The 144,179-nt window shown below is 44.2% G+C and overlaps 3 protein-coding genes across 6 annotated transcripts; 2 read left to right on the top strand and 1 right to left on the bottom strand.

Moving 5' to 3' along the window:
* The first annotated feature begins 4,140 nt into the window (after positions 1-4,140).
* On the top strand, positions 4,141-5,798 carry Utp3 (UTP3 small subunit processome component). The gene has a single exon (XM_032916511.1). The coding sequence runs from the start codon at positions 4,316-4,318 to the stop codon at positions 5,729-5,731; it is 1,416 nt and encodes a 471-aa protein (XP_032772402.1). The 5' UTR covers positions 4,141-4,315; the 3' UTR covers positions 5,732-5,798.
* Positions 5,799-14,994: 9,196 nt separating this feature from the next.
* Rufy3 (RUN and FYVE domain containing 3) lies at positions 14,995-98,945 on the top strand. 2 transcript variants are annotated; one of them, XM_032916909.1, is made up of 18 exons: positions 14,995-15,457; positions 61,537-61,710; positions 63,224-63,341; positions 64,224-64,325; positions 68,682-68,805; positions 71,513-71,574; positions 72,570-72,635; positions 75,146-75,215; positions 77,149-77,241; positions 81,631-81,714; positions 83,730-83,897; positions 85,064-85,161; positions 88,894-89,013; positions 90,302-90,398; positions 91,742-91,806; positions 94,657-94,684; positions 95,822-95,890; positions 97,606-98,945. In XM_032916909.1, the coding sequence occupies exons 1-18, from the start codon at positions 15,130-15,132 to the stop codon at positions 97,747-97,749; spliced, it is 2,010 nt and encodes a 669-aa protein (XP_032772800.1). In that variant the 5' UTR covers positions 14,995-15,129; the 3' UTR covers positions 97,750-98,945. The 2 variants fall into 2 exon arrangements, with proteins under 2 accessions (XP_032772800.1, XP_032772801.1); XM_032916910.1 differs by lacking the exons at positions 88,894-89,013; positions 90,302-90,398; positions 91,742-91,806; ... (1 more) ...; positions 95,822-95,890; positions 97,606-98,945 and adding an exon at positions 86,559-88,689 and having other exon boundaries at positions 15,000-15,457.
* Positions 98,946-101,161: 2,216 nt separating this feature from the next.
* Positions 101,162-118,421, bottom strand: Grsf1 (G-rich RNA sequence binding factor 1). 3 transcript variants are annotated; one of them, XM_032916224.1, is made up of 10 exons: positions 117,542-118,421; positions 115,548-115,704; positions 114,271-114,426; positions 113,300-113,443; positions 112,015-112,150; positions 107,678-107,862; positions 106,295-106,416; positions 105,425-105,560; positions 104,827-104,902; positions 101,162-102,360 (listed from the first exon to the last, which is right to left on the bottom strand). In XM_032916224.1, exons 1-9 carry the CDS (start codon positions 118,331-118,333, stop codon positions 104,853-104,855), a joined length of 1,878 nt encoding a protein of 625 aa, XP_032772115.1. In that variant the 5' UTR covers positions 118,334-118,421; the 3' UTR covers positions 101,162-102,360; positions 104,827-104,852. The 3 variants fall into 3 exon arrangements, with proteins under 3 accessions (XP_032772115.1, XP_032772118.1, XP_032772116.1); XM_032916227.1 differs by lacking the exon at positions 117,542-118,421 and adding an exon at positions 117,276-117,512; XM_032916225.1 differs by lacking the exon at positions 117,542-118,421 and adding an exon at positions 116,049-116,123.
* Between the last annotated feature and the right edge of the window lie 25,758 nt (positions 118,422-144,179).

The raw sequence follows: 144,179 nt of genomic DNA on the forward strand, positions 1-144,179 counted from the left end.
AAAGGTAAGAAAAGCATAGGTATGGCAGAATCTGGTACGTGCAATGACTGGTAACATTATATATCATGACTTTACTATTATTTCACTAGTCCAATACAATAGAGTCTAGGAGTAAGACAATACTTTCACAACCCAGAACACATTCCCTGAAGGAAGTATCCTAGCATTATCTAGGCTCTCAAATGTCATTCATAAAACCCTATGCTCTGTGAGAAAACACTGTAGATGTCTTATGAAGCAAAAAGGAGTTACCTTACTAACTCCTGAACATCAAAATAATGTAATTAACTTTCAAGGCAATGAACAATTGTAGCTGCCACAGATACAGAAGTGAACTGTAGACTAGTAAAGATGGGTCAGCAGGAAAGACAACCTGACAGACGACCCAGTTAGATCCCTAGAACTCATGTACCACAGTGCACACCTACACACATGAAATAACTTTTTTTTCCACTTAAAGAAAAACCCAAGTGTTTTCCAATAGCTGCTCGTTTTCTCTGGGAATTCATGTTTTTCTTTTTAGTTGACATGGGCTTACATTCTCTAGCATCACTTAAATCAATCTTATTTTCAGGAATAAAAAATTGCATTGTGATCAGGTTTGGCCCTATAATACACTGGCCAGTGTAGCCTAAAACTTATAGTATGGAACAGGATGTTCTTAAAAATCAAAATCCTCCTGCCTAAGTCCCCTTCTAATAGGATTACAGTACTTCTGGCAGAAATATAATTTTCTTGCAAAAAAATTCTCAATTAAGTGGTAAGTAACCCTAATATCAGACTTAGAAAAATATATAATGGAACTAATGGAATACAAAAAATAATAGGAATGAAAGCTATTCTTTATTAAAAGAATAATTAAATAATTAAAATATTAATTTAGTCATTCCCATTTAAAATATTTGAAATAGTTTTTAACTTACCTATAACATGTGCATTTTGATCAAAGTATGACTAAGTTTTCACATACTTTGAGATAAAAATGAACAGAACACAAAACAATTTCACAGTAAGTGGAAATTTTAATATAGTATTATTATAGCCCCAGTTTCTTGAAATGATCTTTCAGTCCCAGTGCGATCCGAGTGTCCTGCACCTGGTGAAGAGCTTTGTGAGGCCCTGCTTTTCTATCTGATGACTCGGTGTTTGCCTTTGGCTCTTCTGCAGTATAAACTGAACACAGCATGACACAATGTATGTCACAGCCCACACACCATTAGAACTTGCTATTATCATAGACCACAGGCAGTTAATGTTTTGTCTACTAAACTTTACATTCAAGGATACTACTCTCAATTTTTCCTTACTTTTCCTTAATAATTTATGTTCACTTTGCCTTTAAAAAAAAGGGAAGCTGGAGAGATGCTCAGTGATTAAGAGCACTGACTGCTCTTCCAGAGGTTCTGAGTTCAAATCCCAGCAACCACATGGTGGCTCATAACCATCTATAATAGGATCTGATGCTCTCTTAAAAACAGCTACAGTGGGGGTTGGGGATTTAGCTCAGTGGTAGAGCGCTTGCCTAGCAAGCACAAGGCCCTAGGTTCGGCCCCCAGCTCCGAAAAGAAAGAAAAGAAAAAAAAGAAAAGAAAAAAAAAAAAAACAGCTACAGTGTACTCACATGAATAAAACAAATACATCTTTTTCAGAAAGAAAACTTAAATTCAAATATGAGGTTTATGCTTATTATCAGAACATGTGTTTCTAACCACATCCTATTCATTAAACTGTATTTTCTAGCTGGTCACTGGTGGCTCAGACCTTTAATTCCACCACTCAGGAAGAGAGGCAGAAAGATCTCTTTGAGTTGGAGGTCAGCCTGGTCTACTGAGCTTGTTCCAGGGCAGCCAAGGCTACACAAGGAAACCCTATTCTGAACTTGGGTAAGGGTTTGTAAAGGTTTCAGACACCCTTGAGCACGTGAGGTATTGTATACTTTAAAATACCACTTTTCTGAAATATATTAATGTTCTCTTCTTATAAGAAAAACATTTTATTAAAGAATTAGGACTGTCATTTTATGAAACTGTTAAGACTACTATGATGATCAAATCAATATGGACATCAGCTAGTGCACAAGGAACCAACTCTAATGGATTTTCTTGACGTAAAATCCTGGTGCAGGATTTTATGGCTCTGATTTCTATAGCAGACTCCCTAGTTAAAATTGTCTGCGAGTCTGTTTCCAAATATGTTAAACTAAAGTTGAAAGTGATGACTACTGAATCCTTTCTAGTTCAGTTTATGTCTCGGAGATGCTTGCATGTGTATACATCATTCCCTAAGCTTTATATAGCACCTAAGATACGAAGTGAAATATTCTTTAAACAAATTGAACATATTCATTAAACAAATTGAACATTCCTCTGTACCAAACTTGGGGGGAGGGGTTAACTAGAGGATTTTTCAAGCTGTTCTGAGATTTATTGTATATATGCACACCGTAGCTGTCTTCAGACACACCAGTAGAGAGCGTCAGCTCTCATTACAGATGGTTGTGCGCCACCATGTGGTTGCTGGGATTTGAACTCGAGACCTCTGGAACAACAGTCAGTGCTCTTAACCATCTCTCCAGCCCTCACACTGTTTTGAATACAACACAAATCCCTTGATTTTGAGCAGAAATGGTAAACCCTTTTGGAGAGTGTTTGTTTGTTTGTTTGTTTGTTTGTTTGTTTGTTTTACAGTTTCTAGCAGGGGAATGTAGCAAATAGCTATCCATATTCCCTCAACCAAAGAACAAAGACTGTCCTTCTCCATCTGGGAAGGCTATCTTCTTTAACCCGGGGAGCAGTGAGAAAGGAGACATGGACCTGGAGTCAACCGTGGCGATGAGGGGAGTAGCAGGCAGATCACCCTCGGGTCTTTAAATCCTTTTATGATCGCGCGAGCCTATGCGTGCGTGCGTGCGTGCGTGCATGTGTGTCTGTTTGGATAGTTGTACTTGTTGCTGTCTTATTTTATAAGACAAGGCCCCGTGTGGTGTGTATAATCGCGACTTTGTATATCCTTTTAAATAAGGACGCTGACACATAACAAGACACACATTTGAGTTGGCTTAGCTGGTAAAGGCGCTGTCTACTAAGCCTGACACCAGTTCGATCCCTCAGATCCGCATGATGGAAGAGGTCTATTCGCCCGCCTGTATTCTTGTTTTCAAACATATGTAAAACCTATGCTGGGATCCCAGCACTGAAGGCTGGCTAACAATGGTCTTGTGAGCTCCAGCAGTCAATTCTCCCATTTGACTGAGTTCTGCCCTCCTAGACCACGAGGTCTCCAAACACGGAAAAATCATCTATTTTGGCCATTGTTTCTCTCTCAGAGCCTAACACGCTGCCAGGCATGTTGGTGCTTGATCAATGTTGAAGAACACAACAATGAATGATCATTAAGTACTGCCATCCGATTCTATACGGGCGGGCGGGGGAGGGGGGCTGTCCTTTAATGGCGCTCCGCCGCTGACAACTTCAGTGTTTTCAAGAAGGTCTAGAAAAAGCAAAAACTGTTCAGCAGAAGAACACTATCGCGTCTTTTTCCTTTTCCCGGGGGATGGGGGGCTGCCCTCAGAAAACCGCCAAAGTCCGCCCTCGGCTCGCCTAAAAGCACACACTCGCCGTGCGGGGCCCAGAAACCCCGCCAGACAAAAACCCCGCTGTTTTGGTAGCAACCGCCAGACAGAAACAGAGAAAAGAACCAAGCCGGGAGGCTGAGGCTAGCCTGGACAACATGGCGAGGCCGGGCTTCAGAAGTCAAGACAGAAAAACAAAAAACAAAACGAAACAACCAAACTAACTTCCACTCTGGAGGACCGAAGAAACTAACCGTGAGCTGGGAAACTGTCTAGCGTAGCTCACTGGGCGCCCTGCTGACGCATGGAGACGTAGAGGCCCAGCGCCCTCTGTCGGCCGCAGGCTGTCTCGCAGCGACGCTGACGGGTTTCGACTCCACGCCGGAACTCGCGCGAGAGAGCGCGGAAGTCGCCACAAAAGGCTCGGCGGAACGGAAGGTCCTTAGCCTACCGTTCCTACCCGGAAGTGTTTTAATTTGCCGGAACCGACTGCTTTTAGAAAGGCACAGCGGGACTACGCTTCCGGGGCCGAGCGGAAGTTCAGGCTCGCCGCTGTGCGAAGAGCACCCTGGGAGCGGAAGGAAATGGGCTTTTCCCAGACTCTCGGATCCGGTATTCACCAACTTGTGTGGCGCGGAGCGTGGTGGTGCTGAAAACCTCCGGTTGCTGGAATCGTTTCTGCGCGGACATCAGAAGTGGCGGAAATCGCGGCATCGCTGGGGAACCCGAGACCGCCGGTGAGCCATGGTGAAGCGATCACGGCGGCGTGGAGCGGCCCAGTGGGCCGCCGTGCGGGCCAAGGCTGGTCGCACTGCCACGGACGAAAATGAGGACGATTTAGGGTCGCCGCCTTCTCCAGGGGACTCCAGCTACTACCAAGACCAGGTAGATGAGTTCCATGAAGCGCGATCTCGGGCAGTCCTGGCTAAGGGCTGGAACGAAGTCGAGAGTGGGGAGGAGGATGACGATGAGGAGGAAGAGGTGCTACCTCTAAATATTGATGATGAAAATGACGAAGATGGAGAGAGTTCCGAGGAGGAGGAGGAGGATGGCGAAGATGATGATGGTGGGAGCTCCGTACAGAGTGAGGCGGAGGCCTCTGTGGATCCCAGCTTGTCCTGGGGTCAGAGAAAAAGGCTTTATTATGATACAGACTACGGTTCCAAATCCCGAGGCCGTCAGAGTCAGCAAGAAGTAGAAGAGGAGGAAAGAGAGGAAGAAGAGGAGGCACAGGTAATTCAGCGGCGCTTAACCCAAGCCCTGCAAGAGGATGATTTTGGAGTCGCTTGGGTGGAGGCCTTTGCAAAACCCGTGCCACAAGTAGACGAAGCTGAGACTCGGGTTGTGAAGGATTTGGCTAAAGTCTCGGTAAAAGAGAAGCTGAAAATGTTGAGGAAAGAGTCACCAGAACTCTTAGAACTGATAGAAGACCTCAAAGTCAAGTTGACAGAAGTGAAGGATGAGTTAGAGCCTTTGATACAGTTGGTGGAAAAAGGGGTCATTCCGCCTGGAAAAGGAAGCCAGTACCTGAAGACTAAGTATAACCTCTACTTGAATTATTGCGCCAACATCAGTTTTTATTTGATCTTAAAAGCCAGGAGAGTCCCCGCACATGGACATCCTGTTATAGAAAGGCTTGTTACCTACAGAAATCTGATCAACAAGCTCTCAGTTGTGGATCAGAAACTGTCCTCCGAAATCCGTCACCTACTCACAGCCAAGGAGGGTGCTAGAAAGAAAGACCTGAATCCAAAAGCAAAATTAACCAAGACCAAGCCAAAGTCTGCAAAGCGGACTGATGCTAACGCTGACCTGACTGAAGAGCCTGAGTTTGATGAGGCTGCACTAGAGTTCTACAAGGAAATGGAAGACAGGCCAGAGTTGAAGAGAAAGAAAGAAGAAAATAGTGCTGAAGAACAGGCTCTCGAAGAGCAAAACGCCAAGCGAGCCATTACCTACCAGATCGCCAAAAATAGGGGACTTACACCCAGGAGAAAGAAGATTGATAGAAATCCCAGAGTCAAACATAGGGAAAAGTTCCGAAGAGCCAAAATCCGAAGACGAGGCCAGGTTCGTGAAGTTCGTAGAGAAGAACAGCGGTATAGTGGTGAACTCTCTGGCATTCGCGCTGGAGTTAAAAAGAGCATTAAGCTTAAGTAAAGTTGCTCTTCGGCCTAGCTTTTGCCAATTACCTTAGGTCAATAAAAGTGTTTTTGCAGTAATGTGATTGTTTGTGTGTGATAACTAATTTTAAGTTTAAAAATTTTTGGGTTGAGATTTAAAAAGCTCAGTGGTAGGCGCTTGCCTGGGAAATGCAAAGGCCCTGTGTTAGGTTCCAACTCCGAAAAAAAAGAACCAAAAAAAAAAAAAATTCAACAGGAAATGGGGTTGTTGCTTTGGACTTTTTTTGTACTGAATGCTGGAAATTTGAACCTGGAGCCCGTGCATAACTACTCGTGAGCTGTCTCCAGCCCTGGGTTACTACGTTATTTGCCCATTAAAGCCCTATTAAGAATTGTAATTGAAGGGTTAAAAAAAGAAATACTGTGTTGAAGTATTCCAATATTTTAGCAAATGTTAGCCTAGAAGATTTTCCCAGTTTAGGACACTTTTATATAAGTTTTCATATGGGAAGAATATACGTTTGACAGTCATGGGTTTTGTAAAATAGCATGCAAAAGTGACCAACAGGTTTCAATTATAATTGTAACTCTTGGGGCAGAATATTTGTATATGTGTGTTTGATGTTAAAGTCGATTCCATCTGTGGTAAAAGGCAGCTTTGGTTAAATGTGACAGAAAGGAAAAGGTGCCTTAGTTACACCAATTGTATTTTTTTAATAAGCCTCTTTATGGTAAATAAGATGGAGATCCCATATTCCCTCTGCTGGTGATTGGCTGTGGTTGCTGTTTGTGCTGATTCTCAATTTGCTGAGGATTTTAAGGTTACAGGTACTGTATGCATCCTTACAGTAAAAAAGATGATGCGGTTGTACTAGTGACGGATGTAGAGGCTATACGATTCGAGGTTGAGCTGATTCAGTGGGTTGGGGCCCTTGTACTACAAACATGCAGACCTGAGTTTGAGTCCCGAACAACAACAAAAGCAGTTATCTGTGCCCATAACCCCAGTCTCGGGAAGTAGAAATAGGTAGGTGGATCCCTAGAACGCACTGGCCTGCCAGCCTAGCCAAAAGCAAGCTTCCAGCTCAGTAAGGGAACTATCAAGGGAATAAGGCCGAAAGCATAGAGGAAGGCACCACGGAACCCTGCTCCAGCTGGCATGCATGCATTTCACTGGCCCTATTAGCCACATTTTGAAAATGAGATTGGGGGCAGAGAGAATTAACTTTCAAATCACAAAACTTCTGTGCATCACAGGCAGGATGTCATCCCAGCCTTGCTGACTAAAGAGCTTAACTCCTTTTCAGATGAAGTAGAAAAGCAGGCATTTAGAAGTTTGCTGGGTGACTCTGGAGTAAATTGAGTTTCATTTTCTTCATCTCTTGAATAACTTTACCAGCAAGCTGATTCGACCACTTGAGTTTTAAACCAAAGTCTTATTTAGTAGCTATGACTTTAATCAAAATACTTGGTGTCTGTGTTCCTCTGTTCTGTTTTTGTTCTTTTGTGGAAGACCTGGGCAGTGGGGCCTGAGGGTGTAGTTTTTATTTTTTTTAGTATAATGCCTGGTTTCCAGGAAGTCCTTGGGGTCAGTCCTTCTTACCTCTTAAACTGGACTTGATGGGGTCAGCATATAATCCCAGCACTTGAAGTGGAAATGTCAAGATTAGAAGTTGTTCAGGGATATTTGACAGTTCAAGGCCAGGTTGCCTTAAAACCCCAGTGGCTATGAGTAGTGCCTACTTAAGACCTAAGAGAATTAAGTGAACTAATACATTGAATAGTTAGAACATCAGGTGCACAGGTGTCACTGATGAATGTTGGGTTAATGCCTACACAGGATCCCTAATTTAGCCAGCTCGTGTGTGCCCCAGGTGGCTCTGGCTTTAATAGGCACTGTAGGAGATTCTGATTCAGATGGAACACTGCAAAATCCTAGGCTGAGCAGACAGCATTCCCCCCAGCTTGTAACATTCCGTTAACTACGGGAATGAGGGAAGAAACTAAAACTGGATAGTTCTAGAGAACACTTTCCCAACAGTGGCATTCTTCCCTCTATAACTACAGACAAAGTCACAGTTTATACCTTGTTAAGTAAGGAGTTCAGCTCCAGGAAACCAGAAAGCCATAGATTTTGGTTTAAAAAAAAAAAAAGGACAAAAATTAATTTGGGGTGGGGAGACTGGGCTCCATGGTAACGTGCTTAGCTAGAGTGCTGTCAATCCAAGAACTGAGACAACCACAGTAAAACTGAAGGTTTGGGAGGATGGTGCAGGAGGATTGCCATTAGTTCAAGACCAACATTGGCCATAAACCCATACCTTATATTACAGGCCTACATTAAAGGTGCACACTTTTAATCCCAGCACCCCGGAGACAGAGACAGGTGGATCCCTGAGTTCATGGCCAGCTTAGAACAGAGAAGCTCCAGGACAGCCAGAGCTGCACACACAACCCCTGAATCAAGAAACAAACAAAAAGGGGGAATTAGATACACTATGGGAGGGGGTTGGGGATTTAGCTCAGTGGTAGAGCGCTTGCCTAGCAAGCCCTGGGTTAGGTCCCCAGCTCCGAAAAAAAAAAAAAAAAAGATACACTATGGGAATGTTTCTTTTGTTCTGGGTTAAAGTCATAGCTACTGGATAAGATTTTGGTTTAAAATTCAGTCCGCTGGTAAACAGCCATTTTGTACTTTAGGTAAATGAGGGAATTAATGAAATCAAGTTAAGTATATTAATATTAATACATTGAATTTTTTTATAAAGTGATCAATTGGTAGACATTTCTACTGTGCTGAGTATACCTTAGCAGGAGTAAAAGCCAAATTATTTTTAAACCTCAAGAATTTTGATAAACTTTTCTAAGGAAAGGCATCAGAAAACCTTACACAATCTTGTGCATTACAAAATCAAAAAATAATACGGGCTGGAGAGAGGGCTCATTGGTTACAACCATCTGTAATAGGATCTGATGCCCTCTTCTGGTTTGTCTGAAGACAGCAACAGTGTGTATGTATATATATATATATGTATATATATAATAAATCTTAAAAAATAATCATAAAAGATGTCAACTTTGGGAACAAATATGACTATAATAAAATTAACAACTTATAAAAGCCTCAAAAAATCAGGGAACATAAACCTCTAGACAGGTGTGTATCTACTGGAGCAAAATGCTGACAGGAACTTGGGTGTATTAGGGATAGCAACCAAAGGAATGCCAAGAATGTTAGGCCGGAAGCAAGAATGGGAAGCAAGGTAGGAGGTAATCCTAGAAAGGCAGGGAGGAGTTAAATCTCTGCTTAATGAGCTCAGGTGGTATTCCTGACGGGAGAAAGCATCTAAAGTCTCTGGAAACTCTAGCCCTGTGAAGCAGGAACTGGAAGGGATTAAAACCAGAGGCAGGGAAACCAGCTGTATGAGTCTCACGATAATGCCGACAGGTCAAGATTTAAACTGAAGCACAGAGCAAATGCACCTGAGATTCAGGGGGGAAAGGTGCAGAATGAGACTTAAGATGAAGTTATCAGTCATTCAGCCACCTCAGCAACATTAAGATGGTGGGTTGCCACAAATCCCAGCCTGTCCTGGGTACATATGACCAAATCAGCCATGGCTGTATAAGGTAAGGTGCTACCAGCACCACACCCCCAAAAAGACACTGAACACTGCACAAAATATGGAAAGGTCGTATAGAGCAGAGCTCTGAATTCTACACAATCCTACACAGTCTCCACAAAATACCCAAGGAAGGCATGCTAACCTTCATAAAAGGAAGATATGGTCAAGGTCAGCCTGGTCTACATAGCAACTTCCAAGACAGCTGGGGGGAAAAACGTGTAGAATGAGACTTAAAACAAGATGAGGTTACCAATCAACCATACTGCCTCAGCCACATTAAAATGGGAGAATGGGGCTGGAGAGATGGCTCAGCTGTTAAAGGCTAGGCTCACAACCAAAAATATAAAATGGGAGAATGAATTCTAACTTGGCCTGGGTACATAGTTCTACATAATAGAAAGACCCTGTCAATAATAATAATAATAATAATAATAACAACAACAAAAATATATTAATCTGTAACTGTAGCACAGGGAGAGGTAAAATAATGATTTATACAGTTAACCCTATTATACAGTTAATAGGGTTAATTTGAGAGCTTGAATTTGCTTTTTAAGATGTCTCCTCTTGATGTGGAGCATAGGGAGCCCCTCCTCCACTGCTGGTGAGAGTACAAACTTGTACGATCTTGAAAATCAATTAGGTGGTTTCTCAGAAAACTGGGAATGGTTCTACTTCGAGACCCAGCTATACCACTCCTAGACACATACCCAAAACAAGCTATACCATCCTACAAAACACTTGCCCAACCATGTTCATGGCCGCTTTATTCAGCTGTCACTCAACTGAAGAATGGATGAATAAAATGTGGTTCCTTTACACGACGGAACACTATTCAGCTCTTAAAGACTAAGTCATCATGAATTTTGCAGGCAAATGGATGGAGCTTGAGAATATCATCCTGAGTGAGGTACCCCAGTCCCAAAAGGACATGCATGGCACGTGCTCACTGATAAGTGGGTGTTAGTCATAACATATATGGTACCCATGCTAAACTCCCCAGAAACAAAGAAAATAAACAAGATGTAAGGCACACGCGAGGAAGCTTGAATCTCACTCAGAATGGGGAATAAAACAGTCGTAAAGAGGCAGACTGAGGGAGGAAACTGGGTGGGAGAGGAGGAAGGGATGGTGAGGAGTTCAGATCAGGTGAGAGGAGGAGCAGGAGAGAAAACCAGATGGCCATGGGAATGAATGGAAATCTACAGCTGACAGGAGTGGGGAGGTAGGGAATCCCTGGGATAGGGGAGGTGCCCAAGAATCAATGGGGGTGACCTTAGCTGTGTCTCACAGCAGTGGGGATGTGGAACCTGAAGAGGCCACCTCCTGTAGAATCCCCAGTGGAAGGAGAGGGACACCAACCCACCCACAAAACTTTTGACCAAAGTCTACAAGAAATGCGGGCACAAGGGATAGAGCCGAGACTGAGGGAAAAGCCAACCAATAACCAGTCCAGCTTGACGCCCATCCCGTGGGCAATCACCAATCCCTGACACTAGTGATAATACTCTGTTGTGTTTGCAGAGAAGAGCCTAGCATGGCTGTCCTCAGAGAGGCTCCACCCAGCAGCTGACTAAGTCAGATGCAGACACCCATAGTCAAAGAGTGGATGGAGCTTGGGGACTCTTATGAAAGAGTAGGAGGAAGGATTGCAGGCCACTGAAAGTGGTAGGGGAACCCCACATGAACACCAACAAAGTCAATTAACCTGGACCCTTGGGGCTCTCAGAGTCTGAACCACCGACCAAAGAGCCCACACAGGCTGGACCGAGGCCTCCCCACACATCTGGAGCAGCTGTGCAGCTTGGTCTTCACGTGGGTCCCAAATAAATGGAGCGGGGCTATCCCAAAAGCTGATGCCTATATGTGGGGGGTATGTCCTTCACCGGCCTGCTTTGTCTGGAAGAGGATGAGTCTAGTCTCACAGAGACCTGAGGAGCCCAGGCGGGGTGATACCCAGGGGCCCCTCATCATCTCAAAGGAGAAGGGGAGGGGAGATGGGGGAAAGGATTGGGGGGAGATGGTGACCAGGAGAGGGGCAGTGAGTGGGATGTAAAGTGAATTTAAAAAAAAAAAAACTTTTTAAAACTCCTCTTTGATTTTTAACATAAAAATAGAATAATTTATGTATTATACTGAAAGATTATCAACTCTCCTCAAGTGCTGGCTCTTCTGACTCACAGACTAAGAAGCTTAAACTAAAAATACATCATCTTCCACGGCATTAATCTCTAAAAGTGCTTATATGCTGCACTATACATATCTATCCTTAAGATCACCAGAGAGTTCTAACCTCAAACGTGGGTGACTAGAACCAAAAGGCACCTTCTGCTAGATTCTTTTTTTTTTTTTTTTTTAAATTTATTTCATTTATTTTGTGTATATGAGTACACTGTAGCTGTTTTCAGACACACCAGAAGAAGGCATCAGATCCCATTACAGATGGTTGTGAGCCACCATGTGGTTGCTGGGATTTGAACTCAGGACCTCTGGAAGAGCAGTCGGTGCTCTTAACCACTGAGCCATCTCTCCAGCCCCGTTCTGCTAGATTCTTAATTATGGTGACTGGACCGTGTCACTTTCTGTAAGTGCAGGGAGATGTTCTGAACCCTTTCCAGAAGGAACGTGCTCTGGTCTGTTTTTTTTATTATCTTGGCCAGTGCAGTTGTGAGTAGCAGCTGAATCAGCTCATTACGTAGGTCACTAATGCTACTGCATAGCTGGGATCATATTATTGAACACAACCCTAAAAGCACACGAAGACTGGGGACTTGGAGTACCACCAACCTTTAGGCAAAAAGTCCATAAATAGCCTTGCCTATACATTCTAAAAGACTCATGCTTCAGCTGAGCCTTCGGATTCATTACGCCGCCATTTAATTAGCGGTAGCAAAACAGAGTCGCTATTAAAAGCAGAGAAAATCAATTCAATGCAGGACTCCACAGCACGTCACTGTTTCTATAGCTATGGCATCTAGGCTTAGCAAAGAGAAGCCTGGCATCTAAGCCGGGCAGCATACAGGGGGTTAGAAACAACACGTTTCTCGTAGGGCTGTCACCTGCCATTCCCTCACTCAGGAAGTGAAGCGAGATGCTCTTTCAGACTTGAGTTTGGTGACTTCCCTTGTTGACTACCTGTCTTCTTAACTAGGATTGGTGGAGATTCTGTTCTTCTACCTGGAGTCTTGAATATTTGTTTGTCTGGTTGCTGCCTTAGGACAGAGGCTCCTTTGTGTAGTTAAAGTTGGTCTCAGTCCATCATGACCGAGTCCCCCCCATCCCGTTTCGGTTTTCCCCAAAGTGCTGAAATCTCAGGTGTACACTGTTACCTCTGACCCGGACACGCTGGTGAAATACTGCACAGCATCTCTAGGATGTGATCTGACAAGAACAAATTCTTAAAGGGTTTCTAGATGAAAAACAAACAAACAAACAAACAAACTAAGAAGCCCAGCTAAAGCATAAGCCGGTTTGGTTTTTTACTATTTTATAGAATTTGAAATTCCTAGGAGGCAAAATTCTTTATCAAGATTCTCACCCTCCTCGAAAGATTCAAATGAGCTGGATTATAGTGGTGCATGCCTGTAATCCCAGCATTCCAAAGGTCCTGATCAAGAGGATTATGAGTCTGTGACCAACACCCTGCTCATCTCCCACCCCCAGCCTTCTTAATTAAAAAACAAAACAACAATGACAACAACGACGACGAGGGGCTGGAGAGATGGATCATCACTTTATCTTTTTTTTTTTTTTCCCGGAGCTGGGGACTGAACCCAGGGCCTTGCACTTGCTAGGCAAGCGCTCTACCACTGAGCCAAATCCCCAAGCCCGGATCATCACTTTAAACTGTTGCTTGCTGCTCTTGCAGAGGACCCAAGTTCCCAGCTCAGCCTATAACTCCAGCTCCAGGAGGTCTGACACTATCTTCTGGCCTCCCCAGCACATGCGATAGACACAGACACAGACACACAGGCATGCATGTCAATTAAGTAGATAAATAATACATCTTAAAAAAAAATACTCAACAAACTCCCACGATGACCAAAGATAGGATGGAAACTCTCATTCCAAATCAACTTGCTTTTATTTGATTTTGTTTGTCTGTTTTTTCGTTGTTGTTGTTGTTGAAGTTCCATGTTGTTAGAAAGGCTTGACCCACCTCTGTGCTCGCAGCAGTCTGGAGGTAGGCAGATTTCTGAGTTTAAGTACAGCCTGGTCTCAGCAGTGAATGCCAGGTCAGTAGCCTGGCCTACATGGTGAGTGAGACCCGTCTCAAAACAAACAGCATCGCTTTGTCAAACCGATGACGCGCAGGTAGTAACTAGTCAATCTTGTTAGACCATGCTGTAAAGGATCTACTTAGGTTTCTTATTTAAACTTTACAAAATCTCTATGAATAATTTTACACAAGAGAACAAATAACTTTGGCAGGAGGACTAAGATCAACTGGTCAAGAAAATACCAGAAACTGAAAGCTGTTAATTTTCTAAGGGTGATTAGAATTAGCTTCTCATAAACACTTTCTCTTCAATAGTCCTTGTTTTAAAAAAAACTTGAAGACTGGCATTAAAGAAGTCCCGTGATAATTTCTAGTAGCAACTCAGCGGTTTACAGAGAAAAAGAAAAAGATTTTCTCTCTCTGAAAAGTTTCACTTTCTCTACCGGAGGAAAGACTTTTAGGAGATGGAAGCAAGTGTCCAAAACGTCGAGACAGTGATTTCTATTTGAGCCCATATGAGTCTGCAACTTAAAGCTAATCAGTGAGCACTCACCTGAAAGAGGAATTACAGCGTGTCTAGCCGGTAAATCCCACCCTTTGGAAGCCGAGGCAGGAATTTCAAAGCCAGCCTACCCTGGCTTCAAGGGAGTCCACCCACCCCTCGATTAAAACAAAAGACTGGGAATTTTCTTTGGGGGGCGGGATGTTTACTTTGGGTACATACCAATTCAAACATTGAAATAAAATAACGGTAGCTAATTTACTAACAAAAGACAAACACTAGGAAAGGGAAAAGTATAAACCTGTTAACAGTCAAGTGTCTTATAAAGTTGGAATTAGCTGGTTTAACCCACCCACACGCACCTGCAGTTCTGGAAAACCCGGAAAGAAAGTAAGAGCAAACACAGTTTCTAAATCGCCTTCATGAGCATGGAACAAAAACCAGTGGGAAGACTATTGTCTCCTCTACTTTATCCTATATGAAGTTCCTGAATCAAGACCGTGAGCGCACCCGTTGAAGGTCTAGTGTGCGAACAGCAAACCCTAGTTTAATACTTAAGGGGTGTGGGGGGTTCGTCCTTTTAAAAAAAAACCCAAAAAACCAAAAACACGAGCATTGGCCTTTTCAGCCCAGATCTTTGCGTCTCTCTCTCCTGTGACCCGCGAAGTTGGCGGTTACATACAAACAACGCCGCTCGGTTCAAGCACCTGACCGGCAGGGTCCAGCCGGGCGGCGGAGGACCAGGCCCGGCTCACTGTGGGCCCCGGGATCCGGAGGGATCTGCGCGCCAGAGGCCAGCGGAAGGTGCGGGGCGGACTGGGACGACGCTGCCCCTAGGGGTGCCGACCCGCGGCTGGGGGCGGCGAGCGGGCGGGGCGGGGCCGGAGGCGGTGCTGGGCAGGCCGCGCCGTCGGGCGGGGCGGTCCTCAGCTGGCCAGGCCCCGGCAAGGGCGGGCGGAACGCGGAGCCCAGGCGGCAGCGAACGGCGGACGGCGGCGGCGGCTGCGCGGGCACGGCGGGGCATCCGATCCTCGCCGTGAGCCTCGGGCTCGGGCCTGGAGAGGCGACTGCACCGCGAAGCCACCAGCGAGATGGCAGAGTCCCCGCCGCCCGGCGCGGCTGCTGAAAGTTGCGGCCAGGACACGGAGAGGGGCGGGGAGCGGCGCCCCGAGGAGCCGCTGGAACCGCGCGGTGCTGCCGCTCGCGGCGCGGACCCGGAGGACGAGGCGGGGCCCTCGGAGCCGGACTCGCCGGTGGCCGCCCCCTTCTTCCTGCTGTACCCGGGCGATGGAGGCGCCGGCTTCGCAGCGCGCCCGCCACCGCAGCGCTCCTGGAGGACCCCGCCGTCGCCCGGCTCCCCGCTGCCCTTCCTGCTGCTGAGCTACCCGAGCGGCGGCAGCGGTGGCGGAGGCAAGCACCGTGAGTGTTGGGCACGGGGACGGGGACACGGTGGCTGGCCGAGCAGGATGGGCTCAGCGGAGCTCCGCCTCTCGCTGGGTTTCCGAGCCGCACGGGCCGGGGGTGGGGTCCGCGCGCGGGGGCGGGGGCGAGCCCCTCGGCGGCGTCCACTCCTCGGTCGCCCCAGGCCGCGGCCCCGCCAGCTCTCTCCCCCTCGGCCTCCACGTGCTGGGGCCGCGGCGTCCCCTGGCGCCGGCGGGCGGCGCCGCGCACTGGCGCCCTTCCCGGAGGAACCGCGGAGCTGGCGTCCGGGACCGGCTGACGCGCCCCCACCGGTTCCCAGCCGGGGTGGCCAAGTAGGTGTGGCTGCCGCGCCGCCGCCCTGCGGTCTCGGCCGGGCGAGGGAGATTTCTAAGAGCGTAACCCCAAAACCATGAGTGAAAGTGGTGACCCCCACCCCCACCCGACCCAAGTGAGGAAAGAAAGGGTCCCTAGGTACCCGAGAAAAAGGGAAGGGAAAGTGTGACTTGGGAAGGGCACCTCCCAGTGTTGTGTCTTTTGTCAAAAAGACGCTTCCATGCCTTAAAGCCATGGCCACACTCTAGCCCCCCAAAAGCAGCAAACCCCCATTGGTGCTGTTTTAGGCAACAAATGTTTATTGCTTTTGGCCTTGAGCGGGTCTATGAGTGTATGTAATGAGAAGGCTGAAGTATCAGGAATGGTTTAAAAAGACAAGACCTTAAGATAGGAAAATACCTCTGACAACTCAAAGGATGCTGTAAATGCCAAACGCCTTTGCTATAGGTAAGAATTCTGAAAAGGGAGGGAAAGTTGCCCGGGGGTAAGTGAGGTCCCCCTCCCTCATTTTTAAAGCTCCCCTGATGCAGATCTTGATTTGACAGCTCTCTGCTGCCAAGAAACTGACTTGGCTTTTTTTGCCTCCCCATCCAACCCTGTGGAAAAGATAAACATTTGTTGAATGTCTCCTGTGTACATGCACCAAGATTATCTGGGCTATCAAGTCTCGCTATGGGTAATAGACTCTCCCCTTCTGAGCCAAGGAAGCTGAAGATTAGACTAATTACACTGTTTGTTTTCAGTAACAGTTTTATGAAGTGCGTGTGACCCAGATTCCTTGTCTTCCATGACTGAGCTCTTTAATCAAACATCAGAGGTCCAAAACTGAGATAGTATGTGTAGGGTGAGCAGGAAGGAACTACTGGATTCAGCTTTGCAAAGCCCAGTGTTATTTCTCTTCCTACCTTAAAAAGTGGTCCTAGATTGGCCTGGTTGAGTCTTACAAAAATAACATTTTCTTTGAGTTGTGCGCTCGAGAATCTCCAGATAGGAGAGTTCTGATAGGAGTTCTTTTGTGCAGCAGAGGACACAAAGATAAGCAGATTCTCCATGCGGAATACTTTTCATTTCAAAGCTTTCTTTGTCCAGTGTCTTTTTTGTTCCTTTTCTATTTCTATGTATTATTCTCGTTATAACCATATCACTACAGAATGAAGGAGGTACTCTTTTAACGATAGTTCTCCATACAACTGTACATGATTTGACATAGATTTTTTTTTTTTTTAATCTGTTGGCTAGTATCAATTGTAGGGACTATTTGAATCCCAGTTAATTTGTTTTTGGGTTTTTTTCCCTGCTCAGTAAAGGTTAGCTCTATTTATTTTTAGATATTATTAGAAATTTGGAGCTAAGCATGATCACGGAAGAAAGGGAAGATTTAAGTCCCTGGGGTTGAACCTTACACATGTCAGGCAGTCACCACGATCATGAGCATGCTGTTATACTGTGGCCATACGGTACTAACATGTCCTTTGAATGAGTTGTTAACACATAACCATCTTAGAATTAACTTATTTTATAGTAGTTCAAGGTATAAAACTTATAACTTCTTCCAATGGTGTTTTTACAGACTAGTTATTGACAATGCATTCTAGCAAAAACAAACTGGTGACATCCTTTGGAGGATAAAAGGGGCAGGAGACAGTGTCTCACTATGTAGATCTGTAGCTGTCCTGGAACTCTCTAACCTGGAGCTCACAGAGGTCCACCTGCCTCTGCCTCCCATGTGCTGAGATTAAAGGTGTGCCCCATACTTTTAAAAAGATTTATTTTTATTTTATTTTTAATTGCATGTATTTTTAATTGTGTGTGTAGGTGAAAGCCAGCACCTTTGGAAGCCAGAGGCATCAGGTCCCTCTGGAGTTACAAACAGCTTCGAGCTACCTGATGTGCATGCTGGGAACCAAACTCGGGTCTTCTGGAACATCAGTACACTCTTAGCCACTAGCCACCTCTCCAGCCCATTGCTGAATACATTATTCAAACCTCAAATTAAGTTAAAGTATTTCTTTTGAGTTTTATTTTTCCATTATTTTACTTTAGAATCCATGCAAATTAAAAAAAAATGAATAAAAGTACTTCCTTGTTGCCCTGAGGAGTCAGTATTAACTCTGGTTTCTGTAATGTTCTGGAACACTGGAACACTCCTGACTGCTAGGTTTTAAAAGCTTCTTGATCTTTTTTTAAATAAATAAATTATTTATTTATTTATTTCTGTTTTGTGTGCATTGGTGTTCTGTCTACAGCTATATCTGTGTGAGGGTGTCAAATCCTCTGAAACTCCGATCACAGACAGTTTGAGCTGCCATGTTGGTGCTGTGAATTGAACCCAGGTCCTTTGGAAGAACAACCATTATTCTTTTTTTTTTTTTCGGAGCTGGGGACCGAACCCAGGGCCTTGCGCTTGCTAGGCAAGCACTCTACCACTGAGCTAAATCCCCAACCCCACAACCATTATTCTTAACTGCTGGGCTATCTCTCTAGCCCTGACTTTTCATTTCTATTACCAGGATAGCACATGGAGTAAGACTCAACTCTTGAGTGACTGTGTGGTAGCTAAGCTCAGCTTCGAAGCCTTTCTTCTTTATTTTAGACACAGTTTTGCTGGCCAGGCTTGAACTTGAAGTTGTCTTCTGGCCTTAGCCTCTAGGATGCTGGGATTTATAAGTGTGTGCACCCTCAGAACCCAATTTTAACTTCCTGATGCACGTACCAAAGCATGTGTAACGTGTACTAACCTTAACACTGTGCTGGGATAGCGTGTGTAACATGTACTAATCTTAACACTGCTGGGATAGTGTGTGTAATGTGTTCTAACCTTAACACTGTGCTGGGATAGTGTGTGTAACGTGTACTAACCTTAACACTGTGCTGGGATAGCGTGTGTAACGTGTACTAACCTTAACACTGCTGGGATAGTGTGTGTAAAGTGTTCTAACCTTAACACTGTGCTGGGATAGCGTGTGTAACGTGTTCTAACCTTAACACTGTGCTGGGATAGTGTGTGTAACGTGTACTAACCTTAACACTGCTGGGATAGCGTGTGTAACGTGTACTAACCTTAACACTGCTGGGATAGCGTGTGTAACGTGTACTAACCTTAACACTGTGCTGGGATAGCGTGTGTAACGTGTACTAACCTTAACACTGCTGGGATAGCGTGTGTAACGTGTACTAACCTTAGCACTGTGCTGGGATAGCGTGTGTAACGTGTACTAACCTTAACACTGCTGGGATAGCGTGTGTAACGTGTACTAACCTTAACACTGCTGGGATAGCGTGTGTAACGTGTACTAACCTTAACACTGCTGGGATAGCGTGTGTAACGTGTACTAACCTTAGCACTGTGCTGGGATAGCGTGTGTAACGTGTACTAACCTTAACACTGTGCTGGGATAGTGTGTGTAACGTGTACTAACCTTAACACTGCTGGGATAGCGTGTGTAACGTGTACTAACCTTAGCACTGCTGGGATAGCGTGTGTAACGTGTACTAACCTTAACACTGCTGGGATAGTATCGCTTTGTTTTTACAGTTGGGACCATTCTTCCATGCCTGTTTTCTTGAGGCAGGCTCTCATTAGCTAGGGATGGTCTCAGCTTTGCCTATGACCAAGAATGATGTGATTCTGATCCTCTTGTTTCTCCGTCCTCAGTGGGATCAAAGGCATTGTCCCACTACCTTTGTCTTGTGCTGATTTTTTTTTAACATAACTTGAATTGAGAAGCTTTGCTGTCAAATGACAGTGTAAGTACAAAAAAAAAAAAAAAACCAAATAAAAATAAAAAACCAAACAGAAGAGGTAACCTAGCCTAAAGGTTTGGGGGTTTGGGTGACATGTGGCATAAAGTGGCATAGGCTACATGCCTATAAAGAGTTGAAGGGAGGCTTCTGATAGGCCAGGATGGGTTCTCCTTCCTTTCCGAATATTTCCTGCTGGTCTGATTGGTTTTTGTGCCCTAATTCTTTGTTTCCCCTTAAGATAGTATCTCACCGTGCAGCTCTGGCGGGCCTAGAACTCACAGAGATCTGCCTGCCTCTGCCTCCTGAATGCTGGGATTGAAGGCATGTGCCACCCCACCATGCCTGGTTATACCTTGCTCTTAAATTTTATTTTCTCTACTGTACTTTTGCAAATTGATTGTATAAAAATTGCAAATAGCACATAGATCTGCTGCCCTCGCTCACATGTTTTATGATGCAAGCATTCAAAATGCAAAGCACCTTTCTGTTCTGTGGGCCCCACTACCGACACCCCACTATGTTCAATGTCACATGATACCACACTTTGGAATTGGGTGAACTTTCAGGACTTTTTCATACAGTCATATGCATCTATGTTCATATTTCATGGTATCTTTTCTCTTAGGTAGATGAGCATCTGTGATTTCTGATCAGCAGTTTTGCAGTTGACTGTTAATGCCTTACTAGTTGTTTTGTTGTTGGTTGGTTGATTGTTGTTCTATAAACCTGATTACACAGTTCTTCAGCAAGACCTTTGTAAATGACAGGGCTGTATCGCAAAGTCAGAAGGCTGAACATTGTTCCCACAGCCTATATTTGTAATAATTCCTTTTTCTGTAGGCCAGGCTGGCCTCGAACTCTGGGATCTGCCTTCCTTTGCCTCCAGAGTGCTGGGACTAAAGGTGAGCACCACACCACCTGGCCAGTAATTCTTTATCCAGCTCCCAAAGCACAGCAAATATTTATGTTTAGTTGCACTCCCAGCAGCACTAGGGTGGCAGAGGCAGGGGGATCTCTAATTTGAGGCCAACCTATTTTAATTAGTGAATACCAGGACAGCCAGTGCTACACAGAAAAACTGTCTCAAAAAAGAAACAATAGCAACAACCAAAGTTATGTTTAAGGTGATGTCAAATGAAGAACTCATATCTCTTTTGACATTTTTCTTCCAATTGCAGCAGTATACAAAATGTGTCTCCCTCACAGAGAATGCACTTTCATCCTGTGATTGTGAGGGCCTGTTTGAGACTGAAAAGGAGCCAGAGGAGGGATAAAAAGGGTGGGGGGACAAGCCTCAAAAGAGACACCATGAGTACCCTTTTCAAAGAGTATCCGACATCGAGGACCATGATTGGCTCTTGGATCCCTGGGTGGTGCTGATCAGAGACGAACTGGAGATGAACTTGATTCTGCAAATCCAGAGTGTGTGCAAGGAACCTTTAGATTTATAAATATATCCCAGAATGGGTGTGTGAGCACAGCAAACCAATTTATGTTTACGGTTTCATGTGTGTATACAGATTATATATATATGTTTGTCTTCCATGAATATATGTTATTATCTGTCCCTCTCTTTAAACAAAGGTTTACATTTTTCTATTATATGTATGAGTATCCTACATGTATGTCTAAACCATGTGCATGCATGGTGCCCGAAGAGTCCAGAAAAGGACATCGGGTCCTCTGCACCTGGAGTTACAGACAGTGGTGAGCTGCCGTGTGGGTGCTGAGAATCAAGCTTGGGTCCTCTGCAGGAGCAACCAGTGCCATCTCTCTAGCTCCATTCCTTGTTTTTTTAATTGCTCATAGTCGTTGAAAATATACCTAATTAGGAGTTGAGTATATAGTAATTGTCTACAATTCAAATCTGCTATATGCTTTTCTACATCCTGAAAAGGTAAAAGTACTTTGTTTTGTAGATACAGAACTGTCTGCCTAAACTAGGGGTTTTAGAGGACCATCAGATCATCAGACTGTGTGTGCGCCTTCAGGCTCATGTTTTGGAAACAGGTTGATGTGTGACTTGTTTTGTTTTGTTTTTACTAAGCCCAGGCTGGCTTGAACTTGGCCCGTTCCTGTCTGTACCCCTTGAACACTGAGGTTGGCTGCAGGCATGTGCTATGACACTTGTCTGAGACTTCTTAAAGAATGGCTTCTTCATAGTCCGTTGTGAACTAACGTAGTAGTACTGGGATTCATTGTTCATTTGTTTTGAACTGTGTTAACAAAGCAAAACCATTTTCTGGTCCATTAAATGCCACCTTTTCACATGATGAATGATGTATAAATGCACCCATACCTAAGAGGGAAATGTGTCCACCAGAGACCTGGGGTCTACCCGAGGAGAGTGAGCATGCAGGTGGCCCTTTTCCACCCACAGCTGAAGTGACCCAGCAGATCCTGAGCTTTGGAGGTGTGGGCAGCTACATCAGTCTCTTCCTTTCCACTATTTCCTGTATTTCACTTCCCACTTCCTGCTTGCCCTCTGGATACTGCAAGTCTCCACAGTTGTCTAAGATGTAGCAAGCTATCCTCCCAGACAGTCCTTCCCCTCTCTTCTCCACCCCACTCCCCCTTCTCCTACTCTTTCCTTAGCAACTACCAGTATGGGACAGTTAAATCAGACTTATGATTGACAACAACAGTTTCAGGGTTTTGTGGGTGGTTGTTATGTTTTGTTTGTTTTTTTCAAGACAGGGTTTCTCTGTGGTCCTGGCTGTCCTGTCTCTCTCTCTATATATATAGACCAGATTGGTCTGGAACTCAGAAATCTGACTGCCTCTGCCTCCCAGATGCTGGGATTAAAAGTGTGTACATCTACAACCCAGCTAAACATAAGGAAAAGTAAGAAAAAAAAAAAAAAAACTCCCAAGAGTAGGAGAGATTACAAGACAGGAGTAGTCAGGTGCATTTTTTATTCATTGCATATGTTTGTTTGTGTGGTGTGGTGTGTGTGTGTGTGTGTGTGTATGTGTGTGTGTGTGTAGGTGTCTCACAATGTAGCTCTGTGCTCTGGAACTCACAGAGATCCCCTTGTCTCTGTTGGGATTAAAGGTATAAGCCACCACATCCAGGTTTAAAAATCTCACTTTAATCAATGTTACATTCATTGTTAACAATACAATGTTACAACCACTATACTGCTACCCAAACATTATTAGTATTAGAACTTCTCCCAATAATATACAGGCCTTCACATTTGTTCTGGGAAGTCAGTACACTAACTGTAAGCATTCAAGAGTTGGTTTGAGTTGTAATGGGCTTGGGTTAGAGCTCAGGGCAGAGCTCAGGGGCAGAGGTCATACTGAGCGAGCACCCAGGCCCTGGATTCAATCACTGCACAGAAAGAAGCAAAAGCACCTGTAGGAGAGGAAGTGCTTTCAGAATTACACAGCAGTGGTCCAGAGGGTATCAATATGGCGCATGTCTGTAGGCAGAAGCTCGCTGTGCTTCACAGCTCGCTTGCCTCGTCCTCAGCCAGGATACAAGTGTGCATCACTGCGGTGAATACTGGTGAAAAGGTCCATCCATGTCTTTCTAAACTTCCTAGGGCTGCTTCCCAGGGTGGATTTCTCTCGGGAAAGCCTAGTTAGGAACCCCCTGCCTCCAATCTTGTTTGGTACCAAGTGGACTGGACACTCAGCGTGTGTTGGAAGGATTGGGGATGGGAAGAGGTGGGATGGTTTGAAGGAAAAGTGTGGGATCCTTTCACATGCACAAGAAAAGAGACTGATGGGACGAGAGGCACAGGAAAGCAGAAGTCGTTTAGAATGTGATTCTTGTAACTGTAGAATCCGTTTAGGGACTCTCCACAGGACACCTCTGCTTCTGCTGCCATTTACAGTGTACTATGTGGTGTCACTCTTCCTTCCTCACAGCTGGAAAGCATCACGCACACCCTTTCCTCTACGCATCTCCATTTAGCTTTCTTCCCGAGTCACTCTTGTAAACCTATCCTCACAAATCTAACGTCATGAGAAGAGTCGTGTTTGTGTTCTGAGCATTCTCAGAAGCAGAACCACTTTCTGTAACAGTGATGGCTGACGCTGCTCTCTGCTTGCTCCGTGCCAAGGACTATGCTAGCACATTATTTATGACACTTTATTTAACTCTGAAGTAGCTAACCGTGTTTCCCATTTGTTAGTGGAGAAATGGACAAAGACAGAGGCAGGTGGATCTCTGTGAGTTCAAGGCCATCCTGGTCTATATGGTTCCAAGCCAGCCAAGGCTAAATAGTGAGACTGTCTCAAAAGAGCAGGAAGGGGAGAAATGAACAACAGACAAGTTAATTGGGCAAGGCTACTAAGTTTCTGTGTGGTAGCCACAGGACTCACTGGGAACAGTAAGGAAGAGGTGGCATGCTCTATCAAGAACCTCTCCTCCTCTTCTGCATCTGGAATCTTGTCTTTTCAGGCAACAGCCCTATAGAATTTCTTCACTCATTAAAATCATATCTGCTAAGAATGAATGAATGAGTGAATGAATGAATGAATGAGCAAAATCTGTAAGTCATAAATTTGGTAAAGTAGTATATATAGCCTATCAAATACATATACATACACACCACACACACACACACACACACACACACAACTGGTTCACATGTGACAGTCTTTGGAACTTCTTGAACATCTGTGGTTGTTTCTTTTCTTTTTTCTTTTTTTTTTTTTTCCGGAGCTGGGGACCGAACCCAGGGCCTTGCGCTTGCTAGGCAAGCGCTCTACCACTGAGCTAAATCCCCAACCCCCTGTGGTTGTTTCTTGTTTCATTCTTGTTATTTCTTAAGCATTTCCAGTAGTTAACACACTGTACTTACCCAGGATGTGTTAATGTCGGACTCATATATCCTGGAAAAAGTACTTTGGGAAGCTGCGATGGGGAGGATCATAGAGGAGGCCAGCTTAGGCCACATAGCAAGACCCCTTCAAAAAGGAAGGCTGGGAGGGAAAAGCCTGCTAGAATCAAGGCAGGGTTTCTCTCTGTGTCTTCGCTGCCCTGGGACCCTCCTGCCTCTGCCCCGAGTGCTGGGATTAAAGGCATGCGCTACCACTGCCTGGCTAGAATCTTGTTTTTTTTTTTTTTTTTTTTTTGGTTCTTTTTTTTTGGAGCTGGGGATCGAACTGGGGCCTTGCGCTTCCTAGGTAATCTTGAGCTAAATCCCCAACCCCTAGAATCTTGTTTCTTAAGACATACATTGAGTTTGATTTTGTAGAACTGAAAAGAGTTTGAAGGTTGGAGTTTTAAAACAGTGGGAAGTAGCATTTGGTGTATGGAGAGTGCTTAGCTCTCCATTCTATACCAATAAGCATCTATGGAGACTGGTATTTGATAGGTACTGTTTTGAGCAACATCTATAAATAATATGCAAAGCAGGTGAATTTCTTCTCATGGGGCTGTGTTCTCTGCAAAGCTGGTAATTTAGTTTCATTTTACAGCTGAGCAAATTGAGGTGAAGGGAGGATACATTTCCCACAGACATTTAGTAGCAAGCAGCCGGAAGGTCTGTACCATAAGCCCTCCGCCCTCGCTTGCTGCCACTGAGCCGTGAAATCAGTTCTACATCCCAAGGTAGAAGTCATTTCCGGTCTTAAACTGGTTAATTTTAATAAGTAAAGATGAGACATTGCAGTCCTCTGGTGGTATTTGCTTCTGACAAAATAATGATAATCCAGCTTTCTGGGCATAATCATTTTATAATTGTTTATTGTCATCGTTGGTTAATATCTACAAATTGACAAGGAGCCTACCAACTGTATTATTATAACCCTCAGATTGAAGAAACTGACAACTGCAGAGAAAACTAGTAGATTTTGGTCATGGGGAGAAAGATACTGGGAGGTAAGGAACTATGAAAAAATTGTAGTTTGGGTCCTTCTACAGCAGTGGCATGACGGTAACGAGTTCGAGGTGCCCCTTTAAGCCAGCAGTCGATAGTGAAATAGGAAAATTGTAGAGGGCCGCAATAACATTCGCCACCACTAGATGGCGCTGGCTTCCACTGCGCCCCACGTGGAAGGCCAGGTCAGTCAAGATGGCGCTAGCCTTTACCGCACAAGCCGGCTCCCTATGGGGAGATTATCTGTGTGCGCATGTGCTAGAGTGCCTTCATGCCAGGTCTTTGCCCATTTCGGGCGTACCTGATGAGGTCATGAATAAGCAACCAATCAGGTGTGGTGCGCATACACGGGATAAATAGGTGCGCCTGGCGGCAAGCGGGCTTCCACCATGAGAGAGGAATAGACAGGAATAAAAGTCACTCATAGTAAGAATTTCTATGTCTCAGTGCTTCTTGCCGGGGGAAGTCGTATGGGACATCTGGTCAAGAAACCCTGGATAAAAAACATCGGGTGCCACAGGGAAGCCTCCATTTATGGGAGAAATTCAGAAGCTATGAGTGGGTAAGACCCTGAGAGACCATGGCTAGCCTTGATCTGCTCCAACTCTTACCACTGCCGGACGCGGCAGGTGCCGCTGGGGTTGCTCTGGCAACCCTCGGGCTTTTTCTATTGACCTTTGAGTTTCTAGCTACCACCAAACGGCTTCAGAGGTCGCGTGGGAACTGCTCAGTTAAAACAACAAAGCGGAGAGCGTTGGGGGAAGGAAAAAGATGGTCAGAAACAGGGGGTAGTGAAAAGTTGCAACGAGAAAAGGAAGCTGATCGATCTCAAGTAGCAGTCCCCTCCAATTCGGAGGTGAAATATTGGGAAAGAATGCCCTTAGAGAAGGGAGGAGGTAAAAGGAACACAGTATGTTGGCAGAAAAACTTTTGTCTTGGTGCTTATAAAAGGTGTACTTAAGCTCCGCGCGGCTCTCGAAGCCACGGCGTCCGTGGCGCTGACACGACAGCTTTACAGAGTCATGCTGATCAGATTTGATCGAGGCAGACCGCCTGAAAATTTATTCAGGAGAATCAAATAAAAGGACATCTCAGTGCCCGTGCACAGCCTGATGGAGTTTATGTAATTGGGTTGTGGTAAAAAAAATATTCAGGGCTGTGTTTCACTTCCATACCATTGGCAAATGTCGGTCGTGCCGCTCAGATAATATATCTTAGTATCTTACAGGAATTGGGTTTCAACACGTTGGTGGACTAGTCCAGGAATTGAGACAATCCATCGCCCATATCAACTCCACCCGAGTGGATAGTCACCGTGGACACCATCTGGTTTTTTTTCCTCTTTGTCTATTGTTTGTCTCTGGTGCACCAGGATGTCTCCATGTCTGTCCGTTTATGTCTGTGATTTTTGTTTCTCGTTGTTTAAATGTTTTACGTTTCATGTTCAAAAGAAAAAATGGTAAAAACCTTATCTGCGATTGCACACACCTTGACTTGGTTTTAACTCGTTTCAAAAGGAACAAATGAATAGAAAAACAGTTTCAATCAGGTCTTTAAAGCCCTGTGCCTAGAGCCAGGTGTCTAGATTAGCTGGAGGAGCTGCTTAGAAGCTGGCTAAAAAGCGTCTACAGGCTGATCTTAAAAGGCGTAACAGCTTCTCAGCTTTTTGGTACAAGAGTTGATAGCTGTTTCTCTTAGAAAAAATCCCTGACTGGTTAATTGACTCAACAGGTGACAAGGTGCATCTCTTAAAATCATAGCTAAAAAGGTAAAAATGGTGTTTTGGTATATATATTAAGATGTGTAGCCACTTCAATTTTGTTTCTCATTGGTTTTAAATGTATAAATATGCTCTGCTTGCCTTGGTTATGGGCTATTGGCTTTTAAGTTATTAGATATGGTTAAAAAGGTATAACATTGGAAACAGAAAGTTGGCTTAAAACTGTAATTTAGATGAAGTAATTCTAGATACACGTGACATTGGGCCACCCTAGTGAGACAGGTCTAAATTGAGGTAATGTTTTTATGGAATTCTTATGCTAGAAACCAGGCTTCTAAAAGAATTTAGGACATTGTCTCGAAAGGTATTGGAGACCACGCCATTGTGCGTTCTAATGTAGAATTGATAGTCAAACTTTACAACATAATAGATAGACTTGTGGTGCCTTGGAGACTAGATTGTCGGGGATTGACTTTTGCTTTCCATAGGTGTGGCTTGCCCTGAAGTTATCTGTATTCTAATGCTAATTTCCACTGCCCGGAGAACAGCTGCCTAGTCACATACTAAGAGCTCAGGTGACCTTGTGGTGGTGGTCTGCTGTTACAAGGAGAATTTAAGATTGTGATTAAGGATTGCCAGTGTTACATTGACTAACTCAAATTTATTTATAATTGAAGAAAAATCAAACAGGTAGAGATTGTATTGGATAGAGATTGTTACAAGATTTATAAAGGATTGATGAGGTTTTAGAACTTATGAGAACATTACAGCTTGTTTGCTTACTCCAACTGCCATTTCAAGATAGATTTAGAGGATTGTTTTATGCAGTTTGTTTACATCCTGGCGATTATGAGTTTTTATTTTGTGAGCTTGCTTATAATTTTAGAGAGCCCATAGAGTGATATCATTAAAAGTGGCTAATAGCCTTATATTATGTAATTTTGTTGCTTCTTCAATGTAAGAAGTTAGAACTTTGAATCTTTCAGTGTATATGAAAAATTTTACTACAAACTTTTGCTCTCAAAATGAGCTTTAATATTTGGGGAGTAGCATGTTACACTACTCCAAAAAAGAATATTTGAAGCTAATGTTAAGCTTCTAAGGATGTTAATTGGCTAAGTACCTCACCTTACCAGAGGACTTAGGTCTTTGTTATGCACATTGGAGATAAAGCTTCAGCTGTTTTAGTACAGAGTTGTGGACTGGAGTCATAGAAGTATTTTAAAAAGAAACCTGGTGAAACATACCTTAGTCCAAACAACAATTTAATTGGTTATTACAAAATACTGATATTTGGCCTATTACTTATACAAATTTCAGGCAAAATTGATAATTTTACTCTTTACATGCTTTTGTAGAATATTTATAGGTGGTTCATCTAATGAAAAGGCTACAGATATAATTAGATCACTTGCTTATTCTCTTGAGTTTCTGCTGCTTCAGCACAGATTATTAAATTCCATGCGCTTCCACTGTTTTTTATATGTTAAAAAATCAAGCTTTCACTTCATATACTGATAGTCATTGTGTGGTTTGCGGTTTACAATTGATTTCTATTAATGCTTTATTGGAGACAGGTTTTCTACTTGAAATCAGTGAGTGATTCCAGTATAAATTGTCTAACAACTCACTGTCCTTTCAGTGCTCTGGCTCAGAGAACTAAACAAAACCATAGACCCAGCTCTTTGAAAATGATAATGGAGTTGATAACACACCCTCACGAAAAGAGGAAGACTCCATTTGCTTACTTTCAACGCCCATCCTCACCCTGCCAACTCAGATTTCTAAATAAGGCTAAATCTGGACCTTGTTTACAGGATTTGACATTTCTAATTAATGCTTATGTTTAGGTAAATAAAGTTTGTGAGGTGCTGAGAGATGGCTTAGTGGTTAAGAGCACTAAATACTGTTCCTTTATAGGACATTTAAGAACTCAAACTGATTGCCTAGACTCCTTAACTAGGGAGGACAGATACCAGACAGATTAGGCCTACAAAAAAAAAATTTAGTAAAAAAAATCTCATTCTTTATATATCCAAAACAATAATGCTAGAAACAATAATTTGATATACAAGTCAAATTATAAATACAAGTGCTCAGTGTCCTCAATTTAATCCTCGAGGACTTATCTTAATAAACAATATTTTAACAATTTTAATAAATAAATAGGGGGAGTTATCCCTGTATGCTAAAATATGCTCCTTTTATTTCAATTTTAAAATTTGGATGCCAAAGTTTATGGCACCCTACAACTAGGCATACTTCGGCCTAGGTGAGAGAGATCCACATATTGACATGATCCTGTCCAGATATTTTATATGGGGAAGAGGGAATGTTTGTGTTTTTTCTACAGGATGCTACAAGAGTGTGCCAGCTGCCTGGGTGGTTGCTGAGACTTGCTGATCCTGGTTACATGAAGATTCAGCTCTCGTGGTTCGGGTCCCTAGAGTCATTCCTCTGCCCTGAAAGGAAGACGAAGATCCCCCTTCACCTTTTGTCATCACAGAAATCTTGCCGCTGCTGCAGTCAGTGTTACCATTTGTTCCTCATCCCACTGTGGCCCACGCCAGACTCTGTACACTGCTGCTTGCTGACTCCAGCTGTTACCCCTGTCCCTTCATTTCCCCTGACTCTTGCTGCCTTAACTGGTAACTGGTGTTGCCATTTTACAGACTGTAGCTTCACAGAAAGCCACCTGTGTAAAGCTACAATGACTGAGAACTCTGTCCTGGTCATACAGATCTCAGAAATTGGTTCCATTGTCTGCTGGTTTGTTCCAGAGAAAATGACTGATCCTGAACTGTCCTGAAAAGACCTTGACACTTTCGGCTGCTATTGTAGCAGTTATTACTGCTGCAGACATTGTGTCTGCAGTGTCTAAATTATCCTCCCTATTGTTAGACAAGTACAATGGGTGAACTTTCTAGAGTAGTTACTAACAATTGAAATTCTAAATTTCATTATAGGAGTGGCTTGACCATGGCCCTTGGTGGCAAATTGAGGAGGACCAAATGAGGTGCCCACTACTTATCGGGAGTGGCTCTGTTTGATACAGCCCATGCTGTGGATCAGTATTCATACCATGGTTGGTTTGCAAACTCAGACCTCAACAATAATGACAAGGCCGTTATTCACTAAGCACTTATGGCCATTGTACAAAGGGCCTCCACTGAATTTGGTTATCTTGCTCAGGACTTACTCTGTATCTGAGTTCCCCTGCTCCTGCACCCCAAGGACCTGGGGTCCATTTGCACTGGGAGGAGAGGGTCTCTTCTGTATTCTGAGTTCTCTGCTCTTGCACCCCATAGATCTGTGGATCATTGCACTGGGATTGAGAGAGACTCAGTGATTTCCTTTGATCAGCCCCCTGCACATCGCTGAGGTTTCCTCATTGCACGCGATAGCATGGGTGTGATCATGACTGCTATAAAATTTATAAATAAAAAAGGGTGAGATGTAGAGGGTCAGCACAACATTCGCCACCACTAGATGGCGCTGGCTTCCACTGCGCCCACGTGGAAGGCCAGGTCAGTCAAGATGGGAGCCTTTACCGACAAGCCGCTCCCTATGGGGAGATTATCTGTCTGCATGTGACCCCTTCATGCCAGGTCTTTTTGCCCATTTCCGGGCGCACTGATGAGGTCAGCAAACAATCAGGTGTGGGTGCAACGGGATAAATAGGGGTGCATGGTGGCGCAAGTTCCACCATGAGAGAGGAATAGACAGGAATAAAAGTCACTCATAGTAAGAATTTCTATGTCTCGCGTGCTTCTTGCCGGCGGGAAGTCGTGCGTGGGACAGAAAATACTTGTCTTTAAGTTGTGAAACTGTAAGCCCAGAAAGAAGCGCTAGGAAACAGAATTTTATGAGCATCTGCAAATTGATTTAGTTGCACAAGTTGACGATTTTTTAGACGCCATTATGTGCAGATTAGGAAGGAAGACAAAAGCAGGAGACAGCTATGTTAAGTAAAGGAGGAATGAGAGGTGGGGCTGAGTTGGGAGCACGACTCACAGGCACCGAGCCCTGGGCTCATCCCCATGGTGTGGCAACCTGGTCTCTCAGAGCTGTCAGGTGGCTGCCAGAGGATAAGTTCTGGGTATTCTCAGTTGCATGTTGAGTTCAAGGCCACCTTGAAATACAGGAAATCCTGTCTCCAAACAGCAAGAGGGGGAGCCTGGGAAGTAGTTCGTTCCATGCTGAAGTGCTTGCCACTCAAGCATGAAGACCCAGTGTCGATCCCCAGGATCCGTGAAAAAAGCAGGGTGCTGTACCGCATGCTGCATGCTGTAAGCACTGGAGGGAGAGATGGGCGGATCCCTGGGGCTTCTGTCTAGCCAGCCTAGCCTGTTTGGCGAGCTTCAGGCCAAAGGAGAGACCCTGTTTCAAACAAAGTGAGTGGCATCTTGGGAACAACACCTGAGGTTGAGCTTGGACCCTGGTACAGACACCATGTTGTTAGTCAGTGGAGATGAGTCAGCAAAGAACTGGACTTACAAATACAAGGACCTGTATTCAATCCTCAGGGCTGTCAAACAGCTGGACATGACGGGACTGAGACAGGAGCGTTCCTGGGGCCGGTTGGCCAGCCAGCATATTTAATTGGTAAACTCCACACGAGGGAGTCACACCACACACACACTGCAATATTGAGTAGAAGTTTGGGAGCTCTCTATATATGAAACCCTCTTTATAAAGTTCATAAAACCAAAACTAAATATACTGTTTAGTTATATATTTGTGATCTGAATTTTAAAGTAAGGTGATACTTTCTCTTCCCTTTCCTTCTTTCTTCCTTCCTTTCTTTCTTTCTTTTTTTAAAAAGGCCTATGGAACTCAGGGTGACCTCATTCGCTATGTAAATTTTGGTCTTTCTGCTTGAGAGTATATGTGCCACCACGTCTTGCTCTAAGATAATAATACACAACAATCAGAAGAGGCGTCGTGAATGGAAGGCAAGCGAGGCCTGGAGCGATGGCTCAGCTGCTCAGACTTCCTGCTCAGGCCGGGGACCAGGCTTTGGTTCCCAGCACCTACGTGGCAGCTACAACCATCTGTGACTGCAGACCCTGGCATCCGGTGCTCTTTTCTGGCCTCCCCAGACACCAGGAACTGAACTAGTGCACATATCATAGATGGATGCAAGCAAAACCCTTACACACATAAGACAAAAATAAACATTTGAAAGAAAAGGCTGAGAACTGTTACTGTGGCAGTTAAATTGGAAAGCAAAGGCAGTCAGGAGAAGAGGGAGTGCGTAGCCCCTTGTGGGTCCCTTTCTCCAGCTGAGCGAGGGTTTTACAGATGCTGGTTAGTCCTTTGCAGAATTCAGATTGTGAGGTGAAGTAGTTCTTTCTGTTCGTTTTGGTTTTGGGGGTGTTTTTTGTTTTGCATTGTGGTGTTGTCACTGTTTAAGGCCCAGCTTCTCTGTGCAGCCCTAGCTGTCCCCGAATGTACTCTGTAGACCAGGCTGGCCTCAAAGCACAGAGCCACCTACCTCTGCCTCCCAAGTGCTGCGCTCGCCGCCACCACCTGGCTCATGAAATGCTTATTTGAAATAATGCTGTGTGTCACTTTACAAGATGATTCTCCATCTACCTGTTTCCTTCTTCTGCATGTATCATATGCTCTTAACTGATACATCTCCCTGAGTAAAGGGAACGAGTGAAGTGGGTTCCAGCTCTCTCCCCAAGGTGATAGCAGAGAGACCAAGTGAGGCCTCCATCATGGTGCCTGGGGGATTTGCATTAGCTCTTGCCACCCCACAACAGGAAAAATGTGCCCTGGGTTCTCTCTTTCTCAGAAAAATTCCGTTCATGAAAAACCTGAGCTAAGTGAGTAAGTTGAGGGACTGAGGTAGCCAGGAAAGAGAAATTGTTTGGGAGACTTTAGGGTGTGAACCAAAAAGACTGACTTTTAAAAAGTTTCTTCAGATAAGGGAATTGAAGCTTAGGGTGAGGACCTTTCCCAGGGCCTTACCTGAGTGTGGAAATTGAAAAGTGTCAAAGACAACACAGCTTCAGGGTGAGGCCACCTAGACAGAGCAGTGTGGAGGAGCAGATTGGCCCCCTGGCCTTTGCATGTTCCTAGTCCAGTTCCTTGTGTGTGTGAGGAGTTCCTAGGGTCTGCTTTGCAGGGTGCTTAGGACAGCGCCCTGTGGCATTTGTTAAGTCCCTAACAGAAAACAGAAATGCGGTGAGTGATGTCATTCTGTTGAGTAATTTTTCCATACTGCACAACAGGGGCATTAGCCCTAACAAGTCAGTATCTGTCTTGGAATAGCCACATCTGAGCGTGAACCACAGTCTGCTTGCAGAGAAATGTAGCTTCCAACTGAGATGTACGTCATGTTTGCTTGCAGTCACTCAGTGTAGAAAATCAAGCTGTATAAGCAAGAAGAACACAGTCTGTAGTGTTGAGGGTCCACGCCCTCCGCCCCCCTCATTGCCACCTTGCAAATATATGCATTCGCTAACAAATAGGTTCAGATGAGAAAAAGTGGCTAAATATAGTTTATAATTAGTGATGTGTGAGAATAAGGCAATTTTTCTTTTTTCTTTATTTTTTTTCCCAATGATGGGGACTGAACTTAGTACCTTGTACCACTAGAGGCAATCACTGTGTTCTAAATCCATTCAAAAGTCAGGATTTGTATGTTTCATGGATGGCTGAATGTTTTCCTTTCATGTAAAGCTAATACATTTGCACATACAAGGTAGTATTTTGAAATATTTCGAGGTGTTTTATTAACGCAGTTGCATTGCTTCTGAACAATGAGCTATTGTGATAACTTGGTGCTGATCATCTGATCATCTGATCGGTGTGTTTATCTGATGGACGGGCGTGGCTCGTGCCAAAGGTAAGAGTGCTCTTACCAACTGTCCCACCAAGACTAATAGACAAGGCAGGTACAGGGGTTTTCTGACCCTGGCAAAGTTGCAGCTGCATTGAGCTCCCTTTCTGTGTCCTCTAGCTGAACAGAGCGGGCTTTGGAGGGACCAGAAGGGATCTCAGCCAAGCATCTTGCTCAGTAGTCTTAAGTGTTCCTATCGTACAGGCCTGCTGCCACCAGTCAGGATCTCCTCCTGGGCTTAGTAAAGGCTGCTTGGTGAAAAGATAGTATGCCATGGTTTGTGACCAGTCTGAGCTGAGGTTCAGTATTTGTCCCTTAGCCATGATTCCTCATTTGGGCTTCACTTATCTGAGGTCAAATGTAGTCTGAAAACATTAAGTTGAAAATTGCAGAAGTAAGGAATTCATTACTTTTAAACCGCACACCATCCGAAACAGTGTTGTAAAACATTCTGCTCCTGAGCTCAGGGCCTGGATCTCTGCCTAGCGGATCCACACTGTAAGTGCTACCCTCCCATTACCAGTCATTGTGAAGCTCTCATTGTGCTGTCATCTAACACCATGTCACAATGCCTCCATGATCCCCCTCCGCAGGCACTGTCATCATCTTCTGTCCTGGCGAGAAGAGATGTGAGCTCAGGGACATAAGGTGTGTAAGTGTGCACATGCACACTTGAGCATGTGGAAGCCACAGGAGATGCTGTTCCACAGAGTAGCCCACCTTGGTTTTGAGATAGTTTCTCTCTCGTAGGCTGGAGTTCACCAGTTAAGCTAAACTGACTGCCCAGCAAGCCCCAGGAATTGGCTTGTGTCTTTCTCCCTACTGCTGCTGTGCCCAGATCCAGTTGTTTTACTTGGGCCCAGGTCCTTGTGCTCCCAAGACAAGCACTTTACTGGTGTGTCTACAGCACGAGATGTTCATGGGGCTGGGAGTGTAGTTTGGTTTGTAGAGTGCTTTCCGAGCATTGCACAAAGTCTGGTCTTGATCACCAGAGAAGTGCACGCTAGCCCGAGTGGCAAGACCAGATCTTATCATTTGGGAGGTGTGGACAAGAGGATCCGAAGTCTAAGGTCATCCTCAGCTATGTAGGAAATTCAGGGCCAGCCTGTGCTACCTAACACATAAGGTCCTGTGGGGGAGGTTATTTTGCAACAGACCATACTCATTTGACCCTTATGATATAATGATTCTATTTTATAATTAGTTATTGATCTCTTTGTTGTTTGTTTTCCGAGACTGGCTTTCTCTGTGTAGCCCTGGCTGTCATGGAACTTGCTCTGTAAATCAGGCTATCTGCCTGGAATTAAAGGCACACCCAGCAGTTACTGATTTCTTACTGTGTTTCATTCATACATTAAACTGCACAGTATAAAGCAACTATCCTTAGTTTCAGAGAGCTACTAGAAAACATGGGATGTGGTCCCTATAAATAATGGGAGACTGTACTGGACTGGATCTGAGACAGATTTGTTTATGTATGTGCTCTGTGATTTCTACTCCTTCATTGACCTAGAGCCTTTCTCCTCCCTCCTGCCTCCACCGATCGCTCCTTTTAAGGTAGGGTCTCATGTAGCCTAGGATAGGCTGGTGGTCTCAACTCGCTGAATTACGGAATAGGCAAGCGCGCCTCACCATACCTGGCTGGAATAGATTTCCTTTTGGGCAGTGTCTCTCTCTCTCTCTCTCTCTCTCTCTCTCTCTCTCTCTCTCTCTCTCTCTCTCTCTCTCTCTCTCTCTAACCCTGACAGCTGTCTGGGTTAGATTTCATGAAGAGGTATATTTCTCTTTTAAACCAAAACCCTTAAACAGGAACAGAACAAAACAAACAAACACCAATTTCTTTTGGTCACTAAAACATTGTAAAACTGGTGTTCTTGCCATGGAAGAGAGCTCCTTCCTGGCATTGTGTGGTGATGGCATAAATGGCACACGATGGATTGCACACTTGTGCACACATCAGATAAGAAAATTTAATGATGTGTCTTCAGGATATTCCAGAAAGGATATTTTTAAAATATAACATGGTCTTAACTTCTCTTTAGAAATACATTTTGTGTTGAGGCAGAAACCTGGTATCAATATCAGAAGGGAAGGCATCGCTATTGATGAGGAAGGAGTCCACTTCTTTACTTTAGGGTGGCGTTCGTGTTTGCTTTTTCCTGCCCTGTCTTAAAAGCTTAGTCCTTTGTATTTTGAAAACCCAAATTATAAATGCTTAAAAGACTGCTTCAGCTTTTTTTTTCTCAGCTTTTCATAAAATGTTATGTTCTGCATAGTGAATTTCAATAGCTGACTGTACAACCATAGAAGTGAATTGTGTGCTTAGTAAACGACTCTAACTGCTTTTTGTCCCACAGTATTGTCTGATGTTCCCGGTCCGTTATTCCGCCCTTCTATCCCCGAGTGTAGAGAATTGATGAGGATCTGTGCATTGTGTTAGGTCTGCTCATAGTTTGACTAGCACAGTCTGAAAGTGGGTTGTGCAGGATGACAGAGAGCAGTCTAATTGCTCCCCCTGCATCAGCAGCATCTATAAAGCATCCTGGGAATTGCTTGCCCCGTGCTCAGAGCAGCTGGTCACATGAGCCTGGATTTTCAGTTCAGTTCATTAGTCAGCCATTTTGGTCAACACCCTGCTTACTGCGCACAACCAATCCTGTTAGAACTCAGCATCCCGGCTCATCTGAGCAGATCCTCTAGTGATTTCTGCTGATCAAAATTTTTTAAGATAAATTGAAACTATAGCTTGATTTTTTTTTATTTATATTTTTTCTTTTTGTATTTTTTCCTGCACAAAGAAGGCGGATTTTTTTTTCACTTATTCATGCCAAGACCAATTTTTGAAAGCCAGCATTGGGTGTGTAGGATTTAAGCCTATAGATAGCCCTGTTGGAATAAAGGAAAAGGAAGATCAAAGGAGAGCACGCTGGTGGAGGACGGCGGGGGCTAACCTTGCTAACCATTAGGAATTGCTATTAAGAAAAGAGATACAATTGTTTGTTTTGAGCAGTTTGTTCTATAAGGTATTTTTTTGTTGTTTTTCTTTGTTTTTTTTTTTCTCTCTTTTTAATTTTTCCCATCCCATTTTCTAAAAGCTTTATTTAAAAGCTTGAGATTTGGGATCTTTTTTGGTACAGAGGTCTTATTTATTTGTGTGTGTGTGTGTGTGTGTGTGTGTGTGTGTGTGTGTGTGTGTGTGTGTGTGTGTGGTCACAGCTGACTCATCATGTCTGCCCTGACGCCTCCGACTGATATGCCAACCCCCACCACTGACAAGATAACCCAGGCTGCCATGGAGACCATCTACCTCTGCAAATTCCGGGTGTCTATGGATGGAGAATGGCTCTGCCTTCGAGAACTGGATGACATCTCCCTTACACCTGACCCAGAGCCTACCCATGAAGGTATGGTCGGATCCCAGGCTAGTGCCAGTCTCAGAAGCGTCCTCGTTGTCCCAGGGACGGGAGGGTCAGAGGTGGGGAGACCCTCCTGGTGTTTACTGTCGTCTGTAGCTCAGCACCCCAGCGCCCCACCCCTTGTCTCTGCTTACTGGGGAAAAGATTTCTCCCTATCCCCAGGTCTCCTTTCTCAGACGCGTATGTTCTGTTACAGTTCTTTGTCTCAAAGCCCTTCAAAGCGAACATCTGAGGTCATTTAAACATCAGTTCCTAACAGACAGGGGAAGAACTATCAGTTGTGTCCCTACTTAAAATGCTGTAGAAATCACAGGGATTGCTAAGAGTAAGTTAGGAAAACACAACTGTGGTTATGGGATATAACAAACGCAAGGGAAAGAAAGATAGAGGAGGGTCTTGTCAATGGGGCGTTGTTAAACAGGCTGTGACACCCAGAAAATATTTGAAAAAGTTACTCTTTTAAATAGTATTAAGTGGAAAAGCAATTTTCAATTCAGTGCCTCAGGAATATGGACTCTGAAGAACTCATGTCTTATAGAGGTTAAACATAAGTACCGTTGTTCCTGTGCATGAAATCTATGAGGCATTGTTTTTGTAAATGCATACTATATATGTGCGTGTATATACTTAGATACTTGTGTTTACAGTTGCAAGGAATCTCTGTGATCTCTTGACTTTTTCTAAGAACAGTTCCCAGGTTGTGAGGTGTTTTTCGCTTATACTCCTTACAGTCCTTATTGTCAAGCTGCCAATATGATGACTTCTCAGCATACGTTTATTCTCCTTCAAAGAACAGAGATAAAAACACGAGCATGCAAGGGGAAATCCTTTATGCATATCTGTAGGACACGCGGGTTGTACACCAGGTTGGAGTTAGAAGCCGTGACACCATGCTGTGACCTTGTGTGCAATCCTGTCATGACTCAGATTTACTCAACCTTCTTCTTCCCAGTCATAGCGGCCCCCAGAAGGTTTTAGAACATTTACAATCACCAAACAAGCTCCCAGCGCGCTGCTTGCTTTAAGGTGGTTTGGCGTCCCTCACTGATTCTGTCAGACAACAGCTTCCTTTAGCAGTGCCACAGTATGTACGCAAGGGTTGGAGGCCATCCTCTGAAAGTCTGACCATGCCAGGTCTGTTTACACAGCCTCCGAAGCTGTAGCAGTCTTTGGGGAAGAAGTCACAGTTTGAGATCACTAGCTACCAAGAAGCCTTTTAGCCAGGGCCCTTGGCATGATGTGTTTGAAAGAGAATCCCCATCCATTTAGAAAGGTGCACCGTGAAATGGCCTTAGTCATAAAATGGAGTTTCTCGGTTTCCTAAGGATAATCCTTAACAGGGTGGCACTTCGCTTGCCTCCCGCATAACAGTTCTGAGGTGAGCACAGGTCTGCTGCTGATGCGTGTAAACATTTGTAGTGACACCGTTTGAATTCTTCGTTGAGAACGGTGTGCACATGAACATGGCAGGAAGGAAGGAAGGACAGTATGAGAGGAGCAGACTGTTAACGGCACGCCCCTCGATCGGCAAGTCAGATCCAGGAAGTCCTAACAGTGTGGTGGGCATTTAGTGTTAAATTAAGTGAGAGAAATAGTTATTTCACATGAAATGTTTTTAAGTACAAGGCCAGGGAAACGGGGTATGATGTTGTAGAAAACCAAGAGGTACTCCACTCCACGGGAGGTTGGTTCCTTGTCCACGGGCTGTCTAAACAGCCATTTGGACCCAAGAAATGTCTGCTTTAATTCTAAAACCCTTGGCAGCTATTAGATTAACTGTGCTTGGTTTCGAGTAGCCAAGAGACTAGCACTCCTGTTGCCTAGACTGTGTCCTAGTTGAGTTAAATACAAAGGTCTAAGCCTTCGTTCAGGTCCTAGAGATCCTTGACTTTCACAAAGGAAGTGGGCAAAAGTGTTCTTTTGAGATGATGTGGTCTCCAAGTCTTACTTTCTGAAACAGTTCTAACTTCGCCTCAAGGCTGCCCTGTAGAAAGGCCTTTCCACCCACTGCAGTGCTTAGTGACCAAACACTTTGATCCCTATCTCTGTGCTTGCTGGCATTCAACATGATCCTTCATTCCTATCTGTGTGCTCCTTAAAATCTAGCCGCCAATCTAGTGGTCAGAGCAGAGGATCGAGTCTACAGAGAGGAGGGGGAAGGGTCAGGGAATGCTTCTGCACAGCACAAGGCCTGGGCTAGACCTTGAGACATAGCTAGATGGACACCACAGGGTGCGGAGCGGAGCCTCGCACATGGTAGGTTTCGCTGTCCCTTGCCAGGAAGAGCAGGTGGAAGGAGCCTGCAGGACTGTGTGTGGCTCAGCAGGGTGCGGAGCTGGGAAGACACCGGGGCTTCGGGGAAGCTGCTGGGCCTTTAAACCTAGGGGTAACATGAACTTAATACAGAGTAGCAACATTGTGGGTGGATCGGGTGATTAAAGCTCCCCAGGGACCCTAGCCATGACTGTGACAACTCCAGTCTAAAGTAGAAGCTAAGCCCAGGGAAGGAAGAGCCCCCTGAGAAGTGGATCTTCCCTGAGGACCGAGCTGCCTCTGGGGCTGAGGGATGGAAAGGACCACCAAGTGTTTATCTTAAAGAATGCAAAAGTAAGACAAAATAAAACAAGCTTTGCCCTCTGGTGCTCATGCACTGAGGCTAACAAAGGAAGCATTATCATGTCATCTGTTTAACCTTCCAGCCAGCCCCACAGAACCAGGGCTCAAGGTGACTCTGCCAGTTATTAGCCTGTCATGTAAAAATCCTCCTGCCTCTCGGGTCTTGATTGTAGATGTGTGCTCATAGAAACATTCCACTGCCATTGAACTGAACTGTCAGGAATGGTCTTTGATTTATTTATGTATGTATTTATTTACTTATTTACTTGTTTTTTTACATTTCTAGAAGCATAGTAGAAGTTAAAAATTAGGACTGGAGAGATGGCTCAGGGGTTAAGAGTGCTGGGTGCTCTTCCAGAGGACCCCAGTTCAATTCCCAGGACCCACACAGCAGCTCACGCCTGTGTGTAACTCCAGTTCCAGAGCTTCAGACACCTCACACTGACATACATGCAGGCCAAACACCAGCAAACATAAAGATTACACAGTCATACATGCAGGCCAAACACCAGCAAACATAAAGATTATATTTTAAAACATTCAAAGTAAAGGACTTTTAAAACTATCACACCCAACATGCTTTGGGTCTGGAAACTTGACTAGAGCAGCGAGGAAAAGAAAGAAGGACACACGCAGACACATGTACACACAAGGTGGGCACTCTGACCCAGTGGCAGCAACTACTACAGCAGCCCGGACCCTCAGTTGCGTATTGTGTACAGCAAGGAGGAGAGTTAGTCTCCCGGGGAGCTGTCTGCGGACGAGCAGCCCTGCTGTAACCAGTCAGGCAGAGGAAGTTGCCGTTGCTAGTCAATCATTTATAACACTGTACTTACAGACAAAGGCCTTCCGGGTCCTGAACTGTGCCCTTGTCAGCAGCACGTGCTGACTCAGGCCTTCCTCGGCCCCCTCCGTGAAGCACCGTGGGTAGTCAGAGACTGCCCTTGGTCTTCTCAGGATAGAAGCAAGAAATTTTCATGCATGCTTACAATAATTTAGAAATTGTGCCCTTCCTGAGATGAAGTGATATGTTCTGTAGTTAATTTTACTCCTTTGCATCCGGGTGTCTTGGAGCAGCGTTCTTGAAACAAGTTTGTGTACTTGCTCCAGAGTCAGGAAAACAAGGAACAAAGCTGACTTCAGAAGCTCAGTGAAGGCACGCCTGCAGGACAGGGTAGGTGATTGCTGTCATTTACGAGTGTTGACAACAGCTTGGCTGTGGTTGTGACCCCATTGTTATCAGGTTACCCCTGATTATTACTGCTTACCTAGCTGGCAGTGTATGCTCACAAATCTTTCGGTGTCTGAAAGAAAATCTGGAGTTTAGTCCTGAGCCTTTGAGTTTTATCTGCTATGGGATTAAATCAGTTGTAAGCTAAAAGTCTGAAGTGTGTTCTATTTTAAGAGAGAAAACACTATGTTTAGGTTTGTTACCTTTTACTCTGTAAAATGTTGATTTTTGGATAGATATAGGATGTAAGTGAGATCTCTAAACTGTCCTTAACAGTTTCCAGCGTTTTAAGCTCATGGTCCTTTTCTTCCATAATTGTACCTCCTTTATCATTCTGGGGTATTTGTATGCTTGGAGGAATGGTTTTAAATGCCTCCGTTTAGAGCTGTAGAGATGGACCGGTGGGTTAATGCTTGCTACACAAGTATGAAAACCTGGGCTCAGACGCCAGCACCACGTAAGAAGAGTTTGGAGGCACAGACAAAATCCCAGCAGTGAGAGACGTCATCAGAGAGGGCTCCTGAGTACTGGGATTGCAGGGTTATTGATGAAACGCCCTTCTCAAGTACAGATAGAAGAAACATACCATGACGGGTTATTTATTCACTTATTTATTTACTCACGTGTTTTGAGGCAGGGTCTCACTGTGCAGCCCTGGATGGCTCGGGCAGAATTACATCTTCAGGACTCCTTCAGAAATGAGCCTCTGTCCTTTGACCTAGGCTTGAGGTTCAGAGCTGTGGGTGATGGCAGCACAGGCAGAGGCTGACCCTGTAGAGTCAGGGGTCCCTCCAGCAGCGACTCTCCAGCAGGTACCTTGGCCTTGCTAGCCAGATGTGAACATCTATACTGGCGAGTGGAAAGAGCCTGTAGGAAATAACCAATCGCCGTGAGACCTCAGACCAGGAGTGTAAGTGTTTGTCAGTTTGTCATTAGTACTGGGCATCCCTTGAAGCTAAGCTTAGTCCTTGGGGCTAAACGTCACCTTGCTCTCCCACACCTCATGTTCACAGTGAAGGTGGAGATGCATTGACAACAGCAGAGGTCATTGGGAAGCAGGTGTGAGCTGCTGGGTTGTCTAAAGGACAGTCCGTTTTCTTAGAAACTGTTATGTGGGATTCAAAACCAAACAGTACTGATGACATTTCCATGAGATAGGATAGAGGCAGGCTTAGAAAAGGTGTTTATGCCAGTGGGAATATACTATTGGACTGATCTCAAGGTGACAGAAGGGTTTGTCATCCAGGGACTATTAGACAGGTGCCAAGATCTCCCTTTTGACATTAACTACTACTATTACTACTACTACTACTACTACTACTACTACTACTACTACTACTTCTTCTTCTTCTCCTTCCTCCTCTTCCTCCTCCCCCTCCTCTTCTTCCTCCTCCTCTTCAGTTTGTTTGTTTTGTTTTTTTCAAGACAGGGTTTCTCTGTATAGCCTTGACTATCCTGAAAGTCACTCTGTAGACTAGGCTGGCCTCAAACTCAGAGAGATCTGCCAGCTTGTCCCATCCTTCCTCCGCCCAACCCCCAGTGCCGGGGTTAAAGGTGTGTAACACTACGTGGTGACATCAGGTACTTATGCTCCCAACCCTCCCCGTACGTGAGCACAGCTCCATCTTACCAGAGGATCAGGTATGTTTCTAATGAAAACATACATATCCCAGGGTGTGTTTTACAGGAGGAGCACAAGGAGGGCAGAAGGAGACATCAGATCCTCTGGACCTGTAGGTATAAGTCATTGTGAGCCACCATATGGGTTCTGGGAACTGAACCTGGGTCCTCTGCAAGAACAGCCTGTGCTCCAACCACGTCCCTTCAGCCCCAGTACTCGTGTGAGAGAAGATTACTAGAATACCTTTCCTCTAATCGTTCTTGGTTTACAAACTATTTAGCTCATGTCCACTTGACCTACGCTATTGGAATACGGTTTAGTATAAAGTTGTTATTATTTGTGGGTAATAGCATTCAATCCTAATGGAAGACATGGGCTCTGCCAGAAGCATATGTTGAAACAGTTTTTTAAATAGTGTGTGTGTGTGTGTGTGTGTGTGTGTGTCTGTGTGTGTGTCTGTGTGCATGTGTTCATCCTGTAGGGGATAGTGTGCATGCTACAGCACACATGTGTTGTTGAGGTCAGAGAAGTCAGTTTTCTGTGGAGTTACTCTTCTCGTCCCACCTTTCTGTGGGTTCTGAAATTCAACTCAAGTCTCAGTTCCCCAGCTAAGCAAATACCTTGTTTGCTGAGCTGTGTCTCCAGCCCAGGAGCAGCCCGTTTGAAAATTACTTCATCAGCGTAAATCAAAGGCCAGCAGCCATACCAGACATGTACCTTAAGAAGATAATCAATATAGGCAAAGAATATTTTAATCATTTATTCATGTACTCATGTGTTTGTATGTGAACCTGAGTAACTTTATGAGCACTGTGTATGCGCAGGAGCCCATGAAGGGCAAAAGAGTGTCCGATCTCTGGGAGCTAGAGTTTCAGGTAGCTGTGAGAAGCCATGCGCTGCTGGGAACGAGACCTGGGTCCTCTGCAAGAGCAGTAAGAGCTCTGAACTACTTAGCCATCTTTTCAGCCCCCAGGCAAAAGTTTTACATCATATGTATATTACGATATTCTGCCTTGTGCTAGCAGAACTGCAAAAGACGCTTAATATAGTGTAGAGAAAAACAGTGTAAATGTGCAGAACATCTATGTAACGAGCAATAAATACGTTACAAAAGGATATTTAGTAGCATAATGCTCAGAATATAATTTGTAGCTTCACACTTTTTTATAATATATCATAATTATCCTATTGTAGTATAGTATATATTCTAGTACATTATTATAATTCTCCTCTTTCTATGCTCAGTTTCTAGATTAACCTTATTATGGTTGTGCATATATAGGAAAGTGCAGAGTATTTAGAGAGGAAATCATGTTCTGAGTGTGCTACTTACACATTTGAGCATCTCCTGGGTATCAGAACAGCTGTCCTGTGGAAAACGGACCACTGTATGTGGTGGCCTCTCCCTGCCAAAGAACAGAGTGCACACTCTCTGGAGGCATTAAGAAACGTTCTGGAGAGTGGACCCCATTCTAGGCCTTAAAAGAAGGCACACCCATTTCTGTGAGTATTCTAGCAAACAGAGCTGGTACCCTAAAGCAGGAGAAGTTTATTCTGTAACCTGTCACTTGAGACTACTCTTTCCAGGAGGCTTGGGAGAGGCCAGTCCTTGCTGCCGCAGCTCCTGTGGTTGGAGCATCCCTCGGACAGACTCATCCCCTCAGTGTTTGCCTTCCTGTTCCCAGTGCTTCCTTTCTCTCTTTGTACCTTCTGTTACAAGGACAGAAATAACTGCAATTTTCAAGGAACTCACAGTCCTTCATTTAATTCCAGCTATAGAAACTACTTCCGGTAAAATGGCAGCCTGTGTTAGTCCCAGAGAGGAAGACATGCATATCTTTTGGGAGGGAGCCTTTTGTTTAACTTATCACAAAGTATCAGTGAGCAGTAAAATCTTAAAATAATACGAATATGTTCTGTTTTTTGATAAAATGATTAAATTTATAATCAGATAAATATGAAAAATTACACATTTGGAAACTAAAAGTACAGACTCCTAAAGATTCATTAATCAAAGAAGTCACAAGCAAAAATATCTCAAGCTGAATGACCATGAAGGCACATTTCAAAATTAGAAATTTATAGGTTTACATTCTTATATTTGCAAAGAAGAAAGTTCTAAAAAGTGTTTTTACTTAACCATTCTCAAAAAATAGCAAGAAAAATGGGTGTAGCTGCCCACCTGGGACTTCCACGCTGACTCTGAAAGAGTTTGCAAATGTGCTCTTCGTGGGACATAGCCACTTGTGCTGTAGACGCCATTGTGCCCTCACCAGCTAGATGTCACCACCGCGGATTTTAATACAAAGATACACATGAACATGCAGAAGAAAACTGTAAAATTGATCTTCTCTGTGCAGTGGGACCACAAGTGGTTTCCATCCTTCCTACTTTACGCCTGCCCCTAGTCAGCAAAGGGTGTCTGTCGGCCTCTAAGCCAGAAGTCACTTTTCCTCCTTTTACAACGGTACTTTTTATTAATTAAATTATGTATTTTACATCCTAATCACAGTTCCCCTCCCTCCTCTCCTCCCATGCCTTCCCTCTCACCTCTCACTTCCCCCCACCCCCCACCTCAGGAAAGGGGGAGCCTCCCGTGCATATCAACCACCCTTGGCATAAAAAATTGCAGTAAGATGCATCTTCATCTTCGGAAAAGGGATCCAAAGGCAGGCAGTGTAGGCAGAGGCAGCCCCTGTCCTAGGGGGTCCCACATGAAAACCCAGCTGCCCAGCTGAGGGCCTAGGCCTACCCCGTACACTGCTCTCCGGTTGGCAGTTCAGTCTCTGTGAGCCCCTCGGGGCCCAGGTTTGTCGGTTCTGTGAGTTTTCTTATGGCATCTGTGACCCCTTTGGCTCACAAATCACTTTTTTAAAAGGTCTTTTTTATTATTTTAAAATATATTTTAAATAAATATATTCGTGGGTATGTGTGCATGTGAGTGCAGTTGCTCATAGAGTTCAGAAGAGGGAGTCAAGTCCATAGCCGGAGACGTGGGCGGCTTCGAGCCACGTTACATGGAGCCTGGGAACAGAACTCAGTTCCTCTCCAAGAGCAAGGCCTGCTCTTCACCTCCAAGCCGTCTCTCTAACCTCTGGGAAATGACTCTTCCCCCACAAGTATTGTGAAAACTTGGACATCGTTCATCCATTCATGTCACCTGTACCCCAGTATTTCTGTGGGAGGAGAGTCGTGTGAACACCAGCAGGGACTGTAAAAGCAGAAGCTTCGCTCCTGACCCATTTTCAGTTATCTTTTTAATTCTTATGCATGTGAGTGTTTTGCCTGCATGTGTGTCTGTGCACCTACCTCCTGGGTACAATGTACAGAGGCCAGAAGAGGACATCAGCTCCTCTAGGCCTAGGATTATAGACAGTTGAACGCCACCATATGGGTGCTGGGGTAAACCTAGAACCACAAAATCTGTCCATCCTCAAATTTCCAGTATTGTTTTCCACGTTTCTGTTAAAAGTCACAGACATATGGCTGCTGTGCCTGTGAGCATGTCATTGCCATCCTGCCTGGGAAGCACAGTGACCAGGACGTGCACACCAAGACGCATTCAGCACAGTGTTAACTTTGGGAGGAGGGACGAGGTGGTGGCATCTCTCGTGCAGCTCAGGCTCCTCCAGGCTGCTCCTCCTTTCTCTTCATGCCAAGCGCTGGGATTATAGGAGCAGCCTCTATCCTGTGTCTCCTGCCTTCCTGAGTGGTCAGAAAATAAAACCTGGGGGCCGGAAGATGGCTCAGTGGATGAGGTGCTTGCGTTGTGAGCCCAGGACCAGTTTGTGTCTCTAGAATGGATCATCTTGGATGGATGGATGGATGGATGGATGGATGGATGGATGGATGGATGGATGGATGGATGGATGGGTGGGTGGGTGGGTGGGTGGGTGGGTGGATGGATGGATGGGTGAGTGGATGGATGGGTGGATGGGTGGGTGGATGGATGGATGGATGGATGGATGGATGGATGGATGGGGGGGTGGGTGGATGGATGGATGGATGGATGGGTGGGTGGGTGGATGGATGGATGGGTGGAGTCTCAGCAGTCAATCTAATGGAAACAGGGAGCTCTGGGTTCAGGGAGAGAGTCATTGTCTCAGAAAAGAACAGAATAGAGGACATTGCCCTCTGTCCTACACACGCACACACACACACCCCGTTTGCAATCAGCCCCAGAGGCGGCGGTTGGTCTTAGATTTATATTGTCAGGTTCTCAGAGTAGTGATTATGTGTGCACAAGGCAGTCTTTGTGAACTCCATGCAAGAAGGCCAGGGCAGAGTGCTCTGGACAAAGGTCATCTTTTCTTGTTGTTCTGCCGGGAGAGCAATGTGGCAGGTCACCCTCCTAGGTAAGTTTTACCGTCCTAGCCTCTGGGGTTCTGTGAAATCCTAAGTCTGGATGAGAGATGTCAGTAGCTTTTACTTGTGTGCCAGTCCCAAAGCGTCCAGGATTGCCCTGCTGCTGTGGGTGGATTGGTTTGTCTCTGAGTGGCTTCCTTTCCTTCCAGCGCGTGCTCTGAAGTGCTGTCTGCCCCTGTGGCTCTTTGCAGAGCCTCACTCTTTTGCTCTCCACACAGACCTTCTGTGCTAATCATTCATTTAGACCTTAAAAATGGACTGTTTTTGTTTAGTTGGTTGTTCTGTTTGTGACAGCGTCTGGGGATTACAGGCGTGTTTGTGTACCATGATGTCTGCTTCCCTTGTGTGTTTGAGGAAATTATTAATTTCATCTGTGTGTATGTGTGTGTGTGTCTATCGTGTGTGTCTGTGTGAGTGTAAGTAACATGTCATGGGTATGCACAAAAGACAGAACAGGAGGTAGAGGCGTTGGGGGCACCAGGCTTGTTACGTGGACGTTGGGACCGGAACTGTAGTCTTCACCATTGCTCTTAGCCACGGACCCATCTCACTCCCCGCAACCCCCAGCCCGTGTAATGGAATGGATGAGCTCACATGAGCCCTCCTTTGGATCATCAGCTTCAGTATGACAGATAACTAAAATCATACATGTACATACAGTAAAAATAATAACAGTAATTTTTAAAATGAGATTACTAAGGTCTATTAAGTGTTAACCATGCAATCTAAGTGTTTGCTCCCAGTCACATGACACTATGCAGGCCTTGAGAATGCTGGGTTGTTTCCTCCTGGGTCAGCCTTAGAAATGGGAACTGAAGCTGTTTAGCCAGTGAGTGCCAGGCGCTCCCCTTGTTAGACTTTACCATTTCCACTCTACGTCTGGCATAGTCACACATCTATAGCACATTCTTTTTGGGTTTTTGAGACTGGGTCTCTCTGTGTATTCCTGGCTATCCTGGAACTCATTGTGTAGACCAGGCCAACCTTGACCTCACAGAGACTCAGGGACCTCTGCTGGGATTAAAGGCATCCACCACCACACCCACCCCATAGCAAATTTTAAACCAGACCTGTTTACAGTGTCATTCCAGCTTGCTTTCTGTTGCTGTAAAAAATACTAACTAGGACCAGTTCAGGTAGGAAAACATCTATTACATTGTGTAAGAGGAGGTGGGTCAGGCAGTGTATTTGTAAGAACCTACAGAAAAGGGCTGAAACAGGCTGTAGAGGAATGCTGTCCCCAGGTTGGTTCCCCTTAGCCTGCTCAGCCTGCTTTCATCAGGGCCACCTACCTGGGAACAGCACCTCCCACAGTGGACGGGATCCTCCCACATCAATCTTTAATCAAGGTAATGCCCTCAGGCAGGCCTAAAGGCCAATCTTAAGGAGACAATTCCTCAACTGAAGCTGCCTCTTCCCAGGTTACTCTAGTTTGTGTCAAATTGACAAAAAGTAACCAGCACAGGCATTCCGGTTGTCGTCCTCCCTGGTGTGTTAATGTGCATTTTCTTGTTACATATTGTTAATACAGCTGTTTACAGCAGGTAACACATGCTTGAGGCGAAAATGTGATACCTTTAGAAAAATCAGGTACAGGTGTTATACTTGGACGAATATATTAAATGCTGTTATTGTTATTTTAATAATTTGAACATGTTGTAGAAGGTACAACCGAATTATTTTATAAGGCTGAACATGGCAGCATACACCTGTAATCACGTAACTTGGGAGGCAGAAGCAGGTGGACCTCTATAGTCTACGTAGTAAGGCCCTGTCCCCAAAATAAAACTTGTATAAAACTTTTAGAATTAGGTTTATAAGAATAGCATACCTGTTCTTTTGGGGGGTGGGTAGAATGCGTGCTAGCCACGTCCCAGCCCATAATCTGTTATGCAGTAGAGTAGATTTCTGAGGCTGAGGAGAAGTAAAATGAGTCAGGGGACAGCTTCTGACCTCTGCCAGAAGACACCTCCCGCTGAGTGTCTTTAAAGAAAAAAACAGAACTGAGCATGATGGTGTTTTCTGAAATCTCACTCCATAATCCCAGCACTCAATAAATTGAGACAGACGATTGCCCTGTCTGAGATACAGAGGGTGTTCCAGGCCACCCTGGGATGGGCTACACAGTGAGTCCTGTAGAGGTGGGAGGTGGGTCTGGCAGAAACTGCTCTACATAGGACACACTGAAAGAAACATCAGACAAACGCTTGCTGGGCACTGCACATTTCTACCTAGAAATTTACTTTCCAGATTTTGCGTACAAGTCTTGGAGGAGTTTTGTGGTTTTGTCTTACTAAGGACAGATTTCATTTTACTAGGGACGAATATAGTTTGGGTGAATAAAAGGTAAGACTGGATGTTCATGCTCATGTACAACAGTGGAGTGAGTGGGTGGTCGAAGGCTCGTTTGCTTGAATGGCAGCACTAGACATACTCGATGGGTTATAACCAGAACAGCATATCTAATAGCCCACACACAGTGTCTTAGACCCAGGTTACCATGAAATTAAAGGGGCAGCATTGCAAGTGTACACTGTTTTCTGGGTGACACACTTCCTAAGGGATCTTTGCATGAACAAGGCTATCTAGTTTTAAAGTCTCTGGGGACTGGAGAGGAAGCTCAGGGGTTAAGAGCACTCACTGCTCTTCCAGAGTCTTGGCTCCCAGCAGTCACATCTGGCTCCTTGAGGTACCTGTAATTCCAGCTCCAGGACTCTGACATCCTCTTCAGGCTTCTGTGGGCACCAGCACATGTGACATAAACACACAGGCACAGACACGCACACACGCGCGCGCGCGCGCGCGCGCGGATAAAAATGAAATCCCTTAAAAAGAAGAAAGCGGCAGGGGTTGGGGGGGGGGCTCCTGGAAGTAGTTTTCATAAACTTTCCTGACCTCATTTGTAATAAGTCACGCTTTGCATTAGCTCTGGACTTCATTATTTAATCTAAATGCCCACTCATGTCCTGCAGAGACTGCCAACACCTTCCTGGCTAGTTCTTCAGGAAGGTCACTGCCTGCATTGCCTGTAGGTGCTGATTTATGTGTCTTTAGGGTAGCCTCATTTGTCCTTGTTCCTATGGGCCAGAGTTAGAAATTGTGTTATATTTTTATTATTATTTAAGTCAATCATTTTCATCATGAGATTTGTCCTGACTCTAAAAACAGTCAATCAATCAATCAATCAATCAATCAATCAATATCCCTGCTTTCAGCTTTAGTGAAGCGATCAAAGTAAGTTCTGAATGGTGTTAATGTGGCATACACTTAGACTGCAGAGTTGAATTTGGCTTCCAATAGAAGGAAATCTGTGTCGCTTGTTTATGATGTAAGCATACTTGTTTCTTCCCATTGGAAACCTTGAAGTAAAACATCCAGTAGTGACCGTAATCCCCCTGCCTCCTTGATGGTGTCCCCAGCCCCTTTTCACTGTTAATGCCTGTGTTAAATGAAAGAATCCCTCGCTTATTTTTAATAGCGCTTTCCTTTCTTGGCTTGCATGACATTTTATCTTTCTTTTCCTTTCTTTTTGCCGTTTGCAAAGACTCTTGGGAGGATTTGACAGATTTGGTGGAGCAAGTGCGTGCTGACCCAGAAGGTGCGTGCCACACCAGCATCTTTCAGCTCGGTCTCTTCTCTTCCCTTCCCTTTCCTCCTTTTCTTTTTACTTCTCTAACCACCTTTCCATTGTTCCATAAGAAGGAGTGTCAAGTTTGGGTTCTGTGTACCATGGCGATCACTGAGCAGTGCCTGTGCTTGGCCGTGAGTAGCGCTGCGTTCCTGTGTGTGCAGAGCTCCTTAGGACGGTTGTCAGACGTTTAAAGGAGACGTTACTATTTAAAAGATAAAATGGGCAATGTTGTAAGATTATGTCAGGTTTTTCTATGACTTTTTTAAAATTTACTTACATATTTGTGAGTTTCACAGCAGACAAAATTATCAGCAATTTCTGAAAAGTATAGAGTCCAGCCTGTTTCTTCAGTGTTGGATCTGTAGTATCTATTTCATTGGTCTGCATTGAGACGATACAAATTCCACATCACCGCCTCTTGAATCTCTCAAGCGTTTTCCAGTGATGGTTTTATTGAGATATAATTTAGACACCAGTAAAGGCTACCGTTTTACAGTGCAGCCTGACTGTTAGATTTCACCGTGTGCAGTGTGACTGTTAGTGCGTTCACAAAGCCGTGAGCTTCCATCACCACCGTCTAACTCTGTGTTTTCATCTCCTCAGAGGAACGTATTCACCCATTCCCAACCACTCCCTCTCTCGTCTACCTCCCTGCCCCTGCCAGGCCACAGACTCCTTTCTGTCTTTGTGGATTTGCCTATTCTGGGCATTCGATGTAAACACTGTCCTGAACCATGTGTCTGTCTGTTCATGGCCTCTTTCAGCACGTTTTCAGATCCATCAGTGGCGTGGCCAGAAAACTTTCTGTTGTGTGGACACACCATGTTTTCTCCATATTATGTTGGTGGGTATTTGACATGTTACCATCTGGGGGCTAATCGTAAGGAAAACTGTTTCATATTGGGAGATGCCTTGAAGTAGAACTCTACATAGAATGGTAATTCAGCAGCTTTTAATTGAGTGTGTGTGTGTGTGTGTGTGTGTGTGTGTGTGTGTGTGTGTGTGTGTGTGTGTATGCGCGTGCACATGAGAGGGAGAGCAGGGGCAGGAGACGGGGGGGGGGGGGGGGGGGGGTATATGGGTCTTTTGCCTGAAAGTATGTCTTTGCACCTCAGGTGTCCCTGATGCCCACAGAGTCCAGAAGAGGACATCATGAGGCAGTTATGAGCCACAGTATGGGTGCTGGGACTCTAACCCAAGTCCTGGAAGAGCAGTCAGGGCTCTTAATCAATGAGCTGTGTGTTCAGCCCAGATCTTAGCATTTTTGAGAAATGTCAGACTTATCTAAAGCACCTGCAACATTTCCTGTTTCTACCAGCAGTGCACAATGTTGTAATATCTTTAAATCTATAATTAGTGCTAGCTAGTTTCTTTAAAAGCTTATCATTGGTTTATGTGTGTGTGTTGTCTGCATGCATGCATGTGCACTGTGTGTGTAGCAGTGCCCATGGAAGCCAGAGTAGAGCAGCAGATCCCTGGAACTGCAGTTACAGACAGTTATGAGCTGCTAACGTCTGAGCCATCTCCCCAGCGCTCGCTCTTTCTTTTTCTTTCCTTCCTTCCTCATTTCCTTCCCTTTCCCCCTCCTTCTTTCCTCCCCCTTTTTTGTTTTTTTAGTTTTTAAACAGTGTCTCTTATTGTGCATTTTTAGCTATGTTGTTGTAAAAATATAAAAATAAAAAAAGTATGGATGTCTTTTACCCCGTTATGTCTGCACCGCGGTGCCCCAAATATCTGCTAGGTATCTTGGCGGAAACACATCCTAGCCGCACACTTTCTTACACTCAAACGCTCACATAAAAGAACACACAACACAACAATCTTTGACCCAATTGGTAAGATACAATTGCCCACTTAAACATACAAAGCCCAGTACCATCCATCCCTTAGGAACATTAATAACAACCTGTAAATACACAGAGCAGAATCTTAACATCACCTGCCATCTTGTCCTGCCACGGCTTCTCCCCTCTCTCTGTCTCCCCTTCTCTCCTCCAGTCTCCTCCTCCTCCTTCAAACTTCTCTCCCGCCCATCCTTCCTTCTCCTCCAATGACAGGCCTCCTTCTATCCTGTACCTGCCCCTCACCTGTACTTTACAAATTCAATGGAGAGGTGGTTCTGGTGAAGTCACCTGAGTTCTGAGTCCTTGACTAGGCAGCTGTCCTAGGGGCAGTGGAATTAGCATCAAAATACAGTAACTTCAGGGCAAACCACAACATAACTAACCTGGAACTCTGTATAAGCCATGCTGTTCTTGAATCCACAGAGATCTGACCGCCCTGAGTACTAGAGTCAAGCCGTTTATCAGTATTTCCTTGATTAAATTCTTTGAAACCCAAATGTTTGCAAGTAAATTAGAATATAGCTCTTCTATTATTTCTTTTGTTGCATGTACTTTGGTCTCATGTCTAAGAAATCATTGCCAAGCTCAAGACTACAAAACTCTGAAAAATTTGAATCTGTATTTTCTATGATGAGTTTTACAATTTTAGCTCTTAAATTTTGTTCTCTGGTCCTTTTTAGTTAAAAATTTAAAGTTCTTTTTTTTAATTGTGCATGCATGTGTGGGTGGGCGTGGGCGTGGCTAGGTGTGCACGTGTGCACGCCTGCAGAGGCCGTGGGATCAGGTTTCCTAGAGATGGAGCTGGAGGTGGTTGTGAGGTACTCGTGGACCCTGGGACTCAAACTTGGGTCCTCTGCACTATGCACTCTTAACCACTGAGACATCTGTCCAGCCCCAGAGGTTTGCTTTTATTTTAATTCTTCTGCATGTAGACATGTCTTGGCACCGTTTGATCACAAACATCTCATCATTCTGGCTCTGGGGTCCATTTCCTAAGTCTACACATTTGTGGTGAGGGCCAGTTCCTCTCATCTTGGTATTCATGGCTCTGCAATTAGTCTTGAACTAATGGTGTGCATTCTCCAACACTGTTTTTCTAGATTATTTTTGACTCCCCTGTACCCTTTGTATTGCTATAGGTGTTTTGGGTGAATTTGCCAACTTCTGTAAATAAGACAGCTGGGATTCTGACAGGGATTGCTTTGGATCTGTAGTAAGTCGAGGAGTATGGCCATCTCAGAATTAGTCTGAAAGCCATTGGCGTGGGATGCTTGTTTATTTTGATGCTTTAAGTTCTCAATTCATTTTGTTTTCAGTGCACAAATTCGCAACTCGTTTGCCAATATATTTGTATTTTCTTTTTGGGACCATGTAAGTGAAGTCATCTTTAAATTTCATTTTAAGCAATTGATTGCCAGTTTGGTCCCTTCTCATCTACAAGGAATATATTCAAGATCCACAGTTGATTCTTGAAACTGTAGCAATATTAAAAGCTATATGCAGTATGATTTTTTTCTATATACTTCTGAAGGAAAGCATTCACTTATTAGGCAGAATGAGACAGTAACAGTAATTGTTAATAACAAATAACAATTATAACAATATAGTTTAGTAAAGATTATGTCGACATGACCTCATACTTTATGATACCGAAGTGTACCCACAGCATAATTTTCTGTCCTTTATTATAAAGCTAAGAATGTTCACGTTTTCCCTTGACAAAAGCACTTTACAGTAGACTGTCTCTTCACGTCTGAATTTCCAGATCATCACTGTTGCTAATGGCCATTGATAAGTAATAGACACACTGTGGTCTACCTCTAAGGCAGCTTCTGAGTGACTGACAGACATGTATCTTATGTGGCGTGGAGATGCCTGAACAAAGGGGTCATTTAGTTTTCATCGTGGGTAAGAAAGGGAATAGGTTTCCATTATACTGCATAGAACATCATGCAATTTAAATCCTATTGGTCGTTTGTTTCTGGAATTTTCCATTTAATATTTTTAGCTTACTGTGACTTGCAGAAAGCAATATCACAGAAAAGAAGAGACTACTGTACAATTAAGTCCTGTATTGATCTTGTAACCTGCAGCCTTGCTAAGGCTAATACTTTTTCTTTGTTTGGATTTTTTTGGGGATACTTTAAATCTTTAATACCATATTCTCTGAATATATTTACCTCTTCCTTCTAATCTAGATGTCTTTTGGTTTGGTTTGGTTTGGTTTGGTTTGGTTTTGGTAATTGCCTTAGCTAAACTCTCCTGCAGTGTTATTTAGTAATGGCCATGTGTGTCTTGTTTCTGGTCTGTAGACAAGCCATTAGTCTTTCCCCCTTGGCTGGTGTATTAGTTAGGAGTTTTTCCTAGTTGCCTTTTACTAGGCCAGAGAGATCCCCTTCTCTTCCCAGTTTGTTACATGTAAAAGTAAAGGTGGTTGGACATTGGGGCTCTGTCTACGTCTGTTGAAATCACAGTTTTTATTAATTTGGTGTATTTCATTGACCGACTTGTGTTTGCTGAACAAGCCTCACGTTCATAAACGCTACGTGGTTGTTGTGATCTTTTCTGTGCTGCCAGTGTGGTGTTGAGGCGTTTTGCATCTCATTCGCATGGAATATTATAGTGCTGGTCTGCCCTTGCTCTCTTTGTCTTGGGAAGTACTGGTATGGCAAGCGGGAAGTTCCATTTCTGTTTGTGGAACAGTTGTGAGAGATGGATGCTAGTTCTTTAAATGATTAACCAAACTTCAATGAGGCCGTTTGTTTCTGGTCTCCTCTCTGTGGGATTTTGTTTTTGCTGTACTACTAATTCAGTGTCTTTGCTTGTACATGTCTACTCATGTTTTCTGGTTGGTAGTTTGGATAGTTTGTATTTTTCTAGCAAATCACCTGTCTCACCTGTAATCTAACACATCAGCCTACATTTTTTCCTTTACACTTTTGTTTGTTTCTGTAAGGTCAGTGAGCCCAGTGACTCACTTTTTTTGGTTTCAGTCATTTTGACTCTTGTGCTGGTCAATGGATATAAATGTCTGTCAGTGTTTATCTTATTGCTGTTTTAGAGGAAGAAGGAGTATTTGGGCTGACAGTGTAATCAGGGACGGAGCTGTCAGGGCAGGGAAAGTGTGGCACCTAGAGTGTGAGGCGTTTGTCACATTACATTTGAGGTAGGGAATTGCCACAGAGCCCAGACTGACCTCGGATTCGTGATTTTCTTGTCTCAGAGTCCTGGGTGCTAGCATTACAGGCATGGGTCTGTATTTTGACTTTAATATTGTTGATCTTTACCAAAGATTCAGCTTTGGGTTTCATTCATTTTTCTTAAGTTCTGAGTTTGTTTTCCCCCACTATTTAGTTATTTCTTCTCCACTTAAGCTCATTCATTCTGCTTTTTGGTGATATACATAATATTATGTCTCTTATATCTTATATTTATTGTATATTCATTATAAAATACATATATTATATTTATTATATTATATTCCTTTTACTTGTCTTTCTGGAATCGTGACGTTTTGACACTAGAGACAGAAGGATCTCCGAGGTCTGCGTCTCTGAGGCTTTGACACATACGCAGATGGTCAGGCTGCTCACTTTAGGTGAAACTCCAGAACCTGATTTACCGGTACCACTGAGCCTAAGCTCTAAGCTCCTAACAGCTTTTCTGTGATCTGACACTGATGCTCCAGAACCAGAGTTCATGGTATTTGATGTCAGAGTAGTTTGCAGGGTTTTCTGGAGGGGGAACATGGCCATTTCTCCATATTCTGTGGATCTTTCTGGGACAGTCCCTGAAGAACCAGTGTCGAGTGTGTCAGGAGGATGCTCTATATGAATGTGTGCTGTTTCCATGGGATGAAAGTTAGGAACTAGTCCAGCCCTCTCACCAGTATTACAAGCAGGGTAAATCAAGCCTCAAAGAGACAAGATTCCTTGCACAAAATCAGATGTTAATTTACACAAGTAAATAGTTGATACCAACAAGAGTGGATATAAACGTTCTAAATGAGCTAAATTTCAGCAAAGTCCATCTTTGGATTATACTGTTAATAAGAATAGACAGCAGTAGAGATGAATGGATTTATGATTAAATATTTTAGCCAACTACTTTAGCAGAGTGCACCTCAGAAATAGTAGTTCTAAAGTAAGTTTCTCCCCAGTCCTGCCAAGTAGAAACATATGTGGGATCTGGCATCGCATTGTGGAGAGCACACAGTAGGACTATAAATAATCAGGTTCTCTGTGGGGTGTAAAGCTGTGATTTTAAATGATGAAGACAGACACAAAGTTCTCATAAATGGGAATGCTATTTAAATGCTAGTCTCTTATAAAGGCACTTTTGCACATTCAGTTATTTCTTTCAGTATAATGATCAACTCAGTTAATGCCTAATATATATTCCTAGGCAGGCGATTACAGCCAGAGTTCAAAAGAGACTTATTCAGGAATCACTGATCTCCTGTTACTCCCAGCAGAGTGAGCATTCCTTTGCTTTTAGTCTCTTCCTGTTTGTTATTTTGATCTTTTCTGAGCTCGGAGGCGCCATTGAAAACTCTGAATGACAACCGCTTTGTTTCTCATTAAGATAACTCTTATAGTACGTGTGGTGGCCACACCTTTATTCCCAGCACTGAGGAAGCAGAGGCAGGTTGTTCTGTATGAGTTTGAGGACAGCCTGGTCTACATTGCTGGTTCCAGGACAGCCAGGCTACATAGTAAGACCCTGACTGGGGGTAAAATTTTTGATGATGCTTTTATTTTGTTCTCAGTACCAGGAATTAAGCCTAGATTCCCACAAATGCTAGGCAAGTGCTCTAGAACTAAGCTACACCCCACCCTTTTTTAATTTTTTTCGGAGCTGGGGACCGAACCCAGGGCCTTGCGCTTGCTAGGCAAGCGCTCTACCACTGAGCTAAATCCCCAACCCCCCGTTTTTAATTTTTAAAACAAAGATTTTTTTTTTACTTTGACACAAGGTCTTGATGAGTTAGTTGCCCAGGCTGGCCTTGAATCCACTCTGAAGCCCAGAGAAACCTTGAATTTATGACCTACCATTCTAGCCTGCCAAGAATCTGGGCTTAGAGGCCGCACTGCCAGCTCACCAAGATAAAGTTTTGATCTTCCAAATAATTAGGAAGTCTTAGGAGTGACTGTTGTCAAACACAAATTAGTTTAGCGTTCCTGAGAATTAGGATATATAATATACATAGTAATTAATATAGCATTAACTATCTCTTGTATTCCCTGTAGTTATCCATGACCATCTCAAGGTTTTATTGTATAGATGTAAGCTGCTACTCTCTAAGGGTCACATAAGTTCCCGGTCAACTGTTTTGTCTTTCAGAAAGGGGTGAACTCAAAAGTCTAGTCTTTGAAGAGCTTAAGACATATACCTACCCTTGAATCAGAAAGAGTAGCACAGAGTTTGTGTAGACGAGGCTGGTCTTGAACTCAGAGATCTACCTGCCTCTGTCTCACAAGTACTGGGATTAAAGGTGCACATCACCATGCCCAGTTCAACTTTTTTTTTTCCAGACAGGGTCTCACTATATAGTCTTGACTAGCCTAAAATTTATTATATAAACAAGCGTGGCCTCAGACTCGGAGATTTGCCTGCTTGTGCCTCCTAAGTACTAAAATTAAAGGTGAGTACCACACCACACCTAGTCTGTTTTTGTTATTGGTTTTATAACCCACTAAGAACAGTTAGTGGCACCCATATGTGTAGGGTGTGGAAGCATCCATTGGAATACTACTAGCGGCCACATCTTCAAGAAAGAATGATTCTCGCTATCCCCAACATAATTATCAACTATCAGTAAGGGCTGCCTACCCTGTCTACACCAGAATTTCGTCCGGTTTGATCTTTTCAGGTCTTCTTATGCAGGTGATCTGAGCTGTTGAGTTCATGTGGGACAGCCAGGTCACGTTCAGAAGAGAGCACTCACACAGTCCTCTCTGCCCTCTACACCTCCTCTTCCTAGGTGTCCCCTGAGCCTTGGGTGCAGTTAATTTATTTTTTATTAGTATATCAAGTATCAGATTTCCTTGTGACCTTGGTTCACCCTCTCCCACTCCTTCCTATCTCTCAACTCCCTGACCTCTCCCCTTTAGACCTTTCTACCTCGTGTTCCCCCTTCCTTTCATCACAAGCATCTTACTGCCCTGCCTGGCTTACAGAATTTTCCCCCTTTAATGAACCTCTTTCTAGCTTCCTGATCTCTGTGTATACTCCCACATACGTGGAAATTAATAACTGAGGTCTACATTTGAGGGAGAACATGTGTTGTCTTTCAGAGCTCCATTACTTCTCTTAATGTAGTATTTTCTGGTTTTACCCATTCTCCTGTATGTTTAATAACCTCATTTTTCTTTATGGCTGAATGAAATTCCATCATGTATATGTATAGCATTTTCATTATCCATTTATGAGTTGATGGACATGGAAACTGTTGCATATTCTTGCATTGTTCATAGAGCAGCCGTGAGCACAGATCTATGTGCTGGTGTCTCTGTCCTTGACAAGTTGATCTACAGTGAATAAAAAGATTCGTCTGGGGCTGGAGGGATGATGGCTGAGCAGTTAAGAGCACTGGCTGCTCTTCCAGGGCACTCAGGGTCAATCCCCAGAACCCACAGGGCAACTCACAGCCATCTGTAAACTCCAGTTCCAGCGGGTCCTGTGCCCTCTTCTGGCGTCAGTGGGCACTAGGTACACACTGACCCGTACGGTACACAGACAACATATGCATGAAGAACATCCCTATACATAAAAGAGAGAGATGTCTGAAGATAGCCTTAGAACATTTGTCAGTGTGCAAGTAATGGGTGTACAGGCCGATTTCAACTTTCACGTATAGTTTTTCTCTAAAATACTACCTAAGCCAAGTGGTGCTCAGGTGTGCATGGCTATGCAGGAGGCAGCAGCTTGAGGACTGTGAATTCAAGACTAGCTTGGCTACGTGATGAGACGCTATCTCTAAAAATTACTTAACCAGGGAATTACAATATTAGCTAAGAGAGCACTACAACAAATCAGATTTTCATAGTTAGGGTCGTAAGTCTGTTAATCTCTAAAGTTAATGTAAATCGGTTTAGGATTTGGTCATTTTTTGCTTTATTGACTTAAGTATAAAGGTAGATATAAGTGAAAACATTGTATGACTGAATACCCTGTTTTGTGTTGTTTATTTTAATTATAAGTATAGTTTTAGAAGGACTTTGGTCTTCCTGAGCTGTGCTAAAATGTTTCTCTGGGAAGCTTTTCCTTTATTTTCACAAATTCAATATGTGCTGGTGCTTGCAAGTGTATACACATGCCAATGCATACACATAGCTTTCATGGCAAGTACAAGTCCAAATTCTTCCTTTATGGATTGTGGAAGCTTGGACCACAACGCTGTTATGTCCCCGCTCTGTCACCTAAAGAGAAGAGGAAACAGGCTGGCACCACTTAAGAGCCACTCAGGGGACCTGTATTCTGTTCCCAGCACACACACGGTGGCTCCCAGTAACTACAGTCCCGTGTGAGCTGACGCTCTCCTGGCCTCCACAGACATGTTCTGCATGTGGAGAATTCAGTGAGTACATAGATATCTTGTTAGGACTGGAGGCTCAGTAGTCTGTACCCATCTGTTCGCTTATAAGTAGATTGTGGTGGGGCAAGAACACAGGGTTGGACTTGAACAAAGGCATTCTGGACTCTGGATCTGTCGTTGGCCACTGTGCTATAGACCGGATACATAGCTTACTACAAGAAGCAATTAAGACCACAATTGGATATAGTTGGTGTTACATGACTATAATCCAGCACTTTGGAGGCTGAGGTTAAAAACTCCTATTAGTTCTAGTGAAACTCTGCCAGGGGGAGGAAGGGAAAAAGGATCCCACTTGTAAGAGGTACCTGGATCTTCTGTGTTGTGTCAAATAAACTATGGTCCTGGGCCCCTGTTCTCAAATAGTTTATCTCTGGTACTGAGAGCCAGACTCTGGCTGAGTGTTGAAAACTTGGGAGTTAAATTTCTTGTGCCACATTATACCAGTAACTTATTATGAACTAACAATGATCGCCTTAGCCAGGGTCACTATTGCTGTGACCAAAAGCAGCAGGGAGGAAAGGGATCGTTTAACTTGCATATCCGGAATCACAGTCCCCTGAGGGAAGCCAAGGCAGGATTGAAACCAGCCAGGCAGGAGCAGATGCAGAGGCCTTGGAGGATGTTGGTTACTGGCTTGCTCTGCATGGGTTGCTCAGCCTGCCTTCTGACAGCTCCCAGTATCACCAGTCGAGGTGGTGCCACCCGCAGTGGGCTGGGCCTTCGCCAATGAGTCACTAAGAAAACACTCTCTTGGGTTGCCTACAGCCCAGTCTTAGATTTCTCAGTAGAGATTCCCTCCTCTGAGTGGACTGCAGAGTGTATCAAATAGACATACACACTAACAAGCACAGAGGCGGTTGGTTTCGATACCAATAGAGTAAGTAGTACACTTGCAGTAGCTTGTAGAAGCACTGAACCCTTCCCCCACCAGGGCACTGTCAAGCAGAGGAAGGGTGAGAGCGCCTGTGAGCCTGGTGCCAGTGTAGCACAGCAGGAAGCTGGGCCAAGGGGCCCAGGTAGGTAGAGCATCGAAGGTACACTGAAGGCTTATGGGTTGATAAAATAATTCAGTTTTGCTCTTATTATGGAAACTAATACCTCTTTCTACAGCAAGGACATGGCCAGGAGTAATACACCAAAAATACTTTGCCACTTCCTTGGTCGATGGCGAGTCACCAGCTTTGATGCCATCAGTGCAGACAGTGTGGTAAACTTACACTGTGTTACTCTGCGCTCTCCCACTAAGGAAGCTCGTTCTCTTCCCCACAGATCCTAATTATCTCATGGCTAACGAACGCATGAACCTGATGAACATGGCGAAGCTGAGCATCAAGGGCTTGATCGAGTCGGCTCTGAACCTGGGGCGGACCCTGGACTCTGACTACGCACCTCTCCAGCAGTTCTTCGTGGTGATGGAACACTGCCTGAAACATGGCTTGAAAGGTGGGCTGTGGCCTCAGAGCGGTGTGCAGCCGGTCCTGAGCAATGCCGTTTCCATGGAAAGAAAGCCGTTTCCATGGAAGCGGAGAGTAAACGTCTTGGGTGAATAGTATTAGTGGGCTTGGCACAGTGGCTCACACCTTTAAGCCCAGCTCTCAGGAGGCAGGGGCACGCAGGTTTCCGTGAGGTCAGACTAGCCCGTCTCTAGAGCAAGTGTCATGCCAGCCAGGGCTACATAGTAAGAAACCCTGCCTTAAAAAGTTTTAGTGGAATCCAACCTGCATAGGCGCAGAATTTTAACTGACTTAAAGGACTTATTATAGTACATAAAAGTACAGCTGTCATTCGATGTTAGCGTTGGAAGGCCCTTCGTCATTAAGCAAACCACTGATGACATCTGATTGACAGGAAAATAGGTCTGCCTAGAATGAAGTAGTGACCTGCCCAGGGCACAGGCTGGGGCAGAACGGGCGCTCTTCCCGTGTGAGCAGTTCCAGGGCAGGCCTGGGTCTCAGTCGCCTGTTTCTTTCCTTCCTCCCTTTGCAGTACTCAGCTTGTGTTGGGTTATTTTCTTCACTAATACTGCATGGTTTCACGTACTAACTCATCAAATATTAGTATAGGGCTAGTCAAATCCTTTTCTAATTTATTTTTATTTTTATGTACATGGATGTTCTGCCTGCATGTGTGCCTGTGCTCCATGTTGTGCTTGGTGCCCTTGGAGGCCAGAAAAGGGCTCCAGATCCCCGAGAACTATAGCTACAGGCAGCTGTGTGGGTGCTGGGAATTGAACCTGGGTCTTCTGGAAGAGCAGCTAGTACTTTTAACTGTTGAGCCATCTCTCTAGTTCTGGACACAAATTCCTCTTTAAAAAGGAAGAACTGAGACTTGGAAATACAGAATTTTCTTTTGTAAAAATTTTACATATTAAGAAACCATAACTTTTACATGTGTTTATATTTTGTGGTGTCTGCATATGTGTATACCTGGGTTCATACATGTATGGGGGAGTGTGAAAGCCAAAGATTGATGTTGAATATTGTTTTCTTTCTCCATTTAAGTTCTTAGCAAAGGGTCTTTGGGTAAACCTGGAGCTCACAGACTCTGCTAGCTTGCCCAAGGATTCCCCTGTTTTAGTCCTTCTTGTTCTGGGATCATGGGGCAGCCACCACACCCACCTGGCTTTTATGTGGTTTAAAAGTTCCAAACTCTGGCCCAAGTTGTAGGGCAAACACTATTCACTGAGCCATCTCCAACCTGCATAGACAATTTTTAAACTAATAGCCCAGGTTTGGTTACCTAGAAAGGATATTGGAGAGGGGAGGAGTAGGGAGGGAGGGAAGGAGGGAGGAGGAAGAAGGGAGGGAGAGAGAGAGAGAGAGAGAGAGAGAATGAGAATATGAATGTGAATTTGTGTAAGCACAGATACAGGCACTTTTATTTGTATGTAGCAGAGGAGTATTTATGTTGTAAAGACATTAAAAATACTGAATACTGTTTTGTTTTGTTGCCTTAGCCAAGAAAACTTTTCTTGGACAAAATAAGTCCTTCTGGGGTCCTCTAGAGCTGGTAGAAAAGCTTGTTCCAGAAGCTGCAGAGATAACAGCAAGTGTAAAAGATCTCCCAGGACTCAAGTAAGTCTCAGATTCAGTTCTCTTCCTCTCCTTGAAGAAAGGCGCTCATGATACTGTGCAAATTTTCAGCCGTCCAGATTGTAATGTTGTTACGTGTAAACACCAGGGCCCAGATTGTATTCTTTTAAGAAATGTTTGCTCTTGGTTGGGGATTTAGCTCAGTGGTAGAGCACTTGCTTAGCAAGCACAAGTCCCTGGGTTCGGTCCCCAGCTCCAAAAAGAAAAAAAAAAAAAAAAAAAAATGTTTGCTCTTGAAGGAGACTCACAGAGAGGTTTTGTTGCTGTTAAAAATACCAGACATCTCGATCTTTTTATTACAAATTCAGGTGCGACTTGACAAGCCTTAAGAAATTTAACCTAGAGAGATGTTATGCCTGTCTTGATTTGGGAAAATAAATGCATCCCATGGGATTTTAGAGCCAAGATAAGTGAACCCCAGAAACATTAGGCCTGCCTTCAGATTTAAGGGAAAAAATACAGAGATTAGTCTCCACAGGAAACTGGTGCAACGTTAATTGAATGGAAGCTTGCACTGCTGTGTCCCTAAGAGTAGCTTACATAATCCACTCTAAACTTGGGCTTCATCAGATACTAAACTGATGGGGCATTTCCAGTTGGGTAAAGAGTGCTCTTGTCTTCAGAATACGGCACATTTACTCACTAATGCAAATGCAAGAGCATTTGTCCCAGATATCCTGGTCGTGACTGTCCCAGCCAGTCACTTGTGCAAGAATAGGTGGGGGATCTCGAGTAGGGCCTTTGTATTTATACTGGTTTTTACTGTAAGCCCGTCAGCAGGAGCATATGAGTCTGTCCCATGCTGACCCCAGCCCTGCCGCCTTTACTTGTGCTCTGAGCCGTTTGCCTTCTGTGTTCTTGCAGGACACCAGTTGGCAGAGGAAGAGCCTGGCTTCGGTTGGCATTAATGCAAAAGAAGCTTTCTGAGTACATGAAGGCCTTGATCAATAAGAAGGAACTTCTCAGGTATGAGCACTAGTTGAACTTTCTTCTTGATATGTCCTGTTGATATACAAAGTCAAACCATAGAAGCCAGGCATTTGTGTAGGTCAGACACAGTCACTGCATGACAGACAGTTTCATCAGTTCTCTGTACACACCTCACACACTCACTCCCAGGCCAGAAGGGTGTTTTATCCACTATGTCATCTCTGACTGGGACTACATAGGGTCCTTTTTAGATCAGGCCAAAACTTAGCACAGCCAGGAGAAAAGATAAGGCTTACAAACCACAGCCTGTGCACAGGCCCATGGGACAAGTGGCTGGTATTCATTATGACCCATGAGCTGCCTAGGGTGCTTAGCAAAGCCTTGTCTGTACATTTCATTGGATTACCTTACAGTCATATGTTACATAACATGAACACATACATGCATATGTATGTATATAACATAATACAACCATAACATTAAGAGTTAAACACAACCCATAGAGTGAAGATGTCTGGTTTTGTTTGGTTTTGATTTTTGGCTTTTTGAAACAGAGTTTTTCTGAAACTACTCTGTAAACCAGGCTGGTCTCAAACTTGGAGAGCCATCTGCCTCTGCCTCCCAGGTGCTGGGATTAAAGGCGGGCACCACCATGCCTGCCAGTAGGAGTCTTTTTATATATTCTTTGATGAACAGGTATATAAGGTATTTGTACAATAATGATTATTATAAACATCTCTCTTGCCAGGCAGTGGTGGCCATGCCTTTAATCCTAGCACTTCAGAGGTAGAGAAAAGAGGACATCTGTGAGTTCAGGCCTGATCCACATAGCCTTCTCCAAGACAGCCAGGACTGGGTAGAGAGACTCTGTCTCAAAATAATAATGATAATAATAATAATAATAATAATAGCAACAACAATAATAATTCTACTAAAGTAAAAAAATACAAACCTATGAGGATAATAAAGACAAAAAAGTTAAGATTCAAAAGGAAACTAGCTAGTAAACATGGAAGGTGCTGTGTGACTTCACCAGCCACTGTAGAAGTACATATTAAAGCAAGGCGTGAGGGTCAGAACGATGACACGGTGGACAGCATTACTCCCCCACAAGACTGACACCCAGAGTTTACCCAGAGCCCATATGGTAGAAGGAGAGGATCAGCTCCTGCAAATGTCCTCTAGTGTCATACACTTGTGGCGCACACACATACACAAATACAGAGATAGGTGGGTAGGTAGGTGTAAGTAAACAAGGTGATACTGCTGTTCACCAACCAAAATGAAAGGGCAGATGGTACCAAGATGGCACACACCTCTAATTCAACCCCGGGGACGTGGATGCAGGACTGCTCCAAGTCCCAGGACAGTCAGGCTCAACGTTGGTGAGGGTGTAAAGTGCTGGTGGGAGAGTTACTTGGCACAGAGAACTTAAGGAATTGTTTGGTGCTATCTGTGAAGGACGAGCGTAGCCCATCTCCTTCGTGTGAGACGCAGTGACCTAGTTACCATGTCCAACAGAAACGCATTCTGTTCAGGGCAAGTTCACGAACAAAATGTGGATAGATGTGTTTGTAGTAGACGTCTGTTACACAGTTAATCACAGCATACCTTACAGTGCAGTGACCCTAGTTAGCTAACATGAGTAAGTTATGTTAAATCAAAAACCAGAAACAAAAATATTCATAGAGCATGGCAAGATAGCTCAGTGGGTAGGCAAAGGTTTTTGCCACCAAGTTTGAAGGCCTGAATTCAGTCCCTGGGATGTGCATGGTGGAAAGAACTGACCTCTGCACACTGCCTTCCCTCTTCAGACCTGTGCATACACACAAAGAAATGAGCATAATTTTTAGAGTTTTAAAATAGTTTTCATAGTCATCACAATAAAATGTGTCTATCTACAATAGTATAGATAAATAAATCGTACTATATATGTATGATGTAACGTGTAGCAGCTATATATAGCAACATGGATTAATCCTTTTGAGGGTAATGTTAGACAAACCAATCAGTCATAAAAGTGCATGTGTGCATTTACAGAAAGCTCAGAAACATGCACAAAACTTCTTCCTGCCTGATAGAAAAGAGACTCTCCTAGTGATTAGAGTAGTAAGAACCAAGGAGAAAGCCCTGAGGTGGTTAATGAGTTTCTGACGTAAATTGCTTAGTCTGGGTGCTGGTTTAATGAGTGTGATCTCTTACGTTGGGAACAAACCTTTGATTCCAGGACATGAGAGCAAGGGAAGCAAGAATTCAAAGTCCCTTTCAGCCGCCAAACTAGTTCAAGGCCAGCCTGGACTTAGAGAATTTGTCACAAAAGAAGTGTGTGTCTGTGTCTGTCTCAGTATCTCTGTGTCTATGTGTGTTCAGTCTGACCCGGAACTCACCATATAGACTGACCTTACACTTGTAATCTTCCTGTTGGTACCTCCCAAGTCCTAAGGTTTTAATTGTGAGATGCCATGCCCAAACTTGGAAACCCTTTTTGGTTTTGGTTTTTTGATTTTGTTTTGTTTTGTTAGTTTCTTTCTTGAGACAGGATCTTACTTTGTAACCCTGTTAGCCTGAAACTTAACTATTGTAGGCCAGGCTGACCTCTAAAAGCATTTCAGTAACTGTTCTTAGAGAAGTTACAGGTTTATAGCAACAGAGTACAAGGTACCTAGAAAGATTTCTTATATCCTCTACCCTGAATGTGTGTGTGCACACACACGCGCGCACATGCACACGCGCGTGCGCACATATGTTTCTCATTTAAAGCTGCTGTTTTCATTAGCGCTCACTTTTGTGCTGTACATTCTGAGTTCTGAAAATGTGTCACTGCTCTGATATTCTTGGGCTCCACCTGTTTATGCCTCTCTCGTTCAACTCTTGCCTTTTCCAGATTCCCAAGTAGTTAGAATCATAAATGTTCAGCCTTTTCACTTAGTCATATACACTTAAGGTTTTTCTAGGACTCATGGCTTAATATCCCATTCTAGTGGCAGATAATGTTCTGTTCTTTCCGAGTTTGTGCTTCCAGCTGTTTAAAGTAAAGCTGTCATCAGCACCATGCAGCTGCTCAAGCTCCTTAGAGTGGATGCTAAGAAAGGATTGTCAGATCGTGCAGTGACTCTCTGCATAGTATAGCTGGATTTTCTACCCATTCATAATCTTCAGGATGCTTGGTGGTTTTGCTTGCTCTTTTGTTTCTCAGATCTGTGGTGGTAAAAGCCTCAGGCAGCCTGTTAGAGAGGGAATTTTTGCTAAATACATATATAATACAGTGGGATACTATAAAACCAATGTAAACGAAATTATAGAAAATTATATGCTGAAATAGATATTTTTAAGGCAGAAGCTGTTTCCAAGTTAATTATAATGGTATGATTGCTTTTTTGTTAGTTATAATGACATCATTGCATATATGATATGATATACACATGTTACAAAGGAATATATGTTTCATAAATTATCAAACATCTTAAGTCAGTGGTAGATGGAGTTGAAAAGTTTCACATGTATTCCTTTTATTTTCTTTTCTACAATGATAACCAATTTTACTAAAGGAATGTTTCTTAAAATTCTGAAATTGTCTTTCAGGTCTTTATTGTATATATTATTTGGTAGGAAGAAGTAAGGTTGGTTGTGTCTTCGTGGTAGAGAACTTGCCTACCATTCATAGAGACCTGGGGTTAATCTCTAGCAGGGCCTCATTTTCTAGCGTTCTCTGTCCCTCTCTGTCCCTCTCTGTCCCTCTCTGCCCCTCTCTGTCTCTCTCTGTCTCTCTCTCTCTCTCTCTCTCTCTCTCTCTCTCTCTCTCTCTCTCTCTGTGTGTGTGTGTGTGTGTGTGTGTCTGTGGGGGGGTATGTGTGTATGTATCCATGTATATATAACACAAATATAACAGTTTGTATTTAAGGTATTTATTAAAGAAATGTGCTTAAAAATATATTCAAAGAAAATAATTTTAAGAAGACGCACTAAAGCTTGCAGCATCGTTCATGGTGCATCATGAGCACAGACCAGTCAATGCTGTATTCTCCCCCCAACGACAGTGGCTCCCAGTACCTGGAGGATTGACTCATGTGCCTGTTACTGAAAATGTCTACTTATCTCCCAGACATGACAAAGCAATGGGAGGTTTTCTGTTTGCCTCATGTCCCATTCGAGTGTTGAAGTCTCAGATAGCAGTGCTCATGGGTCTCTATTGCAGTGAGTTCTATGAAGCCTCAGGTAGCAGTGCTCATGGGTCTCTATTGCAGTGAGTTCTATGAAGTCTCAGGTAGCAGTGCTCATGGGTCTCTATTGCAGTGAGTTCTATGAAGTCTCAGGTAGCAGTGCTCATGGGTCTCTATTGCAGTGAGTTCTATGAAGTCTCAGTGTAGCAGTGCTCATGGGTCTCTATTGCAGTGAGTTCTATGAAGCCAATGCTCTCATGATGGAAGAAGAAGGCGCAATTATTGCTGGCCTCCTGGTTGGTCTGAATGTCATCGATGCCAATTTCTGCATGAAAGGAGAAGACCTGGACTCTCAGGTATGGGAAACTCTCCTGTGACCAAGGGCTTACATGGGTCCTGGCTCCTTTGCCTAGGATTCTCAGCTCATACTAACCATGTTAGAAGACACTGTGTGAGCATCATAAACAGGATTTCCTTTGGTTTTGATGTTACAGAATTAATATGCCTTCCCACTTTACACACCTAAGATTAATAAAGAAAAAGGTCTAATACTATATGACTGGTTCTGGCTAAGCACAAAAGGGAACCAGCCTTGAAGAGAAAATGTTACCAATGTATATATATGGGCCATAGGCATACACGAGTTACATATCATCCTTAAATCTCCTTCAGATCTTGGTCCCAGGTTTACCTTGAACAATTTAAACAGAGCTCAGAGACTGTAAGTCTGGCCACTTGGGCAGATGTGAAATTTACACAGCAGAGCCATTGCCTGAATTAACTACAACTTAGTTGTTATTTTCAAAATAACATCTTGCCCACCTGTCAGAATTATGCTTTACCTGATAAGTACACAGGGGACTTGACCCTCTGATTTTCCCCAGAGCCCCTTAGAAGAGGCATGTCCTTTGCTGTAGAATAGTCAGGCAGGGTAAGCCCCAGCTCTAATTGTTAGGGACCCACATGAAGACCAAGCTGCACATCTGCTACCACAGTGTCTCCTCTTTAGTTGGTGATTCAGTCTCTGGGAGCCCCCAAGAGTTAGTTGACTCTGCTGGTTTTCTTGTGGAGTCCCTGTCCCCTCCAGGTCCCTCAGTCTTTCCCCCAACTCCTTCTCATGACTTCACATAATTGCAATTATAGGACAAAGTTTTCTTTCTCTCAGTTTCTAACAAGCCTGATTGATTATTACTCTCTTCCAGTTGTAGTGGAGGCAGTGCTCTTTAGATAAATTCTTTCTATTACTCAATATTTCCTAAGCAAGTTTATTAATAAATCCTTCATAGGATCAGTTTTACTTTTTCAGGTTGCTTCTGCAGCTCAGTGTGAATATAAAAGGTTATACTTTTGTTTTTCCTAATTCTTGTCTTGGCTATACTTGCTTTAATATAGGGCTACATACATTAACAGCCAGGGTGGCATAGGAAGGGGTTTTTATTTATTTTTTGGGTGGTGGAGGGTTGGTGGTTTGGGGGGGTTTGGTTTGTTTGGGGATTTTTTGTTGTGGGTTTTTTTTTTTTTTTTTTTTTTTTTTTTTTTTGGTTAGTTTTGTTATTGTTGTTGTTTTTGTTTTGTTTTGCTGCTTTCCATTTCTTGATATGTACAGATAAAAAGAATAGTTAACGGGGCCATTGTGAGCAATAAAGGAGTTTGTAAACGCAGTTTACTTGGATCAGAGCCACACTTGAGTTAGTTGCCCAATAGTAAAGATGATTCCCCTGGGTCTGCTTCTCACCGCTGTGTGAGAAACCATGGGATGGGTTCCTTCGGTTTACTCAGGGAAAATAGGAAAGGGAATGTTGTTCAATTCGGATTTTTTTAAGATGTATAATAAAGTGGTCTATTTGAAAAAATGAAGATGTCAACAGTAAAAGTTGAAACAGACACCAGAATGTCAGCAGTGGTCATTTGTTGGGTGACATTAAGAATGTGGGTATTTTAAATTGCTCTTGTATTTCTGATCTGTAAAACACACAAAGCGTTGTTTTGGATTATAATAGAACCTTGTATTATGTTTTTGAGTTTGAAGTATAATTACATCATTTCCCCTTCCCTTTCCTCCCCCAGACCCTCTAATATTCTCCTCCTTGATCTCTTTCAAATTCCATGCCTCCCCTTTTAAATTGTTGTTACATGTTATATGTATATATGTATATACGTATATGCCCCTAAATATGACCTGCTCGGTCTGCTCCGTGTTACTTGTTTGTATGTCTCCCGGGCTGAGCTTTAGGTTTGGGTGAGGATCAGCATGGTCTTCTCTGGGGATTTATTTCCCCCACTCTGAGAATTCCTGTAGACACCTGTAGCTCCTTGTGTGCACCGGGGCTGTGGGCTTTGTCCAGGCCACTTTGACATGGCTTTGTGGCTCTCCTTATTTAGCTCTGGTTTAGGCAGTCGTGGAGGTGAGACTTGCGGGTATAGCACAAATGGAGACCAGACAGGCTGACAGAGATGGGGGAGGGGCAGAGGCGATGTGATAGGAAAGTGCAGAGAAGCTCTGGGGGTGAAAAGTGAGAGCGAGGGGGCCAGGAAGGACATCCAGTGCTTTGCAAGCTGAGAAATTTTTTTTAAATCTTCTATAACTAAATTTTAAAGTTATTCCTGGAAGAAAATAAAAAGTTTGTAACAGAATTCCTGAAAAAGAAAGAAATTTTAAACTTTATTCTTTATGTTGAGGATTCTGTTGACTGTCATGAATTGTCTTTTCCTTCTTTTCCTTTTGTTACTTGTGGTGGTGGTGGTGGTGGAGGAGGAGGAGGAGGAGGAGGAGGAGGAGGAGGAGGAGGAGGAGGAGGAGGAGGAGGAGGAGGAGGAGGAGGAGGAGGAGGAGGAGGAGGAGGGAAATAACAGCTTGTACCTGCTAGGGGGATGCTTTGCTATTGATCCTCACCCTCAGCTGCTTACCTTGAGTCTTCTCGTTCCTCCCTTACCATTATGTTTGTAGTAAAGGGTTAAACGTTCATCATAAACTTCTGGTGATTGTCGTGGTTCTTATCCTTTGAGTGCCTAGAAAGCAACAGAACCAAATTTTCTATTAACTTCTGACAATTGTCTCTGTAGGTTGGAGTTATAGACTTTTCAATGTATCTCAAGGATGGGAACAGCAGTAAAGGCAGTGAAGGGTATGTATGAAAACATGAAGCTTCTTTTGTCTCTGATGTTATATATCTTTCCATGAGTAGCTTACAACAATATTGCCTTAGCACACTTAGCAGAAGAATGTTTGATTTTATAGCTTTAATAAAGTTGTGACAAAAATATCTGATTATTGGGTCTATGATTAGAATGATTTCTAGGTGAATGATTCTCTTCTAGGTATTTTGGGGGCAGAGATGATAAAGGTATAGAAACTCAATCCGATTCTCCACAGTGCTTTGTTTCTGTTTTTCTGATATATAGTCTCATATCATATCAGGATTATCCTAGGCTCACTATGTAGATGAGGCGGGTCTTGAACCTGAGGCTTTCTGCTGTCTCTACTCCTCTGCGATAGGATCCAAACATGTGGAATCAACTACATCCAGCCAATTCTCCATAGCTTGAAAATGTAGGCAGACTTGGCATTGCTGTGCTATACCCACATCCTACCCTGACAGGCTGAACCTGGAAGATCAGAAACCCCCAAAAAGAAACAAGTCGGGCAGGCATGATGGTGCATGCCTTTGATCCCACACTCAAGAGGCAGAGACAGGCAGATCTCTGTGTTCCCATCCAGCCAGGGCTGCATAGTGAGACTCTGATGAAAAACTCAAACTAACTGGGGCTAGAGAGGTGGCTCAGTGGATAAGTGGCTGCTCTTCCACAGGTCCTCGTTCCATTCCCAGCACCCCATGGTGCTCACAACTTCCTGTAACTCCAGTTCCAGGAGACCTGAGGGCACTGCGTGTACATGGTGTTTAAACTATCTTTACCCATATAGAAGCCTTATTAGTGTAGGGTTTTTTCCCACGAAATCTTCCTTGTTGATATGTCAGAATCATGATGTATACAGTGTGACTTCTGGTTCATTGTCAGTGCCCCGTAGTCTCATGCTTTATGAGATGCTGGCATGAGGGGTGCTGTCTTGGTTTTCCTGTGGCTCATTTTAACCTGTTTCCTCCATTGTTGTTCCCTCCAGGGATGGACAGATTACTGCGATTCTGGACCAGAAAAACTATGTAGAAGAACTCAACAGACATCTGAAGTAAAAAATGAATACAGTTGTTTTATTGGGGGTTATTGACAGGAAAGGAAACATAAAACAGCGAGCAGTCAGGACCAGTTCAGTCAGTATTCACCAAATGCAAAGAAAGTTCCTGTTTACCAATCGCAGAGCTAAGCAGTGGAAGGCAGTGAAAGGTTATGATGAGATTGTAACTAGAGAGTAAATAAGTATATTCAGTTAAGAGTTGTAAAACATGCGATATGTATTGTATGCTTGATGTTAGCCATGGCTCCAGCCACTTTCTGCATTACTGGCGTTGGGTAAACCATCCACTACTTTATACTTCAACCGTGTTTTGTTCCCTCGAGTCTCTCACTTACACACTTATTGATACATCACCTTTCACTACCACTAATTTACCAAGTACTCACCAGCTATTTCAAACTTGTCAGAATTACTTTGGTATTCTTGTGTTAAAATCAGCTTAATAATTTTAGAAGAAAGGTTAACATTAACTTAGAGATTAATTATTAATTTGTTTGTAGTTTATAGAACTTTTGTAAGTTCTGTTATAAAAGCCATTCCTCACCACTGCCACCCCTCCCTCTCTTGTGACAGGGTTTTACTATGTGGCCTTGGCTGGCCTGGAACTTGTTAAGTCAGGGCAGCTGGCTTTGAACTCAAGATCTACTTGCCTCCGCATCTGAGTGCTGGGATTAAGGGTGTGTGTCACCACGCTCAGCATAGAAGCTATTCCTAATTGGCTTATAATGAATGCAGTTACAAGTTTCTGTATGCACAGAGGCAGAGGAAGTGTGCTTTGCAGGTCTTTGGTCACATTGAAAAAATAATTTTAAAATGGACCAAGGACTGGAGAGATGGGTCAGCAGCTTTGAGCTCTGACTTTCCATCCAGAGGACCAGGTTTAGTTCCCCCTACCCAATGAGGACTCACAACTGTCTGCAGCTCAAGTCCCAAAGGCTCTTCTTGCTTCTGTGGGCACAAGCACACACATGGTACACAGACATACATACAGCAAAATACCCATACACGTTACCAAAAAATAAGACCTCAGAAGGAGGCTCAGGCACAGTTTTGAGTTTTGGAACTCAAGAGACGGCCACAGATGGTGACAGCTGCTAAGCTGAGGGAAGGTCCATCTGTGTCGGTTCACAAGTAAATAGATACATCCCAATGGGAAAGGAAAAGACCTGGGTCCCCAGACAGTCCCGCTCATGTTATCAAGGGCTGCGATATTGCCCTTCTCTGAGTATCGTGAGTCTGGCTGCACAAGCTGTCAGTACTCTGCCCTGGAGGGTAGGGGCCAGAGAAGAAATATTCTGCAGTTGTCTACGAATTGCTGCTCTGGGTAGCCTGCCGTGAGGCCGTGCCTAAGATGGACGAGTGGCCGTCAGCTGCATGTGTTTACGGTCACTTTGCCCCTCCTGCCCGTAGCTCAGGGTCAGGAAGGACCCGCCACAGCAGCTGCTACTGTTGCCTTACCTTTGACTTCTGACCTGGGGCCAGTTTAAAGCCAAACCCATGCCCTGGCTTTCTCTGTAACTTTGCAGTTTGTCACATACAACTTCTAGATCTGTCTCTACTGCCTGAAAGGCCGGTGCTGGTTTATTTTTAGTCTATCTGGGAAGGCTGGCACTTGAGAATGAGTCATGAGAAGTTTGGGGCTTTTCCGGCTTTTCCACAATAGTGCTTGAAATTGGCATCATTTGTATTTTCTATTAATATATTTATTTCTGACTTTCTACCATGCTATAATGACTGATGTCTTTCATCTCAGAGGAAGCTGGCATAGAAATATTCATGTTTCAGATGGTACCTACAGGAAGAATGGTGACAAGGGACACTTTTATTTCCTTTCTTCATTCCTAGCATCCTCTTGCAGTATCAATATAAATTTTGAGTAGTCTTAGTTCTAGCTATCAAATTCAAGAACAACTTAAGTACATTTTCTCTGGGGATCAAGAAGTAAGCATGACAATAATCCTCTGTGACATCAGCCAAGCAAAGTCGTGGTCATATTTGACATTCCAGTCTAAGCACTCATCTTCCTTACCCTTCTGTATCTCATTCACCATGTGTAGTTACCTGACTGAGGCTATTGAAGCAGGCAAACGACGGACAGAGTGCAGTGAGGCGCTGCAGGAGTGACTGCTTGTACCACAGGCTGTGCAATGCCTGCACAGTTCTAATGCAGAGCCTAGAACGCATCATGTCTCACGTGCACTCTGTGATTTCACTCACAATACTGAATACAGCCTCCCATGCAAGGACACAGCATTGAAGGTCATGTTTTTTTGTATGCTGTCTTAGAGCAGACAAGCCTGGCAGAAATTGTCTGCATTAAAGAAAGTATTAGAATACAGATATGATCAGACATGTTGTATGTATGTATGAATAATCACAAATCATTCTGTGTAATTAATACGTAGTACTTACACTTTTAGAAAGTGTGGTGGGGTTAGGAAGGCAAGTACAAGCAGTTGTCCTGTTTTTCAAGAGACTTAACATTTTTTTCTTCTTTTTAATAGTGCTACTGTAAACAACCTTCAGGCAAAAGTAGATGCGTTAGAAAAATCCAACACGAAATTGACAGAGGAAGTAAGTGTTTTGGCAATATTTGACTTATAAAATGTAATAGTTTACATCAGTGAGACCAAGCACTCCTGTTCCCTTTGACTTTTCAGATAAGAACTGCCATAGCAAAGAACTGCTTGCTGGTCCTGGCTGTGTGGTCAGGGCCTGATTTTCCCAGTGGAATTATATAGCTGTGCTACCCAGCCAACTGTGTGAGCAGTCTGACTGGAGGAGCCTGGAATATTTAGCATGCACCACGATACTCAGGATTCAGTAAGCGTTTAGGCCACTGTTGATCCGGAACAACTAGACAGAGACACCCTACGGCCACCTCATTAGACAGATTTCTCTGGAACACTGCTCTGTGTTCCCAGCTGGCCAGCTTCTGACCCCTACATGACCTCTATTTGCTCTGGAATATGCCTGACACAGCAGCACTGGTCAGGACCCCAGTGGCCCTGCTTCTGGGATGTGCTACTTTCTATCATGTGCTCCTGACTCACTGGGTCACTTGACCTCTGAGAAAGCCAGGTTTCCCCGCTGGCAGATGAGGGTACTCAGACTTCCTCTTTCAACTCCACAGTTACCCTGGAGATTAGGAAAGAATATAAATGTGAAAGCTCTTGGGAAAGCCCATAGACCAAGAAGAGAACCTTGTGTTTGACATCTGATTAGTAAGCTGAATCTGGAGCTAGCCTGTGTTTGATAGAAGTGGGGCTTTTCATCAAGATCTTAAGTACAGTGATTCAGACTGCAAAGCTCACTTGCTGTTTCTAATCGCCCCATTATGTATAGTGAGAAAAACTTGGTTTAAATAAGTACAATGCACTAATCAGAACATGCTAATTCATTTTTCTAGAGAAGATAGATAGATAAATAGATAGATAGATAGATAGATAGATAGACAGACAGACAGACAGACAGACAGACCGACCAATCGATCAATCAGTTTGAGTCTTTTCTGAAGCAGCGTCTTCTTTAGCCCGCTCTGTCCTTAAACTCCTCCTTCCTTGGCTTCCTTAGTGCTGGGATTACCTATAAAAGATAAAAGATCTTTTGGAGGGTTCATAACACAACCCGCATGACAGGAAGGTAGTATCTTATAAACTTTTATTCAGGCAAAGTGTCACTGTCTTCTGTTCATTTGTTTTTGAGACAGGACCTCACTCTGAACATTTAGAAGCATTCTTACTAAATGTGTTTAGAAGGTAGCCATGGAGATGCTCTTGAAGTAGATACTGAGCATTGAGGTGTAGGAAGACGGTCGCAGAACAGGCAAGGTGACTGAGTGGTGTGCGGGCATGAGGGCCTGAGTTTGGATGCTCAGCACCTGGTAAACATGGGCATGGTGGCCTGTATCTGTGGCCCTAGCCCTCAGGGTTGGACACAGGCAAATCCTGAGACCTCACTGGTCGCCATTCTAAGCAAAAATGAGAGCTTCAGGTGCAATGAGAGACCTTGTCTTAAAAAGTTAGGGAGAGAGACCTAAAGGAAGACTCCCAATATGAACCTTTGTTCTGTGTGCACTTTCACACAACACACACAGCACACACACACACACTCATACTCACACTCACACACATAGATACGTGCTGCCATGCACACACATAAAATAACATTCACCTTTAAAGAAGAATATCAGGTGGTTTTACTTTAATTTTACCTACTTGAGAGGTATTTCCCCTATGTTCCTCATCAGGACAGTTATTTTTCTGAGACAGAACCCCATTCTGTAGCTGAGGCTAAGGAGAACTTAGCCCCAGCCTTCAGAATGCTGGGTTAGGTGTTTACCATATACTGGATGACAGGGATAAATTTAGTGGGCGATAGATAGCTTCCCTTAGCTATAGATTCCTAAAAGTAGTCAAGCCTGAAAACTGTATCTTAGCACTTCATAAATTATTCTACTTAATAAAAGAATTAAAGTTGGTTTTTTGTTTTTGTTTTTGGTTGACAGCTTGCCGTCGCCAACAACAGAATTATTACCTTACAAGAAGAAATGGAACGGGTTAAAGAAGAAAGTTCCTATCTACTGGAATCCAATCGGAAGGTAAATCCTTAACGGATTCAAGACACTTGTGGAGAGGAAGGACTCTGTGTGACACAGGGAGGAGTGTGTGGTGGGGTCCTGGGCGCTGGTGGGCAGCAAGCTTACTCTTCACTGTGTGCAGCTGAGAACAGGGTACAGCTCACAGAGGCTCTCGCCCTTTGCCCTTTGCTCTGAGACAGCTCCTAGGCACCACCGCTGTGTAACGCTTGTTTAGAGACTTGCAAAGAGGCTGTGCCAGGAAGACTAATTCACGTTCTTGTTTGTCTGTGCTAATGGTCTGTACTGTGACCAGGGGTTAAAATCTTAGGACCGGAACTGGAGAGATGACTCTGTGATTAAGAAAGTCTTTGCTCTTCCAGAGGCCCTGGGTTCAATTCTCAGCTCCCACATGGCAGCTCACTGCAGTTCGTCCTAGGTGATCCAGTTTCTCTTCTGCCCTTTGGAGGCATGAGGTGCATGAGTGTGCACAGACAGATATGCAGACAACACGTAGACATTTTTTTACTGTGATGATAAATATACCATTATTGTTACACTGCTACTCCTTAGAAGTGAGTAACCTCATTATCTGTGGGAAAGCATTAGCATGCAAATGAATTTTCTAAATACCTTCAAAGACCAAGCTTGTTGGTTGGTTGGTTGGTTGGTTTTGTTTCATTTTTTTCAAAGGTTTCTCTATGTAGCCCTTTCTGTCCCTATGTACTCCCTATGTAGACCATGGCTGGCCTTCAACTCAGAGAGTTCTGCCTTCCCCTAACTCCCCCGTGTTGGAATTAAAGGTGCATACAACACTGCCAGGCCAAGGGCCAAGCTTTTATACAGTGTAGGTTTGCAAATCTATTTTATATTGCTCAGTTCCATCTTACTTTATTTTTGTTGTTGAGATAGAGGGTCACTCTGTGACCAGGATTGACCTCAGACTCCTGCCTCTTCCTCCCAAGTACCGGCCTTATAAATAAGCATTCCCACATTCACCTTAGGGAGCATAAGGTGTGGCCTTAGGCCTTTCAATGGACTGGTTCTGCAATTGTTCTTTTTTTTTTTTTTTTTTTTTTTTTTTTTTTTTTCTGTTGTCAAGGTCTCCGTTACAGCTTTTTAAGGCTTTCAAGTAGGGGGAGGACCTTTGTGGAAATATGAAGGAGGGGAGATGAGGGTATAGGCAGTGATAGCTGGAGGCAAAGAGGTCAGGCATGAGGTCAGGTGGTGGAGACACTGGGTGTAGACTGAGGAGATAACTTATCTGCTCGAGCTGAGGCATCCCTTGAATGTTATACTCCTGTGCCGTAAATTCATGGGAGAGGCTTTTATCCAACAATCTTAAGACTTATGGCAGTCATCTTCGGGTGAGTCTCTTCACTTTGAACCATGCAGTCAAAAAAAAGCTGCTAGGCCCAAATCCAATATGGCTCCACTGCCGATGTAATCATCATATTTGAAATCACTGTAGTTATCTTGTGACCAGGAAGGAAAGATCCAGAGAACCGCAGGCATAAATAGACCTCTGAAGCAGTCCTTCATTTCTGTCTCCATAAGTTCCTTCCTTCTTTCAGGCCAGGCTCTGTACTTGTTTTTCCACTGCCTGCAACTCTTCTCCTATCTCTTGGAAGAGTTTGCTCTACACACACACACACACACACACACACACACACACACACACACACACACACACACTGCAAAACACATTTGTAAAAATGCAGAGAATGTAATGCTTTTAGATGCATAGCACATTGCTGTGATCAACAGAAGAGGTGTGAGAGAACACAGAAATTCTGGACAGTGAAGCCTGATTACTACATGCCGATACACTTTCTTAGTTCTGAGTTTCTGTGCTGCGGGCATTGTAAATTTCCCTCGTTTATTAGACTCTTGTATATGCAGAAGAGAGTTATGAGCTTAGGAAGCTGGGAAAGTAAAATCAAATGACTTGATTGCAGTGTTTATTGCAGCAGGCACCTGGGAACACTCCGCCGCTCTGTTTGAATGTGGCATGTGGCATTACTTGGTCTCTAGAGTGAATGAGTTTGAATTTAGTGTGCCAAGGGTAACGTCAATGTCTGTGCAGTTGCCAGCAAAGTGGAATGATAAAAAAAGCAAGATTATATGAGGGAAGTGATTGGGGATTTGAAAATCAGACTAAACATGATAATAAAGTAAAGAAAAGATTGGGCTTTATCAAAGGAAGAAGAAGAAAAATCCAAAAGGAGGCGCTAGGGAAAGATCCTGTTTAGATAGTAGAAACAACTGTGTGATGATATTTTTTGGTTGCTGCTTATAGAGGTAAAAATTACATTAAGAGAATTAGACTTTTTCTTAAAATAAAAAAGTAGATTGAATAATATGCCTTTCTTTATTGTTCCCAGCAACATAAAAGAGCTTAATTAGGAGAACAGAAACGTAACGGTTAGCCAGATGTGACCTGATAGGATGTGCGAGCATAAATCTGAACGGAAGGAGAGCCTATCCCATCACAGTTCTCATTTGCTGGAGAGATGATGCTTTACAATGACTGGGAAGGACACTGGGCTTAGAACAGGGAGATGCACTGAGTTATGATGAGATCATCTCTAATTCACACAGTCACATTTACATCTTCTGCATATTGTTAGGTACTGACAATGTGGTGTGGTGTTCCCTGGCAGAGAAAGGAGCAGGCTGGCAACCCCACTTTAGCAGAGCATGACACTGCTGTACTGAGGAAATAAGAGATGCTATTAGACTAGAGTCCAGACGTGTGTGTGTGTGTGTGTGTGTGTGTGTGTGTGTGTGTGTCTGTCTGTCTGTCTGTCTGTCTGTCTGTGCACATGCCCACTTGAGAGCATGGTTTAGGAGTATGTGCTAGAGGTAGTGATGTCTGAACTAAGACTTAAAACATTTTAAAGTTGATTTGTGTCTTAAGAACCTTTCATATTCCCTCCACCCCAATCCAGGAATCTGTTCTTATCTATGGATAAATGTCTTAGTCACTGATTCAAAGACACACTATAAGTAAGGAAACTCTTGTAAGAGAAAGCATTTAACTGGGGGCTTACCTAGTGTATGGAAATTCAGAGTTGGCTCAGGACACTAAGTTTTCAGCACAGAAGAGATTTATTTTCCCTTGAGGAACAGAGGTCAGAGAATAAGGGACAAAGACAGGAGATAGAGGGTGAGGGGGAAGGGAAGGAACAAGGAGATGAGGAGGAATATTTGTTCCAGAAAGACAAGGAACTGCCTCTGGATAGAGAGGAGACAGACATGCTCCACAGGCAAACTTAAAAAGGGAAGCCCTGTGTTAGGTTGAGGTGTTTAATTTTAATCGGGCGTGTTAGTTAGGTGAGGCAAAGGGAGTTTTTGATTTCTGCAATTGTTCTAATTATGACAGCACTACTCCAGGAGGATGTTCTAATTGATAGATCTTCTATCAGCCAGGAGTATAGGATTGCTTGTTCTGTGATTTCACTGGCATTTTCCTTGCCCCTGCTACTGTTCTTAAAGAGGTATAATGGAATAACAGCAGTTTCTGATGAGTAATATTAGTGTTTGACTTTAATGCATGAACTCACTGAACAGCTAAATACTTGAAAAAAATTCTTTGGTGGCGTATTTCCTTTTAGCTATGATCTCTGACTGCCCCCAGATAATGCACGTGAACTCTCTAGACACAGAATGAACATTCAGACATCTGAACCAGCTCCTGTTATGCAGTGAATACCATATCAGAGTTTATGTTTTGATATCGGTTTGTTTTGTTTGTTTGAGCCAGGGTCTCTTGTAGAACCCAGGCTGGCTTTGAACTTGATATGTAACCAAGGATGGCTTTGAATTCCTAATCCTCCTGCTTCTACTTCCCAAGTGCCAGGATTAAAGATGTTAGCCACTGTTTCCCGTTCATAAGGTGCTAGAGACTGAATGCAAGGAAGGCCTCATGCAGGCTGAGCTTTACCACCTGCACTACTGAACTCTCTCTCTCTCTCTCTCTCTCTCTCTCTCTCTCTCTCTGTGTGTGTGTGTGTGTGTGTGTGTGTGTGTGTGTGTGTGTGTGTGTGTGTGTGTGTGTGTGTGTGTGTGTGTGTGTGTGTGTGTGTGTGTGTGTGTTGTGGCAGTGTTTGGACTGTAACCCAGGCTGGCTTCAGACTCAGCAGTCTTTTGCCTCAGCCTCAAGTGCTAAGACTAAAGGCATGAGCCACCACACACACACAGACACAGCCCAGATAGTTATTTTTCAAGACTGACTTGGGGAACTCCACCACCTATTTTGGTAACTCATTTAGAGTCTTCACTAAGGATACAGCAATGCCCCCAATTCAACATAACCTTTAAATATACTCAACTTGAGTTTCTTAGTTGTGTCTGCTAATTTGGTGTAGAGTTTTAAATTCTTAAGTATGTACTCTTATTTATCTTTCCAAGGGTCCTAAGCAAGACAGAACTGCAGAAGGGCAAGCGCTGAGCGAAGCCAGAAAGCATCTAAAGGAGGAGACACAGTTACGATTGGTAAGTTCCCTAAGTTCTAGTAGCTAGGCCACATGAGAAGGTTGGGCTCCTGGAAGCTTCCTCTGAGAGAGCAAGGCCCGCATCTCAGTCGTGCTCCCCAAACCCTATTTCCTGCCCACACATGCTTTTTTTTTTTTTGGAGACGGTCTCCTTGTTGACATGTGGCTGACCGGCCTTCCTCTTCCTCTATGGTACTGGGATGAAGGTACACCACCACGCCCAGCTCCTTTTAACCCTCATTTCTGAATTTGCATTCGGGGTTTTCTCAACAACAATTCTGTCAATCCGTATCCTTTCACTTTTACTGTGGGATACAGGAGCATTGGGTTATAGCTGTTTGTTTGTGACGGGGTCTTGCTGTGAAGCCCAGGCTGGCCTCAGTTCCGATCCTCCTGTCTATAATCCTAGGGGATCATAGGAGTGTGCCCAGGAATTCTGCTCAGACTTTTTTTTTTTTAATTTAGTTATTTTTTATTGTATGTGCATTGGTTTTTGAGAGTGTCAGATTCCCTGGAACGGGAGCTGCAGAGGGTTGTGAGCGGCCATGTCATTGCTGGAACTGTACTCAGCAACCCTGGAAGAGCAGCTGGTGCTCTAACTGCTGAGCCATCTCTCCAGCTCCTCTGCTCAGACTTTTTAACTGTGCAGTCCTTACTCCTACCTCATAGTTCACCTCTGCACGTAATTTGTCTTTTCCCTTGCTACTCACAGCTCAGAGAAGAGAAGGGGTTTCTCTGTGCAGCCTCAAACTCACAGATCCACCCGCCTCTGCCTTCCGAGTGCTGGGATTAAAGGCTTGCCACACCACTGCCCAGAGAATTACACCTTTTTAAAGATTTATTTATTTACTTTATGTATCTTAGTAATCTGTCTTCATGCACAGAGGACATCAGATCCATTACAGATGGTTGTGAGCCACCATGTGGTTGCTGGGAATTGAACTCAGGACCTCTGGAAGAGCAGCCAGTGCTCTTAATTTGAGGCATCTCTCCAGCCCGAGAATTATACTTTTTTTTTTTCCTGGAGCTGGGGACTGAACCCGGGCCTTGCGCTTGCTAGGCAAGCGCTCTACCACTGAGCTAAATCCCCAACCCCAAGAATTATACTTTTAATTTTAGCTTTTACATATGAATTTATTCTTCATTTTAGACATAAATGTATTAGACTTAAGATTGTTTAAGAAATTAAAATATATATGCACGTATAGATATGTGTGTATGTAATTTATAAATATTATTTCTAAGAAGAACTGCTATTCCTATAATAGATTATTAATATTAGTAATCCTAGTATTTACATATTAGCTTCTGAAAGTCAGATAATAGGCAAAACCACAGAACCCCACCAAAAACTCTTCAGTGTCTCTAAGAATGTGGAAAGTTGAAAATGATGGGTGGCTTAGTTTGTACTTAGAAGTTACTTCAAGTTAAGAGTACATAACAGAAATTCAGATTTTCTGAAAATTCAACCTTCTCAATGGGCTTAAAATAATAAACATTTACTGTCTATATGTTTATAAATTAGGTATTAAAATGTTTCCATACGTATCCTAGGAATAATGTCAATATGAGGTAGCATGATTGGTTTTAAGCATAACTACTTAGAGGGAACACATGATACAAAAATTGAAAGTTGTTATATGTAGAATCACACTTTAAGGTGTGCCTTGGGCACAGCCTGGATGCAGAACTCCAGACTGCGTGTCTGCTAAATAATGCTGCTATGACTATGGTAGAAACCAACGAGTTCATATTTGGTGATACAACTCCACTCTGCCATACTTCGTTCCCAGTAACTGAACTGTTCCTCCAGGGACTGGAGTGCTCAGCTCTGTCTAAAACACCCACGCAAATGCTCCTCTTCTTAATCCTAACAGTTATTACTAGTGTCTCTTTAATTCCCTTTGAGTCTTCTGCCAAAATAGCAGAAGGGCTCTCACCTACCCTTTCTTGTCACGAGTAAGGCATCTGCTTAATTGAGGAGGGGCATAAGCTGTTTGTCTGTGTTTGGGGCAGGACGTTGAGAAGGAGCTGGAGCTGCAGATCAGCATGAGGCAGGAGATGGAACTGGCTATGAAGATGCTGGAGAAGGACGTCTGTGAGAAGCAGGATGCCCTGGTGTCCCTGCGGCAGCAGCTGGATGATCTCCGGGCTCTTAAACACGAGCTTGCCTTTAAGCTGCAGGTAGATGAAAGACAAGGAGTGGGCTCCCTGGCTCTGGGAAGTCTAGGGTGCCAACAGCATGCGTCGTCTGTGGACTAACTACCAGGAGAAAGAGTCAAGTCCTTGCAGGAAGCCAGCTGCCCCAGACAAACACTCAGACTGTCATACAGTTCTCGGCTGCTGTTCTTGAAAACCAGGGGCACCTTTCACATAGTAAAGGGGGATCAAGTAGTTTTTCCTTTTCTTTTAAGCATCCCCTGCTGGCTAGTTTTATGTCTACTTGACATAGCATCATTCTGGAAAAGGGAACCTCAGGAGAAAACTGACCCGTGGGCCAGCCTGTGGTACATTTTCTTGACGGATGACTGACGAGGGCCCTGCTTACTGTGAGTGGTGCCACCTGGACTGTAAGAAAGCAGTCTGAGCAAGCCAGGAGGAACAGCCCTCCTCCATGGGCTCTGCTTCGACCCCTGCCTCCAGGTGCCTGCTCTGACTTCTCTCAGTGATGGACCGAGAAGGTGAAATAAACCCCTTTCTCCCCAGCTCTGGGCCATGATGTCTTATCACAGCAGTAAGACTGTAAGACAGCCTCAAGATGCCAGTTTCTCTTTTTTTAAAGATTTATTTTACGTCTGTGTGCAGGTCTGAGTCCAGGTGTCCACAGAGGTCAAAGGTCTTAGACACCCCAGAACTAGAAGTCTAGGGGTTCATGAGCTGCTAGCTGTGTGCAGGTCCTCTGAAGAGTAGCATGTGCCCGTACCCGCTCAGTCATGTCTCCGGCTCAAAATAAGGCATTTTTCTTTTTAAAAAAATACTCATTTTTATTTTCTGTATATAAATAATATGCATAATTTTGTAGATAAGTAATATGTATTTAAATCTAGGTCTGCACAAGATAATATTTTTAATTTGTTTAAATGTAAATGTTTGTATCCTATAACTTATACTCTGCAGTTTAGTGCGTCAGCTAAATTGTAAATTGCATTAGGTCATGATTAATTCATGAGCCTTCTGACACTGTTACAAGCTTCATATAACAATATTTATTTTAGCAAAAATGCTTCTTGGCTTTCTTTTTTCACTTGGAAATTAACTGATACAGAAATGTAGAGAGCACTTCCATTTATTTCCTGTTTGCCATTATGATAAAAAAAATAGTATAAATCTTCATAATTCTTTTCTAACAGAGTTCAGACCTAGGAGTGAAACAGAAAAGTGAATTAAACAGTCGCTTGGAAGAGAAGACCAATCAGATGGCTGCCACCATTAAACAGCTGGAGCAAAGGTAAAAGTGCTGCTTCTGTGACGACTGTCAGTATGGAAGGGTGAGAACGTGTTCAGCAAATGGACGCAGGAATTTACCCAGCCAAAGTCAGAGATATGGGGGGGGAGGGAGGGGGGAGGGTGTGTGTGTGTGTGTGTGTGTGTGTGTGTGTGTGTGACAGAGAGAGAGACAGAGACAGACAGAGACAGAGAGAGAGATAAGAAAAGAGGCCCCGAGTTTGAGAGTGAGTAAGGGGAACTCAGGAGAGGCTGGAGGGAGGAGAAAGAAGGCAAGGAACTATGTAGTTCTATTTCAATTAATTTTTTAAGTTAAAAATGGTCTTTATGTAGCGAGTTTCAGGCTAGACTTGGTTAAAGAGTAAGACCTACTGTTTGTAATTACACAGTTTCGTTTATCACTGAAGTCTATTTTATACTAGGTGAGGTGGGGATTCTGAAGGGCACCCATCACTGCTTTGTCTCTCGTCTGTAACTGTCTCTCTCTTCACTCGTCTCCCTTCTGTCTTTTTCCTGAGTAGCTGTATGGCTTCCACTAACCCCTCCGCTGTGTCCGCCTCTGCTTCGCCATGTGGAGTCTGGAGTTTTCATCTGCTAGGTCCTACTCAGCTGTGCTTGTGATTCTCCCCAGAGAGCGTCTTCTTGACACTTCCCAGCTCAATGCCTTGTAGCAGCATCTCTACCTCTAAGAGCTGCTAACACCTTGGCCACGTCCTCCATTCTTTCCTTCCCTGCTCTTCTGATTGTTCCCGCATACATTTTTACATGAGGACTCAGATGTCACCACCTGACATTGGCTTCCTAGGATGCCTCTTTCCAACTAGAAATGATGCTTTTTATTCCACGTCTGCCCATCCTGCCCTGGCATTTCTCACTGTGCACCTCACCTCACCTCAGTCTGTAGAAACGTCTTATCTTCTGAGAGTGAGCTCCTTCTAGTTAATTAATTAACCTTTCCATTCTGTCACAGTTCTTGAATGTACATGACAGAAAATGACATATGAATGAATGAATGAATGAATGAATGAATGAATGAGATGGGTGGCTCGCTTCTACTGGTTCTTCACCAGGGAGGGAGCATCCTGAACAGCAGGACATGTTGATGTTAATGCTAACGTTAATCACAAACTGTGAATGCAGTTGAAGCCTTTGGAGCAACTGAGAGGTTAAAAAAGAACCTGTTTATAGGGTAGAGTATTCAGTTGGCTGTTCATAAGCGCTGATGCTTATGATTTAATGAACTGCTGTCCATGTTCATAAGTTGTGAGCTTTAACTTGGCATTTAAGGCCAATTAGAACTAAACTAATGACTTGTCTGACTTATCTTCTTACTCTTTGTTTCCTATTTATCCATTTTCTCATTACCCTTCCAACTCATTTTTTTTATTTTATTTTATTAAGTGAAAAAGATTTGGTGAAACAGGCAAAGACCTTAAATAGTGCAGCAAATAAACTGATCCCAAAACATCATTAAACATTTTGCAGTTGGTCACCTCACGAGTCTGATGTCGCAGATTAACTATAAAAGGAAGAAATCTGAAATTCCTACATTTAAGCTCCGATTCTATATAAAATATCACGAGACGTTGACCTTGAATTTGTTGGACTTAAAAGCACTAGGTGGATATATAGGTTGGGATATATAGGTTGGGTTTTGTTGTTGTGGTTGCCGCTGTTATTTTGCCCCCAGAGTTAGAAATTTTGGTATGGATTCCTCATTAAATACCAAATAAACTTTGAGAAATATTTCTGAGTTGAACAGTAAATCAAAAGACCATTTTAGGAAACCCGGGCTATGGAAGCACTGTGTTTGTGTGCTTGGTAGTGGTCATACTCTGTAGGTGTGGCTCCCTCCGAACCAGCGAGTGAGCCTGCCCTGTGCAGGGGTCACCTGGCGACCCGGAACTAGTCTAACATAGCTCTGCCTCTCAGGCCATGACCCCTCTCTTCTCTTGCCTCCTGTAGGTTTAACCCCCAGCCCAAGATAAATATTTAGTATTTCCTTACAGTTCTGTTCTGAGTAACCGAGGCTGCTTGCAACTTATTTTTGCCTTCGTGATGTTGGACAAAAAGAAAAACAGCATCCTTCCGTTCTTTAAAGTCCTTAGAAACAAAGTAGTAATTAGGTAGCTCTTAACATCACAGCGTGGAAGCTGGAGCAACCCCTCTTAACACTGTCATCTTCTACTCTGCCCTTCTCCGTCATCCTGCTTACTACTTAGATAGCTCAGAGAGTACGATGCTCACATCCACCCTGCGTTTCCTGCTGGAGTTTGTGAGGCCACAGTGCAGTCATGAGTTGCAACTCCCTGCCTGTTGTCTCCGCCTGGAACACTTGCCCAAGAGCTTCGAACACTTTTTCTCTAATGAGAATTTGCTAAAGGTTCTGGGAAACTAATCTAGTTACTAAAAAATAAACATTTCTAAATGAGAAATAAATAAGATACTAGCATTATTGTTTAATATCAGAATGAAGCTCTTCAGTAGCTACAGGCAGTGCGAGCAGGACCTTCTCTAAGTGACCGCAGACCTCACCCTTTTAGGCTCTACATCGTAAATAACTCTATACATACTTTGACTTAAAGAAAGACTATTTTGGGGAGGCAGGCTTTTATAGACAGGAGCCTTTACTCCACCCCGCGGTATTTACACAATACCCAGGGTTCGGTTCCGTGCTTTCTGTCTCCCCTGCTGGCAGGCTATGTAGCATAGCCTGTGCTAAGACAGAGGCAAAGATAATCCCTTTGCCTCCAGCTCTTCAAACTCTTTACCTTCATGGCAAACCAGAATTAAGAGTACGGCAGAGTTCATGTTTCTATGGGTCCTCAAGAGGCCGGTTAGAGGCAACTTCATGGACAGTCCTGTGCCCCTGAACTCACTTTAATTCTTACAGCTGTGCACCTGCATAAGCAAAGCTCCTACTGCATTCTGCTGTTCATCAGCCTTTCACGGTGAGGAGTTGCCTTTTACTTAAGCGTCTAAAAAGAATAATCAAATCAATAAAAGTTAGACTGAACATAGCATGCCTCTCAATCCTACTATAGAAAGCCTCGAATATTTCACCTTCTAAAAGTGATTCTTTATAGGTGCAAAGTTATGAGACATTCAGAAGGGAGCATCCACCAGAATCTTCCAGAGAACATGGTCAGGAGCTTAGGAACCCCAATGCTGACTCGTCAGCTGGGTCACAAACCACCTGATAGGAGTGGCCGGGAGAGAGCCAGGCGCTTGCTCAGAGTGTGACCTTGTGGAAGGTGAAGTCTGGGTCAGGGTTGCTATGGAATGTCCTCCAGCGTCCAGCAGCACAAGGAGGACCAGGAAATCGTGAGAAGCCCATGTGAGAAGGAGCTGCTCCCGCGTGCTCCCGCTGTGCGTGAAAGGCAGAGTGTTAGGAAAGAAAGGCAGCGGCTTCGACGTCAATTGCTCTGTACTTGAGGGTGGCTCTGGAAATGGATTTCCAACAGTGATGTCTTGTTGTTGATCATCTAATGGCTGTAAACTGTAGTACTAGAATAAAAAAAATAGAAAATGAGCTTCTCTTCTGCCTGCTTCACCTTCATCTGGTTTTTCTTTACAATTTGTTTCTTCCCCATCTTTTCCCCTTCATAATTTCTTCCCGAGTCTTGCATCACCCTCCCTCTCCTCCTTGGGTTGTTTTACTTTGTGTTTGTGAACTTGGTCTCCTCCCCACCATGGCTTTTGTTTTTTATCACAAGTTCATGTGGCTCACATCCAGATTGCGCCAGGCTGAGCGAGGCCGCCAGTCTGCCGAGCTGGACAACCGGCTCTTCAAACAGGACTTCGGAGACAAGATCAACAGCCTGCAGCTGGAGGTGGAGGCACTCACCAGGCAGCGGTGAGCAGGGGCAGCTTGGCCGGCAGGGTGCTGTGGTGGGCACTGCAGTCAGGTCCTGAGTCTTCTTGGCTTGTTCTTGCCAAGGTCCTTTATGAACAGCGGGAACTCGGAAAGGCTCACAAAGTCCACTCCACATCCCCGTAACTATGTAATTTGGAGTTGGCTGCTGGACCTGGTGATACAGGCTTAAACGGTGAGCTGAGACAGGAGGAGCCTAAAGCCTGCTCTGGCTGTGCACAGTGCACTCTTGTCTTCAAAAACTGAATTAAAAAGAGAATTAGAGACCAAGTTCCCAAATACGCAGTCACTAATGTCTAATGCGATGTTAATGACATGGTTAATGTATTCTACATGCCTACAGTGGGTTGTGTACTTTTCAGAACACTTCACACTGATGGTCCTAGCGTCTCAACACCAGTCCTTTTAATAGGTTATGCTGTTGCCCCTACTTTCAGGTGGAATGACAGCTTAGAGGGGCTCAGGGTATCTCAGTTCACACTATTAAGCCAGTAAATGGCCACACTGCCCCTTTAAAACACTGTTGCTCGTACTAAACCCTAAGTAGTCTTGGGCCATCTCTCAGGTCATGGCCGTATGTTGTGGTACTAAGGCCACTGACTGCAGGTAAAGAAGCATGGCTCTGAGTCTCGGGCTGCCAAGGACACGGACTGGACGGCTGTGTGGAAACTGAGGCTCATAACTGTTGAGACCAGCCAAGTAATGCGGAAGAGACCGAATGCCTCCCCTCTCCTGCGAGGCCTTACTTAACTCAAGACTGTGCTCCCTCGAGTGTAGTCAGTGTGCCTTCGTCCAGCAAAGTGCAATTCTTCGTTAAGAATGAGTGTAAGAGTTGACCTAGTGGACCCAGGAGCTCCTACTGTGCACTCTGCACTGCCAGAGGAGTAAGCGGGTTTCACGTGTCATGGCGTCACTACTCCACTCTCTTACACTACTAAGTTGTCCATTTATTTCTGGGAACTTCCTTAGGCATTAAAACTCAATTGCTGGGCTGGAAAGATGGCTCAGTGGTTAAGAGCACCGACTGCTCTTCTAGAGGTCCTGAGTTCAAATCCCAGCAACCACATGGTGGCTCACAACCATCTGTAATGAGATCTGATGCCCTCTTCTGGTGTGTCTGAAGACAGCGACAGTGTACTCAAATACATAAAATAAATAATTCTTTTAAAACAGTCTCAATTGCTGAACTTTAAAGGAAAGGTTTGGCAGTCTTTAGAGTATATGAATACAGAAATCAGAATTTTCATCCTCTCCTCTCCCACCTAACCAGGACTCAGCTGGAGTTAGAACTAAAACAAGAAAAGGAGAAGAAGTCACAAAACAGGGCGGCCCCGGGGAAGGTGACCCAGAAGCCGGAGCCCCGAATGGTAACTAACGTGTGTGCGTTCTCTGCTCGCTTTATTCCACCTACTCTGATGAGCCTAGTGCTTAGTTGCTGTGGTGTGCGTGTGCAGACAGCAAAGCAGGCTGCTCGGCGAGGAGAGGGGGGATCCTGAGCTGACCGCTAAAATGATCTTGCTCGGTTTGGAAAAGTGACTCTTTTCCTTTGATACTTAGTAAAAACTATTCTGGTATCTGATGAACGTGTATTTCTTGGAGTCCCGACACATATGGTCTAATAATCCGGTATAATAATCCCTCCCAGGCCCTTCAACGGGATCTCCTCGGCTGTGGACTTGTTTGCTGGGGCCTTTCTATGACATGTGGGTTGCTGTGTGAATATATGCAAGGAAATCCTTTGAGAAAGAGAAGAAACTAGAATTACAGAAGGGAATATCATGTAGAATGGCTAAAGAACAGAGTGGAACGGTCTGAAAGGTCTCTAGCACCTGCAGGGCTGAGCAGCCACAATTCTACAGGATTGCTCTGGGACCAGACTCTAGAAATGACGCAGGGTAAAAAGCACGAGCCACTTCTATTCAGAGGAACGAGTGCCTATGCACTGTGCACACTACTGGTCAAAATGCACAGACCCACCATGCCACGCCGTGACTCGTCACTCACTCTTTAGTCGAGCGCATGGACACCTAAAGGGTGTAAGGAGGTCTTCCTGGCTGGCTTTACTCTGCCAAGAAGGCTGTAAGGTACTTACTCAGTCTTGAGTTGCCTTAAATAGGACTTCTTGTAGGGGTAAATGTTGCTCTGACTTCTCTTTCCTGAAACTTGATTGCTCTAAGAACTTTTGAAAGTAGGTGGGCAGTAGTTCAGAGCAGGCAGTGGGGTGTGCATGTGCGTGTATCACAGAAGTTGACGTAAAAACTACCCAAGCTGCCTTACCAGCCTGGGACCCATTGCCCTTCCTCCAGGAATCTCTTGAGTACGGCTGGAGGCCTTGGCGGTGCTCTGAGTGTTCTCCCATATACTAGTTGGATAAGTTGTGCTGGGTTTGCCCAGTTTTTCAAGAAAAGTCTATAATTTTCCCAAGAATCAACTTACCTTGAACCCACTGAAGAGGCCATTCCTTTGGATTTTATTTGAATTTCAGAAAATAAAAAAATGCTCCAGAAATATCTACTTCTTAATAAGTCCTTGGTGTAGAGAATGAGAAAACTGCTTTGAAAGTTAAGTCCTTTCTCTAAAACAGGAGGGGAGGGAGGGAGGGGAAGAAGGAGGTAAGGAAAGGACTCTTTCTCCTCAGGCTGAGGAGACCTGTGATGTCATCAGTTTATCGTCCTGAATAATTCACGATTGAGCTGTTGTCTTTTGGCAGGATGGGAAGCACAGAATTCAAGAGGACAGCGTTACACTAGAGAAGCCACTGGAAGAAGGCCCCGGGTATCTGTAACGCCCCTACTGTGGTACAGCTAAGCTGTTAAATCGTCGTTCTGGAGTGGTGGGCACGGAGCTCCTGAGAGCCGGACACTGGGCTATGAAGTAGAAAGGCAGTTCCAGGGAAAGCTGGCAGACACTGAACCACACAGCGTAGCAGCTGGAGCACGGGGGGCAGACAGCCTGTCCTCGGGCTCTTCCCTGATTAACCCCTTAACGTAACTTATCACTTGAAGGGATTTTATCAGTTGACCTCACACCTGTATTCCCAGCCATTAGATAGGTGAAGCGGGAGGAAATAAATTCTGCACCAAAACAGGCTATACTGATACCTGTCAAAAAACTACTTGAGGTAAATATCCTCACTCCCTTACGTCTTATTTTTTTCTTCTTCCTAAGGCTCTCAACTCGCCTTCATTCCTGTGTCTTAACTGTCACCTGATCTGCACACTGTGCAAAGCATAGGCGCTGGGCAGGGTGGTGCAGGCCTCTAATCCCAGTTAGAGCCAGCCTGGTCTATAGAGGACAGCCCGGGATACGCAAAGAAACCCTGTCTCGCCTTTTAACAGTAATTTACCTACCGTGTGAGAGAAAAACATCGTATAATGCGACTGCATAACAAAGAAGGTCCAGCAATATAGCATTCTAGGAAAATATAACCAGGAAAATCCTGTTTGCGAGGAGTTGGAAGAAGAGGGTGAGGAGGTGGACCACGCAAATGTTTAGGGCAGTGAAACTACACTGTGTGCCATAATCGCATGTGCTACAACACTGATGGTTGGAGGAGTAGACTTCTGGGGGCTTGGGATGGGGTAGGATGGGTCGGGATGTTTGGTTTGGTTTTTTGAGACAGGGTTTCTCTATGTAGCCCTGGCAATCCTAAAGCCCACTGTGTAGACCATGCTGGCCTCAAACTCTGCCTGGGATTGAAGGCGTGTGCCACTGCTGCCACCGCCACCACTGCCCAGCTTCACTTACTGACCGTGGGTGTGCTGACCGTGGGGCAGGATGTGAGGCACAGGTGTGTATGGGGAGTCTGCACTTTTTTTCATCTGTCTTACTGTGAGTTTCAACTGCCCTAAAAAGATACCTAAGAGTAGCTTTAAGGAACAGCACCATAAAATGGCCTGAGAGGACAATATAGCGTCTGCTTGGGGCACCTATCCTTGAGGAATCTTGTAGTGTACAGTTGTTCTTTCCAGAGCAAAGCTGTTGGAAAAGTAAGCCACACTGCCCAGGGATGGTCAGAAATCAGATTGCACTTAGTCCTAACTATCCCTCCCTTGCCTCTGAGGTCGGAATAATCCCCAAAATCTTTATTTACTCCCAAAGAACTGGCTTAATCCAGGACTACATGCTAGTCCATCTAATATAGTTGATCTGCAGATGCACCAGAAAGGAAAGGCTGTAAAACTGACTTTCAGAGCCTTCCAGGCTAAATCAGTCATTTACTAGAAGAACGAGGACTGTCCATCAATGTCAAGTTCTGACTCGGCTCTGCAGCTTAGGGAACAGGTTTCATGTTCATGATTTCCTTTCAGATTTAATTAGCATTAGAAAAATATAATCACCGAGTCCCTGCTTTGCCACAGAGAAGATTTAGAGGTGCAGAGGCTGGGTAGGGTACAGGTAGCCAGAGTCTCCTGTGCCTGGTGTGTGGTTATTGTTTTGTTTTTGAGGCACAGTCTCTCTTCATAGCCATGGCTGTTTGAGAACTTACAGTGCAGAACAAGGTGGGTTCAACCCACAGAGATCTAGCTCCCGGTTCCTATTTTTTAATTCCTTTATCTCTGTGACATTGCAGTAACCTCTAGGACCTGTCTCAGACAGAACTGTAATCACAAAATCCAGGAATGTTAACAGGGAACATTTAGGACCTCGGTCACCGTGGTCTAGTCCATTCCCCCCTCAGCTGAAGACTGCATGGCGCATGGTAACCAGTCTGCATTTTTACTCAATAGAAGTTGGCTCTTTGCTACTCTTCTGAAGAAAAAGCTAAACCTGTTTGAAAAGGGTGTTTGTATGCGTCTCATGAATATCTGATTCATTTCTTTCTGGGATTAGTTTCCTAAAGCTTCCATTTTAAGAGTACTTACGCTTGAAGACCCCATATGAACAACAATGCCAACCAACCAGAGCTTCCAGGGACTAAGCCACTACCCAAAGACTATACATGGACTGACTCTGGGCTCCAACCTCATAGGTAGCAATGAATAGCCTAATAAGAGCACCAGTGGAAGGGGAAGCCCTTGGTCCTGCCAAGACTGAACCCCCAGTGAACATGATTGTTGGGGATAGGGTGGTAATGTGGGGAGGTTGGGGAGGGGAACACCCACATAGAAGGGGAAGGGGAGGGGCTAGGGGGATGTTGGCCTGGAAACCGGAAAGGAATAACATTGAAATGTAAATAAGAAATACTCAAGTTAATAAAGAAACAAAAAAAAAAAAGTACTTAGGAAAGAAGACAAATACATAGCATATGATAATGGGTAGATTCCCACAATGTCAGACATATGATAAAGCTTTAAAAATACATGGTTAATGAGCCATCTATATTTTACATAAGACAAATGGCATTTTCTAGCTTGTAAAAAGGAAAGGTAAATATAACTCCATATATATTTGTGAATCAGAACTGTTATGTATATCAAGGGTCAGGCAGAGTCTAGTAAAAGATTTAACTAAAATGTCTAGAATCTTGGAGGCCAGTCAGTACGCATGCTGTTCCCAGCGGTGTACAGGGACAGGGACATTGCTTGTTTAACAAGTGTTTGTCTTGAGCATTTCTTGAGACAAATCAGTTTCTTGAGACACAGTAATATAATACTTGCTACCCTTTTTATTTCTCCACTGTAGGCTGCTGACTAATCCTGCAGAGGAACAGGTAAGAAAGACTCCTGTTTTAAAATGTCTTGCATCCAATTACAAAGTTAGCATGCCATGGCTAGTCAGTAAACAAGGTATCATGGGAGGAAGACAAGGGCACAGCCCTCTGTGTAGCCTCTTCTTAATAATCTAACATGCACCCTTTTTTTTTTTTTTTTTTTTTTTTTTTTTTTTTTGGAGCTGGGGACCAACCCAGGGCCTTGCACTCGCTAGGGCAAGCGCTCTTCCGCTGAGCTAAATCCCCAACCCCACATGCACTCTTTAGTGTTGGAAAATGTGCTTGATATGTTGGGAAACAGAAATACTATTTTCTGGGTGGTAAAAAAAGAGAGAAATGCAAAGTCAAACCAATCTGTAAATGGGAATCCTAATGTGATTGGGGGCTGTGGTGGGCTCAGAGCTCTTGGCTTCGGAGGCTGAGCCCACAAGGATCCTCATTCCCTACGTGAGGTCCCTTGATGAACTGGCACTCACTGCCCCTCTCATTTTCCCTCACCTAAAATGGAGAGGGAAAGATTCATGGGTTTTTTCCTTTATTTTTGTCACGTTATAAGATTTTTTGTTACTGTTGTTGTTTGTTTTTATTTTATGCATATGGGTTTTGTCTGCCTGTGTGTCTGTGTGCCATATGCATGCTTGGTGCCCACAGAGACCAGAAGAAGGAAGGTATCAGAGTCCCTGGAACTGGAGTTACGTACAGTTGTAAACTGTCATGTGGTTGCTGGGAATCGAACCTGGGTCCTCTGGAAGGGCAGCCGTACTCCTAACAGCTGAGCATTCTCTCCAGCCCCTTTTGATCACTTTTGAACATTTTTAAAACCTTTAACCTAGAGAAACAATTGTAAAACACCTTGAAAATACAATATGGCAACCCCATGAGAATGACGTTTGGGTCACCTCTTCACCCTCTAAGGTTTAGAGGAAAGCCAGTGTTTACACGCTCACTGAGGTAATGGAGCAAGGCCAGGATGCTTGGGTTTTCTTGTTTTAAATACAGTTCAGAGTTAAGGTAACAGGATAGGTCATTTGTTTCTCCCCCTTCAATGTGGAGTCTGAGTTTAGAAGCTGAAGTGTTATGAAAGTGTTCCTGGCGCATGTGCTCAGGGAGGTAACTGGCTTACTGTGTGTCTCTTAGGGTCAGCCTTCAGGCTCTGAAAAGCCTCAGGTGTGTCAGCTGTGCCAGGAGGATGAGAGCCTGACAAAGGTGAGTGGCTCCTTCACAGAGGTGGCCTGCACCTCCAGCGCCTTGCCAAGAGTAAACAGGACTTAGCTGTTTCGTATGGTGTTAAGAATGGGCTAGAATTGCTCCTTGTTCTTTCCCTTTTCCCCTCTTCCCTCTGTCCCTTCTCTCCCCATCCCCCTCCCTCCCCCTTCCGTTCACATGCTCATGGCCGGCCTCTCCTACTCTTCTTCTCTCATTAAACCTTTCCATGTGAAAAAAAAAAAAAAAGAATAGGCTAGAACACTAAGGGGTGAGCATTTGTCAGACACTTATTCTTTAAAAGAAATGCAAAAAAGTACATACATAATCTGAAACAAACAAGGAAATACTGATCGCACCGCATTTGTTGAGCATATACATGTTACTTGAGTTTGTCATCTTGTTTTTACTTTTTATTATAAGTATGTGGGGCAGGGGGGAGATATTACCCACAAGCCATGGTGGTCTTTTGGAGATCACAGGACAACTATGAGAGGCTCATCTCTTCTCCAGCCATGGGTTCCAGGCCCTCAGTTTTTCACATTAAGCACTTGTACCTGAAGAGCCATCTCAGTGGACCCTTGTTTTGGTCTTGAGCCTGGGTCCCATGTGGTCCAGGTGACCTGGGACTGGCTGGACCATCACCAAACTTGTGCTCTGTCTGTGCCTCACGTACTGACATTGTACTGTGCACCCCAGGCCTGGCCTAAGTGTTTTGTGTTGTGTTGTGTTGTGATGTGTTAATGGAATCCAGCCCCTGGCATATACTAGGCAAATGCTTTACACTGAGCCACATCCCAGCGCAATGCTACAGCACATTATCCCCGTCCATGTGCTGAAGGCACTAACGAAGCAGACGGTGCTGGAAGAGGAGGGGAGAGCCGCTCACCCACTAGCCCCAACCCCCATTAGAAAGAACAAATGTCCTCAATGGCTGTTACCAACATTGTCCCTCCACATCAAACACGATGCCCAGAGATGCTCAAGAGGGGTCATAGTTAAAGGAATATTACAAACAAATACTTAAAGAATTAGGAAATGTGCCCAAATTCTGGATTTCATCATGCTGAATCTTAACAAAATTACACTATGCTCTAGCAGATTAGCAGAACCATGTAGCAAGTGAACATGGTTGGAAACTCATAAGTGTTCCAAAACAGGAGAAAGTTGGCTGGAGTCAGTCTCTGAAGCCTTTTATGCAGAGCCACTGTGGGCCCTGTTGGGAGTCCTGATGGCACTCCTGTAGCAACACGCTGCTTGGTTGCTGAAGGCTCAGCATGTTTATAGAGACCAGCTGCCCCAGAAGCAGAGCAGCAAACAGCAGCGCTGAGGAGCACCGGAGAGAAGCAGTGAGCCTATCGGTGCTCTGGGAGCCGACTACTGATACTAAACACATTTTAAGGCTTGGCTCCTCCAGACGTTGCTGGCTCACTGCCTTATTTAGAGTTTCAGTATGCTCAGACGTTTGCTAGAATTTAGAATTACCCTACGTGAAGTGTACTCCAGAGACTGGACACTGTTGTCTTTTGATTCTAGGACACCCATGCTACTTCATTTAGATCTCATAGCTGACCTTGTACTCCCCTGTGGCCTGTCTGGTCAGGGTCATTGGCACACAGCAGCCATTCCATACTTGACTATGCATGGAGCAGGTCCCTATTTGACCCCCTCTGTCCTTTGCTTGTTCTTGTGATCCTCTCCTAATCTTACTCTTGCAGAACACATGTAAACACTGCCGAGGGACCTTCTGCAATGCCTGCATGACAAATGAACTGCCTCTCCCTTCGAGCATCAAGCCTGAGCTGGTGTGCAACCCTTGTCACGAGCAGTTGATAAAGCAGTATTCCACCAGCCCATCCTAAGACTGGAGCCAGGGCCAGGCTACGGGGTTTATGCCGGGCCTCGGCAGTGTTAGACGCAAGACGCCCTGGAACCCAGACCTTAGGACCAACCATAGTTGGTAGGAAAGGGAGACGTAAACCAGGTCGGTGTCTGAGGGGAAGGCAGAGCTTGGGGTGCTCTGACCTTTGCTCATCTTCTCAATGAGTGTGTAAATAAAAGTTGCCGAGCCTCTCCCTTCAACACCTAAACCAGCCCACTTTGGAGACTTTATAAGCGTATCTTTGGGCATTTTTATTTCTGTGAAGTGGTAAAGCCAGGCTGTGGCCACGTGGAGAAGCGCGGCTGAGCCAGTGTGGGGCCCCTCTTTTTACTGCAGCACCGCTGTCCACAAAGCAGCACTGCATCTGCACTGAGGGGCAACCTGACAAGTGCCGCTCTGGCACTGTTGCTTTCCTCTGGCTCCCAGGACCTACCTCTACCAAGCTGTGAAGCCAAGCTCAGGGAAAGGAATCAAGAGTAATGTAAATTCTGAATGTACTGATAACAGTACCATAATGCAGAACCTCGGAACCGGATGATCTTTTTTTCCTTTGGTCGTAACTACAAGAGTTTACATCAGTTGCTTCCCACCAGACGGCTCCAGAAGTAAGTATGTGCACTTTTCAGGATCCTCCCAGAGCAAGCCGAGTGTCCTGCCCAGTCCCTCCCCCCTGAGTCATAAAGGACAGTAAGATTTTCAAAGACAGGGTTTGTCTGTCTTGCAAGTAGAAGATTAAAGCTAAGTCAGGTACACAGAATATCAACTCTGATTTGTTAATGGCTGAGGACAGTTAGCACAGCACTCACTAAACTATTTATCTGATGAGAAGTCCATATTCTGAACTACAGATCAGAAGCAGCAGGCAGGGTTCACGGAAAAGACAATTTCAAACATCTCTTTGTGACAAACGCTTGCGGAAAAGTGGGAGTACACTGAATAAAAGACGGAAAGAAATGGCTTAGTTACACTGACTGTGTTGTATAGTTGTATATCTGAACTGATTCCAATTAAGATTTGGGAAAACATGATTCTATATAGGTTTGGATTTCTGAGGTAAAAATGGCGACAGCTCCTGAAAAGGGGTAAAACCCGGGAAGGCATTATTATTTCAGAAATCTGACCTGCTGGGGAAGCTGAAGTTAAAACATTAGGGGAAAATAAAATTAGTAACTCTAACCTGTTGTGTTGGTTGTCTCTTCTCTTTGAAAAAAATGTTTTTATGTGAATGAGTTCTGCCCCATGAGTTTGAACACCGTGCCCATGCAGTGCCCATGCAGACCAGAGGGCGAGAGCTCCCCTGGAACCAGAGTTAGAGACAGCTGGGAGCTGTCCTTGGATGATAGGAACCCCCCACCCCACCCCCCTACCCCACCCCCACCCCCGGCTGGAGCTGGGACAGGCAGAGCTAGAAGAGAGCCGATGGCTAGCTGAGGAGACTGCCCCAGCAAAAAGACTCAGGTTTATACTACACGGATGTCTCCCCGTCTTCACTATCAAAGCTCCTGTAACAGGTAAGAGCCCTCGCTACACAAACCTCACTGCTGGAGTCCACCATCTGGACCCCACCATACTTCCCTGCCAGCGTCTGAAAGTTGTCTTCTGACCTATCCATACCATTGTCCATGGAGTACACGCTCACATACATGCAAATAAAAGATCAGTACTGTGCAACTGGAATGTATAACTTTAAATGACATCATGTCTAGCACTTGCTTATAGATACAGTAAGAATCAGTTTGCCTAGGAAGCTGACAACGGAAAGCCTGAGAACCGAGCAGCTGGTACATTAGTGGGAAGCACACTGCTCGGTGCACACCCTTTGCTTACTGCTATTTTCCAAAACAAACACCCTCCATTCTTTTCATATCAAGACTTCAAACTGGAATCTTCCTATTGCCTAACCCCCTAGTAAAAATCAATTTTAAACTTAGGCAAAAACCTAGGCAAACTTCCACCACGATGACATACAGGGGCAGTCAGTATGTAAAGACACGTAATGTCATTACTGAGCAGGAATTCTGACAAAAACACTAAACATCCCATTACAAGAGTTAAAACCCCCAAACCACTACCAACCGCCAAGAAGACGGCTACCGGACACTCATCCACCAAGCTGGGAACACAACAGTGCAGCCAGGTTTCTCTAAAAAGAACTGTCTAGCATTCGACCCAGCTAGCACACCCCACAGCACTCCCACACAGGCCACAGTACGGTGTGGTCACTTTATTCCCTCCCTAGCTTGTAAAAACACTTTCCCATCTAAAATCAGGATTTAGACGTCAGAGAAGTCCTATTGCCCACGCCTGTGGAACCTGAACTTCACACTACCATTACAAAAGGAAGATGAATCCTTTCCCATTCCCAGAAAAAGTTTAAATTAGTGTGCCAATTACAGGATATACCACCAGGTAGAATAAAAATCAACAGGTGGATCCTGCTGACCCTGCTGAGGGTAGAGGACGCTAACAGGAATGAATGCTGTGCTGACCAGTAAGCAGGGACATGGTGTGTCACCCACGTGTGGTGGCTTACACCCCTTCCCCTCTCCCCAGTGTGGCTGTCAGGAGCATCTCAGCCACAAAGGGACAGACCTCAGTCTCTTCCATCGCTTGCTTCCATTTCCCTCCCTTGCAGCTCCTTTGTCAGGAAGAGCATTAGACCACGGACACCTGCCATACACCTCACCCTGTTCCACCGTTTTTCCGTCTTTAAAAAGTTACAAGTTTAGGGCACAGCACAAGATTTCTCTTACATAGCTCAGGCTAAACTCTTTAATTTGTGATCCTCCTGCCTCAGCTTCCTGAGTGCTAGGATTATAAATGAACTTTTATTGAATTATGTGATTCTTTTTCAGTAACCACACTTGCTCTATCAGCGATCACTAATTCAGTGGTCCAAGGTTATGAGAAATACTGAAGAGAGAATGTCAGTTGGTAATTTCCCAGTGTTACAACCTGCTTTGTAGAGAACTCAGCCTCCAGAGAGCATGATGCATCCCTTCAAGCTTTTTAGAGACCCGCTGTGAGAGAGATGCTCACACCCTCATAGATACAGAACTCTAGACATCAACTCCAATGGTGTGGTCATTATGAAAACATCTCCATCTAAGTATATTGCTAAGCTGCTGAAGCCATGGCTTGTTTTGTTTCTGAGATACAGTCTCACCACGTGGCCCTGGTTAGCCCAAGACTCAACATGTAGGTCATTCTGGCCTCAGACTGAGAGATTCAGCCACCTCTGCCTCCACTGTGGGGGGATTAAAAGCTTACATGCTTCCGCACCCAACTCTAAGCCACACCTGGAAACCATCTCTCCTCATATTAATACATCAGGGCTTGATAAGTAAGTTGGCTCATACAGTCTAGTAACAAACACTCTCAGGTAATCTTCAACTTGAAACCTTCATTTATTGTCTACAGGACAGTAATTTTGCCCCTTAGCTGGTAATCCCAGGTGGTTATGTACTAAGCAACACACGTTTCTTCCAGGTCACCACCTCTGAAAGCTCAGAAAGTTCAATCTGAAGAGTGAGACTTCTTATCTCTTGGTGGCAGCTGTCACCCTGAGAATAGGAACAAGGCAAAGAAAATATACAGGACTTTGATTCTTCTACACAGGTATACATAAAGTTAAGTTTATTAATGACTATTTTTGAAGCCAGCCATTTTATCCAATATTTAAATAACAAGCTATTTAGTATTAAAGCAGAAGGTGCTGCCACAATGTGACAGAAATACAGCTCTAGCCATAGAACCTTCACACAATTATACATGAAATGCTAGTTTTATTTAAGCAAGGCACCCCTACTTGTTCTAAAATATGGGATGGCTACCCCACTGGAAAAGCAGAGGAGGAGACTTAAGATTGTTTCCCCCTATCTAGAGCTGGTTTAATTCAAGTGAAGCGATTAATGTCCTTACCAGTCTGGACTGCTTTGAATGTCACATTACGATTTCAAACCTAATAGCCTTAAGATTTGTCCAAAAAAATGTGAAGGAAGTTTAGGTTTCCAAGACACAGACAGGCACCAACGTCAAATGCTTTCAGGTCAAAGGCTTAAGGAGGCAAAGTGATTCTAAAGACAAAACTGCCGAGTGGTCACTTACACTCACTAATCTGTGGTTTGCTATTTTTTAAAAGTTCTATCCCTAAGTAATCAAATGAAAATCAAAATGAAAAAAAGCAAAACTGTTTGACCCAATCAGACTGGCTTAGTAAAGTTCTGAACCTCCTGCTGCTTTGGTGAGTGCTTGGTAAAAATACACCATTAATTTATTCCATGAGCTTTGTGTCAGAGCCCTCAGTCAGAGGCAACAACCGGGAGCAAGGATCTGAGGAGCAGCACTGGGTGGAAAGATCATCTCACGTCTGTAATATGGCCTCTGTCAGAAAACTCAACACACAGGCCCGACTTTCTCAACCACTTCTTAGATGAAAATGTACATGTGTGGCTTATTTCAGAGTCCCAGCCGCATCTTTCTCGGTGTAGACACAGCACTGAGACGCACAGATCCTTTCTCCAGCAGCCACTGCCAATCAACTCATCTTTTTATGCCAGAGATGTGCAAACGAGGTGCTTCCTGCTCCATCCTGAAATAGGACACAAGAGTGCGTGTTTACTCACAGTGGAACACATGTACACGTTTCCACACCACTTAAAGTCCAGCCCTCCCCAATTTAGGGCAAATTATCCCACAAATCAATTAATTTAGGTAAGAAAATCTAGTTAGGCATTAGTGCACGTACACAGTGTGGAATAAGTCAGAAATGAGCACAAAAATATATTCTGAGGAGAACTGAGGTAATATTACATATTTAGTGGCCATAACGAATCAGAGCTTTATGTCCAAAAACTGTATTACCTGTGTTTTCAAAACAGCTAAGTTCCTTAAAGAGGCCATCACTACTTTCAGAAAAATGATGGCGATACCATATATTGAAATACAACATGAAAGAAAAAAAGGCACTTTATATTTACATGAGAACGAATATCAAGAAACCTAGTAAAATGTTGCGGGTAAGTTAGCCTAAATATCCCACCATGTACTTCAGACGGAAACTTCTCTTACAGCCAGGTGCAGTGTACATGGCTGTAACCCCAGCATGTAAGACACCGAGGTAAGAGAATTACAAGCTCAAGGGCAGCTCAGGCTACATGACAGACTCTTTCAAAACGCCATAACAAACACACAAAAAAAAGGACATGAGAAAACTCAAACAGTGCCAAGTTAATTCTGACTCAGTGACAGCCCATGTTAGCACAGTGCCAACCCTCACCAGAGAAACTTCCTGCAGGAGACAGACTATTACAGGGACCCACCAGGCCAAAGGCAAAGACTCTACAAGTGTGGGTGACCCGCCTAACTGACAGAGGTAAGCACTGGCCCCGCCCCCTCTGGCTCAGGGAGCATCTCTTAAGAGGGGTGAGAAAAGGACAAGAGCCAGGGGCTCAGCACCTGCTGCAAGTGTCCTGTAGACATGGGGGGACGGCTGCACCAGTGAAGTCTCAGCACAATGGTTGCCTATGCAAGGCCTGCATAATGACAACAGCAGGTGACAAGTCAATGCAGATGGGGACATTTCACAAGGCTCCACCTCAGATCAAGAACTACGAGCAATCAACTGCTGCTGAAAGGGAGAACCAGTCTTTTCTAGAGATGAGACCTCAGGATATCCAATCCCAGACTTTCAGCCCTAACAAACACAGGCAGCTCTAGAAGGACTCTAAACAGAAGGGGTTGGAAGTGAGAGGGAGACTGTATGCGCAAGTGTGCGCACGTGCTCAAAACAATTATCAATGAAGTAATTAGTAATGTGAGAGGAAGGAGGGTGTACTGGCTGGTTTTGTGTGTCAACTTGACACAAACTGTGGAGTTATCATAGAAAAAGGAGCCTCCCTTGAGGAAACGCCCCCATGAGATCCAGCTGTAAGGAATTTTCTCAGTGAGTGATCAAGGGGGAAGGGCCCCCTGTGGGTGGTGCCGTCCCTGGGCTGGTGGTCTTGGGTTCTCTAAGAAAACAATCTGAGCAAGCCAGGGGAAACAAGCCAGTAAGTAACATCCCTCCGTGACCTCTGCATCAGCTCCTGCTTCCTGACCTTCCAGTCCTAACTTTCTTTGGTGATGAACAGCAATGTGGATAAACCCTTTCCTCCCCAACTCATATCCTGGTCCTGAAACCCTGTCTAAGGGGAATATGGGAGGAATTACAAGAGGAAGGAAGGTTAGAAAAGATGTAAACATAGTTTTAGTACTCGAGTACGAAACTCGAAAAAAAAAACCTTACGGGTATGTATAGACCTTATAACTGAGGAAATGTACTTAAGTTTTAAAGGAATGAAAAGCTAATGTAAAATACATGTTCTCTGTGTTATGAATACAGCTATTAAAAGTAATTATTCAATTAGTTTACCAGTAGCATGATGTGAGGAATTATGCAAAAATATTCTATACAAAAATAATGCTTAAAGCCACTACAAAATCACATTTCTAAGAAATTTCTTAGTTATGATTCACAACCATTACTTTGATTTTTTTCTGAAAAGAGAACCATAGTGACAAATATGACATTTTAGTTTCTTTAAAAAAAAAAAAAAAACAATTATAAGAACATGTTTGTTTTACTCTCAGGTGTGGGTCTGAGGCTGCCTCAGACGGCCCACAGCAGCTGACTGTGATTTGCCTCGTGCTCTAGCAGGGCTGTGGTTTTGCCATCGGCAGGTAGTTTCTGCAATCACGTGACATCTGGAATTTCGGGTCCTTTTCAGAGGGTGAATAAATGCTAGAGCCACACAGATGGGCTGTTGGCGGACTGTGGCTGGTCACTGGTCTTTGGGAGGGTTAGCTGCTGTTTGATATTAGTTGTGGTTGAAGAAGAAACAAAAAGACTCAGGGATCGTTCTCTTCTACTCAGTGTTGCGGGGGTGAAAGGGTGGAGAAGAGTGGAAGACAGACGAGCACACAGAGCAGAAAGATCCAGTTACAGAGAATGGCTTCTACCATGCTACCACTTAGTGAGTTGATTACTAATTACTTAATCACAGCTGTACTTAATTACCTTATCTTCTGGGGTCTGTTCAAGTCTTATTTTCCTTTAGGACATGAATTTAGGAACAGCTCAATATACCTATGTTCTGAATAGTTAAAAAAAAAAGTTAGTTTTGCAAAGTCTGAAAAACATCAAAGCCCCTTTTAAATCATACTTCAGACAGCCGCACAGACCCTTAATCTTTAATTAAAAAGGAAGCTAAGTGTGATGGCACGCGGCGACACCCCCAGCTATATCTCCAGTTGGAGCTCAAGTGGAAGCTGACTTGCTCCCCACTTCCATTTGAGGCCAGCCCAGACAACAGTATCCATCCCAAAATGATAGTAGTAACTGGGTGTGCTGGTCTACACCTATAGGCCTGGTGCTTAGAAGCCTGAGGAAAGAGAACCCAAAATTTAACATTGGTTTAGGCTACAAAGTGAGACAGCCTCAGACTCGCCAAATAAAAATTAGAGAAAATATAAATATGCAAAATAATCAGAGACAAATTTGAATCTTTTAGCTTCAAGTTGGTAGTAGTAAAATAATGCAATTCCCAAAGGAAAACTCTAGGCCAATTCCCAAATGCACACACAGCAGCGTGACAGGAATAGTGGGCCAGACTTACGGACATGCGACCGGTCCTTGAGCATGGCAGCAACAGCATCCTCATGGGTATCAAAGTGCACGTCAGCTTCTCCGGTGGCCTTCCCGCTGGAGCTGTACTCCATGGTGATTCTCACAGGCTTCAGTGGGGCAAAGAACTACGAGGCCAAACAAAGAAATGAACATGAACTGTGGCTTCCCCTCTTTCCCCTAGCTAGGAATACAGTGGTACACTGGGTCATGATGCTGTAAAACGGCCTGGGAGATGACTCAGCAACCACCCCTTAGATGACCTCTGACCTCCATACACACGCCATGTGCACCCTCCTCTTCTCACCACCTCTCCCCCCAAAATTCCACACAGTAGTTTTTAAAAGATGTTGCCAAGTGGCAGCAAAACCAAATTCCCAAGCAACCTTGAGAACAATCATTACTCCAGTCTGTCGCTGACGGAGCTGGGTTCAGGTGCATGCCGTGCAGTTCCACCTTGTGACAGGACACTGATGTCCCGGAACAAGCAACAGCTGCTGTGTGCTGTCACCCAGGTCTGTGCCGGAACTAACGTCAATGATCAAACCCCCGATCCTGATTACAAACCTCCCTTACTGGCTCCATAAACCCGGATGGTTTTTGCTCTCAATTATGATAATGCAAGGGCACATGTTTTGGAAGTGAGAGGGTCTAACTACTCTGCCCTACCTACCCTCAAAGTCCCGGGCGCATGCACCGGTCCTGTGTAAATCACAGCTACAGAAGATGGGGCAAGCTTCAGCAAGGAGGGAGATGCTAGAGGAGGACATTCCAGAAAGTTTCCCAACATCCCCGAAATGAATCACGTCCCACCCACATTAGACTGCTCAAACCTACGGAGACGACGCTTACTGCCACCCACATTTATGATGTCTTGGGCATTGGCTTGGAAAGGCAGTCCTCTCATGTGGACAAAATGCAGGGACGGCACAGCTCCAAAGTCAACAGCCTCTGCCAGTTTGTCTGACATCTCCTTAGGCAACTCTGAGGAAGAACAAAGACTCGTCAAGGACACAAGGCTTCCTGAGCTATTAGCAGATTATAATTGGGTAAGACCTTTAAGTCAAAGTCCGCAATTCATCTTGAACCAGAGCACACCGGCTGTATAAAGGCCGAAACCTGAAATTTCTGCCACTTAACAGCTGTCACCAGAACAACCATTAAAAGCACTTAGGACTTCAAACCATTCCCAAATGAAGAACTTAACTCATGTGACCAGACAATAAATGGTCAACTAAATTGCAAAACTGGAGGCACTGTCTCTGTTGTAGGTGCTAATATATATCAAATTCAGTGTCGGGAAAGCCTAGAACATCGGATTTGTAAACATTTCCAAATTCCAAAGATCCCACAGAAAGAATTAGACCCAGAGCAAACAGAATTCCTTAGTTCATACACCTGTTCTCATCTGAAGCATTTTTCCCACTTTGGCTTGGGCACTGACACTTTACTTTGGTTTGTTACATCTGCACTACCTAGCCTTTGCGGCAGTCTACAAAACGACCATGGCAAAGAGAACCATGGAGTGAGTGCCTGCCTGCCTGCCTGCCTGCCTGCCTGCCTGCCTGCCTGCCTGCCTGCCTGCCTGCCAGGGTGATCACTCAGCCTCTAAGAGCCCCAGCAGAGGTGGCTGTTCCATTCCCACCTACCTTCTAGCCTCTGAAGTACCATGTGATACACGCACACCACAAATAATAGTAACAAAAACTAATACAGAGGACTTGGGGATGACGGCTCAGTGATTAGCATACACTACTCTAGCTCAGTATGTACTTCTCAGAGCTCGGCTCCCAGCACCCCTTTTGTGTGGCTCACTTCCAGCTCTAGGGAAGCCATTTGGCCTCCATGGAACTAGCACATTGTGTAGACACACATATGCCAATTAAAACTTTAAACACCAATAATGTAAAAACTAACAAGAGCTGTCAGTGCAGACTGTTCAGTTAGTAAAGGCAGCCACTGCCAGCACTGATGACCTAAGTTCTACTCCTGGGTCCCCTGTTAGGGAACCAACTCTGCAGGCTGTCCTCTGACGTCCACACATGCGCACGACCAAGCGGACTTACATACATAATGCACACAAAATACATACAATTCTTTTTTATTTAGAAACATTAAACCTTTGTGTATATAGATTATTAACTCAATCCCCCTGTTCTGAACCTCACAATTTCATACAAGCCGGCTATGAAAACAGCTTTAACAAACCCTAAAGGTGCAAGGGTCTGAAGAGACAGGACATTACCTATCTCTTTTTCACTTTCAAAAGCTGTCATGGGCCGAACGTCCTCATTAACTTCATGTTCCTCAAACACCACTTCTGGTTCAGTTATATATTTGGTAGTAGGAGAAGACACCATTTTCTTTCCTTTATGAGATCCAACGTGTGTGCGAACTTCATTCCTTCTGCTTGGAAATATCTCTATGTATCTAAAACAAAAGGGAATATAAAGTAACTTACGATAAAGACGGTGTAAGGCAAACTTAAAATAATAATTAATTAGATCTGTGTGACTAGAGGGATGGCTCATCAGTTAAGAGCATTTGTGCTTCTCCAGAGGACCCACTGCTCAGTTCCCAACACCCACATAGGGCAGCTCCCAATCACCTACAGCTCCAGCACAAGGGAGTCCAGCACCCTCTGCTGGAGTCTCGGAGCACCTGCACACATATATGCATTCACCAGTGCATGCTTACTCCAGTATTTTTTTAAAAAAATTAATCAGGTATATATATATTTCCACAGCTTATAAAACATGGACATTCAAGGATGAGGGCAAGAATAAAAATCCATTACATATTACTTTATGAGAATGTTTTTTCAGCAGAATAGGGCAACATGCTAATTTTAATCATTAAGACTTTTGCCCCCCCACTTTCTGCCGCCGCTCTGTAACACCAGCGCTGCCTCTCGCTTGCTGAGCTCCAGCCGAAGGAGAAGGGGATAAGTAAGGAGGTGCCCACACCATGTCTCATACAAAGCAGACTGCCCGCAAATCCACCAGTGGTAAAGCATCCAGGAAGCAACTGGCTACAAAAGCCGCTCGCAAGAGTGCGCCCTCTACTGGAGGGGTGAAGAAACCTCATCTTTACAGGCCTGGTACTGAAGCACTCGGAGAAATCAGACGCTATCAGAAGTCCACTGAACGTCTCTGATTTGCTAGCTCCCCTTTCAGCATCTGGAGCAAGAAATTGCTCAGGACTTCAAAACAGACCTGCGCCCCAGAGTGCAGCTGTGGGTGCTTTGCAGGAGGCAACTGAGGCCTGGCTGCTTAGCCTTTGTGAAGATACCAACCTGTGTGCTATCCATGCCAAACGTGTAACAATTATGCCAAAAGACACCCAGCTAGCACGCTGCATATGTGGGGAACGTGCTTAAGAGTCCACTATGAGGGGAAACATTTCATTCTCAAAAAAATATATATATATTTTCCCTCTTCTTCCTGTTATCAGTAGTTCTGAATGTTAGATATTTTTTCCATGAGGTCAAAGGTGCCTAAGTCTATGATTGCGAGTGGAATCATAGGGGACAGAATCAGGGATTGGCAGCTTCTCCACATTCATTTGTGTGTGAATTTTTAATATAAATGCAAGATGTAAAGCGTTAATGCAAGCAAAATGTGTCAGTGAGCATATTTCAACAATTCGACTTGATAACTATTATAAATAGATCTATTAAAATTTTCTGGACAATGCCAGCATTTGGGTTTTTTAAAAATAAGTAAATTTCTTATTGATAGCAACTAAATGGTGTTTGTAGCATTTTATCACACAGTAGGTTCCATCCGTTCACTAGGGTTTTCTAATGGAAGTGCATGTTTTCAATGTTGTCTGTCTTCTGTGCTGCTCCTGTAAGTTTGCTATTAAAATACATTAAACTATTAAAAAAAAAAAAAAGACTTTTGCCCCCAAATAGCCCTTATGTGTGTTTTATGTATATGGTAGTTTTCATTTATGCAGTTTTTAAATGCTTTTCAAAGAGCTTATTAAAGTTTAATTCTCACAGTACTTACATAACCGTGAGCTCCATGTTTCAAGGGAATAATTTATAAACTAACATCATACCCCAGCTACTTATAAAAGAAAATATGTGTGAACAGACATAGATATTTTATAATAATACTCTTTTTCTTCATGAGAACTAAAGTTAAGTGTGTACACACACACACACACAGTTACTGGAAGTTGGACATGGGAGCCAGGCATGGAAGCTGGGCGTGGCGGCACACGCTGTAACCCCCCACTGGAAGGGTGATGGCTCACTCAAAAGTTCAAGGCCGGAGTAGGCTGCACAACAAATTCTATGCCGGCTTGAGCTACAGTGAGAGCCTGTCTCAAAACAGAAATAAAATCTCCCAAGATCTGTTTGCTATTTGTTCTCAGAAGGTTCTTGGACTGGACTTTTAAGCATCTAAACTTGGAACTAAATAATCCTATTCTTTTTTTAAAGTAAGCATGCCCTGTGTCTTTTATTAATGAAAGCAAACTAATACAGTATTTGTATTTCCACAACAACCTCAAGGGCTTACAGTTCAATCTTGCATAGTCAAATCTATACAAAATGCTGAAAGCTACGAAGATCTACATAACGTAACTAAGTGGCTAATGAGAAATGTCAAAATTATCATAAATACTATGAGGTACATTGACACATAGCCATAATCCCAGGGGTTGGGGGTGGAAAGGAAAAGAGCGGAGAGGTTCAGGCCAGCCTGGGCTAGGCTACAGATGAAGTTGAGGGGGTGGTGAGATGGCCCAGTGGGCAATGGCGCTTGTTGCCAAGCCACTGATGTGCGTCTCCTCTATAGAACACACGTGTCAGAAGGAGAGAGCCAGCTCTTCCATGATGTCCAGGCTGTCCAAATTCTACAGACCAATGTGCTTGCAAATGAACACACAAACACAAGTAAGTAATAAAATTTCCTTTAAACTAGTGTGAATTCAAGGCCAGCCTGGGCTACAGAGTAAGTGAATACGCTGGAGTTCGGCTCACTGATGACGTATTTCCCCTAGGATGCTCAAAGCCTAGGTTCCATCTAGAAAACCACAGGAAAGACAGACAACTAAGAACACCATGCTTTGAACGACAGCGGTGCTGACATAATATTCAGGAGGCCAGGGCAGGAGGTTGGCATGCTTGAAGCTAGCCCAGTCTAGTCCATTTAGCAAGGTCCAGGCCAGTCTAGGAGACACAGAAAACTCTAGTGCCAGTGTTTAAGACACTTGCTCTTGCAGGGAGCCAGGGTCAATCCCCAGCACTTACACAGTGGCTGACAACCATGTCTAACTCCAGTTCCTCCAGATCTAACAAGAAGCACACATGTGGTGCACACACATGCATGCAGACAAACCATTTGTACACATAAAAGAAAAATAAATACATCTTAAAAAAAAAAAAAAAGACTTGTGCCCAAAAGAACCCAAGGAACTTTGAATCAATTCTTTAAGGGGATCCTGAGGGCTGGAGAGATGGCTCAGTGGTTAAGAGCACTTGACTGCTCTTCCACAGGTCCTGAGTTCAAATCCCACAACCACATGGTGGCTCACAACCCTCTGTAATGGGATCTGATGCCCTCTTCTAGTGTGTCTGAAGATAGCCACAGTGTACTCGTATGAATAAAATAAATAAACCTTAAAAAAACACCACACGCACAACTATCTCATTGCACAGACTAATAGAAACAGATCCCCTACCTCATTACTTACTCTCTGACATCATATAACCATGTCAGTGTACAAGACAACTAACCGAACTTCTTCAAAAGCAATCATAATTCTAAAGAGAGGGATGGAGCTAGGGAGAAAGTTCAGATGGCTAAGTGCTTGCAGCACACGCATAAGGCTGTGGGTTTGACTCTCTAGATCAACGTAAAAGCCAGATGTGGTGACAGATCTTTAACCTCAGAGCTGGAAGGAAGGAGAAGGGAGGAGGCAGTTGGATCCTAAGGGCTTGTTGGCCATCAGTCTAGCTACTCTGCAAGCTCTGGGTTCAGTGAGACACATCTCAAATAAATAGGTGGAGAGAGACAGAGGACAATGCAGTGTTAGCTAACCTCTGGCCTGCAGGCTCCACATATGTATACATGAGTGGACAAGCACACCTACAACATGCACACACATGAATACACCACACACAAACGTACATAAAACAGAGAGGAACTTTTAAAAAAAAAAGTGGATGTGCTCTAGATTAATAAAATTAATAATATATCAAAAGTACTGTATAAACTTCTTGGATTCTGATTCACACGAGTCAATTATAAAGATATTTTTGTTACAGATGGAAAAATGTGATTATGGGTAGCTGATAGACAGTAAGATAGTGCTAATCTTGTCGGACATAAAAATATTGTGGTTATGAAAGAAAATTTCTTTAAAAACCATTCTAAAAAGATGAGCACAGCTAGACTTGAGTTTTACAGGACTATCTTTCACTTAGAACTCAACGTATCAGAGCAATTAATTTGAATGATGAGCATTTAGTGGTTCACTGTGGTACCCCTAGTTTAACACATTTGCGTAACATCACAACAATGGTACAGTGCACTCATCAAAATGACCTCGCGCCTCTGCTTCACTCACCGGTTACCAATCTCTTCCCTGTGCTTCAGAAGCGCTTGGTTGGCCATTTCTGGTTCTTCAAACTGTACATAGGCTTCCCCTGTTTTTCTTCTCCCTCTATAGTCCATCACAAAAGTGATGTCTACTATGTTCAGTCCTAGGATACAAAAAATGTACATATTAGTGCCGCCAACAAGGGCTTTCTTCATCGGACTTAAGCTTACTCTTGCACTAAGACATTTAGATACTATTCACCAACCCCAAAGCTGTACACCTTCACTGACAATCAGTCACTATGTAATTAAAACCTCAGTGCTTGTCAGCAGCCTGTATACAAATGTATACAGAGTTTTCCTTAGTCTTTTGGGGGGCAAGGGAGACTGGTTATATTTTAGGGGACAGTTTTTAAACAAGCCAAGTTACTCACAGGTATATTTTGTGGCCAGAAGCTAGATAATGTTTCCTCTTCTAAGTTTGGATATCTAGTATCCACATAAACGCCATAAGTGGCGACGGATCTTTAAAATTATCTTCCCCTGGTGCTGAGATTATAGGTGTGTGCCGCCATACAGTCTGCGTGGTACTGGGATCTAACAGGGCTTTGTGAATGCTAAGCAAGCATTGCACCAACTGAGCACATCCCCAGCCTCTGAGCACATCCCCAGCCTCTGACTACATCCCCAGCCTCTGACTACACATCCCCAGCCTCTGACTACATCCCCAGCCTCTGAGCACATCCCCAGCCTCTGACTACATCCCCAGCCTCTGAGCACATCCCCAGCCTCTGACTACATCCCCAGCCTCTGAGCACATCCCCAGCCTCTGAGCACATCCCCAGCCTCTGACTACATCCCCAGCCTCTGACTACATCCCCAGCCTCTGACCACATCCCCAGCCTCTGACTACATCCCCAGCCTCTGAGCACATCCCCAGCCTCTGACTACATCCCCAGCCTCTGAGCACATCCCCAGCCTCTGACTACATCCCCAGCCTCTGCACATCCCCAGCCTCTGACTACATCCCCAGCCTCTGACTACATCCCCAGCCTCTGACTACATCCCCAGCCTCTGACTACATCCCTAGCCCAGACAGTTTTAAGTCAAGTAAGTGATTACTGTCTTGGAGCAATGTGAGCACTATTTTAAGAAAATAGTTTCTTCATAGTTAAACAACTGCTATGAAACTATTCTGAAAGTTGGCATCTCTAGAGATCTGCCTGAAAGACTGCAACACTTCAAAGGTACAAAAGGAAGAATAATGATGGGAAGAGACTAGGTCCAAACACGACGACATCATTGCCACCCACCTGCAAAGAAGTCCACAATGTCCTTTTCATTGCAGCTGTAAGGGAGTCCTCTCAGGCGGACCACACCGTCACTGAGTGCAGGCGTAGGCTTGACCTGTAGGCTCTTCATTAAGGCATCCACATCTTCGTTGTTTATTTCATACACTGCAAAGAAAAACACACACACAAGAGGATAAATACGCTATTCCTTGAATTCAAACATCAGTGGTTCTAATCTTTGTGAATTTCTGTCAAGAATTTAACAAGTAACACTCACTGAATATATACTGAGCTCCAGGCATAAACTATTTAATCCTCCCAACTTTTAAATGTAGGCAATACTTTTATTCTATAGATTTAAAAACCGAGATTGAGCCGGGTACATGGTTCAGCGGTTCCAAATGTGCTAGAAGCCAAAGGAAAGACTCAACTTCCTAGAGCTGTCCTCTGGTGAACCCTGCATACATATCATATGTAAACACACACACACACACTCAAAAACCTAGTTTTTAAAAAAAGAAAGAGGGGGTTGGGGATTTAGCTCAGTGGTAGAGCGCTTGCCTAATAATAATAAGCACAAGGCCCTGAGTTCAGTCCTCAGCTCCAGAAAAAAATAAATAAATAAAATAAAAAAGAAAGAGAGCAGAGTGAAGAGATGTCTTTTCTAAGAGGACCCAAGTTTGGTTTCCAGCAACCAGATTAGGTAGCTGCTAGTTCCAGCCACAAGGGATGTGGCACTTCCTGTTAGGGCCCCAGCACTCATATACATATTACACATACAGCACACACACACGCACACGCTTCACTTTCACAAGCTGTAAAATAATACCGAAAATTTGGTTTGGAAAATGGAAGAATGAAATCTAATTAAGTAAGCTAAGATCTTTAAGATGTGTAACATTTAACCACTACCATTATTAAAGATTCGATCATAACTGCCTTGAAAAGTTTAAAGCCTAAGGACCCAGAAGTCAGGCCCTGAGCTCACACACCTTCCACATACCGCTGCCCCATGTACATCCGGTGCTTTTCCAAGGCCTTCTGTACATCCTGCTCGGACTCCATTTCAATCAAGGCATCGCCCCTCCGTTTGCCATCTCTGTTCAGGAGGAAATGTATTCCATTCTCACTGTTTCGGATTCTGCAGTCTAAAAACGCATGATCAAAGTCATTTAACACAGAAGTCAAAGTTGTGTCCCAATTTTACCCATCACAACAATGCAGGAGCCAAAAAATGCCTACCGAATTCTTCAGTTTTCAAGATTACTTTTATTGTATTATTTCCCCTCCCCCATCATCTCCCAGATTCTGTACAGAAACTCGGGCACTGAAACCATTCTACATTCTAAATGCTAATGACGGTGGCAGACTAAAAATGTTCCAAGTTAAAAAGGATAGTCCCATACACCTTTCGTTCAAGCACTCGGGAAGCAGAGGCAGGCAGATCTCTGAGTTTGAGGCCAGCCTGGTCTACACAGTGAGCTTCGAGACACCCAAGGCTATACAAAGAAAGTATGGGGGGGGGCACATAAAAAGAAAACCAAACCAAGCCCAGAAGCTCATTACTTCCCGACCATTAAACAGCAACTGCTGCTTACTCTTACTGTCTCCCTTTAAAAACAGAGCCATAAAGTACTTTCTGCAAAAGTAATCGATACAACAATCTACCTTCCCCCTTTATACTGAAGACAACCTTACACTGCCCATTTCTTATGCAAATCCGACACGTAATTGGTGAGTGGCTTATAGAAAGTCTGATTCACATGACACCATCATGTTTACAGGTTTAAGAGGAAGGCTTAAAATCACAGTCAGGGGGTTGGGGATTTAGCTCAGCGGTAGAGCGCTTGCCTAGCAAACACAAGGTCCTAGGTTCGGTCCCCAGCTCCAAAAAAAAAAAAAAAATAGAAAAAAAAAAAAACACAGTCAGATAGCAGCAATAAAAACTGACCACAGTGGGAAAGCACTCACACGTATTAAAGAGAACTCAGTTCAGCGTATGAGTGTATGACATGGACAGCTAGCTACTCTTCCACAGACTCCTTGGGCAGGTCTGGCCTTTAGTCATGCACATAGTAAAACCGATGTCACACGCTGTAATGTCCGCATTACTTACGTCTTTATACTCTTCGTCTTAAATCTGTATGTAGTACATATGGCACCCACAGCAGCACATCGTATGAAAAGGTAATCGGCCGGAATGGGACCATTCCTCACCTCAGAGCTGCCTCCAACCGAACTGCTTATTTAAAGCACATGGAAGAGATACCTGAGAAAAAGTTGAGGACATCTTCCACAGTGCAGGACCAGGGCAAACCCTGAGCTCGAATGAGGTAAACATCATCCACCTCTTCTCCTAACTTGGATGGACTCAGTTCGTACTCAGGTAGTGGTGGGAGGTCTTCCAGGTAGGTAGTTTTGGACTCCTTTCAATAAAGAAGAAATGGAAAGGACATTCCATTGGCAACCTATTTAGGAAAACGCTTACCTGTACAAACAGGTGCAGGTGAGATTATTTCAGAGGTGAGAAACACACTTCTCCACCCTCTGGTTCTGTTTCCTTAGACGAGGTCTCTCCATGTGGCCCAGGCTACCCCAAACGTACCACCATCCTGCCACAGCCCCCAGTGCTGGCTATAGACTAGTTATCCCAGCATGGTTGGTTTATATTTATATTTTATGTCCTAAGGCAACATGTAAGTACATTCTGGTGATAGTACTCCCACTAAAGGTAGTACTACAGAGTAAGCCATACAACAACAAATTATACCGTTTCACTGAAAATTGCCCCAAACACAAAACACATCATCAAACCACCATCTTGAAGCATTATCTGGAACAAGGCAAGAAACAGAACAAGATGTCGTGTTAAAAGTATCAAATATTGTAAATTAAAAAAAAAAAAACTATGGGCGAAAAAAAGAAAAGATGGAAGATATAAAAGATACGACATTCCAATTTGATCCGAGGGGAAGTAGTAGCATCTGAAAAATAGTAAACACATTTTTCTAAAATGGACGGTAAAAATAAAAGCCAAAGGAACACATAGTAGCTGGCTGTTGGGCATTGGGCTCTATGAAGGGATACTTCACTTGGTAGGCAAAGGAAGTTAATAAAAAGACATTGGGACGTGGGTAAATGTCTTGAAAAGACTAATGTAAGAGCAAGTGAATAAGGAAAAAGACAGAAAAGGCAACAGCAGAGACAGGCGGCAGGGGGCTCAGACACCGCTACTTTCCCTGTTTCCCCAGAATCCCATAAACATCTCAGGCTTTTACAGAAAAAAACAAAGTGCAGCAGAAAGTATTGGGCCGGGATTCAAATCAATTAGCTCAGCTACTGGCAGACAACAGCCATGCAGATGAACCACCCAGATATCACTAATTCAAACAGACTGAATTAAGATAAACACGGCCCGTGACATTAGGGGTTAGGTAGCCCAAAGTGAACAGACCCTTCCCAGATGCCACATACACCGCAAGAGAAATGTCTCACATACACAGAGGACAAAATATTTGCAATATGAATTCTTACAACGTCTTCCTGAAAAGACGGGGAACGATAATGAAAAAGATCGTGGAGTCACACTGATGCCCCCAAACCCTCACCCACGGACACCCCTGCCCCACACACGTTTTCTCCCAGTTTCCCACGGTCTCCCCAGCAGCTCTCCGCGTCTGCAGAGTCCCGCTGCACCAAAGGTCCTTCTGTCAAGGCGAGTGGACTTGCAGAGGTGACCTTCAGTCAGGTGGACGCCCGAGGACGCGAGAGAGGGGCGCGCGGGGGACGTCCCCAGGCTAGCCCACGCTTCCGTGCGCGCGGAGCTGCGCGTCGGTGGCCGGCCCAGGAGGCCCGAGCCGCCCGGCCTACCGCTCCCACCGCACGCACAGCCGGCCCCGACCTTCCGCGGGCTCCGGTCTCTCAGCTTCACTTCCAGCGGGCATAAGGCTAGGGGGTAGGCGGGGTGGGGGGCGTCGGCGGCCTCCCCAAAACCTACCATGGGCCCGGCGGGAAACAAGGCCTCTACATTCACCCCAGCCACACTTACACTGCCCAACCGCCCAGACTCGGAGGGAACAAAACAAGGAGAAGAGCCGGGGCCCGGAGAGCGTCCCTTGTTCTGGTGCCCAATAGGAGGACGGAGCGGGAGGGAGGCGGGGGTGCGGTGCGTGCCGCGGATCCCCGGGCGCGCACGCGAGGCGCTCGCCGACAGAAGGACGCGGGCGCGCGGCCGCCGAGGGTCCCGCGCGCGGAGACACGTACCTGGCAGTAACCCCGCGCCGGGCCGGCGGCGGCCGCCAGCGATCGCGGAAGCAGCGGGGCGCGCAACGCCGAGTAGGACGCGGCAGCCGCCGCGGCGGCGGAGGGCCGGACAGGGACGGGACCCGCCAGTCTCCCGGCGGCCGCAGGCCCGAGCTGCAGGCCCCGCGTCTGCGAAGCGGCGGCCGCGGCGGCCCCGAGGAGTAGCAGCAGGCGGCGGCGGCCAGAGACGCCGGACGGGAAAGTGCCGGCGGCCGAGTAGAAGGGCAGGCAGGCGGCACCGGTTCGCCGGCAGCTGCTGCAGTTGCAGCCGCAGCCCCGGAGCAACGCCCCTAGCACCCAGCGCGTCCCGGCCATGGGCTCCGGAGGCGGCGCGGGGCCTGGAGGTTGCCGCTGTGGCGCGAGCGGAGGGGAAGTGGAATCCAGGGCCGGGGAGGGGGAACCGGGCACATGCGCCGCGCGCACCCGGGGCTGAGACGAGGCTCGGAGGCGGAGGACAGCGGGCGGCTCCGCCTGGGCTCCGCCCTGGGGGCGGGGCTTCTCTCCGGGTAAGGGTGTGAACGGGGTGACCTGAGAGCCTTCAAAGTGGAAGCCTTCCCAGGCCCTCCTGCTCAGGTTAGAACTGAGGTCTGCCGGCCGCCCTGAAGATGTTTCTGGAAGGAATGTGATACCTAGCTCCAAAATGTTTTGGGAGGACGCTGAGGGGGCCGTTGATACCCTCAACCTCGAAATACGTGCAGAAGGCCAACTTTGTTTTGAACGGAAGCACTGACTTTGTATGTGTGTGTAATACATGTGTATATTAGATGTATATTAGATCTATATTAGGGATATATTAGATATATTAGATAAAAGAAAGCCTTCCTTAATGAGACAATACTGTCACAAGTGGAGGTGTCGAGATTTGCAAATAAATGAATGAATGGTCGTGCAGTTTTCTCCTGTGGCCAGGATCTGTCAAAGGCAAAAAAAAAAGATAAAGACAAATGGGAATACTTAGAATAAAAATATGAAGAAGAGTCTGATTGATGGTGGCAGGAGTCGGGTAGGGAGAAATCGCTGTGACCGCGGTGTAACTTGGTAACAGGGTAATCGCCTAGATCACCCCAACCTCCTCCTGGGCGTGAGGAGACCAATAGAAGGCTATCATGGAAAATGTTAACATATTTCAAACTTTTCGAAATTCAATCTTTGTTCAATTTCCAGAAGTAAAGAAATCGCTGCATTTTCTAGTGTTTCATCTTTACCCCAGTGACAGCTCTAAAACTTTTTTTTTTTTTTTTTTTTTTAAAGATTTATTTATTTATATATATAAACACTGTAGCTGTCTTCAGATACACCAGAAGAGGCATCAGATCTCTTTACAGATGGTTGTGAGCCACCATGTGGTTTGCTGGGAATTGAACTCATGACCTCTGGAAGAGCAGTTGGGTGCTCTTAACCACTGAGCCATCTCTCCAGCCCCGCTCTAAAACTTTTTTAAAAGTTAACACCGTAACAGAAGTCACCCTATGGCACTCGTCTTAAAACAATAGGGCTTTTTATTATTTTTAATGTATTAATATATGAATGTAGCATTGGATCCCCTAGCATTGGAGTTAGAGACAGCTGTAAGCCATCATGTAGGTGGTGGGAATTGAACCTGGGTCCTCGGAAAAATCAGCAACTGCGCTTGACCAGTAAGCCATCTCTCCAGTCCCAATACGGACATTTTAGCGCATCAGATCCCATTACAGATGGTTGTGAGCTACCATGTGGTTGCTGGGATTTGAACTTGGGACCTCTGGAAGAGCAGTCAGTGCTTTTTTTTTTTTCCTTTTCCTTTTTTTCGGATCTGGGGACCGAACCCAGGGCCTTGCGCTTGCTAGGCAAGCTCTCTACCACTGAGCTAAATCCCCAACCCCTGCAGTCAGTGCTCTTAACCACTGAGCCATTTCTCCAGCCCCCACATATACCCCCCAATACAGACTTTTTAAGATAACATTCTGACAAGTTACCTCTGAGATATTTAAGATTGTTGTGTTGGGCTGGAGTTTCGGAACACCAGACCTTAAAAATTGTAGCACATGCTTTGAATCTCAGCACTCGAGAGACAGAAGCAAGAGATCTCTGAGTTGAACGCCAGCCTGGACCACAGGGCAAGTTGTGGGCCAACCAGGGCTGAGCAATACTGTCTCAAAAAGACAAACAAACAAACAAAAAACATTTTTAAAAACTCCACTGTAAATGGCCCTGTTGGGGGGTGGGAGGGTGTGAGTCCACTTTCAGCAAACACTCTTAATCCCTGACACATCTGTCCAGACTATGGAAATCTTTTTCATACTTGTGATATGATGTCAGAGACCAGAACAAAGCGGAGATGAAGAAATAAAGATGATCCACCACCACCACCACCACGAGGCGAGGCAATCCAGGAAGTACAGGTCAAAACGTTGAGTTCTGTTTGGATTAAATGCAATGCTGTTCGAGTGAAGCTGGGAAGGGCTTAGTTGAGGAGGGCTGAGTAGCCTGGAGCAGCCAGGAAGGCTTGGTGAACGGTGAGTCCCAAGCAAGATGAAAAGGCAGACATCAAAGCTCAGGTATAGAGATAATCGTTAGAGAGCACAGCCATCTTATCTACAAAACTCATAAAACACTGTATTCTGGCTCTACTGTAGCAGCCTCTTACGTGTAGCATGGGCAGGTTGCTGCCTTACTTCCTTGATGCTCTCTCTTCTGGTAAAGCTAAAATAAATGATGGAAATGCTAGTTGAGGGAGAAAAAGGAAAAAAAAAACAGTCAAACCGTCCCAGCTCTGCAGAACACGTTAGCATGAGCTGGGGGGTGGTGGGGGAGGGCTAGAGGGGGATAATTGCTCTGGTTGCCAATAAAGGAAGAGTTAGTTCATTTTATTGTCCGATCCCTTCCATTCCAGAGAGGTGATCCTGCTTTTCCTCTGATGTGTAATGAAGCTGAGTTCATCTCAAAGGACACCCACCCCATACACAGCCCTGTTTGCATTTGAAAGAAACTAAAAGTCTGGGGCCAGCAAGCCTGGGGTGGCAACAGGAAAAGGCTTGAAGTCAAACACTGTAAAGAAATGGTGCCCATCTGTGCAACCTTGGGTTGAGGTGCTAGCCAACGTCCAAGATTAAAGCAAGTTTATTACATTGAATGGAGCAGGAGACCTTTAAGAATCGAGGCTACCAGTTATTTCCAGCACAGGACAAAGAAATGCCTTTGTCACCAACACCACCCCCTCCTCTTTTATCTGAGTGAAAACCTCATCCTCGACCTGTGGGTCTTGACCCCTTTTAGGTGGGTCAAACAACCCTTTCACAAAGGTGACTTAAGAGCATCGGAAAACACAGATAGTCACATTACAATTCGTAACCGTCGCCACATTACGGTTATGAAGTAGCAAGGAAAATAACTTCATGGTTCGGGGCCACCACAACACGAGGAGCTATGTATAAGGGTCACAGCCCCGGGAGGGTTAACAACTGCTGTTCTAGAATTGGTTTTGGTTTTTTAAGACAGGATTTCACTCCTGCTCTCCCAGGTCAGCTTCCCTGCTGCCACCATTGTAGATCGGCATGGCCGTTGTTAGCAGAACCTCTAGCCGAAACATGGAAATCTAGGGTTACAAACTCAGGTCAATCTCTGCTGCTTGGTGGACGCCTTATGTCAGCTTTGTCCGTGGGCTTATATTCGCTAATGATATATCATATAACAGCCACTCCCAGATTCCTTCTGTGGAGGAATAAAATGCGCACTTACTAATGATTGACACCTGACAAATCAGTGCGTTTCCAAATTCTGCCACATCTCTGCTTCTTAAAACTGAACCGGGCCTCTGGGAAAGACAACAGTTGGATATGTACTTGAATGAAATGTTCTGACAAGACAGAATAATTTCAATAAAAAGTAGATGGATATTTCATGTTTACTTTTTCAATTGCATCTTCTTCTTCTTCTTCTTTTTTTTTTTTTTTTTTTTTTTTTTTGCAGGGTTGGGGGCAGCAGTAGGTGGAGGTCAGAGGACTACTTTCCAGAAGTCAGTTCCCTTTCCCTTCTATATGGGTCTTAGGAATCAGGTTGTCTGACTTGACAACCTTTTAGATGCCTGGTGTTTCTTCTTCCTGAGACTAAGACTTGCTGTGTTTCACAGTCACAAAAAAAAAAACCAGAGATGCCTGCGAAGGCTGAGTCAGCACTAATATGAGACATGCAGTCTGGGGATGCCTGGGAAACAGAACGAGGGGGTATGACATCTTCCAGCCGAGTTCATGAAGTCAACATGGGAGCGCTGTCCGCTGTTCCGCATCTGAGCAGCCAGGTCTCCTGTTTCTCCTAGAATGGCTAACAGTAGTTTATAACCATCTATCCCCATGTCCAGAATGTAGAGAAACTATGAACTCTTGCTCCATGGGCACCATTCTCAATAATCATCACTAATATGTAGATAAGATGTAACCCGGGTTAAAAAAAAAAAAGACCCAGTAAAACCGTGCCAAGTCTATCCGCACGCATGAAAGTGTGCGTGCACACTGCTCGCTTCTGTCCTCGGCTTCTCTGGTGTCATCCGGTCACAATAGGTAGATGCCATTCCCTCTTTCTTTCGTGTCCCCTTCAGGGTGGTCATGCAGTGTTTCTTCCAGTGTAGACTTGGTGATTCCTCTGTTCCTAGGGTTCTGAGTGGGTTTTGCACCCACTATGAAAGAGCAGTGCAGAAGCTCCCGTGACCCTGAGCTGAAGAGAATGAAAGGGAAGAAAACAGGAGAAAGGGAGAGGGAGAGAGGGAGTAGGGGGATCTTGGGTTAGAAGGAACAGAGGACACTGAGGAGAAAAATACAGATGAAATCCGTAAAAAAGAAAGAGAGAAAGAGAGAGAGAGAGAGAGAGAGAGAGAGAGAGAGAGAGAGAGAAAGAAAGAAAGAGAAGAAAAAAGCCCCTCAGGCTGGAGAGATAGCTCAGGGGTTAAGGGCACTGACTGCTCTTCCAGAGGTCCTGAGTTCAATTCCCAGCAACCACATAGTGGCTCACAACCATCTGTAATGGAATATGATGCCCTCTTCTGGTGTGTCTGAAGACAGCAACAGTGTCTTATACATAATAAATAAATAAATCTAAAAAAAAAATCTCAGTAAATCATGAGGCCATCTGGGAGAATGTCTTCTCTCTTGAGCAACACAGCCTAGAACTTAGCAACACGGCCTTACGGTTGGTGTTTTCTTTTTCCATATAATTTTCTTCCAAGGAAAATTTCTTTTCTTCGGGGAAGAAGCTTGCCATAAATCCTTTTATGCTGCCCTAAAGTATAAACAAATACTGCACCAGACCTCAAGGGAAGGGACGTACAAATAAAGTGGGAGACTTTAAATTAGACATTTTCATTGTGTCTGTATCTCATCTAGCTTTGTGACTTTGATGAAGTCATTTACCTCTCTCAACTGCGTTCTCCTGAATCCTAGAAGCTGAGATAATGTTAACCGCTACACCTAGCGTCATGGCACCTCACCCGCTAAGTGGAGGTTAATTATCTTCTTAGCCCTGCCACAGGGTAATGGTGGTAGGTTTAGTTTCTTCCCTCCAATTCCATCTCAGTATTTACTTGTTGATAGTCTATCTTGATTCCAAAAGGTCCTGAGGCAGCTGCCGTCAGAGGACAACACATCTTCTTTGAAACAAATTCTGAGGAAAAGGAACGGTCACGCGTAACTTTGCCTAAGTTATGCTTCAAGAGGGCTGCTTGGCAAATCCAGCGTGTGGGTCAAGACAGGTTACGACAGGGTGTGTGCTTGTGTGCGCGCATGGGCATGCGCGCGCACTTGCAGGTTTTTGGTTTGAATTGGTTTGGTTTTGGTCTTTTGAGACAGGATTTCACTCCTGCTTAAGCTTCCCTGATACCGCCATTGCAGATCGGCACCGCCATTGCAGATCGGCACCGCCATTGTTAGCAGAATGGTGGGTTATTTGTAATATCTCTAGCCAACAACCAATGGTAAAGTACGTTCTGGTTAAGACATTTTCCCAATGACTATAGAAACATGATGCATTTTGAAATTCTCCTGCATTTTCATGGGTGTCTGTGTGAGCACAAGCCAGTGTTCTCAGAGGTCAGAAGAAAACACGGTGCCTCGTGAAGCCGCAGTTACGGTTAGCTGCGAACTGTCTGGTACGGGTGCTAGAAGCTGAACTTGGGTCCCCTTCGAGAGCAGCAAGCCCTCTTAACCCCTGAGCCATCTCTTCAGCCCAAACATCTATGTTTGGAATCATCTCACATTGCAGTTTTAGTCTGGTTTGTTGGTAGGTTCTTTTTATAGCAAACACGAGAAGCAAGAGGAAGTGTGTTGAGAGCAATCCATACCGTCAAATAAGCAAAGGCCACACCTTTACTTGGTGGGATACCATTCGCAAGGATTCAGCTAGCGGATGACTCTACAACGTTTCCTTATAGTCGAGTTCAGAAGCTCAGTTCGTTATTCTACCTGGCTTATGGAGAGCGACTACCACTAGTGCTACTGTGGAGGCTCAACTCAGGGCCAGTGCAAGGCAAATGCCCCACTACGCCCGCAGCTCCTCTGTCTACTACAATATCCTCAGTTTAATCTCGATGTAAGCATAGAGTCCACTGGTTATCCACAGGCCTAACCTCTAGGTTTTGTTTCTTTGTTCATTTATTCATTTTTATGGGGGTTTAGCTGGTTGATGTGAGACAGAGTCTAACTATATAACCCTGACTGGCCTGAAACCAGCTGTGTGTAGACCAGACAGGTCTTGAAACTGTGTAGATCAGGCTTGCCTTGATGGTTCTGAATGCTGGGATTCAGAGTGTACACCAGCACACCTGGCTAGGTTGGGTGTTTTGTTTTGTTTTGTTTTGTTTTGTTTTGTTTTGTTTTGTTCTGATGAATATAAGATAGTTGGGAGCCTCAGTCACCATAAGAACCTTCCCCAGAAATTTTCAAAAACCTTAATTGTATTCCACACTGCTATCACCATCTGCATCACTCCTCAGACTTCACGGACATCAACTGGTGGTGTAGGTCTCTGCCTTTAATGTGTATGCTGGGCGTGTTTCAGTAATCCCCCTCCTCCAGTGTGACCTGGTCCCTGGCAGCAATCCCACACAGAGTTTGGTCGCTTTATCTCTCACTGACATTCTCTTACAGATGGTGACTCTGACCTCATCCTTTTAAGGACATGGATCCAGGGGTTATCTCTCCTGAGGTAATTCCTTCCAGAAATGATAACGCATACACTGATTGTGCTAGAGAAGCACTTTTCAATGTGCCAGTCACGTCTTTGAGGGTCAAACAACCCTTTCACAGGGGTCCTGTAAGACCACTGGAAAAATACAGAGATTTACATCGCGATTCCTAACAGTAGTGACATTACAGTTAGGAAGCGGCAACAAAAGTCACCATAGCATGAGGCTCTGTAATCAAGGGTTGCAGCATTAGGAGGGTTGGGAACCACTGTACTAGAGAAATTTGTAAATGAAAATAGTTTTTTTCTTTCAAGGCTCTTACAGTCTAGTATGGAAAACAGATAGGAAGTCGGCTGAGGCAGAATGCAATTAGAGATTAGTTGCTGTAATGGTTTCCTTAGGATGCCATTGGACTTCAAAGACAGGGCATTTCACATGCTTATGGAATGGAAGATGACAAGAGGCTGACTTCAAAGTTGGATTGTAAAGAAATAAAGATTAACAAAATAAAGGAGAGACCTGGGCTATTCAAAGCCCAGAGAATTTTTTTCCCCCTGAAAGAGAACCTGGAGAATTCAATGGATTTCAAATGATTTATAACAGGGATTTGGGGCTGGTGAGCAGAAGTAGGGAAGTTAAAGGGCCTCAGGCATGTCCATGTGTTTGCTGTCTCTGTGGTGTTGGTCACAGGGTAAGTGACCTGCCACAGAAGGCCATTTTCACCTCTGGGTTTAAAGCACATGAACCTTATTTGGTAGAAGGTGGGCTGCCTATTGAAGTAGAAAGTGGATTATATAATAAACATGTATACTTAGAGATGCCATGGATTTGGGGAAGGCCTGTAGAAAGATACTCGACCAAGGTACTCAGGGGGCTGAAGCGATAACTCTCAGGGAAAAGAGCTCAGAGACCAGAAGAGCGATTCCAAAGTCGGTATGTCCAAAAGTCAGCATCCTGAAAACAGCTTTACCTACATGCTTGAGCATCCCGGGAGAGGCTTCCGGGAGGAGCAGCCAGCAGAGGTGTCAGTGGGGACCGCTTTAATCCTCCTTGTCATAAGCGGGAAGGAAAAGGTATTAAAGATTATTGAAAGGTTCTAATCCAGCTTAATCCCCTTTACTGGTTCCCTGCGCAACGGCGACACAGTCTACGTGGAACAAATCCAAAATAGGAACAAACCTGTATTCCTTAAGAAAAACACTTGAGTTTTGTCTATAATGAATGAAGGAGAGGGAGGAGAGGGAGGGAGGGAGGGTGAAGGGGTTGGCTATTCAGTAACTTGTCAGTATAGCTCCCAGGCGCTAAAATGTCATTTTCAGCCTTGCTGTCAAATTCATCCCTGCATAGTGATGCATGAGTGTCTCTAGGGCTGATTTAATAACAGGTAAAAAGGAAGCTATTTTTGTGGGTCCAGGACCAAAGCCTTTCTTCCTTCAGCCCCTCCCTATTCTACCCTTTCCTATCATAGGGTTTCAGAGCCACCATTTGCATTTCTGAAGAAATGGCACATTAAGTCACATGAAGGTGTTAATGACCTATCAGATAGCCTCCATCCTGGCGTAAGGGACCATAGGAAATACAGTGCAACCAGCAAAAGGCCCCTGAGAGAAGAGGTCACCCAGATGCCTACTGATTGGCACAGGGGGCTTAGCTAAATGCATTAGGACCCAGAGTTTGTTCAATATACTATTTCCAGGATTTCTTTCTGTATTATTTTGACTCAGTAAATCCAGAGTGGATTACGGGGTGATTTTTGACATGTAGCTAAATTTAGGAACTGTTAACCACCAGTGGTGCCTCGCAAGCAAATACCACCAAGACTCCCAATTCACACACACACACACACACACACACACACACACACACACACACACACAGGAAGTCGGTGTTTTCGGGCTGCATACAGCTGTCTTTGTTCATGCCAAGCAATTTCACGCTAAAGTCTCTGAGGGATATGTTATGTTTTTTGTCTTTTTTTTCAAATGGCACATTAGGTGCCTGATGAGATGTGTTGCTGACATTCAGAGTTTCTGAGTATACTTCAGCGGCGGCGGTGTGTGTGTGTGTGTGCGTGTGTGCGTGTGTGCATGTGTGTGTGTGTGTGGTGTATGCAGGTGTAGAGGTCAGCTGCAGAAGAGCTGACACTTGCAAATGTGCTTAAACAAAGTCTGAGGATTAGGGAGAGCTTTCAACCTGTTGCCTGATGGTGCAATGTTCAAAATACCCAAGGTGAATTTGAGGGACAAAAGTAAAATTTAAGTGAATAAAATAAAAGACCTTCGGGGGCTGGAGAGATGGCTCAGTGGTTAAGAGCACTGACTGTTCTTCCGGAGGTCCTGAGTTCAAATCCCAGCAAACACATGGTGGCTCACAACCATCTGTAATGAGACCTGATGCCCTCTTCTGGTGTGTCTGATGACAGATACAGTGTACTCATATATATAAAATAAATAAATCTTTAAGAAAAAAAATAAAAGACCTTTAGGGGCTAGAGGGATGGCTCAGTGGATAAGAGCAACTGCGGCTCATGCAGAGCACCTGAGTTCAATCCCCAGCACCCACACGTTGGCACCCAACTGTCTCTAACTCCGGTTCTAGGGGACCCAGTGTCCTTTCTGGTCTCCAAGGTCACCAGGCATACACATGGTATACAGACATACACACAGGCAAAACACCCATTCATATAACAGTAAGGTATTTATTTATTTATGTATTTATTTATTTACCTATTTTGCTTGGAGATGGGGTTTCACTATGTTCCTTTCGCTGGCCTGGAGTTCACTATATAGATTAAGCTGGCCTCAAACTCACAGAGATGCCTCTGCCTCCTGCATGTTGACATTAAAAGTGTGGGGGCCACCATGCCCATCAAATTAATTTTTAATTACACGCTAAATGCTTGTTAATAATCCAGTGGCTGCAGGATATGCTAACAGGCTGCTAATATAAAATACTATCGCCTGTATTATAAAATGCTTCGTGTAAGAGTTCAGACACTAATTCAAGAAAATGATCAAGCCATAGTATTGTCCTTTATCCCCAAAATCCCAACCAGCCAGTGACTTGTGTAGCATCATACAGATTCTTCTGGCCACTGAGGCTTAGGTCCTCAAAGTCAGCTATTTAGCCCTTTCCTGCTATGTGAATATTCATTCTTTTTCATACTTCATATTAAAGCCTGCTGTATGAGCCAGGTGGTGGTGGCACACACCTTTAATTCCAGCACTCAGGAGGCAGAGGCAGGGGAGATCTTTGAGTTTGAGGCCAGCCTGGTCTGCAGAGTGAGTTCCAGGACAGCCAGGGCTACACAGGGAAACCCCATCTCAAAACCAACAGGAACAAAGCATGGTATATATTTATATGTTATGGCCAGGATTACAAAGTCCAGCCCCCAAATTTGTCATCACTATAATAGACCAAAATAATCTATTTTCTACTTAATATAAGATAATTTACAGTATTGGTATTATTCTAGGCAGATTGTGCATCATGAATCAGTGTAACCCTTTAGTCTTTTATAGTCTGTTTATTTTGTGTGTGACATTAAAAAAAAAAACCAAAAAAACAATTTATAGGACTTCCTTTTCTCCTTCCACCATTTTGTCCTGGAGACTGAGCTCAGATCATCAGGCTTGGGTGTAAGTGCCTTTATCTGCTGAACCTTCTTATTGGCTCCCAGTTTACAAGCATTTATACTGAACTTCCGGTTTCCAGGAACCACGCGGAGGTAGAGGAACAAAGTGACTTAATGAAGACGCCACTGGACAAATTCTGAATCCTTACATTGTGTAGAATTTTTGGTCTCTTTCATAACTCCATAAAGAATACTGGAAGTGAGGGGCAGGCAATCTAGATGTAAAGAACGCCAAACTACCACTCCTTCACTGCTTCAATGTGGTCCAGAACAGAATACGGGAAAGCTCACAGAAAATAGTGAGCAGCCACAAGCGCCTACATCAGCGCTGTCACGTGTAGGTCCCACGCTCCAGCGGTTCATTTTACGCATGCGCTTTAATGTGTCTCATGTCCAGACCCCTCCTGGGACAAAGATATGCTGGGTGCCCCTGTGTTTGAAACCTGGAAATAGAGTATCGTTCAGAGCAAAAATCTTGGGTCAATAGGAAATAGCCAGCAGATAATCCCTTCTTGTCCCATCTTGGGCGTCCCTAAAACAAAACATGTTCACCTGACCTCCCAGGAGATGGCCCCAGAGGAACAAGCAGCAATCTGCCACCCTTGCTAGAAGGAGTTTAAGGAGTTTAAACCTTAGCACAGATAGAAAGGGTAACCTGGAGGGTGAGACCCATGCACTGAAGGCTCTGAGTTGTAAAAAGATAAACTCATTTGAGGAAAAACAACAACAACAACAAAACAAAAAAACCTTTCTTTAAACAAAGCCCATGGGAACGATGTGCTTGCCACTGAAGAAAAGGGGTTTCTGGTTCAATTGTGTCAGGAGTGGGAGGCTGCTGCAGAGCTCCCGACTAAACCCTTGGGCCTTCAGCAGACCCTGGCATTATCCACTCGGCGCTGGTTATGAAAGAGACAGGATTATTGAAGCTTTCAATAATGTTTTTAAGGAAAGCCGAAGAAGCTAGGTTTTCTGTATCAGGGTCACAGATTCCCTTTAAAGGAAGACCTGAGCAGCCTCTGTGAAAAATTGAAAGTGAAGCCTAGCTTGTAAAGGGGACTATCCTGGAGTGCTGAAGAGAGCATGCGCCAAGAAAGGATTCGGACATCAAGTGGGAGAGACTGGCTCTACGTGTTACGGGTGGCAGAGCCACAGGCAAGGGTGGCGTAAGTGCATTAAACACACACAGGATGACATCATCCTCTGCTGAAAGATATGGAACTTCCGGAATTCAGTGTTTACCCTGCTGGTTTAGGTCTCAATGTTAGTCTTCTTCCGCTTAGCTTCTATTCTTCCCTTCAAGAATGGAAATGTCTACTCTGTGTCATTGTGGACTGGGGGAATGTAGCTTGTTTCCCATTTTCAGGGGGTATTGTGGTTAAGATTTTGTCTAGGGTTTTAGAAGAGACTTTGAACTTGGGGATTTTGAAGTTTAGGATTCGCTACCTAAAAATATATCTTTTTAAAAAGATAATTGTTTGCTTATTTATTTATCTATTTATTTATTCATAGTGTTTTGCTTGCATGCATGTTTGCCTACACACCAGAAGAGGGCACCAGATCTCCTTACAGATGGTTATGAGCCACAATGTGGTTGCTTGGAATCGAACTCGGGACCTCTGGAAGTGCTCTTAACCTCTGAGCCATCTCTCCAGCCTCTAAAAATGTAACTGTTTAGCTTTCCAGGACATCTTAGTAAGTCAGTCAGAAGGTGACCAGAAAGAGGGATGTGAGCCCGCACCTAATATGAAGTATGAAACTAAATTTGTATCTACTTAATTGCACAAAAGACATGGCACTTTAACTCCTCTTCTTTTTAATTTTTTTTTTTTTTCATTTTATGTGGATTGGTGCTTTGCCTACATGTATGCCTGGGTGAGGATGTTGGATCCTGGAACTGGAATTACAGACGGGTTTGAGCTGCCATGCAGGAGCTGGGAATCAAACCCAGGTCCTTTGGAAGAGCACCTAGTGCTCGCTCTTAGCTACTGAGCCATCATCGCTCCAGGCCCTAACTTTTCTCCTGAAGGGAATGGCATAGTTGGAGCCGAGAGAGTTTGCACAAAGCATTCGCTGTCCTGGTGAAGACACCAATGTTACCGCAACTCAGATGTTGGCTTCGTTCTGGAGGCTTTCCACAGAGATCTCTGGCCCAGCCAGGTACAAAGGGTTCAGGGGAAGGGGAGAGAACTCAAGCGGGGAAGGGGACTCCCCTCCACTGCTGCAGCTGCTCCACCCCCATCCCCACCCCTGCCACTTCAGTGGCTCCAAGATGTCGGCTGGGCTGAGCTGAGCCGACAGGAGGCTGGCTAGCCGGCGAGGGGTGCAGAGGAGCTTCTGGCAGAGATTTTGGGAGAGCAGATCTCTTCCCCCCAAGCGGCAATGTTACAGCTCCTACCTATGACAGAAGCTCTCAGATGATGGAGTAGTTCTCGCACACCTTTAATCCTTCTGGATAGAATTCTTACACACAGTTTTCGGGTGGGTCAGGGTCTGACAGCAGGTGCTTCCTATTGGCTTGGTCTGAGAGCTTGGGAAGACCTCATCTACATGGTCCTGCTTCTACCAGACTGACGGCCACAAAGCTCTCTACAGGGGTTTGAGGGGGCTGTAGCTAAGGAGAGAGAAGCTTGGCCTCCTGGGAGTTTAGTGAACCGCCTACTGTCCCTTAGGGTCACCGGGGTTTCAACCTTATCTGCCCGGGAACCAGGATACCTTTCACAGCCCGCTGCCCCACACTCAGACACTAGCTTTCATTCAAGTCTGGACAAAACTAAATCTCAAGTAGAAAACATAACCTTTCTAAAAATAGTCACGCAGCAGCCACATGACAAAGAAGGAGGGAGTGGGACCTGGCATCAGGGACACAGTGGCAGGTACTCAGGTTCTCTGTTCTTTCTTTGACCAGATAGCGACTCTCGCTTTAAATTCCAGACACTGACCTTCAGGAGGACAGTGAAAAAATGAGTTACAGAGCAGACATTTTTCTTGAGGGGATGGTTCTCTCTCTCTCTCTCTCTCTCTCTCTCTCTCTCTCTCTCTCTCTCTCTCTCTCTCTCTCTCACCCTCCAAGATGACATATGAATGGGGTCAGTCCAAGTTACAAAACCAATGAAATGTTTTGAGCACTTTTCAGAAATTAGGCTTCATACCCTTTTGACCTGTGGCTGCTCCCATGATCCTCTGTGATATGGAGATGATCAGGTGTGAACTCTGACCTGGCAGATCTCAGACATTGTAGAGCTTCGTGTGTAAACATGAGCCCTTGGAAAAAGAACACAAGGCAGAGAAAAATCATTTCTGTTCGCTCTTAACATTTTGTGTATATGTTAATTATTTTACAGCATAAACCTGTCACAACATGATCTCTTTAAAAATATATTGACTTAAACAGGAGAGACATTTAATTGAATAGGCTGGAGACACAGTTCTGGGCTGTTAAGTAGGTTTTACCAAATTCAACATACGGTTCTTGTCTCTGCATCCAAGCTTGGTTTACTTTTGCATCCCAGCCAGGGCAAAGAAAGAACGAGTCAATGGACAGTGTGATGGTTTGTATATGCTCGGCCCAGGGAGTGGCACTATTAGAGGTTGTGGCCCCGTCAGAGTAGATGTGGCCTTTTTGGAGTAGGCATGGCACCATGAATGTGGACTTTAAAACCTCATCCTAAACTGCCTGGAAGCCAGTACTCTACTAGCAGCCTTAGATGAAGATGTAGAACTCTCAGCTCCTCCTGCACCATGCCTGCCTGGAAGCTGCCATGCTCCCACCTTGGTAATGGACTGAACCTCTGAACCTGTAAGCCAGCCCCAGTGAAATGTTGTCCTTTATAAGAGTTGCCTTGGTCATGGTGTCTGTTCACAGCAGTAAAACCTTAACTAAGACTGGGGGGGGGTGTCTTATTTTGTTTTGTTTGGGGTTTTTTGCTTTGTTTTGTTTGTTTGTTTCTTTGTTTGAGACAGAGTCTTATTATGCAGTCCCAGATAAATAAATGCTAATTTCTCTAAGGAAAATATTGAATCATTTTTGCTCATAATCCCTTGGCCAGAACTTAAGACGAATGGCCCCAGATAGCTGCAATCCTCTGGTTAGGTAACACAGCAAAGGTTCCAGTGCTCTTATGAAAAGACTTAACTATCATTAGTCTGATCTTGAGGAATTTAGAGGTGCACAAAAGAATCCATCAGAGCTGAGGGTAGGAATAGAAAGAGTCCAGAGGTAGAGTATTTGACCAGTATATATAAGGCCCTGGGTTTGATCTCTATCACACACAAAGAAGTTCATTCAAGTTGTCTTGCTGGGGTTGGGGATTTAGCGCAGTGGTATAGTGCTTGCCTAGAAGGCGCAAGGCCCTGGGTTTGTGACCCAGATCCCAAAAAAAAAAAAAACCAAAAAAAAAAAAAAAAAGTTGTCTTGCATATTCATTACATTCACAACGTACAGTTTCAACCTCTTGATGACTCATCAAGAATGGAAGTAGGAGGGGTTGGGGATTTAGGAGGGGGGATGGGGGAGTTCAAGGGAGGTAGAAAAAAACAAACATGGAAAAAAAAAAAAAAAAAAGAATGGAAGTAGGGAGGGCACAGTGCCATTCATGGTAATGAGAGTATGTGATGGAGAGTCTTCATCTGGCCATGGTTTAGAAGAAAGTTATTAGAACCAGGGACTAGCTAGTCCTAACATCCAAATCCTCCCCTACTGTTCTACTTCCACCACCCAGACTCCAGCCCCAAAAGGTTCCACAGCTTCCATAAACAGTCCCCAGTTGAAGAAGACGTGGATTCAAGGAATGTTCCAGATTTTAAACAAAATATTACACTCTCTTCCCTAGAGACTCTTGGCAATCTCGTAATGCACAATACAATCAGCCCAATTGCAACAGTCTCCACAGCACCGGAGATGGCCCAGGGTGAAGAGCCTGTGTTACTCAGGAGACCCACGTCCCATTTTGAGCACCCACGTCGGGTGGCCTATAATCAATCACTTACGATTCCAGCACCTAGGGATCCTCCTATTCCCTCTTTTAGATTTTGTAGACAAGTGTGGGCAAAACATGAGCAGACCCACACACATACATACGTGTAACTTTAAAGTATTTTTTTAACATTAAAAAAGCAAAACTGAGCCAGGCTCAGGGCCCATTAGGTAAAGGTGCTTGCAGACAAACCGGAGGCCCAGAAATTACACAGTATAAGGAGAGTACTGTCATCTGCAGTCTAACCTTCATATTCCCACTGTGGTGTACACCCCCTTGAAAAACAAAGAAACATAAAGAAGATTAAAAATAAAGCCAAACCAGCATACTAAGATTTCATGACAAAATATATTCTCCAGAAAGATAATAGAATTCAGATAACAAGTTTATTTGTGTATCAAAAAAGACTTTGCTTTTCTCCCTAAGTGTATCATCTTACAAGAGTTTTGTCAGAAATGAAAATAAATTCAGTGTTATTGTTTTGCTTATACTCCGTTATTTATATCCAAAAAGGCAAATTGGGTGATTTTATTTTATTATTTTGTTTTTATGAGTGTTTTGCCAGAAAATGGCATCCCCTTGAACTGGAGCTGTAGATAGCTGTGAATCACCTTACGGATGCTGAGTTGAACTCAGGTCTTCTGGAAAGGTAGCCAGTGCTCACTGATCCATCTCTCCAGTCCCATATTAGGTAATTTAAACACCCCCTCCCATACACACACACACACACACACACACACACACACACACAAAAACTATAGTTGGGCTAGATCATGGTGATAAACTGATTTCAGTAACCTACTTCTGTCTTGCAATATTTTTCCACATAAAAATCACAATAGTAATTTAAAAATAATTGATTACTTTATTTGGATACCTAACGTGTGTGTGTGTGTGTGTGTGTGTGTGTGTGTGTGTGTGTGTGTGTGTGGACAGGGTTTGTACCTGCAGAGGCAGGAAGGCTTTGGAAGCCCCAGAACTTAAGATTAACAGGCTGTTTTTGAATTGTCTGACATGGATTCTGGGAACTGAGCTCAGGTCCTCTGGAAGAACAGCAAGCAAGTGCTCTTAAAGGCCAAGCCACTTCTCCAACAGCTTTTTTTTTTCTTTTAACCTTTTAAAATACAATATGTATTTTAGCCAAAAATCACATGGAAATCTGCGTGTCCGGACCCTGAGGATCCCTGTTCCCAATTGTTTTTTTTTTTTTGTTTTGTTTTTGTTTTTTTTTTTTTTTTTTTTGGTTTTTTTTCGGAGCTGGGGACTGAACCCCAGGGCCCCAATTAGTTTTGATTAAGCAATAAAGAGTCAACGGCCAATGACTGGGCAGGGTGAAAGAGGTGGGACTTTTAGGAGAGTTGCCATGACCATGAGGGAAGAAGGAGAGAGATCAGATTTAAGATCTGCAGGAGAGAAATCATCCGGCAATGTAGATGTAAAGGGAAAGCAGCCCCATGGGAGGGCCCAGAAGGCAACAGGGCAGCAAAGAGAAAACATAGACTTAGAAAGTGTTAATTTAACAATACCGGAGGGGAGTGAGGGTTAGCCGCGGGGAGGACAGGAAGGGCCCAGCCATTGAGCTTAGTAAGACATATTAAAAACAATGCAGTATATGTATGTTTTTCTTTTACAAATCCAGAGAGCTCTGGCAGGTGGTGAGAAGCAGAGTCACTCTCACCGGCCTGGAGGAAGCTCAAAGAGGATTAACAATTCACCGCTACAGCTAGGGGCAGAAAAATCACCTCATTGGAAGAACTACTTATTTAAAGGAAAATCTTAGATGAAAATCCTACTTTAAGAAGATAAGTTGGGGATTTGGCTCAGTGGTAGAGCGCTTGCCTAGGAAGCGCAAGGTCCTGGGTTCGGTCCCCAGCCCCGAAAAAAAAAAAAAAAAAAAAAAAAGAAAAGAAAAAAAGAAAGAAGATAAAAACCTAGAAGTATTATGAGAGAACATGAAGCTGGAAAATTCGTTCTAAGTAAATGTCATTTGAAAAGTAACTCTAAAAATAAAAAATTACTATTTATATATGGTTATTAATATACTCAAAGTTTCCTATCAAAACTAAAAGCATCCGAACTTTAAAAGTGCAGGGCTGATGAATACATGAAATTCATTTAAATTTTATTTCACCCTATTTTCTTCTCTAGTGGTGTTTTAAGGGGGAAAGAGTAGGGGGTCTCAGGAGATGATGTAGCAATTAAGAGCATTTGTTGCTGTTCCAGAGGATCTAGGTTCAGTCGTCAGCACCCACATGGCAGCTCACAACCGCCTGTAACTCTAGTTCGAGGTGATCTGACATCCTCTTCAGTTCTCTTTGGGCACTGCACACACATGGTGTACATACATGCAATTGGACAAATACACACACACACACACACACACACACACACACACATATATATATATATAAAAGAAAATCTCCCCAAACTTTTAAAGAAGTGAAGATTCTCAATGTTTTATTTTTGGGTTTTGTCTGCATGTGTGCCTGAAGTCATTCAAAGTCAACAACGAATGCTCAGCCCTAGTTTATTCAGTTTTGTCTCCGAAGTTTATTAGCTACTGTGAATAGAGTAAACGAGATAATAAGCTAGAGATCACCTTCCAATAAATACATAGTCATAAAGTATCTTTTCTTAGAAGGCCCCTTCTCAAAGAGTAACAATTCCATTTTTATTACATCGTTCATAAAGGGTTATTGTATCAACTCTCCTAGATCAACCAGAAGAAAAATGTCAAAGAAAGGTTCAAAGTAATGCCTGGGTAGCACCAAAAATTGTCACCAGAGATGTGGTGAATCATTTTAGCTAGACTCAAGGCTGCTTTGGAGAACTTACTCACAGAGTTAAGAGTTTGGCTGTGCTCTTCCCTCACTGGCCTTAGTTAGGTCAGATGCTTTAGTTTCTTCTGTCCTGCTACCAACTGCTACCAACCATTTTTAGGTATTTGTCATTGCAACTTCCAGGATGTTAAAGATGGGTGGCTTGATTGATAACTTATAATTTGAGAGGAGGGGAACATCAGAGATAACTGACCAGCTTGCAGGAAAGACTGTTCTTTGTCTCTGTAACAAATGTTATTCAAAAATCAATGTGAATCGTTTCACATTACAGTATCCATGTTAAAAAAACATTGCTTTAAAAAAATGAGAAAGCATTATGTGAAAATATTAGTGCTCTGTAATAGGGTATGGTGCACATACCTGGGATCCCATGGACACTGAGTCTCAAGGACCCAGAGTATCATGCGCTTGTCTTCAAATAGCAAAAATGATGCCATAATTAAAATAAAAATTGACCCTTGTGTACCTTCTCTCATGCAGCTACTGTTAACGTTGTCAACAGTTCCTTCCTAGTCTGAACTGTCCACTCATTTTGAACAAAGTATTCCTATTATTTTGCAAACAGAGCAAGCATAAATGAATGTAATCCTTTACCCAACAAAGATAGCATGGGCTAGCATTGTTTGTTTTGTTTTTTGAAAGAAAGAAAAAGAAAATGCTGGTAAGGATGTGTGAAAAAGGAACTCTGCTGGTGGGGAAGTAAACTGGTCCAACCTCTGTGGGAATCAGTGTGAATGTCTATGAAAAAGCTAAAAATAGAACTACTTGATGACCCAACTGTACCACTCCTGTGTATATACACAGAGCCCAGGTCAACACAGTACAGAATCATGTGTGTCTAGATGATTATTGTGGCCTGGATCACAGTAGCTGGGAAACAGAGGCAGCCTAGATGCCCAGCAACGGATGAGTGGATAAAGAACATGTGGACCCGAGACACAATCAAATTTTATGGGGCAGAGAGGATAAAGAAAAATGAAAGGTTGACATTTTCGAAAACATGGATGACACTAGAGATCATTATACTAAGCAAAATAAACTTAACTCTGGGCACCAAACACCACCTGTTTTCTCACAATCGGACCCTACATTTTAATTTATGTATGAGACGTAATACATACGTACACATCTGTGTGTGTGTGTGTGTGTGTGTGTGTGTCTGCCCAATGTTAAGTTAAATTTAATTTAAAATAATTTAAAAAAATAGAATTATCAGGAAAGTTGAAAGGTGCGAACTTGGCCAGGATAATTCTAGAAGTGGGGAGCACAGAAGGAAGGAGTCATATACAGTTACATTCTTTGAACACCTGACTGAGAAGTAGGGCAATGGCAAGAATAGAAAGGAAGAAAAATAGCAGGATGTGGTGAGTCACATCTGTTATCTGAGCAGTTTCCAGCCTGAGGTAAGAGGGTTGCCATGAGTTCAAGGTCAGCCTGAGCAACCTAATGAGTTAGTTCAGCCTGGGTTATAAAGGGAGACCCTGTCTTGAAGAAACAAAAGAACAACAGAATTAAAATTGAATGAGTGAGCGCTCGCGCATGCGTGTGTATTTCTATCTTCCATCTCTGGAGATGAAACCTAGACCTCGTACATGCTAGGCAAGCAATTATGAGTTACGTCCTCACCTTGAAGAGGTTTTTGAATAATCATAATCTCATTAGGAAAACCTTTTTTTTCCCTAATGAAAACCAAATATTGATAAACAAAAATATTGTTAATAATGTGAGTGGGCCCCTGTGGATTGCATACAGGGTGATGTAATACAATTCCCAGTGCACAAGGGAGCTTAATTATATCAGAACTCAACCCAGGGTAGTGTCATTTCTTAAGAAGATGGGCTCTCGATATAAGGTCCTAAGGCTCTCTGTCATATTGTTCGTGCGGATGTCATTGGCTATTAGCCACCGCTGGTCTTGGCAGTGGGAGCTTGTGGGAGCCTCTGGCTATAAGGGTCACATAGAAATTTAGGTATCTCTGGTCCTGATATTTGGAGCTTGATATGGCCTGGCCGGACAGATAATGGGCAAACACAGATCACCAGGCTGTTCATCACTTCCAATTCTAAACTTTCTAGATGGAAGAACAGGTTTTTCATCTTTTCCATTGTCTGAAAAGACAATCCTGCATGTTTAACATTCCTGGTTTCTCTGGAGATCTGTGGGCGCAAAGGTGTCCGTGCTATGCTCCTGACAACAATGAAAAACATTAACTATAGAACTTTGTGTGTATGCATAGTTGTTCACATGCGTGTAGGCATGTGTATGGTACCTGTATGCATGGGCTGACATCAGTGCAGTGTCTTCCTCTGTGACTGCCTTATTTTAGGAGACAGTCTGTCTCCCTGAAACTGGAGCTCACCATGGACTGCTTTGTTGGGACACAAGTGCCACCAGCTACCACCCTCAGAGATCCTTCTGTCTCTGCCTCCTCAGTGCCGAGATAGCAGGCATGCACTACACGCTCTGCCTTTTATGTGGGTGCTGGAGATCCAAACTCACGTCTCTATGAGGTCAAGGCTCGCCCGTGCTACTTAAGGAATTACAGGCCAGCTTGGGCTACAGAGTCCCCATGCTTGCCCTAGTTAAACTTCCTTCCCATTGTCTTCAGTGGTGTAGCCACTGGTCAGTATCTTATGGGACAGTGGATAGCTCTGTGCCCAGGCTCAGCTGTGTGGTAGTAAATAATAAAAATTAGATGTGGGGCACCAGGCTCCATGCCACACTACCTCCTACTACTCTCTGACCCGGGGGTCTCTCCATGGCTAGCCCCAGGCAGTGGCCGCCTAGCTCGCTACCCTCTTGCTACGGACTCTGTTCATATTCCCAGCAACCTGGTAAAATCAAAACTCTCGAGGCTTGTAATTTATCAATCAGATTTATGTCAGTAAATTCTCACTCCACAAAACGTCCACATAATAAACTCAGAGCCAACTGACGTTGATATAAACTGCCCACCTAGCTAAGTCAAATTGTTCTATAATTATCCATCCCTTATAGGATAGTCATAGCGAACTGTGGCTAATTAAAGCCATACAGGGGTGGGTCATCCTCCTCCTCCTCCATCTTCTCTTCTTCCTCTCTTTCCTCTCTCTCCTGCCTTTTTTTTATATATTTTTTTTTAAGATTTATTCATTTATTTATATAAGTACACTGTAGCTGTCTTCAGACACACCAGAAGAGGGCATCGGATCTCTTTACAGATGGTTGTGAGCCACCATGTGGTTGCTGGGAATTGAACTCATGACCTCTGCAAGAGCAGTCGGGTGCTCTTAACCGCTGAGCCATCTCTCCAGCCCTTTTTATATTTATTTATTATATATGAGTACACTGTAGCTGTCTTCAGACACACCAGAAGAGGGTATGAGATCCCATTACAGATGGTTGTGAGCCACCATGTGGTTACTGGGAATTGAACTCAGGACCTCTGGAAGAACAGTCGGGTGCTCTTAACCACTGAGCCATCTCTCCAGCCCTCTCCTGCCTTTCAAAAACTCTGCCCCTGCCTTTCTTTTTCACTGCCCAAGCACAGGCCTTGCCTTATCTTGAGCCTGCCCTCACCTGCATATAGACATCAATCCACACAGCTGTACTGCTCTGGTGGTAAAGTGGGTCACAAAACAAAATAAAAACCGAAACAACAAGGCACGAATGTGAAAGGAGGGAGAGGGTTATTGATGCAGACAGAAGAGAGGGTAGGAAAATAAATGATCAGAATGCATTGATTAAGCCATTCCCTAGCCCAATAATAGAATTTTAAAAATATACAAACTGGGAGAAAAGTGCAACATACCCATGTATAGTACTTACTTTTTTTGGCATAGAAGACACTCAGAAGTTAGTATGTAGAAGACCACAATACAATTTTTAAAACATAGCCCAAGCGTACAAACAGGATAGTAGCCAACTGCTTAGGAGTGAACCAGAGCTGTAGAAACCGATTTCACTTGTTTGTTTGTTTGTTTCTTCATTCTGCTTGCTTTATGACAAGATCTCACTATGTAGCCCTGGTTGAACTCACAATCCTCCTGCCTCAGTCTCCCAGCCGTTGAGGTTATAGCATGAGGAACTCACACAGGACCTATGAACATGTCTTTCAGATATGTTAATAATAAGGAAAGGTGAGGATTGAGAAAAGATTATAGCCAGATGGTATGAGGAGAAGCAAGAAACACTGTCTTCTCGACATGACATGACTATTGTGAATATGAGCTCAAGTTATGGGTTGGGGAGGGGTCGTGGCACCCTACCCCTCGCCGGGGAGCTATTGGCTGCTGATGCCTGCTGGGGAGAGGGAGTTGCTCTCTGGTAAGTCCCGGTGCTCCAGGAGACAGCTCTGCACACAGGCTCATACACACTATCCTGGTCACGCTCAGTGGGTCACAGAACTTAATAAAGAGCAGAACAAGACATGGAATAGAGAGGAGGGTTTGTAGGGAGGAAAGCACGTTGATGTGGGTGGGAAGGGCTTCAGAAATGATAGTGAATAAAGGGAACCAGAACACGTTATATGCATGCATGAAATTGTCAAATCATATGTTTGATTTTAAATATTGAAAAATCATTATTATGAGCAATGAAATAACGAAAGTTGTTAGGTAAAAGAGGAATGGGTAAGAAGCAATATACCATTCATCTAACAGGACCGTGCAAAATACTGAAAAATATCTATATTTTCCATTATGCAAGAAAGTGGAGGAGGAAAAACAGAGGAATGCAGGATCATTCTTTTTCAATAAATTCTAACTGATGTAACTTTCACAATTTCATAACCGCCTTCTGTCCATCTTAGCACCTTAGCATATCTATCGGGATCCTTCTGCTGTGCTCTACGTACTGTCGTTCATCTCTTTTTGTACATGGGAGAGATGATATCACCAGTTTCACCTGTCCAACATTTCCATGTGTCTTCTCATTGCCTGTTTAAAATTTTGCACTGGTTGCTTTGTTTTATGCCTGTTTATCATCCAATGCCCCTTTCCTATTTGGGAAGAATCTACTGCTGTGTGTGGTGTTGGTAGGATTCAGTATGGCTAATTTTCTGAAGAGGGAAGAAACAGGATCCTCCTGCGTTGACTATGGAGTCAACGGAAACTGGAGCCCAGCAACAGTTAGATCTATTCCCAGGAACCTGCAGAACTGTCCCTCAGGGGTGGAGGCCAAGCTTCTCTGGTAAAAGATGCCTATTGTACTTTGTGCTTTTTAACTGGGGGGAGTCCCTCAGTTTCTGTCTGAATGATAGCTCTTGCCCTTAGATTCCTGCTGCTCTGCTGAGCCCCACAAAACAATTCAGGGATATATATCCCTGACGGAACTCATGGATGTACACACACACACACACACACACACACACACCCCTACTTTTTTTCCTGCTTTTCTTTTTTCTCTTTCATTTTCTTTTGTGAGATAGTGTCTCACTACCTGCTCTGCCTCCAGAGAGCTAGGATTAAAGATGTGCACTGTCATACCCACATGCCCAGTCTTGTAAACATGTCTTGAAACCCAAAGACCTAACTCTAAGAATTGGTCAAATCTTTTTTTTTTTTTCTTTTTTTTTAATTGAATTTTTTTTAAATTTCCATTTCAAATGTTATTCCCTTTCCTGGTTTCCTGGACATAAGCCCTCTATCCCCTCCCCCTCTCCCAGTCAAATCTTTTAAGCCATACAAAGCCTCATCTTATTTTCTCCTCCTCCTCTTCCTCTTCTTCTTTTACTAGGTTTCTCTATGCCTCAGCACTCACTCTGTAGAGCAGGCTGGCCTTGAACTCATGGAGCTCTGCCTGCCTCTGAGAGCTGGCCTTAAAGGCATCTGCCACCACGACCTGCCTCGTCTTATTTTCCTTATTGTCTTCCCCATATCATCCTCAGTTCCTACCTGTGTTTATCATCGTTTCCCCAGCCTGCTGGTATGGGCTGGAAGTCCCCTCTAAACCTAATGTTGACACTTTGTTCCACTGCAACAATATCGAGAGGTGGGAACCTTTAAGCGGTGAGGAGGCTCTGCCCTTGTGCATGGAGTAAGCCCAGTAGGGTAGGAGTGAGTCCCTGATAAAAGGACAGGTCTAGCCACATTTCTTTCCTGTCTTGACTGTCCTCACTTGCCCTTCTGCTGCATTCGGACTTGAATTTCCCAGACTCCCATGATGTGAGCTAAATAAGCTATTGTTTATAAGTTACCCAGCCTGAAGCATCCTGTTAGAACAGTAGAAAACCGACTCTCCATACCCATCCAGAATGCTTTCTGACCCACAGGAAGCAGCAAATGCTCTCTGAACACTTTATTTATTGTCTTTATGTACTCAGTGCATGTTCACGTGAGTGCCACGGCTCTCACGCGTGTAGACTCAGAGGGACAGCTGTGGTAGTCAATTCTCTCCTTCTGTGACGTGAACTTATCAGGTGTGAGGACAAACATCCTTCCTGCTGACACATCTCACTGGCTCATGAAAAACATCTATTATTATTAGTGTGTGTATGCTTGTGTACAGGCACATGTATGTATGCAAGCATTCATGTTCACGTGTGCATGTGTGTGTCCATGTGCATGCATTTGTGCATGTGTGCGGTTCTTTAATTATTTATTCCTTGACAATTTCATGCATATATACAATGTATCTTAGCCAGATCTGCCTCCGTTCTCCTTCTGAACTTGGGGTGACCATAGAAATCAACTATAATTCCGAATATCTTCCACTCACTCTAGTTTCTTTACTTCTCTAATAGATTATAGAGTTTATGGGGTTGTATTTAAAGTATTTTTATAACGAGAAGTCCTTACAGCAAAGCCTAGATTAGCTGAGAACACACTGATGTTTCTTAGTAAATGTTGGTTTAGTAAAGAATAAATTAGTTAAGCATGGAGCATGTTTTTGATAACTTAAGATTACCTGATCATTCCCTTCAGCTTTTTTCTAGTTCATCTATGCTATGCTCTTTTAAAAATACCATGAATTATTGAAGGGGCTGGAGCTCAGTGTTGAAGGGCACTGGTTACTCTTCCGGGGAACCCAGGTTTGATTTGCATCACCCACACGGTGCCTCCTAACTGTCTGTAACTCTAGTTCCAAGGGATCTAACACTATACACATAAAATAAGAAAAATAATCTTTAAAAGTATTAATTTAAAATTTATTTAAAATATACTGAATGTATAACGGCTTGAAACAGTTTTATTTATTCTTACTGATTTTTTCTGTCGCAATCACACACTATAAGTTAGAGTAATGGCTTCCAGAGGGATTGAGCAACTTTCCTAGGATGATATCATATGTATTAATAACAATTAAGTTAATGAAGAGAAACCAACCTGCATTAAACATTTCCTGTGCCGAGCACTGTTTTGTTTTGTTTTTATTTGATTTACCACTATGTTAGGAGAGCCATTATTGTGTCTGTTTTGTAGTTAGGAACACTAAGATGGCCAGCGACTGAGGGAAGATTAAGCTGCTGCCCTGTGTAAGCTCGTGGGATGCTCCAAATCAGTGTGCTGTCTTCATACATTTGCCATGGAGTCCCAGCTACTTTAATCACTGCTGTGACAAAGTGCTGGAAGAAATGACTCATGGGAACAATGGTGTGTAGCGCGGAGTGTCGGAGTTTCAGTTTATCTCATGGGGCAGGCACCGGAGTTCAAGGTAGCAGGAATACAGAGCAGAAAGCAGAAAGAGCTAGCTCAGAACCAGAGACAAACCTAAGCTCTGTTCCAGTGGCCATTTCCATCAGCCAGCCCCATGTCAAAAAGACTCCACAGCCTTCAAGCCAGTGCCATAAGCTGGGGACTGAGTGCTCAAAACGCAAGCCTATGGGAGCCTTTCAGACAGCAATCCTAACCTCTTACTTTTTTTTGTTTTTTTTTTTTTTTTTTTAAAGATTTTATTTATCTAATGGATATTTTTTTTTTTTAGCTGTCTTTTCTGTTACAGAGTTGTGAGATCCCAGGGCCTTGTGCTTGCTGGGCAAGCGCTTACCACTGAGGACATCCCCAAGAGCAGCCAGTGCTCTTAA

Source organism: Rattus rattus, chromosome 11, assembly GCF_011064425.1.
Source record: "Rattus rattus isolate New Zealand chromosome 11, Rrattus_CSIRO_v1, whole genome shotgun sequence".
NCBI classification, from domain to species: domain Eukaryota; kingdom Metazoa; phylum Chordata; class Mammalia; order Rodentia; family Muridae; genus Rattus; species Rattus rattus.

Coding starts and splice junctions, on each gene's coding strand:
- Utp3 (XM_032916511.1), top strand. CDS start 4,316: ATGGTGAAGCGATCACGGCGGCGTGGAGCGGCCCAGTGGGCCGCCGTG.
- Rufy3 (XM_032916909.1), top strand. CDS start 15,130: ATGGCAGAGTCCCCGCCGCCCGGCGCGGCTGCTGAAAGTTGCGGCCAG. Junction 83,898..85,063: donor AGCTTGCCTTTAAGCTGCAG/GTAGATGAAAGA, acceptor CTTTTCTAACAG/AGTTCAGACCTAGGAGTGAA. Junction 89,014..90,301: donor GAGGCACTCACCAGGCAGCG/GTGAGCAGGGGC, acceptor CCACCTAACCAG/GACTCAGCTGGAGTTAGAAC.
- Grsf1 (XM_032916224.1), bottom strand. CDS start 118,333: ATGTATTACACACACATACAAAGTCAGTGCTTCCGTTCAAAACAAAGT. Junction 114,427..115,547: donor TGTCCTCAACTTTTTCTCAG/GTATCTCTTCCA, acceptor ATGCGTTTTTAG/ACTGCAGAATCCGAAACAGT. Junction 105,561..106,294: donor ATGCCCAAGACATCATAAAT/GTGGGTGGCAGT, acceptor TTGGCCTCGTAG/TTCTTTGCCCCACTGAAGCC.